Genomic DNA, 142,145 nt, shown 5'->3' with positions numbered 1-142,145 from the left:
CCTCCATCTCCTCCTCCTCCATCTCCTCCTCCTCCATCTCCTCCTCCTCCTCCATCTCCTCCTCCTCCTCCATCTCCTCCTCCTCCATCTCCTCCTCCTCCATCTCCTCCTCCTCCATCTCCTCCTCCTCCATCTCCTCCTCCATCTCCTCCTCCATCTCCTCCCCATCTCCTCCTCCTCCATCCTCCTCCTCCTCCTCCTCCTCCATCTCCTCCTCCATCTCCTCCTCCTCCATCTTCTCCTCCTCCATCTCCTCCTCCTCCTCCATGTCCTCCTCCTCCATCTCCTCCTCCTCCTCCATGTCCTCCTCCTCCATCTCCTCCTCCTCCTCCATCTCCTCCTCCTCCATCTCCTCCTCCTCCATCTCTTCCTCCTCCATCTCCTCCTCCTCCTCCATCTCCTCCTCCTCCTGCTCCTCCTCCTCCATCTCCTCCTCCATCTCCTCCTCCATCTCCTCCTCCTCCATCTCCTCCTCCTCCATCTCCTCCTCCTCCTCCATCTCCTCCTCCTCCATCTCCTCCTCCTCCATCTCCTCCTCCTCCATCTCCTCCTCCTCCATCTCCTCCTCCTCCATCTCCTCCTCCTCCATCTCCTCCTCCTCCATCTCCTCCTCCATCTCCTCCTCGTCCATCTTCTCCTCCATCTCCTCCTCTTCCTCTTCCTCCTCTCTTCTACTTTCTAAATATGACTTATTGCACTTAAAATCATGGTCTCCGATTTCACGCATTTCCCTACAAAATGTCTGATTTTTCACGGTGGAACACTGCATGGTGTTTATGTACACAGCACATTTTCTCGATCCCCTTACCCACTGCTGGCCCCCTCGCTGAGTCTAAGCCTATGCTACGTGAATGGAGCACTCAGAGCATGGTACGCAGCTGTCTGTGGCATGCTAATGTGGACTCCTCCGGGAATGTACCTGCGGACACAGCTGGGTCTCATGGTAGCTTTGATTTTCATTTTGAGGAACCTCTGCCCTGATTTTGGTGTCGGGGACCTCTGTCCTGATGTCTGCAGCAGCTGGACACGTTCCCATCAACAGTGTGGAAGACTCCTCTTTCCCAGCATCCTGCCGGGATTGGTTATTTTTTGTGCGCTTGGTGAGGACCGTTCTGACTGTGGTGAGGTAAACTCTCCACGCAGTTTCTATTTGTATTCTCCGAGTGCCTAAAGATAGCAACAGTATTCGCTATGGTTACTGACCCTGAACTTGGAGAACAGTTATTCAGTTGACACACCTCCTCAGTGACTGGAGTTTTGTTCTGTTCTCTCTCAGTTCTGGTAGTCGAACCCAGGCCTTCACACGGGCTGCATGCCTTTTTACATTATTTATTTTGCTTTAGAGGTTTGCCAAATCCCTGTGTATCTCAGACTTGCAACTCTCCTGCCTCAGCCTCTGAGAGGTGCTAGGATCACAGATCGAGTGCACCACCATGCCCGGTGAATCGCTTATTTTTGTGACAAGCTTTTGAGTTTGTTTATTTCGGAACACGGTTTGGATAGTAATCGTGAGAATGAACACAGCCCGGGCAGGGGCGTCCTTGCAGGGGTCCCTCTCTGGGACTCGGACGTCCGAGAGCCCTTACCTCACAGCTGGCCCCGAGCGTCAGCAACCTTCAGGTCTGTAGCGTTCTGACACGGGAACACACTGCCTGTCCATTCTCAACCTCGAGCAGTGTTAGAAATGGGCTTAGGGTTAGAAATGTAAGTTTTTACAATTACCTCTGCATTCAGATAGCGTCTACATTTTCTCACCTTGTATCCTTGTTTCCTGAGTCATTTTATACCAGCCTGGACATGTACTTTACCTACATCTCTCCGCTTCAGGCCATGATAGCAGCTTCTGTCGGGTTCCGTTTAATCTTTCTTCCTGTCTGTCCTGAGCCAGGGTCTCGCTGTGTAGTTCACACTGACTTTAAACTCACTGTGTGGCTCAGGCTGGCCTGGAACTCACAGCGATCCTCCTGCCTCAGCCTCCCCCGTCTTCTAGATAGCATCCTTGCGTTCTGGCTGCCTAATATTCTCAAAGTCATGCTGTATTTTCTCTTCCCTATTTTCTTTTATTGAGGATAAACCTGTCCGTGGATCTCTCAGCCTTGACATAGATCTGCCCTGCTGCACCCCAGCACAGCAGGGTTGGCTCTGGGGTCCCCCCTGCTTATCCAGAGCTCTGTCAGGCCACAGCCCGGGATTCACACACGCAGCGCGGCTGCAGAGCGGCCAGCCCTAACTCTCATAAGCACAAATAAGCAAAGCTGGCGTCCGGCACAGCCCCCAGGCCCCACGGCTCGCAGGCAGAGGGCTGCTCCCAGGTACTTATGTCTGTGGGCAGGCTCTGCCCCCTTTAATGTGACTGTGTCCTATACGTCTAATAGTCAGGTCCGTGCATCCTCCCCTTGGCTCACTTAAATGCATCTTTCACTTGTCAGGGAGGTTCTGCCTCCAGCCCGGAGACCCTCCTGCCTCAGCCTCCCCGTTAGCCGGGACTCCAGCCACGGGTCCCCCGCTCCGTTACCAGAGCCGGTTCTGAAATCCATCTTGGCATTTCCACACCTGTGTAGTGAGGGGTCCGTATGGCCCTACAGAGCTGCCCGGCACCCGAAGTACATTCTGATGCTGCTGCTGGACACTTAGTCCCTCGAGGGTCCATCCTGCGATGACACGGAGCAGCGACAGTGCCTGAAGTGTTGCTTATTCTACAAGGTCCTGCCAGCACCGTCACGTGACGCTCAGCATTTGGGACTGACCCCCTGTCCTCGGGGAAGTGCGCTGGCCTCACCCACGCTGCCAGGGAAGCCGTGGTTTGATTTTCCCGAAGACACTGTGCAGGACTGGGACCCCCGAAGAAGTCTGGGTGTCTGAGTTGTGTCTGACTTTTGGGAGCTAAGGACAGAGTGACATTCTCACCACCATTGGGCTGTTCATTTGCACTGTGCTGCTGTTAATTCCCATGTCACTCAGGAGGCTGAGGCAGGAGGGTTCCTGAGGTTGAGGCCAGCCTGGCTACAGAGTGAGCTCAAGGCCAGTCTGGACTTCAGAAAAAGATTAGAAAATGGAAAGGAAAAAGAGAAACAGCTGTACTGAGTTAGCAAAGTCACCCTGTACCACCCTGTAATCCTGTGTCTCCTTGCCTAAAATACAGCTTGGTGTATTCACAAATTGGCTTCTCTTTTTAGCCTGCCTGTGTGTGACTGGTCTCTCCGTGTGGCTTTTCCTGTAGCATTACGATAGCGCCCTGATGAATCCAATCCTGGCGTGTTTCTCTGTCTTCCAGATATAACCCACAGTTGATCTGTGACTGTTGCTCCTACATTGCAGTCTGTTCATGGTATTCATCCGGTGCACCATAAACTGCTCTCCTGGGGTGCCTGGAGACAAGCCTTATTTATATTTTATTTAGGTTTTTTCAAACTTCTTGGACTTTATCATGAAGGTTTTCTCCTAATTTGCAAACATTTTCAGGTATTTGTCGTTGGTTTATCTTTTGTTGTTGTTGTTTTGGGGTTTTTTGTCTTTTTGAGGCAGGGTCTGTATGTAATCCAAGGTGACCTTGAGCTCACTGTGCAGCCCAGGCTGGTCTCGAACTTGCAACGATCCTCCTGCCTCAGCCTCCCCAGTGCCGGGATATAAACATTGGGTTTTCTCCCTCTCTTTCTCCTGGGGACCCCATCAGGTCACACATCCCTCAAGTCTCCAAACTCATTTTTAAAATCTATCTACACGACAATGCGCAATGTAGGATTGCTGCGCCCTGACTGACATGCTTTCAAATTTTATTTTCCGTTTTTTCTTTAATTTTTTTTCTCTTAGAAATAAAATGGACTTGAAGAAAAAAATGAAAACAAATCTGCCCACACTTCCCTTGAGCCGGGGACCCCGAGGCTGCGTCTCTGCGATTCTTTGAATAAAAGACCCCTGACACGCTCAGAATCCGTTCTTGTGTTTCTCTGTTTTGTTCTTTTCTGTACAGCAGCTCACCTGATGAAGAGCCACGTCCCCTCTCAGACGATATGTGCTTCAGCCCACATTTTTAACACCAGCCTTCGAAGCTGGTGTGGTGGTTACAGCCCGTCGGTCACCGCGGGGCAGACTTTGCAGCTGGGTTTTTATGTCCACGTTGCTTGGTCCACTCATGTGTGTTTGCAGAAGGCCACCAGCGGGAGCTATTTACCTCCCCAAGTTCTGGAGGCTGGAGGTCCAGGATCAATGTCCTCAAAACAACTAGGACTAAAGGTACCACGTGTGTATTTATTTACTTATTTTTTGGTACCAGGGATGGAACTCGTGACCTCACGCTTGCCAGGCAGGCACTTACACGGCTGAGCTACACCCTGGGCCCTCGAGGTACCATTTGATCCAGCACCCACTTCTGGGTGTCTGAACCGAAAGATACATTCACTCCTGTGTTGATAGGCACACACGTTGTAATAGCCGAATAGCCAGCCCAAGTGCCATCAGCCTGTGAATCTATAAAGATGTTTATTTTATTTTATTTTATTTTATTTTATTTTATTTTATTTTATTTTATCTTTCCGGTCCCAGGGATCTAACTCACGATCACGCACTTGCAAGGCAGGCGCTTATGCCTCTGAGCTAAATCCCCAGCCCCAAGATGTTTTTTTAATACAATGGAGCATAACTCTGCCTTAAACAAGATAATCTTGAGATTACATATATAATATTTTTTTTGGTACCAGGGATCAGACTCACGGATAATCTTGAGATCTTTGTACGTACACGGATGCACCCTGAGATCACAGGACACACGTGTGTGCAAATACTGCACAGTTTCTGTGGTGTGGAACTACACAAGTGTATGTAAGGGCAAAATGCACAGTAAGTATTGTGACACAGGAAGCAAATGTTCAAATGGGGAGTGTACAGAGGAGGGCAGAGGGCAAACAGATGACTGTGAATTCGTTTTTTCTTTTGTCTTTTTGAGACAGGCTCTCGCTATGCAGTCCAGTCTGGCCTTGAGCTCACTGTGTAGCCAGGGTTGTCTGGAGCTCACAGAGATCCTCCTGCCTCGGCCTCCCCAGTGCTAGGATTACAGGCGTATGCCCCATGCCCGGTGACACTGTCTATTAATAACACCTGGCCCTGCATTTAGCACCTCTTTTTTGGGGGGTATAAAAACCCTTTTATAAGGTCGTTTTTAAACAAAAGAGAAAAAACTTTACAAAAAACATACAGAAAAAGAATAACTTGCTTCATGTGTCCCCCAAAAGAGAACACAGGACAATGCCAACATGCTCAATGCAATTTTGGAAATACAGAACACAACCAAAGCATACACAGCAGTCCTGGGCACCCTCAATAACAGCAAAGCAGGGGTTTGTTTTTTCTGTCTACGCAGATACACACAGACTGAGCTATGTACACATTCAGTATCACCAAAGAGCATGGCACGATTCGACCCATAAATGTCGCGCCTACAATTCACAGACCCGGTCAGCAAGACCAAGCTGGCTGCCACCCTATTTCATTTAAAGTAAAGAAAACATTTTTTACATTCAAACAGGAACTCCCTTCGAACCGCCCTGCAGGTTCAGGCTGTTACAGAACAGAAGGATGCTCACCCGCTGCCGTCTGCCCGGGGGTCTGGCCATGCTAGAAAAAATGCACATCCAGAGGCACACCAGCTTAGCAGCGCTCTGATTCACAAGCCCTGTAACAAATACTTCAGGAAGAGAAGCAGAATATAGTCCCTCACTTTGGAAGATGACGGTTTAATTTGCTGGACAAATCCAGACACACACCCAGACACACGGCCACACCGTGCGTGCTCCACGGGACTTTACACAGGCTGCCCCAGGGCACGAGCCCGCACCCCATCAGAAAGGGGTGGGGAAATCCCTGTGCCCCCCATAATCTCACACACAGGTAGGCACTGGGGGTTTTCCAGTGGTGCTCATTACAGCGGGCGCCACTGTAGGTCTCATGAATTAGGCTTTGAAGTGTAGATTACATATTTGATATTCAAAACGAATTATGTGTGAGTTTATCCCAGACAAAGGAAAAATGAGGTTTCTAGGGACAAGATGGTTTGGGGTCCCCTTCTCAAACAAGCAGCTCTAATTCCACTTCCCCCGGGAGAGAAAAGCTCCAGGTTTTTAGTCTTTTTTGGGGGGCACCAGGGACCGAACTCGCAACCTGGCACTTGCCAGGCAGGTGCTTATGCGGCTGAGCTAAGTCCCCGGCCCTAAGTGCAGGTTTGAGTATTTCTCTTCCCCGATCCTTGGCAGGATCGTGCATTACCGTGAAGGTCTCGGTATAAACTCCTTTGCAAAATCCCTGCCGCTGCAGGCAGAGCACCAGAGCCACACGGCCGGCCGGCCGCAGGGTCTTTCAGGGAGCCTGGCCCCCTCCTCCTGGGTCCAGTTCTGCTCGGCCAACTCCCAAACGAAACACCTCAAAGTGGCTTTTTAAAAAAGAAAAAAAGCAGTATTGCATCCCCAGCTGCACCCTGGCATCCACTTGTTAGTTAAGAGCTCGCTGTGAAAACTGTTTTGCACGGAGTGTCGGCCTGGCTTCCCTTGACCGGATCCGTGAGCATCCCGAATGTCTCCAGGCCACAAGCTCAGTCTCCACCCAGATTTACTCCCTGTGGGCAGGAGGAGTCGGGACCACTGTGGGGAAATCACCGTTCAAAGCCCCTTCGAGAACACACTGACCGCACTGCCCTCCAGGGCCAGGATCTCCGTCCACTGTGTCCTCCTCGGGAAAGGCTGAGACGCCCAGAGGAGCTCAGTCCTCGGACACACGCACCCCGGCACCTCCAAAGCCAGCCGGGCCCCGCTTCCTGACGGTGCCACTCACCACCGCTCCATGCAGCTGCCCAGCTCCTGTGTCCAGCTGAGTCCCTGAACCCTCTTCCCACTTGCTTGCAGGATTTGAGGGAAGAACAGAGCCTTTGCAAAGAGTCTCTCAACAAGAAGGGGAATCAGACCACACAGCACAGCAGGGGTGATTACCTCAAGGCACACACACCACAGAGGTGTCAGCTGAGTTTACAAAGAGCTCCCCACATCTGCACAAAAGCATCTGCATAATAGCCAGGAAAAGCTCAAACTTCACCAGGATTGTAAGGCTTAAAATAACAAAGCATGGCCCACACACTGATGCCTTCTCCTGCAGGAAAGCGAATCTTTCTCTGTTAAAAACGGACACCTGAACTAAAGCACACAGACTAACCCTGGAGGCTGGCATTACAATACTGAGCACTGTAAATTCAAACATCACGTGAGATAATGAGCCAGCGGGCGTTCCATTCGAGCACTATTCTTGGTCATGAGCTAAAAACACTATTTGTTAACATACACAGTGCAACCAGGAAATTACTCTGACACTGACTGGTTTTTTTGGTAACAAAATCAAAGTTAAGAATATTCCTTAAAGTGTCTTAAAAACCAGAGTCAAAATATTTTAAAAACTCTTTGTCAAAAAGCAAAAAACAAAACCCTTTGTCCTGGGGGTATCTGCAGGAAAGTCACATTGTCTAGGGAAAACATGTTGCTGCCACTTAAACACAAAAGAAAAGCATAGAAACAGGTTAATGATCACGCCTGTCATCCCCGCACTCGGGAGGCTGAGGCGGGAGGATCTCTGAGCTCGAGATCAGCCTGGGCTGCACAGTGAGCTGAGGCCGGCCTGTGGTGAGATTCTGTCTCTAAACCCCAGACAGACCCAAAAATAGACTATGGGGCAAGCAAATCTAGCCTAAAAGAATAAAAACATTTAAATTTCTCTAATTTTCCAATCTATTAACCTACTAGAACCTTAAAAAAGGAAAATGTTCCAGTCCCAAATGAAAACAGCATGGCTCATGGGACCTGAATAGAAATGAACAGCATAAAACAATTCCAATTCTGTTTTCATAACGGAAAAGTCTCTACCGTGCGTGACTGGGTTTCACATTAGCTGGGGCTTTTATTCACGTAAAACCCAACCACTGCCAGCTTGAAAAGAAGCCCACCATGCTGCATAGGTCCCCCAGGCCTTTCACGTTCTAGGGCTTTTTTCTTTTTCTTTTATCCTTGGTAAAAATTTTTTTTTTCTTTTTGAGACGGGGTCTTGCTATGTAGTCCAGGCTGGCCTTGAGCTCACTTTGTAGCCCCGGCTGGTCTCGAATTTGTAATGATCCTCCTGCCTCAGCCTCCCGAGTGCTGGGATTACAGCCATCCTTGGTAAAACTTTATCCACAAACAGAACGCTTTTTTTTCCAGTACCAGGGATCGAACTCACAACCTTGAGCTTGCCAGATGGGCAATTTCACCGCTGAGCTAATCCTCAGCCCCCAGAATACTTGTTTTTAAAACATGACCCTTTAGAAGATAAAGTACAGAACGGAGAGTGATTTCAGTGTTGGCGGCCCCTGTGTTCTCAAAGGTCCTGAAAGGCCAGGGTGTGCAAGGGTCCTGGGCTCCAGACCGCTCTGAGATAAACAATGAAATAAAAATGAAAACCCGCACCCCAGACATGGTCGGTGTCCCCCCACTCCACACCTCCCCACACAGTACAAAATATGAGTCCTTCCAGTGACAACTCAGAAGCCACCTTGTCTCCTACCAGCCTCGTCAGTGGGAACTGAGAGTCCTGATTTCTTTTAGGCATTTATACTTAACTTTGTATATGTATAAACTCATGTTAGGTGACCACTGATTTTTAGACGTCCAGGCAGAGAAACAAGCAATACGTATCGCATAATTATTTTAACAAATCCTCCTCCTCCACCTCCTCCTCCTCTGTCTCCTCATCGTCCTCCATCTCCTCCTCCTCCATTTCCTCCTCCTCCATCTCCTCCATATCCTCCTCCTCATCTCCTCCTCCTCCATCTCCTCCTCCTCCATCTCCTCCTCCTCCATCTCCTCCTCCTCCATCTCCTCCTCCTCCATCTCCTCCTCCTCCATCTCCTCCTCCTCCATCTCCTCCTCCATCTCCTCCTCCTCCATCTCCTCCTCCTCCATCTCCTCCTCCTCCTCCATCTCCTCCTCCTCCTCCATCTCCTCCTCCTCCATCTCCTCCTCCTCCATCTCCTCCTCCATCTCCTCCTCCTCCTCCATCTCCTCCTCCTCCATCTCCTCCTCCATCTCCTCCTCCATCTCCTCCTCCTCTGTCTCCTCATCGTCCTCCATCTCCTCCTCCTCCATCTCCTCCTCCTCCTCCATCTCCTCCTCCTCCATCTCCTCCTCCTCCATCTCCTCCTCCATCTCTTCCATCTCCTCCTCCTCCATCTCCTCCTCCTCCATCTCCTCCTCCTCCATCTCCTCCTCCATCTCCTCCTCCTCCATCTGCTCCTTCTCCTCCATCTCCTCCTTCTCCATCTCCTCCTCCTCCATCTCCTCCTCCTCCATCTCCTCCTCCATCTCCTCCTCCTCCATCTCCTCCTCCTCTGTCTCCTCATCGTCCTCCATCTCCTCCATCTCCTCCTCCTCCTCCATCTCCTCCTCCTCTGTCTCCTCCTCCTCTGTCTCCTCATCGTCCTCCATCTCCTCCTCCATCTCCTCCTCCTCCATCTCCTCCTCCTCCATCTCCTCCTCCTCCATCTCCTCCTCCTCTGTCTCCTCATCGTCCTCCATCTCCTCCTCCTCCATCTCCTCCTCCTCTGTCTCCTCCTCCTCTGTCTCCTCATCGTCCTCCATCTCCTCCTCCATCTCCTCCTCCTCCATCTCCTCCTCCTCCATCTCCTCCTCCTCCATCTCCTCCTCCTCTGTCTCCTCATCGTCCTCCATCTCCTCCTCCTCCATGTCCTCCTCCTCCATGTCCTCCTCCTCCATCTCCTCCTCCTCCCTCTCCTCCTCCTCCATCTCCTCCTCCATCTCCTCCTCCTCCATCTCCTCCTCCATCTCCTCCTCCTCCATCTCCTCCTCCTCCATCTCCTCCTCCATCTCCTCCTCCTCCCTCTCCTCCTCCTCCATCTCCTCCTCCATCTCCTCCTCCTCCATCTCCTCCTCCATCTCCTCCTCCTCCATCTACTCCTCCTCCATCTCCTCCTCCTCCATCTCCTCGTCCTCCATCTCCTCCTCTTCCATCCCCTCCTCCTCCATCTCCTCCTCCTCCATCTCCTCCTCCTCCGTCTCCTCATTGTCCTCCATCTCCTCCTCCTCCATCTCCTCCTCTTCCATCTCCTCCTCCTCTATCTCCTCCTTCTCCTCCATCTCCTCCTTCTCCCTCTCCTCCTCCTCCGTCTCCTCCTCCTCCTCCATCTCCTCCTCCCCCATCTCCTCCTCCTCCTCCATCTCCTCCTCCTCCTCCATCTCCTCCTCCTCCATCTCCTCCTCCTCCGTCTCCTCATCGTCCTCCATCTCCTCCTCCTCTATCTCCTCCATCTCCTCCTCCTCTATCTCCTCCTCCTCCTCCATCTCCTCCTTCTCCCTCTCCTCCTCCTCCGTCTCCTCATCGTCCTCCATCTCCTCCTCCTCCATCTCCTCCTGCTCCATCTCCTCCTCCTCCATCTTCTCCTCCTCCATCTCCTCCTCCTCCATCTCCTCCTCCTCCTCCATCTCCTCCTCCTCCATCTCCTCCTCCTCCGTCTCCTCATCGTCCTCCATCTCCTCCTCCTCTATCTCCTCCATCTCCTCCTCCTCTATCTCCTCCTCCTCCTCCATCTCCTCCTTCTCCCTCTCCTCCTCCTCCGTCTCCTCATCGTCCTCCATCTCCTCCTCCAGTGACCAGGAGGCCCATTTGCTCCCAGCTGCCCTGTTCTTCTGAGCAGCCACAAGGTTGCCGAAGTTTGGAGCTCTTCCCCCACCTTCCAAAGGGGAGCTCATGGAGCCCAGCCAGGCCTGCTCCTTGAGCCAGGGGAGGCTGTGTCAGTGATGTCTCAGTGATGTTGGGAACAGAGGAGGAGAAGACACAAATGTATGGACTCGGTGGGTCACGTTCACTTCAGAACAAACCTGAGAGGGCTCTGGCATTTGGTGACACTGTATGCAAGCAGGGAACGGGGGCTTTCTTTTCTTTCTGCGTCCCTCTTCCATGATTGTTCTGGCTAAAACTTCGAGGAGTATATTTGTCAGGGGAGACCGCCATGTCTTCTTGATATCTCAGGAAAAGCGTTCAGTTTTCCCTGAACTACAGTGCTACAATAATCTCTACAATGCTACAGTACTCATTACAGTACTATAATACTCTGTACAGTACTCTACTACTCTGTACAGTACTACAGTACCCTGTACAATACTACAGTACTCTGTACAGTACTGCAGTATTCTATATGTAATGTAATACTTCCAGCAGAGTTTTCCAAAGTGGCTTTTACCAGATAGAATCAAGGTCCTGCTATACCTATTTTCTTCAAGTCTCCTCACGACTAACCTACTGGATTTTGTCAAAGTCTTTTTGTCTACAGAGATGAAAATGTGATGTTTCATACTGGTTTACTCCTCTCTGTTCTGATCTTTCTCCCTTGCACACAGATGTGCATGATTCTTGTTCCTACAGGACCTCGAGCTGTGCTGCAATGTTGTTTTCTTGAGCTCACCCTTGTTCTGATGCCCACACTTGTAGCCACGGACTACTCATGCTGACTGCTGTACTGCAAAACCCACCGTGATTGTGTATTTTCCATCTCTAATTGCGTGGATTTGGGCCTTTCCTTTCTTTCTTTGTGTAGAATTAGCTACGATGTTGTCTATCTTGTGTATTCTTTCAAATAAGCTGCCCTTGGATTCACTGTATTTGTTTTAGTCTCTTCATTTCGGCTTCTGTCTTTATAGCTTCCTTCCCATGAGAGCGTTGGATTTGGGTGCCTCTTTTCTTCGTGGGAATGTGAGATGCACTGCTGTGCCATGTGCCATTATTTGAGCCCACTCGGTTTTCTGACATGGACACATACCACTTTGTTTCTTCCTCCTCAGGACAGCGTCCAGTGGGGCACAGATCCTGGCATGTTTTAATGCCACTATACCTTCATTCTAGGGACCGCCTAATATATTAATTTCTTCTGATACTTTTACTTTTTTTGGTACCAGGGATCGAACTTATGACTTTTTCCTCGCCACGCAGGCACCTGTGTTGCTGAGCTATCTACCCTGATACTTTTTTTTTTTTTGTCTTTTTCGTTTTTATAGGTACCCGGAATCGAACTCACAACTGCCTGCTTGCAAGGCAGGCGCTTATGCCGCTGAGCTAAATCTCCAGCCCCCGCCCCTGATACTTTTTATTTGTGCAAAGACGGTATTATATTGTTTGTTTGCATAGTGACATATATTTCCCATTGTCCTCTAGTTTCACTGCCCTAGGATCTGATAATATCCATGATGAAATGCCATGGTAACAATTATGGAATCATGCAAGTAGTGAATAAATCATTACACAAAACAGAAGAAATAAATCAACAGAGACTAGTATTGTGGCTTTGTAAAACACTGTTTTTATGATGCATGTACATATGTATGTGTACGTGTGTTCGTGTAGACAAGCTCTTACTATTTGAGTCTGGTACATGTTGGTCTAGAAGTCACACAGATCCTCCTGCTCAGCCTTAAGATGATAGACCTGTACATACCTGGCAGACAAAACACAGAGTTTATCCAAGGATATTAATGCAGTAAGCTACAGGCTCTGACAGATTCACTATTGGATTCTACAAGAAATTTAGAGAAGAACCAATGCCATTAATGCTGAAACTCTTTAAACAATTTAAAAGCAAAGCAGTACCTCCAAAATCATTTATGAAAGCAAGTATTACACTGATTTCAAAATCAGAGAAGTGCTCAATCAAAAAAAAAAATCTACAGGCCAGTCTCCCTAATGAACATTGATGCAAAAATCCTTAATAAAATATTAGCAAGCAGAAGGCAGCAAATCATCAAGATTATACATCACGACCAAGTATCAGTCATCCCAGGGATGCTGGGATGGTTTAACAAATGCAAATCAATAAACTGTAAATGCCATATTACAGAACCAAAGACAAATTCACATGATCTTAATAGATGCAGAAAAAGCACTTGACAAAATCCAACACCCAGTAATGATTTTTTTTAAAAGCTACAGAAAATTGGAATGGATGTTCTTTACTTGAATCTGATGAAAGCCATCTATGACCAACCACTAGCTAACATCATACTAAATGGTCAAAAACTGAAATCTTTTACCCTAAAATCAGGAACAAGACAAGGATGTCCCTATCACCACTGCTATTCAATATAGTTCTAGAAACATTATCCAGAGTTATTAGACAAGAGAGAGAAATAAAAGGAGAAAGCATAGAAAAGGAAGAAGTTAAATTATTATTTGCAGAAGACATCATTACATAGAAGACTCAAAAGCTCCACCAAAAGAATTTGAGATTTAATAAGGAAATCCAGCAGCATAGCTGGATACAGCATCAACACTCAAAAATCAGAAGCATTGGGGCTGGGGGTTTAGCTCAGCGGCATAAGCACCTGCCTTGCAAGCAGGCGGTCGTGAGTTCGATCCCCGGTACCGATAAAAATGAAAAAGACAAAAAAAAAAAATCAGAAGCATTCCTATACACAACAAACTCACTGAGAGAGAAATTAGGCAAGTAATATCACAATAGCATCCACAAGCAATGAAATACTGAGGAATCAATCAAACGAAGTAACAATTCTCTGAGAAAGGAGACTGCAGAGGTCATCAGAATGTGGAAAGATATCCCTGGATATCATGGATAGGAAGAACCAGCATTGTGAAAATGACCACACTCACAAAACTCTTGTACAGACTTAATGCAACCCCAATCAAAATACCATCTGAAAACCTCACAGATCTAGAGGAAACATTCTGAAAATTTCAAACAGAAGAGATCTGGAACAGCGAATGTAACCTGGGTCACAAATTCAAGAAACAAATCGCAATCCCTGACTTGAAATCATACTACAGAGCGATAAAATCATGGGACTGTCAAAAAAAAAAAAAAAAAGAAAGAAAGAAATCAAAACAAACCCAAAGATCAATGAAATAGATTAGGAGATGCAGACCACAAAGATACTCAGCCACCTCATCTTTGACAAAAGGGCCAAACATGTCCACTGGTTGAAAGCCTCTTTAATAAATGGTGCTGGGAAAACTGTCCCTCACGTTAGTGAATATCACATTGCCTCTCTAGTGTAAAAAATAATAAAAACTGAGACTAACAAGATCCAAAATGTATAACAGATATTGTAAAAATGAAAGGGGAGGAAAGTGCTCTAAAGGCTATAACTGCATGTATGTTTAAGTGTGTAAGATAGATGACCACAGTACTAAGTTTTTGTTGGATCACTGAACAGGATACTTTGCACTTTCCACTATTTATGCTTTCATTCTGTGACTTGAACAAGTGTTTCTAAGATGATAATATGTAATGTATCAACTGGCGATTTCGTAGTGTTAATTTTTTTGAATTCTGCATTATTCTTTCCTTTTTTCTTTCTTTAAATAAACAATTTTTTTTTTGTCTTTTTTGTTTTTATAGGTACCAGGGATCGAACTCACGACTGCCTGCTTGCAAGGCAGGTGCTTATGCCGCTGAGCTAAATCCCCAGCCCCAAATAAACAAATTTTTAAAAACTGACTGCTCACATGACCAAGACTTAAACTAGATCCATGTGTATCGCCATGCACTAAAGTCAAAATGGATCAAAGATCTAAATATTAAAATAGAAACACTAAATCTATTGAAGAAAGACTAGGTAGAAATATTAAAGACATAGGGGTAGGCAGAGAGTTCATGAACAAAAACCAAACTGGACAGGAAGTACTTCAAAGAATAAAAAAAACAATCGACCTCAAGTTATTTAAGAGACCTTGCACATCCAAAGAAAACAAAACCTGCAGAGTGGGAAAAGTTTTTAGTCAACTGTCCCTCAGACAAAGCACTTCTATTAAGAACATATAAAGAGCTAAAATCAATCAAGTCCCCAAAAATCAAAAACACAATCCAAAAGTGGGCATCTGAGATGAATACACAGTTCTCAGATAAAAAAAATATATAAATGGCAAATCAATACATAAAGAAATGGTTCACCATCACTGGTCATTCCAGAAATGCAAATTAAACAACTTTAAGATTCCATCGCACCTCAGAAAGAATGGCTGTCATCAAGAAATCAACCAACAACAAATCCTGTCAGAGTTCCGGGGAGAAATGATTTCTTTTCCACTGTTGGTGGGAGTGTAGACTGGCACAACCATTGTGGAAATATGTGGAGATTCCTTTAAAAACTAGGGTTGGAGGCTCCATTCAATCCAGCTATTCCCTTTCAGCTGAGTATTATGCCATTTACATAAAAATATTTCTGGGCTATACAAAAATTCTGGGTATTTTCCCAGAAGCATTAAAGTCATGCCACGTTAAAATCATCATGCCACATGTGCACCCAGCTTACAGCAGCACAACGTGTAATAGCTACATCATGGAAACAACCCAAATGCCCACCAAGGTCAGAATAGATAAAAAGATGTGGTATTTTTACTCAGCTACAAAAAATGATCACACTGAGATATTTATAAATAAATGGATGCAACTAGAGACCATACTCTTAAGTGAAATATATCAGCATACATGTGTAAAGATCATAATGTCTCCCCAGTGTAAGAAGCTGTAAGTGATACTCAAAATCGATGAGATGCTGTGAAAGGAGAAGAAAGTGCTCAAAAGCAAAGAACAATAGGGATGGGGGACGGAACCAGAAGAGAAAGACACACTGTGATGGTGGAAATGCAGAAAGGGAAAAGAAAAAATATATGTATACCCGAGATAGTTAACACAGCTAAACTTTTAGATTCTTGTAGCTCACTGACAGAAAGACTTGTGCTAACATTCTTGGGGCAGTCCACGCTCTAGAAGTTGCACAGATCCTCCTGCCTCAGCCTTCTATGTGTTGGTACAGACCCGTGCAATATGCCTGGCAATAAACCACAGGGTTTGCCCAAAAACATTAGCACAGTAAGCCACAACTTCAGCATTTTGTGCTCTGTATTACACATTTCACTGAATTTCACAGATTAACTTTAGTCATGCAATTTTCCTGTGCTTGATTACAAAGAAACCACCAGTACCAGAAAAGTTTTCTGACGCTAAACTGTTAGGAAGCAAATATGCTCAGGATATTTTTTATTTTGTTTTTAAATTTTATTTTAAAGAGGATGAAACAATAAAATGAATCAAAAGAAACCAGTGTAAAACATACAGGACTTTGAAACATTATGAAATCAATAATAGTTACCATAGTGCCTTTTGATGTCTTCAAAATAGGCACAGGTAACTTAAGGTATAGTGAAAATTAAACAGAATGGAATAGGCACAATAAAAACAAAATACTGAATGCACTAAAGGACTTCAAAAGAAGCCTCTAGAGTGAATCACAAATTGCTAACGTATCTTCTTCTTAGAATAGCTGCTCCTGCCATTGGATTTACCATAATCAAGCAGAACCAAAGAATAAAACCCAACCCAACAAAACAATGGAAATGATACAGGACTTCAAAACAAGGCCACGGGGAATCAGCAGTGGCTGCCACCCTCGGAAGGCGATGCCCCCAGATGCCACACTGCGTACCGCTGTCCTCTGAACCCGCGACCAGACCACTGGCCCCAGACCTGCAGAGTTGGTGAAAACCACAGCACACAGGCGCCCAGCTGCGTTCCACCTGCGCAACTCTCACCACAGCTGGGCTTCTCTGATCAGCCGGTGGTTACAGTGTATGTGGCAGGTGGTTCCTACTTCTAGTTTACCAGCTGCGCACCGGAAGGGGCTGGGGTCCATCTGCTCCTGGTCTGCCAAGAGCCCACACGTGGCACCGGCTCTTGGATGGGGGCTGCTTGCTGATGTGGCTTTGTTCTCTGTACCCACAGTTCACCAAAGGCGCTGACTCTTGGGAGAGAGGGTGGGAGTCTCTGTTCCCAGTCCACCAGCAGCCCTCACATGGCCCTGGTTCCACTCTACTCAGGATATCACGAGCTCTATTTCCACGTTTCCTCTCACCAGAGTGGCCGTGTGCACCATGCAGTGTTCTAACAGTAAGAATCAGAAACGAGCTCCAGCACCATCCAGGTAGCGAACAGCGGTGATGCAGTGTCCCAGAGCTCATGAGCACACGAGGCAGGGAATATTTCAGTGTAAGGCAGACATGGATTTGCCAGGTGTGTGGTAAAAGCATTTAAAGCCGGGACTTTAGAGGTGGAGGACTGCCAGGAGTTTGAGCCCAGCTTGGGCTACATGGTGGGAACTGTCTCAAAAAAAGCAAAATGCATCATTAAATAAGATTTGTAAACCATTGCCCAGCTGATGGTTATCCTGAACCCTCCTCAGTAACTCAGGTTAGGTGAGGGCAGCTCTTCACCAGGTTAGGACTTCCTGCTGCACTGTCACATACGCTCGGACCCAGCACGGGTGGAGTGCAACCTCACGGGAAATGGAGCAGCTGCGGAACTGAAGGCTAAATGATTGTGACACCAGACGGTGTCAGAGATAGCTTGTGGAGTCCTCGGTGCGGGGAGAGAGACATCACTGCATTCATCACACAGGGGAAGCTACTGTGGTGACAGAAATCAGCACACATTTATTTGTAAAGTTGATGAACCACAAAAATTATTCACTCTCTACTTGAATAACTGATTTGAGCTTCCCAGGTTAAAAAACAATGCTTCGTTACAAAGAACAGAAAGCTGTCAAAAGAAAACATCAACCTGGTCAAAAATCCCTGAGCATGTTCCTGCTGACAAACCCTACCAACCTCATAGCTTTGAGAGGGGAATTATTATTGCATTATTGCAATATAATTGAATTATTGCATCTTCATTAAGAAAACGTATGGTGGGAGCTGGGGATTTAGCTCAGCGGCATAAGCGCCTGTCTTGCAAGCAGGCAGTCCTGAGTACGATCCCTGGTACCTGGTAGTCAGGAACTCACAAAAAGATTTTTTTGGGGTGGCAGATTGAGTAATTACCTCCCAAATAAGCATGACAATGAGAATGAAACACAAAATTTAATGATTAAAAACAGATGAAGTCACCACACCCAAGCCTCTCTCCGGGGGTCTGCGCCATTCCCAGACTGTGTGGGGCAGAGAACCAGGCCTTGCCAGGAAGCCATCCTGGCCGGAAACCGTATGGTCTTCATTTGAGTTGGGTTTTATTCTCTTTAGTTTTGTTTATGTTAAATGTGACAGCAGGAGCAGCTATTTGAAAGACAAGATATTATGGTGTCCATCTTGGACTTACTAGTGGCTTGAAGTCCTTTACTCCACTCACTGTTTTGGCTTGATTGTTTCTATTCTATTTCATTCTGCTCGAATTTTACTATGTCCGAATGTATCTGCAGCTATTTTGAAGATGAAAAGGCATTATGATAACCATTGTTGGTTTCATAACATTTTGAAGTCCTGTGCCACTTATACTGGTTTACTTTGATTAGTTTTTATTTTCCTTATTTTTATCCTCTTTAAAATAAAACAAAAAAATAGAATGTAAAAAACAAATGATATTGTACACACAGGATGGTAATGATTGTGGGGAAAACACGGGGAAATTATGCCCTGCGCGTAATCTGTAATTACATTGGGATAAATGTAGATAACATCTCAGAATAATAAAAAGATTTGCTAATTCACAGTTTCAAAACAGATGAACCCTTAAGCACATGTAGAAATTACTACTAATAAAACAATAAAATATGACACCCATTTAAAGAATTCTTGCTAAAATAATGCATTGTTTAGAGCAATGTTTCAAATACAAGCTAGTGGAAAAACAACAGAGCAGAATTCCGATTTGGAATCATGTTCCCCCACAATTACTAAACATAAAAAAGAAAGGAAACAGAAATGAACTCTTGAAATACTGAGCCTGCTGTCATGTAAGAAACAGGTCACTTCACTTCTGGATCTAAAGTAGTGTGAAACACAGACAATTATTATCTGAGAGGCCATATTAAACTCCTGTCCAATAAGCTACAGGATTATGTGAGCACATCTATTCTTTTTGTTTGTTGGTTTGCTTTGAAATAGGACTGGATTATGTAGCTCAGGCTGGGCTGGAACTCACTATAACCCTCCTGCTTCAGCCTCCTGAGTACTGAGGTTACGAGTTAGCACAATTGCTCCTAGCTAATTTAATCCAGAGAGCCATCTTAAGACTGAGCTTCCAATATATGCATGATAGTGTATCTCCTTCTCGTGTGTGTTCTGGAGAAATTACTGAGATCTCAGTTTCACACAACTGTATTTTAGGTTTAAGCTCTATGAGCAGAGATCAAATCATTTAGAAAGCCTGAGTTATAGTAGAGCTTTGCGCAGTCACAGGGCTTGATACAACATCCGTTCTTCCATGCAGGACAACTGGTAACTTGTGCACATTTATACTAATGGTTTCTTACCACAGCATCTTGCCACATACATGAAACCACAATGACGGTGTTTCCATGTAACATTTATGTGAATTGCTCCACAGTGCAGTGTTATATTTAATAAAACATGTAAAATGAAGATTTTCCACCTTCTATTTATACCACCACTCATGAGTTTGTAGAATTTACGGTATCACGGGCATCACACAATGTTTTCTCACACTATTTATTAGTGGCAGTTCTTTTATGTATCCGAAGATAAAGTAGAAAACGTGAAGGGTTTCCATATAAATCATGTTGCCTGTCACAGCTCTTTCATGAATTTGAACTTTAAAAATCACACATTCAACTGTGCACCCTTTCTTCAATGCACCGGTAGCTGTGTGGACTGAAGGTTTCATGCTGTTAGCAGAAAAGGTTCCCCTCAGCCTGACTTTGGTCTGATCACTTCCTCTGCAGTTGTAGTCCCCTTCTTACCGTGTACAATGCTCACTGCAGAGGCTGCTCCTTACTGTCTGCAGACTCTCCCAAGGGTAATTTATTTCCTGTACTCAACAGCTCTGTACTGAATGCACTCACACTCTGATTACATAAATAGCATTTTAAGAGTGTGCGTTGTGTTCCTTCATGTCTCACAAAGGTCATGTGAGCTGAATAGTTTCCCATATTGTTATATATACAGGTGTATTCCCCAGCGTGATTTCCCTCAGGACTTTCACAATGTGTGGTGACAGTTTTCCCACATATTTACATAATAGGATTTCTCCAGGAGAGAGTCTTTCCGTGTTCTAGGTAACCTCTGTATGTACTACTGCATATATATATAGCTTTTTTTTTTTGAGACAGGGTGTTACTATGCAGTTCAGGCTGGCCTTGAGCTGACTTTGTAGCCCAGGCTGGTCTTGAACTTGCAACGATCTTCCCACCTCAGCCTCCCGAGTGTTGGGATTACAGGTGTGAGCCACCACGCCAAACTTGCTTACATATATATTTTCTCCCCAGTCTGAGTTCATACATGTTGTTGACAATGTCTGTATGATTTTTTTTTTGTCTGTATGATTTAATAGCATTCTCACAGTGCTTATATACAGGGTTTCTGTCCACTGTGGGTTCTTTTATGTTTTTGATAAGCATGTTATCTGCTGAAAGCTTTCTCATATTGGTTACACACTTAGGGTTTCTCCTCAGTGAGTCCGTTCATGATTCTGACAAACAACACACATGCTAAAAGCTTTCTATATTTACATACAAAGGGCTTCTCCCCAGAGTGAGACTGTCCATTTGTTGCACAATTTTTGAATCTGACAAAGGCTTTCCCACACTGTTTACATGAAGTTTCTCTAAACTGTGAGTCCTTTCATGCTCTTGAAGACAATATTGCTAAAAGCTTCTGCACACTGCATACAAATAGGTTTCCAACCCAATGTGAGTCCCTTCTTGTACATTTACTCTGTGTGCTGAAAGCTTTCCCACATGGCTTACATATACATAGGGTTTCTCCCCAGCGTCAACCTGTTCATGCACTCACTAACCATCTTAAATGCTGAAAGCTTTGCCTCACTGCTTACATGCAAAGGGTCTCTTCCCAGAGTGAGTCAGTTCATGCCTTTGACAGATACCACTTGTGCTGAAAGCCTTTCCACATTGCTTGCATACATAGGGTTTCTCTCCAGTGTGAGTCCGTTCATGATTTTGACAAATACCTCTTGTTCTGAAAGCTTTCCCACAATCCTTACATGCAAAAGGTTTCTCCCCACTGTGAGTTCGTTCATGAGTTCTACAAATATCGTTTGTTCTGAAAGCCTTCCCACACTGTTTACATACATAGGGCTTCTCCCCAGTGTGAATTCTTTCATGTATTTGACACCTAGGATGTGTGATGAAAGCTTTCCCACACTGTTTACATACATAGGGTTTCTCCCCAGTGTGAATCCGCTCGTGGTTTTTACAAAGAGCATTTGTGTTGAAAGCTTTCCCACAGTGCTTACATACAAAAGGTTTCTCTCCAGTGTGAGTTCGTTCATGAGTTTTACAAATATCACTTGTTCTGAAAGCTTTTCCACAGTGCTTACATGAATAGGGCTTCTCCCCAGTGTGAATCCGTTCATGATTTTTACAGAGAGCATTTGTGCTGAAAGCTTTCCCACACTGCTTACACACATACGGCTTCTCCCCACTGTGTTTCCTTTCATGTATTTGACAATAACTGCGGGTGCAGAAACCTTTCCCACATTGCTTACAGATATAGGGTTTCTCCCTAGTGTGAGTTCGTTCATGAGTTTTACAAATATCACTTGTTCTGAAAGCTTTTCCACACTGCTTACATGAATAAGGCTTCTCTCCAGTGTGAATTCTTTCATGTATTTGACACTTACGACGTGTGATGAAAGCTTTCCCACACTGGTTACATACATAGGGTTTCTCCCCAGTGTGAATCTGTTCATGGTTTTTACAAACAGCACTCGTGCTGAAAGCTTTCCCACAGTGCTTACATACATAGGGTTTCTCACCATTGTGGGCTTTTTCATGTATTTGAAAATATCTGTAGGTGCAGAAACCTTTCCCACACTGCTTACATACATAGGGTTTCTCCCCAGTGTGACTCTGTTCATGCTTCTGACAAATAGCACGTGTGCTGAAGCCTTTCCCACATTGCTTACATGTACAAGGTTTCTCTGTACTGTGGATTCTTTCATGTGCTCGAAGATAATACTGTCTGCTAAAAGCCTTCCCACAATGCTTACATACAAAAGGCTTCTCCCCAGAGTGAGTGTGTTCATGCTTTTGACAACCACCACGTGTGCTGAAAGCTTTCTCACACTGCTTACATACATAGGGTTTCTCTCCACTGTGGATTCTTTCATGTGCTTGAAGATAATACAGTCTGCTGAAAGCTTTCCCACATTGCTTACACACATAAGGTTTCTCCCCAGTGTGAGTCTGTTCATGTATTTTACATTTACTGTGTTTGCTGAAAGATTTCCCACACTGTTTACACACATAGGGTTTCTCTTCAACGTGAGTCCATTCATGCATTCGCCAAGTATATTTGCTGCTAAGAGTTTTGCCACATTGCTTACACGCAAAGAGTTTCTTCCCTGTGTGAGTCCATTCATGCCTTTGACAAACACTACTAGTTCTGAAAGCTTTCCCACATTGTTTACACACATAGGGTTTCTCTCCAGTGTGAGTCCGTTCATGGGTTTGACAAATACCTCTCGTTCTGAATGCTTTTCCACATTGCTTACATGCATAGGGTTTCTCCCCAGTGTGAATTCTTTCATGTATTTGTCGGTTACTAGGTGTGCTGAAACTTTTCCCACATTTCTTACATACATAGTGTTTCTCCCCAGTGTGGCTTCTTTTATGATGACCCTTTGAATCGGCAGTGGGGGATTTTCCACACTGTTCATGTACCTGGGATTTTTCTCCAGAGTGAGCTGGTGTCTTACTATCTCGGTGAGAATTAAAACTTTCTCCCAAGGGTATGTTCAGTTCACTGAGGCTGAGTTCCCACGGCTGAGCATCATTGTGTGTCATGACTGATTTGCTCTCTGGCTTCTCTTCTTTGGTACTGACTTCAATGCCACCAGGCCAGGAGTTGGCACAGGGCACACGTTCATGGGGCTTCTCTCCAGGACTTGTCTTTGCATATTTCAGAGAAGAGTGGAGATTTGTGCGGGCTTTCCTATGATTGTCACAGGTAAACAGCTGCTCCTGAAATCCATGCTGCTCAGATGGTTTGAGTGCAGTGTTGCCCGTGATGGGCCCCTCTGCTGATGGACGACCCACCAGGGGCCTTCTAGAGGAAACACTTTCACCTGGGTTTATGCCAACAGCTGTCATGTGCTCATGTGCATCTGGAGTCAGAGAAACCATTTCTCCAAGTTGATACAAGAATTTAGGTTGACAGACTTGCTCCACCTCTTCACTTCTGTGAAAGGGGAGAGAAACAAAAACCAATCACATTTAACAGTAAAGATTCCGCGAGATCTGCTGTGATGCCCTCTGTCAACACTTAGCCGTCCACTCACCATGCGCTCTGCATGATGTGTTGGTTTCAGCTTGTCCTCTACAGTTAAGAATCATTTGGGACTTTGTGACCAACTCATCTGTAATTCACAACACGCTTTCATCTTGAGGACGTGGCCCACAGGTTGATGAGCCCTGCTCCACGCACTGCTAACCTCTGACCCTTTTCCCGGTGACTTCCGCCTCCCACCCCCTCGGCATCCTCAGCCCTTCCTGTGCCTGCCCCTCTCTGTGGCCCCTCTTCTCCACCTGCTCCGTAGCTCACGTGGTGGGATCGCTGTACCAGAGTACCTGCCATCTGGAAACCTCTCCGTGTGCCTGGTTTAATGTAACGTGATCAGCACTAGAGCCAGCGACCTCCGGCAGAGGCCTGCCTTCTCTCCTTTGAGGACGAACTCTACGCTAGCCTGTTAGACACGCCACTTTCAGGGCTGGAAATGGAACCCTGGTTTTAGCACTGAGACACATTCACGAGCTATTCTGTTTTTATTTGGAAACAGACTCTCATGAATCATGAATTTGCCCAGGCTGAGCATGAATGCATGATCCTCCTGCTTCAGACTCCTAGATTACTAGGGTTTCAACCATGTCCCTTTATGCCCTGGCTACCCAACATTTCCAGAATTGTCTCATCTGTGAACGGCACTTAACATTGTGGAGAATATGCGTAATGAATGCATGGCGGATACAGCCAGGCCTGCTTACAGCACCTGCCATCCCAGGAGGCTGAGGCAGGAGGATCACTGTCAGCTCGATGCCAGCCTGGGCCACACAGTCAGACCCAGTCCAAATAAAAAACAAAAAGTATGGGTGGATAAAACAGGATGTCTGCCTCCCCTCTCCTGTGGGATCTCTACACAGGTTTCCACAGATGGCCCAGCTGCAGTAACATGGCGGTGCACCTCCTAACGCTTCGGACAGGAACGCACTGTGGGTTTGGAGGACTGCTTGAGAGGAAACGTGAATTGAACTCCAACACCTTACAGCGAGGCAGGTGCTTATGCTGCTGGGCTACATCCCCGCCTAATAAATGTGATCAAAACAGTGGTATTCATTTGGATTTTGAAGACACCCAGATTAGCAACTTTCCAATCACTGAGTGTGTACATCATATTTAACCACATATAGTATCATATATAATTTGTTTGGTACAAAAGCGGTCTTTTAAAAAGGTAGGGATGCATAAGTAGAAGTCAGCTCTTGGTGTGCACACAAATTTGTTTTATAGTCTCCTGTTCTCAGTGACACTCAACATTCCACCTCTGTATAAATGTGAGCATGGAACAAAGTTTGCACTCCTTTCTTTCTGTAATTCCAGACAAGGTCTTGCTCTGTAGTTGTTGCTGCCTTTGAACTTACTATGTGGTCTAGTCTGAACTCGAAGCTCTGGAAATTTTCCTGCATCAGCCTTCACAGGCTCAGATTACAAGCAGGCACCAACTCATCTGCCTGTGTGTCTTTTAAATGACCTCAATGTCAGTTTTTTTTTTCCCCTTGGACTTATTTTGAGACAGGGCCTCTCTATGCAGATCAGGCTGGTCTTGAGCTCATTTTGTAGCCCAGGCAAGACTCAAACATGCGCTGATCCTCCTGCCTCAGTCTCCTGTGTCTTGGGATTCCCTGAGTAAGCCAACATGCTCGGTTGAACGATGTGAGTTTTGACATAATATGAGCACCACCTACAGTTCAGATGTTGGAGAATTTCAAATATCAATTGTCAGATTGGAGATATTCTACGAGAATATGTGTACTAAGAAATTTTGCAAGATTTAAGAAATTTAAACATGGTCTTCTTTTTCACAGGTGTAATATTCTGACACTTGAGGAACTTTCTTTTCTGAGTACAAATTACCTCAGATGACTCCTGTAATTTCTGTATTCATCTTCAAAGTTGCTGGACATCTGAAATCCTTCCTGAAGGGTAGAAAGAGAAACATACTGATGACTGACCACAGATATGAAAATCACCAGATCCAGGGGGACTCACGGCACAGTGTGACCCTGCCGGGAGACGCGTCACAGTGTGTCATCTTCCCGCTAAGAGACTGAGCTGATGGCAGGACCCAGTGCTCTCCGACCGCATAAATGAGAACACAGCGTCTCCCTCACCTACGGCAGCCAGGTTCCTGAAGGTTTCCAGCATCACAGCTCTGTAGAGCTTCTTCTGGGAAGGATGCAGCAAAGCCCACTCCTCCCTGGTGAAGCTCACAGCCACGTCCTCGAAGGTCACTGCCTCCTGCATCATCAGACGTGGATTCCAGGAGGAAGAGGGAGGCTCACGGCACGATCCAGCTCAGCTCTGCTCCTCCACAGCCCACACGGGGCTGAGGTTCCCACTTTCTGCTTCACGCTCGGTCCTCACTGACTGTCCATCCAGAGGCACTCATCACATGGACTGTGAGGCTGCCCTGGAATTCGGTGCAGAGCCACAGCGGGATGGAACAGTACTTCTGCTGGTCACACCCAGGTTTGCTGTAGAGTCACTAAAGCACGGGTCATAGAAGGAGTCAAGGGAAAAAACCAGAAAAACATATCTGAATAACTGAGGAATGAAAGAAAGTAACTTTTTTCCTCCACTCGTTATTTAGGAAATTAATCCCTTCCACCTCTGATTCTACTGAGATCATATTTTGAAATTTCAATCTGCGTTCTTCATACGGGGAAAAACTAAGCACGAAGCACGATCTGTGAGTCATCTGGACAGTTGATGAGAACAGTGACACTTCCCATCAGAGGCTGGCTAAGAACTGTGAGATGCCACCATGGAAGCCAAGCTGTCCTGGGGTCAGTGACCTGAAAGGTGGCGTAAGAGTGAGAAACGGGGAGAGGTTCATTTTGGGTCATATTTGTAGAGATTCAGTGCAAGACGGCCTGGAAGACGGGGCGAGGCACAGGGCGGCAGAAGTGGAAAGCAGGAGGTGGTGAGTGGAGCGACAGCCCTCTCTCTGTCCTTATATGGCATCCCTGGTGGCAGCACTGACCCCTGGATCCTTCCATCGCACTGGGAATGGAGTCCCAGCCTCTCACTGTAGCTCAGGCACGATCTATGCACCTATGGGCACTGGTGGCCTTGAGGTAGATGAGTAGACAGAACGGAAGATGATACCGATTTGTCACAGAGCTCTTTTGTCACAAAACGGTGCAAACCACACAATGTTTAACACAGCCGACAGGAGAAACAGACACCTGACTCTGCCGTGGTTGTATGCCAGTGGCCCTGGCACCCTCAGGCAGTCCCGCGGAGGGCGCCTAGCATTTGTGACTGACTCAAGGTTCAGGACGGGCGTTAGAGGTGTGGGTGCTACACCACCCTGGGGTGAGGAGCCTGCGTCCCATACAAGTGATGCAGGCAGGGACCTCAACGAGAACACGGCACAGGGTCTTTTACTACTCGGTATTATTTATAAAGATCACCCAAGGAGTCAAAGGTCAGAAGACAGTGCAGGACATCTGTGCACACATTAAAGACCTAGAGAACACCGCTGAGGCCTGGATCCCACAGCAATGTCCTGTGTGGGTCCAGCTGAGGACGCAGAGCTCATGACAATGGCTCCTATAAGTCCAGCTGGAGGCCCAGAGCCCAGGACAAGGACTCCTGAAGTCTGTTTCACACATCTGCACTGGGAAGGCCCAAAGGTCGGCACTGGAAGCCAGAAAATCTGTGCAGTGGGGTGAGGAAGCTGTGCCCTAGCCGAAGGATCTGCACTGCAGCCAGGAAGGCATGCTCAACATAAGCACCATGGCCCCCCCAAAAAGCACCAGAGCCATCCTCAGTGACAGTGAAGTCCCTCAGCTCCTCTGATCACAAGAACAGCTGGGCTCACATCAGGAAGCCGGCGGGACAGCTTCTCCTGGAGACTTAACAGCACACATCTTCCCCTCTGCAGGCAGGAGGCAATGCTCAAAGTAAGGACCAGAGCGCGCCCAAAGTGAACCACAGCCATTCTCAGCAACAACAAGGTGCCAAGTTCTGCGGCTGCTGAGAACAATCAAGTGTGTATCAGGACAGAAGGTCGACGAGCTCCTCCAGGAGAACCAACAGCACCAAACACCACCACTAGGGACAACACACTTCTTCCCCTCCCTCCTCAGGGGGAGCAGCTCCTCTCACACCACTTGACTCGGGTCTGCAGGGTGCCACAAGGGGCCCCTAGCCACAAACTCAGTGAGAGAGGGGAAAGGGCTGGCTCTCTCTCCTGCAGTGCTTCTTCACTGGGTTCTTCTGCCCTGCCATCCTGTCATGGTGCCAGCCGACTATGGAAAGAAATCTCTGCAGATGGGAGCTACATAGAATCGTGCTGTTTTAACTCGGGGCATCAGGTATTTTGTCTTAGCAGTGAAAAAAAACAAATTGAGTCATAGTCTTCATGTGGCTTGCACAATTAAAATTTCCTCTTAGAAAGGAGAAGATCAACTTGGACACTTTGAGAATTCATAGTGCAAGATCTTTAGTGTTTCCACAGAAGAAAATCAGGAAGCTATCAGAATTCGAAGACAACGAGAAAACCATGGAAAGCTGGGAGGTAAAGGGATAAGAAAGGAAAAAAACCCAAGCACTACAGGCTAAGGGGATTGTACACCAACTAAAAAACAAACATATTAGAAACAAGAGTGAAACTTATTCAAGAGAAAGCACCACTTAGCAAACAGGGCCCATGAGCTCGCCTGAGGAACAGGCAGGGAAGTGGGGTGTGGGAGGACACACTGACGCTCACCTACGGGGATGGAGGGTCACACAGCACCGTGCACACGCACACCCGCCACCTCGGCGTGTTCCACGGTCCACACACCACTGAGTTCATTCCAGATCCTGAAAACACCAACGTTGTGTCCGGACAGAAATGTGATTCCCTTCGCATCTATGAAGCGGCATCTGCCAGCTAAAATGAGAAGAAAGCACTTTTCCCGAGAAGCATCAGCCTGTCCAAAACACACCGAGACAAAGAGAACACGCAGAATGCTCTTCCGTGTATTTCTGTGGAATTCACTGACCATTTTGAAGTGGTAGAGCTAGACGGACACTGAAGTGTCACCACAGGTGACCACACACATGGAGGAAATTCCTGAGCACCAGCACAGTATGCAGGACAGTGTTACCCAGGGGAAGACGGGGATGAGGCTAACAGGGTCTCCCCTGGGTGCTTTAACCCGTGTGTGCGCCAAGGTCCTCCAATCAGCTGGCAATACGTCATTCCGCCCGCCCCTGTCAATTTCAAACAGAGCCTGTTTCTTTCTTGAACTGCCCAGAGGGTGCCTGCCTTCTTCAGCAGCCTTCCTGTGCGCAAAAGAAAGGCCTTCTTCCTTCCTTCCTTCCTTCCTTTCTTTCTTTCTCCATTTTCTCTCCTTTTGACTCTGTCATGCCAGGAGACCAGAAGGAAGAAGAGGAGGACACGCAGAGCCAATGTGCTGCTACTGACGGTGCCCCAGCCTCAGAACTCCCAGGAGAGGCCAAGCAAAGAAGCCTACAGGGCTGGGGTTTAGCTCAGGGGTGCGGCGCCTGCCTGGCAATGGGTGGACCCCACTTGGATTCCCAGTCCAAAACAAACAAAAACATACTTTGCATCACAAACTCACCTCCCAGTGGGTTTTCAACTGATTTACTGAACCTTTTCACATACCCATCATGGTGCCATTGGCATACGTGCCAATTTCCCAGGATGAATACATCTATTCTGCAGTAAAAACATAAAACTTATGAACAAGAGAACATGTTTCTGAGAAAAGGCCATAGCGGCCCATTACATCTAATGCAAGCTGATTTTCAAATCCTGCATAGCATATCACCTAACCAAGTCCAAGGCTGCACCAGAAAATGGTGTCTTCTTTCTACATGTAGCTGAGTGGCAGCATGGTGCCCTCGGCTGCCCGATGCCCTGGGTTCAAACTCAGCAGCTCACCCAGGAAAATGCTGTGTCTGTGCTGATGAAGTTGCATTTGTCCATCTCATGCAAGGGTCCCTCAGCATAAAACCACAGTGAAACACACCACACACACACATAATGAACAGAACTGATGATTCTAATTTTCACAACCATATACTCTAAAACTCAATTTTTGTTAATTATTTCTTAAAAGGTACTTGATGAAGAGAAACATTAGAATGTGATTAATAACTGCAACGTCACATACCAGAAAACGAGCAAATGTGGAATGGACACATGGTACATGAATTATTTCAAAGTAGAACTAAGTCCAGGATAGTCCCTGTGTCCCACCATGGTGTCATTTGGAACACAAATTCATGTGTTACCACAGGACAAAATAGGAAACAGACAAAAACTGACAAGGAGATTGAGATCCCAGAGATAAAACTCTAGGCATGAAAGGTTAAAAATATAGACATGTAAATTTCAAGAAAAATAACAGACTGTCATGAAAGGCCAGGAGAACAGGAAAGTTTTAATACTCATCGAAACTCTGCCAGGACACCGCAGCTCCGCGACACACAATCAGAGCATGAAGTGTAAGTAAATGTAGCTTCCAAACAACTGACCTCAGGGCCAGTACACAAGAACACCTCAGAGCAATTCCACAGCCTGTGGCCCTAAGGAAAACTGTTTACCTGATCATCAGTGAACACAGCAAAAACAAAAGGTTTTCTTATCAGTAGAAAGTGCGAGCAGTTCTCTATGCCACATGTCTAAAATTAATATTTTACAAAATACACTGTCAGAAGCGCATCTCAAGACTGACCTTGCTTAAAATTTTTGCAAATACTTCTCAACTCTGCCTTGACAGGAGTCAACTGGGTGCTTCCACCCCGTTCCTTGAGAAGTCTGCCACCAGACACCAAGAGGAAAATCACACACAGAAAAAGAACTGAAGACCTGGGTGTCAGCAGAATCAGGCTCAGCCTCCAATTTCATGATGGACTCCCTAGGGACTCTTTAAACTGTGTGCTAATACAACGATATGTTCAAATAAGATAACTTCACATTTAGGAAACAGCTCCTAGAATGACCTTGGAAAAACAATGGTCAGAATTTCATTTTCAAATCTCAAGCAGAAGAGCAGAGCCACAGAGACAGCCTCTCCCACCGTCTGGAACCTGCTTTGCACTTCAGGCAGGCCAGAAACGCAGGCCGGTCCAGACTCAGTGCGCTTCTGAGAAGCACCGAGGAACACGGCGTTTAAACAGACCGAGACGTGGCGGGATGAGCATTACAGAGCAATGTATAAATCATTCCCTGAGGTAGCACATGCCCATATGCCAACATGCACTCCAGGTAGACTCAAAAAATATGTAAAATGCAAAATTAAAACATGTAAAAGAACAAAGTACTATATAAGAAACCGTGTGAGGATATCTTCAAATATAAAATTGTAAATCTACAAATGTTAAGGTACTCTGAAGACATGAAAAGTAACAAGATTTCTGCTCAAGGAAGAAAATAATTCATGAAATTAACATGTAGATGGGAAACTAATGAGAAGGCACAGTGATTCTGTACAAGGGACAGTAAGATGCCAAGAAGAAAAAGATTTTACCAAAAAAGTCCTCATCACAAATACGAAAATACTATGAAAGCAGATGTTTTATACAAGGGCTTACACTGAAAATGTAAGAAGAATGCAAAGAAATGGAAGCATACCACAGGAAAATTATAAAGACGTCAGTAAGTCTTCCTAGGACTCCACGGAACACAGGAATATAAAAAAGCCTGGTGCTGGTGGCTCTGAGAAACGGGAAGGCAGCCCCCAGGCGGAAGTGTGCCTGGTCCATCACGATGGTGCTGGACACACACTCTGGGCCCCAGCAGAGAGGCTCCTGGGCCTGAGCATCTACGGCATCTTCTCTGATCGGCTTCTAGGGCACTAAAGAATGTGCTTGTGGCATTTACAACAGCAACACAGCTGGACAAGCCTGCTGTCCCAGTGCTGTGGAAAGGGACGTGAGTTGTCACCGAGACAGACTCCTGTGGGGAGTTACAGGTACACTGATGGAAGTAAACCTGGAAATAAGGTTGGGCGGAGTAACAAACACACAGGCTGAGCGCTCTCCCACACTCCCACGTGGGCACACTACACACGGATGCACATGGGCTGGATGAGGGGCGCAGGGGGAGAGCACACGGCTGGCACCTGTCACTCTCTGGGGTCTGCAGACAGCAGGAACACTGCCCAGGAGGCCATGGTGCAGAACCCTGGTGGTGAGCAGGGTCACCGTGTGGGAAGCACACATCTGCACGGAGAGCACTAGTGACAGGGCTGACAGCTCATCCTGTAGAGGGCTCCCAGAGTCAGCGGGAATCAGGGCTGGGGTGGAAGTGTGTTCTCTCCAGCCTGGCACACGCTTGCTGCCCTGGGTCACATGCTCAGCCCTGTGTCTTCAGTGGAAAGCTCTGTTCCTTCCTATTCACTCAGAAGAGTTTTGCAGCGCAGCTCAGGCTGGCCTTGGATGCACTTTGGAGCCCAGACTGGCATCAAACTCACACCAACTTTTGTGCCTCCGCCCCGGGCGCTGGGGTTACAGTCTGTGTCTCCATCCCCAGCTCTATTCCCTTATCAGGGTGATGAAGGTCAGAGAACATGACCAGTGCCGCGGACCTCTGTACAGTGTAAAATAAACCAAAGGCAGAGCAGAACAAACACGCTCGCAAACAAAAATCCCCACAGCAGGGTTCCCTTTCCCAAACAGCACCTACCATTCCCCTGGCTGGGTTGCTGTGGGGAACTTGATCAATGCAGCACTCAAACAGAGGACAACCTGACGGATGCCACCTTCTACACAGGATTCCACACAGATGGAGAAATGAGCCCACAGACGCTGTGGGTTAGCTAGGGAAAATGTGTGATCAACCCACAGAAGGCTGAAAAATATACTTGAAATGCACAGAATACTATGACGAATCAATCGTCACTGTCAAACCTTTAAACCTGAACACATATTCCTTCATCTGTGTTTGGGGACATTTATGTAAGACACACACAAGTGTATAATAAATTAGCATCTCATGAACATTACGGAGCACAGCGCACTGCAACTGCTGGCTGCTCACCTTGGTGTCCAGCAGCTGACAGAGCAGTGACGTGGGATCGCAGTCCCCCGCCATGAGCAGGGGCTGCACCATGCACCACTAGTGAGGGAGGTAAATAATATACAAAACTGCAGATTTCCACTAAATATTTTTCTGTTTTTCATTAGTGCTAAAGATGTAACTCAGGGCATCCTGCAGTTACACTCAGGGACGTCCCATAATGTTGACTCCACCCTGACACAGGCTCCTGCTCAGCTGTCCAGCTGGGCCTGGTGTCCCCATATTCCTGCCTCGGCCCCCAAGCAGCTGCCACCCGAGGCTGCACTGCACGGCGCACTGGGGCTTTCTCTCCTCAGGCACTGAAATCTCAGTAAACCTGGGTGACTACAAAACCAGCTAAATGCCACACGCCTGTCTTCCCAGCACCGAGGGAAGGAGACACAAAATCAGAAGCCTACCAGCCCTGGCAACTGAAGAAGACCAGGTTGCAAAAATAAAACAGAAATACAGGGACTATGTAGCTAAGAACTAAATTCCTGCACTCAGCCACCAAACAGTAAAAAACTTCGAACACATCTTTAAATCTCTGTGTCCGAGACAAACACTTTCCTGTTCTACTTCAGCGATGATGCTCACCCTGTTATTAAACCTACAAGACCAGTTTCCTGATTTCAATTTTCCCTCACAATTGATGAGGTGAACTGATTAATAAGAACAGCAGACAGTCACAGCCATCACAGGCTCCCCACTTTCCTGAGGCCTCTGACCTCTGAGCTACCCCAGGCCATGGCAGCCAGCATCCTGCATTTCATTTTAAATCGCCCTGCAGAAACAGTACAGGATGACAGCGGTGACCTGAGGGTGACAGCTTGTCCTTCACTCTGCTGCCAGCGTCACACGCCCACGTCCACGCAGAGGCCCAGCTCCGTGTGTCTCTCAGTGTGGGTGTAACACGCAGCACTTTCAGAGTTGCCCTGAGCAAGAGCCCTTTCCCCTCCCTTGCTGGTAGGCAGGATTTCTGTGGTGTCACAAACAGGAGAAAAGAAACTAAAGGCTGCCAAGTTTCTTGGCCAGGTGAACTTTCCTGCAGCAGAGCAGATCACAGAGGGACAAGGGCAAGCAAGGGGACAGGCCGCCTTTTATCCCACAAGCACACTGTCTTCATCCCATTGGTCAGGGTGTGACCTCATGATCTAAACTGATTGGCTACCTTAATGAGGTCATGGCTTCCAGCAGGGTAAATTGTGAGACCTAAAAAGACTTCTGCTGCGAAGTTTTATTTCAGATCAACAGCCAACTACCTCCTGGTCTCAAGTTTTCCAAGAGTTGTAAAACAAGCACATGCACATTGTATAATAAAACTGTTTTATGAACATCAGGATGCTGGTAGATGGAGTTCCTTGAACTGTTTCCTTTGACAGGAGAGACTACCTCTTTCCACACTGGTAACAAGTTCACATCGCCACCACCGTTTTCCTCAGTGTTCTAATCGCTCTGGAAGAGCTCATTTAAACAGCCTCATTCTAAACAGCCTGTTTTGCTACATTCTGAATAAAGCAGCTAGGTACGGAGAAGGGCCTGAGCTAGAGCTGTGTAATCAGCCATACTGATGAGACCTAAGGTCAGAAGAGCTGGTGACCAGGACACAGAAGACCAAGATGGAACTTCCTTAGGAACAGGGAACACAGCCTTCCCTACTGCGAGGAGCTGCAGCCGCTCTCTGCCAAACTGCCCAGTTTCCAGGACTTCAAGTGCAAAGCGATCACTTTTTCTCTAAAATCTCAGTTTCTTTTAAACTTTACAAGGTAACAAAACTGGTTTGAGAACGTGAGTGCAAATGGTGATTTCCAATACCCAGAATCACCTGGGAGATTCAGACATTAAAGAACTGAGCAATTCCTGTGCTCTGGGTGTCTCTACTTAGCTCTGGATTGAGCAGCCCCCTCAAGGGTGCTTCTAAGAATCAGGAAGCTATTCCTATGCAGAGTGAAAACTCTCCTCATGCAGGGACAGCTGAGACCCACAGGGAGGGTTAGCTAAGGGACTGGGCCCTCTAAGAAGTAGAAGAGCCAGGGCCTCTGCGTCCCAGCAAACAGTCCTGGGAACAGCCTGTAGTTTCACACTGTGTCTATGTGGCTACACACTTTTCCTTTAAGCTCCCCTTCAGCGAGGGCACTTCCCCAAATGAGTTGCTAAAGTATTTGCTGGAAAATTCCCGTGTAGCGACCAAACAGCACTGTAGGAACAAGTCCAATAACCAATCACACATTGACCCTTGTGGGGGGTACAGATGGTGCCCCCAGCTGTAAAACATGACTGCACCCCAGATTCAGCTTTCAGTGCCTCCACTTCACTCTCTGAGTGGCTTTGTACCTCTTCATGCAATACCTGCAGTACAGTTCTTGACGCCGGTCTTTCCTGGCTGCTCTTCCTCTATGTCAGAGAGACCACATCAGTGAGATGGAGGCTGGCCAGAGCCACCAGAGAGAACACTAACATCTTTCTTTGCGTTTGGGCCATCACTCCACAATGCAGGGAGAGCTCATGAGCCCTGTTCTTTATTGTTGTCAGTAGAAGTCAGACATAAACATCTAAGGTGGCAGTCTACACTGCTGAGTGTACAAAGCAGGACTTCACTGCATGGTGGGAAGCTCCCCTCCGGAGCCAGGTCACCTGCAATCTTAAAGCCTTTCTTACACTCATCTACAACTACTATGAGGCTGGCCATGTGGGGAAACACTGGAAACTCAGGACTTCACTGTGAATAGAAAAAGCAGAGGTCTGAAGAGAGCAGGTGTGGGTCTGAGACCCTGCCTCGCAGCCATTTATAACCGTCACATCCCCAGCTCTGCTACTGAAAGCACCGAGACCAGGGACCCAGCGCCCGCAGCCGCACCAGCTCCAGGCCGCCCTGAACCAGGGCCGCCCCGAGCCCCGCTCTCCCCACACCGCCGAGGCGCTGCCGGGCCACACCGGACGGCACCGTGGGCGGGCAGTGTCACGGTGGGGACGGACTCACGGACACGGCGGTGACCCGGACCCCGCCGGGGGAAAAGGGGCAAAAGCCCCAGAGCCCGGAGGACCTCGGGGTCCGGAGCTCGGCGGGAGGCTGCGGCTCCCAGAGCCGGTTCCGGCCGCCTCCTCAAAGACCTCAGCCCGACCCCATCCCTTCCCCGGCTTCCGTCCCGCACCATCACCACAGCGCGGCTTCCCGGTGTCCCCGAGTCCTTCCCACGCGGCCTGCAGCCGGCAGAGTATCAAAAGGCAGGCTAACGGGCAGAGGGATTCTGCCACACGCACTCAACACGTGGAGCCATAACAGCGGAAGTCCCGCCCACCTCGCTCACCTGATTGGACAGTTCAAGGAACCCGCTTCTACGACGGTGATTGGCTCCTACCCACTGCCTGCCTTCTAGCCCTAGTGGGGAGCAAGTAAAGTCCTACCACCCTGAGAAAACTTTAAGACATTAACTGTCACATTGAAATTTCCGGACAAGTCTGTCTTCTCTCATGTCAACCTCACCTACACTAACAATAATTTCACTTACCAAATGTACTGTCTTCTCTCATGTCTGTCTTCTCTCATGTCAACCTCACCTAGACTAACAATAATTTCACTTAACAAATGTACTGCTCGCTTCCAGAGCTGCCCCTGGTTTCTTAATGGCCTTAGTGTCGTCTTTCTATATGGGGTCTCTTGTGTTCTCCAAAGACTCCAGGGTCAGTGTCCCATGAGAGAAGCAGTCCCCTGATGTAAGAGAACATCACGAATGCAGCACAGGACAGGACTAAATGAAATAGAAGGAGGTTTGGCTGTTTTACAGGTGAATATTTGGAAATGAGGCAGCAGGCTCATTTTGAAAAGAGCTTTGGACTGATGGAGTGGCCCGCGCAGGCGCACTAGGGTAGGCGAGAACGCGCAGACCACTGACGTCATCAGCAGAGGCCGGCGGGAAACGCGTGTGAGACCTGTAAATTGTGAAACAGGAAGCTTTTTTGGGACCTCCGCGACGCGCTCTGGGTGGCGCTGAATCCTTTCTCTCTCAGGGCTGTTGAAGCGATCAAAACGCCTGTGGTGGGCTTCACGGAGCGCTGATGGGAAACTTTTACCGAAGAGCCCATCCTGAGGAGAAGGGAGACGGTAAGTCCACGGCGGGGCGAGGCCCGATCTCTGGCGGCGACCTTCCCTCCGCCGGCCGGGCGGGTCGGGCGGAGCTTTCCTACCGCGTGAGGAGCAGCTCTGCTCGGCTTATTCCTTCTCCTCAGACTCTCCTCAATAAAAATAATGGATGTTGACTGTAGGTCTTTGATGTTATACCCTAACTGCCGCCATTTACTAGGTCTAGAAGCTCTCTTGGCGGATGCTATAGGATTCTTTCCATAATCCCCTCGGTAACAGCTCAGCTTTCTTTGTTTACACCTGAGTATTCTTATTCATCTGGTCGGAATCTCCAATGCAGTACTGAGGAGCGGTGAGAGCAGGTTACCTTGCTTTCCTATCATAGAGAGAAAACATTCAGTGTTTCACCATTGTGTGATGTTGTTTGTAGGTTCTTTGTAAACAACCTTTAAAAGGTTATGCATGTTTCCCTGTATTTTGTATTTAATGGGTTTTTATCATAAATGTTACTAAGTTTTCCCAGCGCTGTGTCTGCAATCCCTTGAGAAAGTTATGTTTCTTATTTATATTTGTTAAAATTCCGCCCAGTGCACCGTGCATCTGGGGCTGATACTGCAGGTGGGGAAAAGAAGTTACCAAGTCAAAGAACACAGGAGAAGAAAAATAAATACAAAGAAGAGAGCTGGGGGCACGACTAGGAGAATATCCCTCGCTCGGTGCGATGCTGAGATTTCTGTATTTGATTTCAGTGTGACGAGGGCATCTCTCAGCATCATGCATCCTAGGAACACTCTTAGGTCACTGTGGCCCTCCTGCCCACTCATCTCTGTTGTAAGCGTAGCAGGTATTGTTTGAAGACGGTCTGTTTTGGAGAATGCTTCTTATGCTACTGAAAAGAGTGTGTATTTTCTGTTGGGTGATCACTCTGGATATCTATTGCATGCACTTGTTGAAAAGTTTGCTTCTGCTCCAACATTTGTTATTTATCGAGTCGTTCATTTGTGCTAGTGGATTATATAAAGCCCCTAGTACACTTGTATTAGTGTTTATTTCCTTTTTCATATCTAGTGATGTTCGTTTTATGCTGCATGTACCAGTGTTTGGTGTGTAAGTGCTCATACCCATCATCTCCTCCTCCTGTGCTATTCCCTGATCCACTATGTAGGAATTTATGTCTTCACATAAATTTTGGCTTCAGATCCACTTAACGCGAAATTAGGATACTGCTCCTCCTTTATTGCTGTTTCCTCTTGATGGGATAATCTTTTTAATCAATATGTTAAGCAACATAGTGTTTCACCACAAGATAACCTGACGTAATAGTAATTACCATAGTGTCTCTTTCCTTGAAATATTTGAGTATAACTTTGTATATTATATATCAAACATATCAAGACAGTGTGGAACCATTCAAGAGGATAAAAGCATTACAAGGTATTTAGAACCAGCTAACAGAAAATGAACAATAGTTTCTATATTATCTCTTTGCCCTTTTTAAAAATTCATTTTATTTTATTATTTTTTTAATTAAGGGAAAAAAATTTTTAAAACTTAGGAGGATATATTATAGTAACTGAAGCCCCGTATTGCTCTCACCATCTTGTTTTGACTGATATTACTCTATTTGGTTCTGTTTGATAGTATCAAGTTTGAGGCTATAGGCAACTACTTTGAAGGCAGTAAGATTCACTATGATGCCCATTCTGGTTTGACTATTATCTTCTTTTGAAGTTCAGTAATGTCTCCAATGTTTAGGTTTTATTGGTTTTGTTTTGTACTGTTTAGTTCAATTTTATTATACCTGATGATATAGGCAATTCTTTTTAAGGTAACAAGAGGCATTATGGTAACTATTGTTGATTACCTGGTATTCTGTTTTTACATCGTGTACTATGTCCAACCTTTGTTTTGACTGACTTTTTTTTATCATTCCGGTTCCTCCTCCAGGTACACCCCATGGATTGATCTGAGGGCCGATCAAGTGGTGCTCAGCTCGTGGCATGGGGGAGTTAACGAGGGAGCCCTTCGAGAACGCGGGCTCAAAATGAAAGTAAACTGAATCAAGGCCGAGGCCTGTGCAGACGACTGCCGAAAGTGCTGCCTGAGTCACGGTGAGTGAACGGCAACCCCATTCCCTTTTCTCGACATGGGTCAAGCATTGAGCAAACATGAATTATTCGTGGGAGGCCTTAGCGAGGCATTAAAGACAAGAGGGATAAAGGTTAGAACAAAAGAATTGTTGCAGTATTTTCAGTTTATTCATAAGGTTTGCCCTTGGTTCTCCTTAGAGGGCTCTATAGATACCAAGAGGTGGAAAAGAGTAGGAGATGCTCTAACAGATTTTGATAGAGTTTTCGGTCCGGAAAAGGTTCCTGTGACCACCTTTACATACTGGAATTTAATCTCTGAGCTGCTTACTCAGCGTCATGCAGATCCTCAGATTGAGGAGACGGTTGTACAGGGTGAGGCTGCCCTGCGCAATTCCTTTAATCCTACCCCAAAACCTTCCTCAGAAAAATCTGAAGCCTCTGATCTCTCAGACGCAGAGGCTGATGGCCTGTTAGAGGTCCTCCAAGATGGCGATCTGCCACTACTTCCTCCTGTTGAGAAGACTGACAGGTTCCGAGATGGCGGACCCCCACCCCCCACCCCTCCACGGCCAATTGGAGATTCATATCAGTCTTTATACCCCGACCTCTCTAATTTTCAAGAGGTCGACTGGGAACACGTAGTACAGCAAGCCTCTACATACCACCCTGACCCTGTTGCGGCACTGGCCGTCATTGAGCCCCCTGACTATGATGATGCACTTCGCGTCTGCCTTCAACCTTCTAGCATGCTAGCGGAATTAGAACAAAGAAAAAGGGATCTTTTAAAACAGATACAGCTAGAAAAAGAATGCCAAAATCTTTCAACTCAATTGCAGGCCCTCCGAGCTACACAGCCTTATAGTTCTCCTAAGATGGCACCTACCTCTGGCAAGCCTTGTGACACTCTTAAAATGGCGCCTGCATCTGGCAGCCAGCCCAAAATGGCATTCCCATCTACGGAGGCCGTTGTTCCCCCGCGGGATGTTGAAGAGGACACTCAACCACAAGCGGTTAGGATACACACACCTCTCACCCTGACAGCCCTAAAAGAGTTAAAGGCCGCAGTCTCTCAATATGGCCCAACTGCCGCCTATACTATTGCAGTTCTAGATTCTTTGACTCAGGGTTGGATTATCCCTAATGAGTGGAAAGACTTAGCAAAAGCCACCCTCTCCGGAGGCAATTATCTGTTATGGAAATCTGAATTTTTTGATCAGTGTGAGGGCATAGCCAGAGATAATGCCACATGGCAAAAGCCCTGGACCCTTGCTATGCTTACAGGAACAGGAGATTTTGCCACAAAAGAGCGTCAAATGCAGTTCGATTCGGGCCTCTTTGCGCAGATTAATGTGGCAGCCACTAGAGCGTGGAAACAGCTCCCCTCTGGAGGAGAGCCTGCCTTGTCGCTCACCCAAATAAAACAAAAGCCTGAGGAGCCCTTTTCAGATTTTGTCGATCGCCTCCTACAGGCGGTAGAGCATCTTTGCGGCTCCACAGAAACAAACTCTGCCCTGGTCAAACAATTGGCTTATGAAAATGCAACCTCAGCTTGTCAGGCTGCAATTCGACCACATCGCAAAAAGGAGGACCTATTGGGTTATATTCGCCTATGCGCAGATATTGGGCCTGCTTATCATCAAGGCCGAGCCATGGCCGCGGCACAACAAGGTTGCACAGTTAAACAGCCCCTCTTTCGTCCTAAAAAAGATACTGTTTGTTTCAAATGTGGCCAAATTGGCCACATGGCTCGTGTTTGCAAAAGTAAAAATCAAAATCTGTCCTCTACAAAAAAACCAGGGCTATGTCCCAAATGCAAACGAGGAGACCACTGGGCTAATGAGTGCAGATCCAAAAGGGATGTTCACGGTAACCCTCTTCCCCCACAGGGAAATGGGACCCGGGGCCAGCCCCAGGCCCCCAATTCCAGACAAACCCCCGGGGCTCCAAGGTTTGTCCCAGCGGGGCCTTGCCCACAGGAGTGTAAATCATATCAGATAGAAATGCGTAGCTCCTGTTATGATGCTGTACAAGAATGTACTGGCTTAGATAATGCCACTCATTTTACAGTCATACTTACAAAAATAAAAATGGCAGCAGCCGGAGGCGATTGTGGCCTCAACCCCTCTGTATCGGAAGCCCGGTATACACCCAAGCCTCCTGCAAAGGCGAAATCAACAAGCCGGTCTGTTGGTATAAGAGGACTCCAATCCATGTCTCAGATTGGGGAGGTCCTCAAGACAAAATGAGAGAACTTTATGTTGAGAAAAAACTAAAAGAAATTGAAGACAGTTTATTCCCAAAGATCAATTACCACCGGATAGCTCTCCCCAAATCATGGGGTGTGGATTTAGACCACAAACTTATGATATCCTTTCAGCCACTCACCATGTTCTTAATTTCACTAACCCTGATTTAGCGCAAGACTGCTGGTTGTGCATGACCTTAGGCACTCTTATGCCCTTAGCCATCCCCTCCAACTCAACAATTGACCCCTTTCATGACCCACATAATTTTACCTGTAGACCTTCTCAATCATTTCTAGTCCAGCCGTTAATAATACCCTACATATCTATGACCTGCCTACAGGGCTCTCTCCAAAATGATTCTACCCTTATAGATATGGGCCATCTCCTGTCCACCGCCTGTGTTCAATTTGTCAATCTTAGAGACCCCCTGTGCCCCCCAACAGGACACATTTTTGTCTGCAGTAATAATATGGCCTATAACTATATTCCAGCCAACAGGAAAGGTATATGCATAACTGCTTCCCTCCTGCCCGACATAGATATTGTCTCAGGTGACAAACCTGTCCCGGTGCCAACATTTATTACATTGCTGGCCGCCAAAAACGAACGATAACACTGATCCCGCTTTTGGTGGGAATGGGCCTCACTGGCGCTGTAGTCACAGGTGCTGCTGGCCTCGCATTTACCTCAGATAAATATACTGTCCTGTCCAACCAGTTGTCTGAAGATGTTCAAGCCTTATCCTTTACAGTAAAAACTCTCCAAAACCAATTAGACTCACTGGCAGAGGTCGTCTTACAAAACAGACGAGGGCTAGACCTGCTCACGGCAGAGCAGGGGAGACTCTGTCCTGCCTTACAGGAAAAATGTTGCTTCTATGTCAATCAGTCTGGTGTTGTGCGAGACAAGCTCCAACAACTAGAAGAACGACTTTAATAGCGACAACAAATGGCTGCTAACCCCTTCTCCTCATTGGGGGGAAGGGGGGCTTTTCCCTACCTAGCACCCCTTTTGGGTCCCCTAGCTGCCCTGTTGCTTCTCCTCTCTGTGGGTCCTTGAATTTTTCAGAGGATTATGACGCTCATTAATAACCAGATAGACGCGTTTATGGCAAAGCCCATTCAGGTACACTATCACCAGCTGGAGATGGCAGATCAAGAAACCTACCGAGAAAGAAATACCCATGAGTGGCCCATATGACGATGCGGCCTAACTGCCCTGGGGCAGTGGACAGGCAGCCAGAGACGGGCAACTAGGACATGCATGTTACACCTTCGGCCGCCTAAGACAGGCACAGGACCAACTGCTGTCCTACAAGCCCATGACGGGTAAGGCCTGGTTGGGTTCATGTAATGAGGTCCTTGACCTAAGACAGGCGCTGTCCTCACAGGGCCTGCCATACTCCTGATTAAATAATATAGAAAGAGATGTAGGGAGCGGCGTGACAGCCCCATTGCTGCCTCCCTGCCCCTGTCTCTTATGGGCACATAATGCACCTGCCTACATTACCCATAATCCTCTCCTGCTTATGTCACATACCCGGACGTGACGATGACCCATCAGAAACCACCCCATAGCCTCTTCCTGTCCCACCAGCCCACCCTTGGCCCATAAAAGCTGCAACCTCTTCCTGAATAAATGAGACTTGATTGGAGTCCTCACCTTGTCTATCTCTCTTTGTCTCTCCCCCTGTTCTTTATCATCCCAGTTCCTCCTGCAGGTACACCCCACGGATTGATCCGCGGGCTGGATGTGGGCACTTGTAGTAGAGTCACTCAGTAACCTCCATGGTGGACAAACACACGGGCGCAGAGTCACACCCTGTCCCTGCAGCGCACAGGGATCCGCGTCTTCTTTGAGGGTCTCCACATCTTCTCCCCCAGCTTGGAATCTGAGTCTCAGTGAGGTTGAGGTGACTTCCTCTCTACCATTTCTGCACCCTGTCTATCTTAATATGTTCTGTGGGTGCATTCCTGTTGCTACAAAGGACTCCAGTTTATTCTTTACCACAGAAAACTACTCTACTGTTGGGAGCCGCGGCCGAGCCCAGTCGCCTTACTTGGCGGACGTGAGGCCTGTAAGAAAGAGCAAAGCCTGAGCTAGATTACCCCTCCCATCGAGTGTGCTAAGATGGCGCTTATCTCCTGCTTCCTGCTTGGTAAACAACCCGCTCTGTAAGATAGTCTGCCTAGCAACAACTGATGTTAGCCAATCAGCCCGCATCGCGCGCTTTGAACTGATTGGCCACTGTAACCCTATAAAAGTGAGTGCCTCTCCCGCCACGAGAGAAGAAGCACGGAAGAAGCCGCGGAGAGCGGACCGGTAGAGGCTTCGGGACAGACTGTAGAGAAGAAGCACGGAAGGAGCCGCGGAGAGCGGACCGGTAGAGGCTTCGGGACAGACTGTAGAGAAGAAGCACGGAAGGAGCCGCGGAGAGCGGACCAGTAGAGGCTTCGGGACAGACTGTAAAGAAGAAGCACGGAAGGAGCCGCGGGGAGCGGACCGGTTGAGGCTTCGGGACAGACTGTAGAGAAGAAGCACGGAAGGAGCCGCGGAGAGCGGACCGGTAGAGGCTTCGGGACAGACTGTAGAGAAGAAGCACGGAAGGAGCCGCGGAGAGCGGACCAGTAGAGGCTTCGGGACAGACTGTAAAGAAGAAGCACGGAAGGAGCCGCGGGGAGCGGACCGGTTGAGGCTTCGGCCGGGTAGGATCCCGGGGCAGACTGTACGGAGAGAAAATAAAGAAAGACTTAGCCACTGCCAGACCTTGTCGTGTCTTTCCTGCCGGCCGGGAGCGACACCGACATCTGGTGGCCCGTACGGGGAACTGATCACTCCTCTCGGTGGTGTGCAACGCTCCAGCGTGGTGCTGTCGGACAGGAACCGGGACGAGAACCATTGTGGGTCCCAGAAAGACTGACGCGTGCAACAAGCCCTTCGACTGAAGGCTATTCCTGTCCTGCCGGAGACCAGCAGCAGGCCTGATAGCCAGATGAACCCGAAAAAGGCTGCTTTTTTCGTTGGTGGCGTTGTCCTAGCCCTCCTCAGGATAAGTATGGTACATGCGGGGCTGGGGGGCCCCGCTTCTGGAACAGATCTTCGCACGAGCCTTCTTGGCAGTCCGTGCGATTGCGGAGGTGGCACAGTAAGCAGTATACCACCTATCGCCAAAAAAGGACCAGGGACCGATTGTGGGGATAAAACAGCTTACTCAGTTGTGTACAGCTCCACTGCAGGAGGATTCAGTCAACCATTCTATCAATGCATACTTAAGTCTAAGGTGAGTCCCTCAGGGCCTGGTAATCTCGCCACATGTTCCTGCACTAAGTTTGAGGAATCCATGCATGTTACATGCTATACAGAAACAAAACAATGCAAACTCAACAGTACAACCTATTGGATGGCAACGCTAACTACAACTAAAAGCCCTGTTGCCCCTAACCATATTCCCGCTGCTGTAGGCGGTTCCCCATTCATGCAGTCAGGTTGTAATGGAGAGGTTGGAGAAACGGTCTGTTGGTCTATGACCGCCCCCGTTCACATCTCTGACGGTGGAGGGGTCCAAGACCAGTACCGGCAGGAACAGGTCATCGAGCGATGGGAACAATTAAATCCGTTCCCTGAAGTCAATTACCATCCACTCCTACGCCCTAAATCCCGAGGCGTTAACCTTGACCCCGCTACTGAATCCATATTAGAGGCTACCCACAAAGCACTCAATCTTACTGACCCAGGGCTGGCCTCCGATTGTTGGCTGTGTATGATGATGGGAGAATCATGGCCGCTGGCCATGCCGTTTAGAGACTATGAAAGTGAACCTTACAATTATAGCACACCCTATAATTGCTCACATGGGCCTCCATTTCGGGTCCAATTTATGGGACAGTTTAATGCATCCTGTTTCCAAAAGTACCCACAAAATAATAGTTATGATATTGTTGTTGGAGCGCTGGCAGTCACCTCGTGTGAGTCCATAACCAATGTAAGTAGTAGCTCGCCGCTATGTGCCCCCTTTGGCAAAGTATTTGCTTGCGGCAATGGTCATGCTTATACTTACCTGCCCAGTAATTGGACCGGCCTATGTGGCCTAGCTTACTTGTTGCCTGACATTGGTATTGTCCCTGGGGACCAACCCATGCCCATCCCAGCTGTGGACACCTTTATAAAAAGACATAAGAGAGATGTACTGATTTTACCTCTCTTGGCTGGTCTGGGGATAACTGGAGCCCTGGCCGCCGGGACTGCGGGCCTAGGAGTTTCATTAACCAAATATACTCAGTTATCCAAGCAATTGATAGAAGATATGTCTATAGTTGAGAGAACCCTTCAGGAGATACAAGATCAAATTGATTCCCTTGCAGAGGTTGTTCTGCTGAATAGAAGGGGCCTAGATCTACTCACTGTAGAGAGGGGAGGTATCTGTATTGCCTTACAGGAAAGATGCTGCTTTTATGCCAACAAGTCCGGAATCGTTCGAGACCGATTAAAGAAGTTACAGGAAGACCTGGAAAAAAGAAGAAAAGAGTTACAGGATAATCCCTTTTGGGGAGCCTGGAATGGCTTGCTCCCCTATGTTTTACCATTGTTAGGTCCCCTGTGCTCCTTGCTTCTGCTTTTGCTTGTAGGGCCATTCTTGCTCCGATGGGTTACATCATTTATTAATGGGTGCCTTGCGGCGGCCCGGCGTCAAGTACGCCTGGTTGCCCATGCAGCCCTGGCAGCAGCCCGTGATGGGCACAATGACCCCCAGGCTTACGCATGGCTCGCTCGACTGGCCTACGACCGGGTCTAAATGTGGCGGGTCTTCCGAACTCCTTCCCTATTGACACCACACAGCAGGGTAGGTGAGTCAATGACGGGTAAGAGCGTGCCTCCCCAGCACGACTCGACCTAAGCCAGGCCCTACCCCATACTGCACGAAAGCCGCTGGATTACTAGAATCTGCCCAGGTCTAGATGCCTCTCCGAGGGGATCACACGGAGTGGCATGAGCGCATGCCTATGTGCATCCAGGTTCCGTCCAGTTCGTTCCTGGCCCTGGAAAAAAGGATGAGGGCCTCAAGGCCTTGGTGGACCCTGGGACGGCCGCCCGGGTTCCAACCCAAAGGCCTGCGGTGGGCCTCAGATACAGGGCGTAGGCCTCTACGCTTGATCCAGGATGGGCTGCGATGCGCTCGTTCTTGTAAAATAAAATAGGGGGAGATGTTGGGAGCCGCGGCCGAGCCCAGTCGCCTTACTTGGCGGACGTGAGGCCTGTAAGAAAGAGCAAAGCCTGAGCTAGATTACCCCTCCCATCGAGTGTGCTAAGATGGCGCTTATCTCCTGCTTCCTGCTTGGTAAACAACCCGCTCTGTAAGATAGTCTGCCTAGCAACAACTGATGTTAGCCAATCAGCCCGCATCGCGCGCTTTGAACTGATTGGCCACTGTAACCCTATAAAAGTGAGTGCCTCTCCCGCCACGAGAGAAGAAGCACGGAAGGAGCCGCGGAGAGCGGACCGGTAGAGGCTTCGGGACAGACTGTAGAGAAGAAGCACGGAAGGAGCCGCGGAGAGCGGACCAGTAGAGGCTTCGGGACAGACTGTAGAGAAGAAGCACGGAAGGAGCCACGGAGAGCGGACCGGTAGAGGCTTCGGGACAGACTGTAGAGAAGAAGCACGGAAGGAGCCGCGGAGAGCGGACCAGTAGAGGCTTCGGGACAGACTGTAAAGAAGAAGCACGGAAGGAGCCGCGGGGAGCGGACCGGTTGAGGCTTCGGGACAGACTGTAAAGAAGAAGCACAGAAGGAGCCGCAGGGAGCAGACCGGTTGAGGCTTCGGCCGGGTAGGATCCCGGGGCAGACTGTACGGAGAGAAAATAAAGACTTAGCCACTGCCAGACCTTGTCGTGTGTCTTTCCTGCCGGCCGGGAGCGACACCGACACTCTACTGTGCATAATTATATTTTATTTACCCTTTCATTGGTTTGTGGTCTTCCTTTTCTGTATGTATCTCTTTTATTTCTTCCTTTTTCTTTGTTGCTCAGGCTCTAGTTTAATGGAGTGCATTAAAAAGTTTTCATAGTGATCATTCTTTTCTTCCTAAATTTTTGGAAAATTTTTGTATATTTACAGATTTAATGTAGTATTCATAGTAAGTTTTTCGTGAGTAACTGCTCGATTGAGGTGCACCCAAAGACTTTTTCTATATCTATTCAGATGATTGTGTCATGTTTCATTAGCCTCAATTATACCAATTTATTTTTGTTTTGTTTATTTTGTTTTTTTGAGCCAGGGTATGGCCTTGTAAGGCAGGCTGCCTTTGAGTTCACTGTGCAGCCCAGGCTGGCCTCCAACTCACATCCATCCTCCTGCCCCAGCTCCACGTGCTGGATTACAGGTGTGTACCACAAGGCCCAGCTAATCGTACCAATTTGTTTGCATCATTTTACTTTTCTTCAGTGTCTGAGTTTTGTGTTTGGGGTGTCCTCAGTTTTTGAGACTTTCAATGTGCATGATCAGATCATTTATCTGGACGTGTGCTGTTCTTCTAATGTAGGCATTTTATAAACTGCTCCCCATTCCGGGGTATCCAACCCATTAGACATTTCAGCACAGCTGAGGTCAGTGTCTCTAAGATGCACAAAGTCATGAATTATACACAGCACAGCTGACTTTGTCTGTGACATGGGGAGGACACACACCACCATGTGCCCACCATCATGCGACAGATGACCACCATGAGCTTTGTGGTTTGGTGAAGGCCACTGCTCAGTGCGCTTACATTTCCTGTGCAGAACTGAAGGAGACACGGGTGGACATGATCCGTGACAAAGTGCTGTGCCCAGCATTATGGAGTCACGCAAGTAGTGAGTGTGACACAGAGCTGAGGCAACAAGCCCAGACTGTTGGGGCTTCTCGTGAAGCTCAGGTGCTGTCGGCTGTTCTGTTTAGACAGGCTTTTACAAATGCTGCTGATTTTTAGAAGTAAATATGCTCAGCATAAAATGAGCTCTTTCAGCTTTTTCTTTGGCTCAAACAGCAGTATGCACCATGCAGTGTTCTGATGATGATGGTGACAAGAATTGGAAGTGAGCTGCGGGACACCATCAGCCACACAGGTGGGCGTGTCAACAGTAATCCTGCACTCTGCAATGCAGTGTAGTTCATGAAGCACACGAGACATTGAGTATTTCAGTGTACCACAGTCAAATTTTGCTGGGTGGTGAATGCATTTAAAACCTGCCCTTGGGACGGTGAGGACTCCATGAATTTGAGCCTGGCTTGGGCTGTATGATGTGACTTTGCCTCAATAAAAAGCAAAATACATCATTAAAGAAATTTATAAAACGTTGCCCCCCTGATAGCTAATGTAACTGTCCAAGCAAAATTAACTCAGGGCAGGGTGAGGTAGACTGTTCCAGTATTAGAGCTACTTACGCACTGTGTTTGTCACTGACTGTGACCTGTCCCTAAGAGAATGCAGCCCCCTGGTAAATGGAGCAGCTCCCGAATTGAATATGAATATGGTTCAATAACACAGGGAGTTCTAGAATGCACTTCAGTACTAGCAAGTAAGAAGGCAAAAGGACAGCAAGGGTGCCAGACGGTCCCGGGGACAGCTGTGCAGTCTTACACAGTGTAGGTAACATCACCGCCTTCAGCCGTCAGACAGTGGGAGCTAGTGACGGTGAGGAAATCCACCAAACATTCAGCTCTAAAGCTGATAAAAGACTACGCAAATGAATCACAAAGGTTACTCAACTTCTATTCCAATAACTGATTTTAGCTTTCCAGGGTAAAAACAAATCATCGTTTTCCAAAACAAATGGTATTTGCAGATTAATAAAAAAAAAAACCTACTTTGTTACAAAGAATAGAAACCCAGTGGAATGCTGACAGCCAACAGCAACACAGTGAAAAATTCCTGACAGTGTTTTTGCTAAGAAGTCACACCAGCATTCACAGCTTTTGAAAGGTAGATTATCACACTGCATAGCCTTGCTGAGATGGTTCTGCTGCTCTCCAGCAGGGGGGACTCACCGAAATACAGATTGTTTTTGGAATGGCAGCTTAAATAATTACCTCCCTAATACCGAATGACAGTGTGAGCATGAAAGGTAAAATTTACTGACAAAAAACATCCCGTATTGTACACACGGGATGGTAATCGCTCAAGCACATGTATAGAAATTATCAGTAATCAAATTATAAAGAAAATAAGATATCAAATTAACACAGTCTAACTAGAATGGACTGTGTGCAACAAAGCCTGAAACACAAGCCACTGCAAAAATGACAATAAAAGGAAATTCAATTTTGGAGTCAGGTTACCTTGTAATAAGTAAACACAAAAGGAAAGAAAAGCAAACAAAAGTGACCTAAAGTATACTAAGCTTGCGATCATATAAGAAATATAAGTCGCTCCACCTTTGGATCTAATGCAGTGTGAGCTAAACACAATTTTTATGTACTTTATGAGACAATATTAAACACCTTTGCTACTGCATAGAAGATTCAGGATTATGTGAGCACAGCATTTCTTGTTTGCAGTGTTGGTTTTGTTTTGATTGAGACAGGGCTTTGCTCTGAAGCCCAGAGTGGCCTGGAACTCATAATGATCCTCCTGCCTCAGCCACCCAAGTCCAGGCTGGCCTTGAGCTCAATGCAAGTTTGGGAGCAGCCTGGACTACACAGTGAGCTCAAGGCCACACTGAACTGCATAGCAACACTTTGTCTCAAAAAGACAATAAGATAAAATAAATTTTAAAATGTCTCTGTCTGACTTATTTAACATAACATTATGGGCTCTAGATTCATTGCTATTTTGGCAAATACGTCAGTTCATTCTTCTGTGGGTTAATTCCACAAGTGCCCAGACCACGTGATTTTCAGGGTTGGAAAGTAAGCCAGAGTTTGGGCACTGATGTAACCCACAGGAGTTTCAGCTCCTCTTCTGTAACAGTCTCGTGAATCAATAAGGTGCCCAGCGTGAGAACACAGCGTGAGCTACACAGCAAGACCCTGTCACAAAAAAAAAAAAAAAAAAAACGAACAAAAATCATCTCAAAACAAGGACTAGCTGGGTAAGCACAACGCCTAGTTTCCCCTTTCTGTGGAATCTCCGTAAACATTTCCCTACGTGGTATCACACGCAACAGGCCCACATGTGACCTCGGGAGGTCCCTCCCGATATTTTACATTGCAAATGGCCTGTGAGTTTGGAGGACTGCTTGACAAAATAGGTAATGGAGACAGTTATTCTTTTGGAATTGTAAGACATTCACATTAGCGCTGTTTGAACCCCGAAAGTGTACATCACACTGAGGTACCTATGATATCGCATCATCTCTTTGCTATTAATGTGGTCTTTCAAAACAAGTATCCATAGTTAGAAATCAGCTCTCAGTGTATACACAAAATGGTTTTATACCCTCCTGGCCTCAGGGACTGAATGTAATTTCAGTCTGCACATCTATAAATCTGCGCATGGAAGAAAATCAGAGAAAGACCAGGTCTCTGTCTGAGCTGGAGCCTGGCTTTGACCTCACTGTGTGTCCTCGGACAGCCTGGACGTGTGGGGACGTTGCTGCCTCAGACTAAGGACAGGTGCCAGCTCCTCCGGCTGTTTGATCTTCTAGGTCACCATGTCAGTTCTGGCACTGTGTGAGTCCCACATACATTTCACACTGGACTATGTCAGTGTCAGATGGAGACAGCCAACGTGGGTACGTGTGCTGCGCAATTTTCAAAGATTAACATTGAAGCGTGGTCTGCTTTCTATAGTTTCCATAGGTTCAATAGTGAGGAACGTTCCTCAAAAGTGAGGAACGTGTTTTTGAGTACAAATTACCTTAGACATCTCCTGTAGTTTCTGCGTTCATATTTGGTGGCAATTTAAAAGCAGGAGTTGGAAGCCTGGCGTGGTGGCTCACACCTGTCATCGCAGCACTCGGGAGGCTGAGGCGGGAGGATCCTTGTGAGCTGCAGACCAGCCTGGGCTGCACAGTGAGCTCAAGGCCAGCCTGGACTGCACAGCGAGACCCTGTCTCAAAAAGCAAAAAAAAAAAAAAAAAAAAAAAAAAAGCACGAGTTTCGAACTGATTAACCATGTGTCCACAATATTAGGTGACGACCTCTTACACTGGCCACGGTTCAGGTGGCTCATTTTACCTCAGTTGAACACAGCTCTGGGTGCCTGGTTCAAAACGCTACCAACAACCAAAAAGCTGATCTTTTATTTTGCTTTTATCGCAATGGCAGCAAGGTGGAAAAACTTCTCCATGTTTAGCCCTTTGTTTTAAGGATGTGTCCCTCTCTCTGTTGGTTCTTTCAGGGTCCCTCCTCCAGGCCCCAACACTTAGGATACAGCTCCTCTGCAGCTTCTCCCCTGCAGTGCCCACCCCAAGTCACCCATTTCTCAATCCCCACCCCCCCAGCCCGCCTTTCCCAGCATGCACTCGGGTGGGGGGAGGGGCCGGTCGGAGTTGGGCTGCGCAGGCGCCAGCGCAGTGGGGGAGGGCGGAGGCGGTGCGCATGCGTACTGGGCTCCTCTGGCTCACGCCATGCACAGGCTCAGCGATCCTCCTGCTGGCTCTGGGCGCCTCACGGGCAGATCCTTCCCCCGGTGCCATCCCGGGAGCGTGGCTCCTGCGCAGGTGGCTTGGAGGAGGCCGCGGGACACAGCCGGACAGGAAAAGGGGCCAGTGGCTCCCTGGAGAGGCGGGGTGCCTGGCCATTCCTTCTTAACTCTCTGAGCTAACCAGGTTCCTTTTCTGGTATTCTTATTTCAAGTGATCGCTATTAAGTAATCTACAAGAAGGTTCACACCGGTCTTATTTATTGTAGCTCAAATTGGCCCAATGTATTTGAGTGCACTCTAATGTTATAAGACAGTGGTCGGTCTGTGTATCTGTTGTCTGTTTGTCCAGCCCGTTGATAGTGCACAGACCATCTGTCCGTGTCTGTCCATTTGCCTGCTCTGTGAACAGCTGTTCCTTTTATTTGAGCTCAGCAATCTTTTTTTCCTTTTTTGCATTTTCAAGCCATTTAATCAAGGTGTATTTGGGTTAAAATTGGTTAAATCCCTCGGGTTGAGGAGACATTGCACAAAACTTCAGTTGATAAACAGGAAAAGTGGCCACCTGGTGATTTTACCAGATCTTGTTTATTAATTAAAGCCTCCAATAATCTCCACAGCCTTATGGGAGACACCTCAACTAAAGTTCATGTGACCAAGACAGTTCATTGTTGCTGATCTGATGGTGTGTTCATGCCTTCAGAGATAAAATTGGGGTTGTTTCTGCTGTCTTCTTCTTGCGTTCCAGCTAACAGATTCAGATCAAACCAACACGAGGTCACCAGTCAAATAATGTTTAAGCAAAAATTTATGTAATGTATAATGACAAGTGTTTTCTTTCACATCCAGACATATGCTTAGAGACGCTTCACAAATTTCTTCAGTAGGCAAATGCTAAAACACCCATGGTTAACAGCCATTTAATGTTCTATGTTAAGCTTACTGCCTGTATTGCACTGTACTGTTGTCAATCTTCTGGATGTCCAACAACTAAAATTAAGAGATAATTATAAATTCCTTTTGGATTCTGTTTGCAGGGATCCACCAGATCTTTTCCAGAAAAAGGTTATTGATGCGTGCAAAACAAGACCAGCACTGGGGCAGAGGCCAGCTTTGAGCCTTTCCCAGCCTGTCCGCAGGCCTCCTCCGAGCCATAATTAACTATACTCAGCTGGTGTTAAATGACACCACAGCTGATCTCTCTCCTAAATAAAAAGGTAAAGTTAATAAAGCGGGCCATCCTTCAAAAATTCAGATGGCATTAGACATTCTAACAGCATAAGAGGTACTTATCTATGACAAGTAAATGACATGTCAGTTCCTAAAATTCCCTGGACCTTATCCTCCTTGTGGGAAGTTATTACTAAAGTTATAATCATAAATACCCTGTTCATTGTACTATTTAACTTCTGTATACTTAATTGACTCTACAGATACCTTCCACTGTGGCCAGATCCCAAGACAAAAGGCTAAACTTGGTCCTTAAACCCCACAGAGAGCCCTTCTTTTTTTTTTTTTAAATTTTTTTTTTTTTTTGGTCTTTTTCGTTTTTATCAGTACCAGGGATCGAACTCACGAGTGCCTGCTTGCAAGGCAGGTGCTTATGCCGCTGAGCTAAACCCCCAGCCCCCAGAGAGCCCTTCTTAATATCTCTTTTCATGTTTTCAATAACAGAGATAAAGATAACAATCTGATCTTTTAGCAGTGGTACTTGGAGCTCTGAGACGGGTAAACTGGCACAAGGTGGACTGCCTGAGCCCCTCCTGGACCATGCTTCAAATGCAGTGAAAAAGAACATTGGGCCAGAGAGTGCCCCATCCTGGGTTCCTGTGGGGCCTTGCCCCAGGGCCACTGGAAGAGCCACTGTCCTGGCCACCAGAGGGCGGTAAGCCATCCTCCAACTCCTTCCCCGCATAGGAGACTCCATCACGGCCAGGTTCATCGCTGACAGATCTGCTCAGACTTGCTGCTGAAGACTGATGGGGCTCGGGGCCCGCGGCCCCCATTAAGGTGTCCTTCTCAGGGCCCCAAGTCCCACTGGAAGGCTCAGGTGAGACATTCTGTACTTGTGGACATAGAGCCATGTGTAGGGTTCTTCCTGAGCGTTCAGGCTGCTATATTAACTCTTTAGTCTCTATAGGGAGTGTTGATGGCCAATCTGTGCAGCCTGTACAGACAGAGCCTATTCCATGCAGGTTCCAGACTCACTGCTTCTCTGGTCAATCCCATAGTTTGAGATACCTCCAGTCCCACCTGTACTGCCCGTGCCATGCCTATTCTAATTCGTCTTGGGGAATCCTTCAATTTCTCCTTGTGTTCCCCAATATCCCATGGCTTCCAAACATTTACAGGGACTTAAATTTTACACACATGCCCTGCCACAAAACTCTCAAAAATCTTCTCAGCTTTGTTTGTACTTTTTCAGGATAAATAAAAGCCTTTCCCACAACCAGGGAGACTGCTGATGTACTTACTAAAGTCCTGTTACAGCAAATCATCCCAAAGACTACCACCAAGGTGGAGCGGCCCCTACCTGGTCTTCTTGGCCAGCTCAACAGCAGTCAGAGTTGCTGGGCTGCCGTCCTGGCCCCACATCACTCAGGCTAAGTGGTGCCCTCCAGCCCTGAATCTAAGCATCCTGTCGCCCACTCATCTCCGCCTCACCAAGGCCTCGCAGCCACAACTCTCGGGCTAAGTCATCCACTTTGGTTCCTAATTTCTTACATTCTATCAATTATCCTTTTTACAGCAGGACTCTAAACAGTATTTCCTAAAGACTCCCATATCATGCAGACCAGAGACAAGCCTTACCTACCTACCCTCTCAACTTTTACCCTTTCAGATGGGGGAGTAGTCACCTCTCATAACTGCACTCCTCCTAACCCCACACTTAGTTTTCAGAATTCTACCTCACTGTAGTCCTGATAAAATGACATGTCTAAATCAAAGGCACCTTTCCTTCTCCCTCACCTGGGTCCTTAAGCACGACAGTGGCCTTCCTCCTCATAACACCTTGTCTGTTTGTTTTTCCAGTCTAAGATGCAGGCATTCACCAATGATAAAGTTGTCCTGGCTAAAACAGCTGGCACCAGCTTCTGCGTGGGCATCCACCGTCATCCCATCAACCCTCTTAAACCCCAACACAGCGCCCCCTTTCAGCAGGAAATAGTAAAAGAAAGAAAAACTTTTCCTAATAATAAGAGACGGGAATGAAAGGATTTTGCCCTGAATGTGATGCTGCAGCAGCCATGGAGGCTGGGGGGCGGAACCAAGGGGCTCTATCTTGAGGGCACCTTCCCCACCTCTGGGCAATTTACCTGTGGCACAAAATGAATTCCACTGGGCTACCTGTGCGTCAGTGATGCCCCTTAGGCACCACCCAAATCTAAGCTATATGTATGCACCCAACACGTGCCCGGCAGAGAGAAAGCCAGGCCTCAGTGGTCGGGGGGTTCTCTCTCCCCGTTCTCTTTTTTTTCTGAGACAGGGTCTCGCTGTGCAGTTCAGGCTGGCCTTGAGCTCACTGTGTAGCCCAAGGTGGTCTCGAACTTGCAACCATCCTCCTGCCTTAGCCTCTGAGTGCTGGGATTACAGGCATGAGCCACCACACCTGGCTTTCCATGTTCTTAAAATAAAGGCCACCTTTATATCATATTTCTATCTTTTTAGCCGTGCCGAAAATCCTATCACTGTATGGTAGAGTTTTCAGTATATTGTGGGATTTAGGGAATTTCGTATGGTGTTAAAATTACATACACTTAAAAGTGTAGAAAGTGTTTAAGAGCAATAAATAGATCCTACTCTTCACCTCCGTTGTTCCTAAAATTCATTCTTTGGTTTTAGAGAACACGAGCTCTCGGTTGATCGAATTTTTGGTGTGGCTAAAAAGACAGAAATATGAGATAAAAGTGGCCTTTATTTTAAGAATGCGGAGAGAGAACCCCGCCACCACCACTCCCAGCACTGCAGTGTCCCATTCAGGGCAAAATCCTTTCAGTGGACACGGTAGGTCGGGAGTTTCATTCCGCTAGATCACTAGTGAGGGTCTCTGCTTAGAGATGTTCTCTGCCTGTCATTAATATTAATATTAGCCCTCCAGCTGCCACATTAGTGTTAGCATCTACATTTAAGCTGCGCTTGTGATTTCAAGTCGAGTCAAGTGGATCCCTTGTCTACTACAGTACAGAAGCAACTGACCGGCGCAGCTCCAATGAACAGGAGACAGGAGACGCTCTTGTGGACGACAGTTAACTGCTAGTTTATTTAGGCGGGCTCTGGTTTATATATTCGGCCGTGACCAATCACAGGCTGCCACAAGGAAGCAGGGCGGGAATGGGATGTAGGCTCCGGCTACTATATCCAGCTGTGGCCAATCAGTAGTTGCCACAGAGTATGGAGTGAGCACGAAGTGCACACGGGTTGGCTAATTTAAAGAGGGACGTAGCGCATTGCGGAAGCTGGCGTGGTCCTTAGTCCCGGGTGGGGTATGGTATGTTGAGCGCCTGCGCCCAACAGCAACCATGGAAATACAGCAGTAAGGAAACAACAATCAGAATGCTCATGGCGAGAACAAGGACCAGGTCTAGCAGACGTCCTCGTTTAACAGTAGACTTCCTGTCCTGTGGCCGAATCACTCACCAAGTTGATTTCTACGTGTGGAATTGTGCGAGGCATGTACATTTCTGTATCAGAACAATGAAAGGTGCGAGACACTCCAACTCCACGACCTGGCTCCACGGTGTTTTCACATTTAGTGCTGCAAGGCAAACAGGACAGAGACCTGCAGCTCTGAGCCGAGCAGCACAATCAGCAAGGTGGGCGCTGCATGAAGACGTGTGCTGTGCCACAAAGACGTGGCAGCTCCACACACAGGTGTACAGGACCCCCAGAAGGCAACAGGGAGCCCGCAGGGGGCCATGCCTCCCAGCAGCTCCTCCAGCTCGAGGCTTGACGGTCATTACACTGGCCCTTAATGTGGACTGTGTGTAGTGGACTAGGAAGGGAAATGGGTTATTTATGTGGAGTGGAAGAAACAGTCCATGATGCCTGTTCACTACAAAGTGGGAAACGGAAGCTGCTGTGCACTCTGTCAGACACCACAATAACAGGGGGCAGCAGTGATCACACCAGTACTAGGACTTACGCCACCGTTTGTAGTCACACAGCATGCGGAGAGGGCACTTTCTCCCTGGGGGTCCTTGGCAAATGTACAACCCTACTGTAATAAGGGACACTACACAGGCCAAAGGGGACCCTCTGTCAAATGGTAAGAAAGACCGAAGAAAGCATGGAGGCTGGAGCAGGCTTAGAGGCCATCACAAGTAGAGATAATGTGAGGGCCTAGATTTGATTCCAGAAAAGAAATGGGTCGCTCATAGGCAAACAGATGAAATCCAAATGGATCCATGCATGTAGTATGTTGTGCTCTAGCCCGAGCGCCATCATCCTGTTCTATTCTCGCCCATGCTCTAGGTATTTGCCCGAATTACCCTGTAACTCCCTTTGCAAACACAGCTGTTTTTCACAGCTGACCATCCTGGAGCACCGACCACATTGCTGTAAATTAACCAAAGTGCCGCTATACTGTTCTGTATGTGTCATCACCCTGGGTAACCTGTTGGCTGTGCTAACCTTGGTTCCCCTTTGTAAAGGACAGATGCTGTCTGCAATTAGATGACCACAACCGCCCGCACCCTGTCTTAACCCTTGCCCCATAATGAAAAACATATTCCTGGAATTCGTTGACCAAGAGCTATAAATTCCTGTAAAGAAGAAACTGGCTGACCACCGCCTGTGAAACTTCCCCTAAAAACTGTCCTCAAGCAAAAAGGGAACAGAGGTTTTCCTCATCTTTGTCCCCCTCCCATCCTTTGCTTTGTGGTTTTCTGCTTTATAAGCCTGACAAAATTTTAACCAGGTTACACAGCTTCGCAAACTCCGACTGCACTGTCGCTGGTGCCAGCTTATATAAAGTGCTATTTTTCTTTTAAAAGACGTGTTGTCTCGTTCTTGGACAACATCTCAAGGTCTCATTTTTGGGATACAACATATTAATATTAAATAAATGTCACCTTCCTTATATAAATTTTTCATTTTTGTCACAGGTACAAGCAGAAGTGAGGTGAATGACAAGAAACTGACACACATTACAGCATCATTTGCTGACTAAAATGATTTCAATAAAATGCGTCTGTAAACTCCTTTGTGTAGGCAGCATCAGACAGTGGGAGCTATTGGTGACAAATGGTGCTATGCATTTATCTCTAAGGCTGATAAAAGAGAACACAGGCAAATCACAAACATTACTGAATTTCTATTTTAGTAACTGACTTTTGCTTCCTAATCGAACAAAAAGATCATTCTCCAAAGCACAAATGATATTCACAGAATTTTTTTTTTAAAAAAAGACTATTTCATCATAAAGAAACAAACCCAACAGAAACACAACAAAACAAATTATCAAGGGCTGGGGATTTAGCTCAGTGGCATCAGCACCTGCCCTGAAGTGCAAAGTCGTGAGTTCGATCCCCAGTACAAAAAAAAAAAAAAATTAAAAAATTCTTGAAAATGTTCTTGCTGGGGCTGGGGATTTAGCTCAGTGGCATAAGCGCCTGCCTTGCAAGCAGGCAGTCATGAGTTCGATCCCTGGTACCCATAAAAAAAACGAAAAAGACAAAAAAGAAAATGTTCTTGCTAACAAATCACACCAACATTTAGAGCTGCTGAAGAGGTGAACTATCACAATGCTTTGCATCTACTTTGAGAAAATACTTGGTTCTGCTGGTCTCTGGCAGTGGTACACTCACAAAAATATAGATGTTTCTTTTGGGGTGGTGGACAGAACAATAACCTCCTAAATGAAGCCTGACAATACGAGCATGATAAATAACATTTAATGATAAAAACAACTGATGTTGTACACACAGGACATTAATCACTCTGATGAAGAGAATAAATGAAAAATTGTGCAGTATGTAAATCTGATATTATGTTGGGATATGAATAGGTTTCACCTTAGAATATTGAGAACATCACATCTGTAATCCCAGCACTCGGGAGGCTGAGGCAGGAGGATCGTTGCACGTTCAAGATCAGCCTGGGCTACAAAGTGAGCTCAAGGCCAGCCTGAACTGCACAGCGGGACCCTGTCTCAAAAAGACCAAAAAAAAAAGAATATTGAGAACATCACCAATTTACATGTTGTTCAAAAAGAGAAACACTTCAACACATGTACAGAAATTACCAGTAACAAAATTACAAAACTGGACATCCAGTTAAATTCTTTCTAGAAAAATGGGCTGTGTATAGAAAAGTTTCAAATACAAGCTAGAAATAAAAACTGTTAAAGGAAATTCAATTTTTGAGTCATTTTACCCCAAATTACTAAATGCAAGAAAAGAAAAAAAAAATGAAACAAAAATGACATTCAAAATACTGAGTCTATCCTCATGCAAGAAACACGATTACTTTAACTTTGGATCTCATGTAGTGCAAAAGAATTACGTACTTTAAGAGACAATAGTAAACTTCTGTGCGACTGCTTTTAAGCTACAGAATTATGAGAGCACAACATTCAGTCTTTTTTGCTTTGTTGGTTTAGTTTTATTTTTTTTCGATAGGGTTTTGCTATGCAGCCCAGGCTGGCCTGGAACTCACAATAATCCTCCTGCCTCAGCCACCCAAGTACTGGGATGACGGGCATGCACCACTACTCCTGGGTACATTTAGTTATTTCTGGAGACAGAGTCTCACCATGTAGTTCAGACTGGTCTTGAACTCACTACATAATCAAGGTTGGCCTTAAACACACGGCAGACCTCCTGCCTCAGCCTCCTGGGTGATGGGATCACAGGGTGCATCACCAGCCTAGCTTACAAGATTTGTCTTTACAAGATAATTTAACATAGTTTAATCCAAAGATCTATGTTAAGGCCAAGCTTACAATACATACACTTTAGCATGTCTCCTCCTTATGTCTATCTTCTGAAGAAATCATTGATATCCCTTGTTATAGGACTCATTTTTTTTTAAAACCGTATGAGAAATGATGAAAGCGTTTGGAAAATTTGAGTTATAACTGGCACCTTTGTACATCCATAGGGTTCTGATACAATATTCATTCTTGCAAGACACCTGATAATGTATGAGTGGTTTGTCATAACAGTGTACTGCCCCATGAATTACACCAGAATCACCAGCGTCCCCATACAATAAACACTGATAAGAATATCTCCACTGTGCACTGTCATGTTGTATGAAAACTAACAAGAGCCAGGGGAGTAAGCACCTGCCTGGCAAGCACGAGGCTGTGAGTTCAATCCCCAGTACCAAATAAATAAATAAAGAAAAATAATGAGAAAATGAAGTCAGATGTTCTGCATTTATACTCATGAGTTTCTAGAACATTCTGTATTTATACTCATGAATTTCTAGAACATTCTGTATTTATACTCATGAATTTCTAGAACATTCTGCATTTATACTCATGAGTTTCTAGTAGCGTCAGCATCACACAGTGCTTTTGCACATTATTGAAAAAGGTTCCTTTTTATTAGTGGGAGTGCTTTCATGTTTTTCAAGGGAAAGTGGAACACTTGAAGTGTTCACATATATATCATGTTCCATGGCACAGGAGTTCTTTCATGTACTTGAATTTTAATTGTTCACATTCCTAAGTGTCTACACTATGAATTTTTTCATATACTGATAGCTGTGTGGACTGAAAGAGGTTTCATGCTGTTTAGAAGAAAACTCCCAAGGGTATTTATTTCCTGTGTTTGACAACTCCTCTGTGTACCGAATGCATTTGCACTCTGCTTACATAAATAGCATTTTTAGAGTGTGTGTTCCTTCGTGTCTTTGACAAAGACCATGTGAGCTGGAAGCACTCTCACACTGGCTACTTATACAGGGTTACACCACAATGTGATTTCTTCCCTGTCTTCCACAAACACAATGTGTGGGGAAACTTCTCCCTGTATTTAGACACAGGATTTCCTTTGGAGGGCGAGTCTTTTCACAAACTTCACAATCTCCGTGTTCTAAAGCCTGTCCCATGCTGCTTACATACGTATTATTTCTCCCCAGTGTGACTCATTCCTTGTCATCTGACAGCTTTACCGCATTGCTAACATCCACAGGCTTTCTCTCCACTGTGGGTTCTTCCACGCTTCTGACAAGTATGTTGTCTGCTGAAAGCTTTCTCACACTGGCTAAAAGCACAGGGCTTCTCACTGTAAGTCCACTCATGCCTTTGACAAACAAGTCAGCTGAAAGCTTTCCCACAGTGCTTACATATATCCAGTCTCCTTCATATGAATCCATCTATAAATTTGTTCAGTGCCACCTCTGTTGAAAGCTTTTCCAGTGTTTACACACACAGGGCTTCTCTCCAGTGTCAATTCTTTCATGTATCTTACACTCTGCCTGTGTGATGGAAGCCTTCCCCGTGACTTCTACACACACAGGATTCTCCAGAGTCCTGTATTTCCCAACCTGCTTTGCTCCTGAAAGCTACCACATACTGCTTACACAGGTAGGTTTCTCTGTGGACTTTTACGGTCTTCACAACTGTTTTTTGTGAAAGGTTTCCCACATTGGTTACACGCACAGGGTTTCTCCCCAGTGTGGATCCACTCACGCATTTGACAAGCACCACATGTATAGAAAGCTTTCCTGCAGTGCTTACCTCGAGTTTCTCACCACTGTGAGCATCATGTGCTCAAAGAATTCCCACAGTGATTACCTACATAACATCTCTCTACTGTGGCTTTTTTCACTGTCTTCACAGCTCTCTGTGGTTACATACACAGGTTCTTCCCAGAGTGAGTCCATCTATGCTGCTGGCAAACATCACATGTGCTGAAAGATGTCCCACACTGCTTACATACTTAGCGTTTCTCCCCAGTGTGAATCTGTTCATTTTCTTGATACACACCATGTTTGGAAATCTTTCTCACACTTCTTACACACCAAGGGCTTCTTGTCATTGTGAGTCCTTTCATATTCATGATTTTCTTCTGAAAACTTTCCCACATTGTGTATATATACAGGTTTCTTCCCAGCGTGAGTCAGTTTATGACTTGGACAACTACTGCTTGCACTGAAAGCTTCTCCACATTGCTAAAACACACAGGGGTTCTCTCCACTGTGGACTTTTCCATGCTCTTGAAGATAATAATTTGTGCTGAAAGCTTTGTCACATTGCTTACATACATACGGTTTCTCTCCACTGTGGATTCTTTCATGTTCTTGAAGACGGTATTGTCTGGTGAAAGCTTTCCCACATTGGTTACACACATAGGGTTTCTCTCCAGTGTGAGTCCATTTATGTTTTTGCAAAGTTGCTTTTCTGCTGAAAGCTTTCCCACATTGAAGACACACATAGGGTTTCTCCCCAGTGTGAATCTGTTCATGCTTTTGACATACATCACGCGTGCTGAAGGCTTTCCCACACTGCTTACATATATAGGGCTTCTCCCCAGTGTGAGACCGTTCATGTATTTGCCAACCTGCTTTCCTTCGGAAAGCTTTCCCACATTGCTTACATACATAGGGCTTCTCCCCAGTGTGAGTCTGTTCGTGCTTTTGACAATCACCACGTGTGCTGAAAGCTTTCCCACACTGACTACATACGTGGGTTTTGTCACCAGCATGAGTCTGTTCATGCACCTTACAGTTACTGCGTGTGCTGAAAGATTTCCCACACTGTTTGCAAACATGGGGTTTCTCCCCAGTGTGAATCCGTTCATGTGCTTTGCAGTTACTGCGTGTGCTGAAAGATTTCCCACACTGTTCACATACAAAGGGCTTCTCCCCAGTGTGCGTGTGTTCATGCTTTTTACAATCACCACGTGTACTAAAAGATTTGCCACACTGCTTACATACATAGGGTTTCTCCCCCGTGTGAGTCCATTCATGTACTTTACATTTACTGCGTGTGCTAAAAGATTTTCCACATTGCTCACATACATATGGCTTCTCTCCAGTGTGAGTCCATTCATGTACTTTACATGTACTGCGTGTGCTGAAAGCCTTCCCACATTGCTTACATATATAGGGTTTCTCCCCAGTGTGAGTCCGTTTATGTATTTGCCAACCTTCTCTGCTGCTGAAAGTTTTCGCACATTGAGTACAGACGTAGGGTTTCTCCCCAGTGTGTGTCAGTTCATGCCTTTGAAAAACACTACGTGTGCTGAAAGCTTTCCCACATTGCTTACATACATAGGGTTTCCCCCCCGTGTGAGTCCATTCATGTATTTTCCAACAATATTTACTGCTAAAAGATTGATCGCATTGCTTACACGCAAAGGGTTTCTCATCAGTGTGAGCTCTTTCGTGTGTCTGCCAACCTGCTTTGCTATTGAAAGCTTTCCCACACTGCTTACATACATAGGGTTTCTCCCCGGTGTGAATCCTTTCATGTTTTTGACAATTGGCAGGTGTGCTGAAAGCCTTCCCACAGTGCTTACATACATGGAGTTTCTCCGCAGTGTGAGTTTGCACGTGTCGTTGATAATGTTTGCGTAATCTGAAAGCTTTCCCACAGGGCTTACACACGTAGGGTTTCTCTCCACTGTGCATTGTTTTGTGTTCTTTAAAAGTGTCTTTTCTGCTGAAAGCTTTTGCACATTGGTTGCATACATATGGTTTCTCCCCACTGTGCATTCTTTCATGTTCTTGACAAGAATCTTGTCTGATAAAAGCTTTTCCACAGTGCTTACATACATAGGGTTTCTCCCCCGTGTGGGTCCGTTCATGTATTTGCCAATTTTGTTTTCTGCTGAAAGCTTTCCCACAATGGTTACACACATAGGGCTTCTCCCCAGTGTGAGTCTGTTCATGTACTTTACACACACTGTGTGTGCTGAAAGCCTTCCCACACTGCTTGCATACGTAGGGCTTCTCCCCAGTGTGAGTCCGCTCATGTACTTTACACACAGCACGTGTGCTGAAACCTTTCCCGCACTGCTTACATACGTAGGATTTCTCCCCAGTGTGAGTCCGTTCATGTATCTGCCAATATTGTTTTCTGCTGAAAGCCTTCCCACACTGTTTACATATATAGGGCTTCTCCCCGGTGTGAGTCCGTTCATGCATTTGCCAGTTATCTTTACGTCTGAAAACTTTGCCACACTGCTTACATGCATAAGGTTTTACGGCAGCGGGAGTGCTTTCTTCAGTTTGCCAAAAGCCATTTATGCTAAAAGCTTTTCCACATGGCCAGAATGACTGGGGTTTCTCCCCAATGTGACTTTCATGATTACCCCATGAATTCTTAGTTAAACATTTTGCATAGTGTTTTTGTACATGAGATTTTTCTCCAGAGTGAGCTGCTCCCTGTGTCTGAATATCACGGTGAGAATGGAAACCTTCCCCCACCGGTACACAGGTGTACACGTTTAGTGCACTGTTACTCCATTCCCACGGCTGAGCATCGCTGGGTGTCGAGAATGATTTGCCCTCCGGCTTCTCTTCCATGGTACTGACTTCGATGCCACCAGGCCAGGAGTTGGCACAGGGCACACATTCAAAGGGATTCTCCCCAGGACTTGTCTTTGCATGTTTCAGAGAAGAGTGGAGGCTTGTGCAGGTTTCCCCACGTCCGCTGCAGGTAAACTGCTCCTCTGGAAATCCCTGATGCTCATGTGGTCTGAGTGCAGCGGCAGCCACGATGGGCCCCTCTGCTGATGGACGACCCACCAGGGGCCTTCTAGAGGAGATGCTTTCGCCTGGCTTTATGTCAACAACTGTCATGCGCACAGTGACATCCGGAGTCTGACAAACCATTTGTCCATGCTGGTACCATAATTTATACTGCCAGGACTGCTCGAGCTCTTCACTTCTGCCAAGGGAGAGAGTAACAAACAACCAGTCACATTTGGTTCTCTCGCTTAGTAATGATTCCCCATGAGATCTGCTGTGATGCTTCCTAAGAACATATGATCACCCCCTTACGGTACGTACTGCATGACGGCTTGGCCTGAGATTTCACTGAACAGGGAACACTCACTTGGGAGTCTGGAATGGAGCTGCGTGCAGCACACACTGGCTGTCACCCTGAGACGTGGCCGCATCTTGCTGAGCCCTGCTCCGTGCACTGATGCCCTCTGACACCTTTCCCCCCATGACCCCATCCCCTGCCCCCCACTCAGCCCCTCAGCCCTCCAGTGCCTGCCTCTCTCTCTCCACCATGTCTTCCCCACTGACTCCTCCACTCCTGTGCTGGGTTCCTGTGCCACATAGAACCTGTCACTCTGAAATTTCTCTGACTTATTTAGGTCAACATTATGGGCTCTGGATCCTTCCATAGGTCGGCAAATGCCATCACTTCATGCATCTGTGGAAGAACCGTGTCTAATCATGTACACACTCCACATGTTTTTCAGGGCTGGAAACTGAACTGGAGTTTTGCACTGACACACACACACACACACACACACACACACACACACACACAGAGGAGTTTCCGTTCTTTTTTGGAAACAGAGTCTGCTGAATCATTAAGTTACCAAGACTTCTCGCGAATGCAGGGTCTTCCTGCTTCAGCTTCCTAGAGCACTAGGGTTCCAAGCACGCTGCCCACTCTTCCTTAGTCACATCATCTACGAATGGGCATTCAGGCTTTTTCCAGCCTAGAACAGCTGCGCTGCCACCAATGGGTGTTTGAGCACTATTATAAAATGACCTCTTTACCACTGCGGGGAACATACGCAGAAACGGCTGCACATGCTTCTCATCCTGGAGGCTGAGGCAGGAGGATCACTGAGTTCAAGGCCAGCCTGGGCTACACAGTTAGACTGTGTCTCTAAACAACCAACAAACAACAGGTAAATAAGAACAATGTTCCTTTTCCTTTTCCATGGAACCTCTATACACGTTTCCATAGACGTTGTAGCACACTGACCGTCACCCCAACCACTTGGGGGTGTGCTTCTAACACGATGGAATAGGAATGGGCTGCGTCTTTGGAGGACTGCAGAAAAACAAATGCGATCAAAACAGTGCTGCTTCTTGGATTCTGAGAACACATTAGCAATCTGTGAAACTGAATGTGTCCATCACATTTAACTGCAATGTCATACATACTGTATATCATATATACAATATGATATATAATCTGTCCGCTTTGAAAGTGCTCCTCTAAAAACAGGGACATAAGATTACAATTTAGCTCTTAGCGTGCACACAAAATTTGTATCCCTGTGGTTGCAATGCTTGAATGCAGTTTTATTCTACATGTCTATAAATCTCAGTATGCAGCCAAACTTGTATTTATGTTTTGAAATTTCAGACAAGGTCTCACTCTGCAGTTTTGTCTGGCTTTGAACTTGCTATGTGGCCGAGTCTGGCCTGGAACACGTGGCAATTCTTCCGCCTCAGCCTTTGAAATGCTGCAAGAAGAAGCAGGTTCTGTGTCACCTGGCTGGTTTTTATCCCACATTATCGCAGCAACATCAGTCATGGCTTACTATGACGACCCCCACATTTGAGATACTGGAATATTTCAAATACTCAGCTGTCAGATCAAGATATGCAGTGAGTATACATCCACTGAGAAATTCTGAAAGGTTAAAGAAGTTCAAACACCATCTTGTTTCTCTTCTTAGGTTTAACATTATGACACTTGAGGAGTATTCTTTTCTGGGTACAAATTACCTTAGATATTTCCTGTAATTTCTATATTCATCTTCAATGTGCTGGTCAACCGAAATCCTTCCTAAAGGGTACAAACAGAAACATACTGATGACTGACCACAGATATGAAAATCACCAGCTCCAGGGGGACTCACGGCACAGTGTGATCCTGCCGGGACACGCGTCACAGCGTGTCCATCTTCCCGCTAAGAGACTGAGCTGATGGCAGGACCCAGTGCTCTCCGACCGCATAAATGAGAACACAGCGTGTCCCTCACCTACGGCAGCCAGGTTCCTGAAGGTTTCCAGCATCACAGCTCTGTAGAGCTTCTTCTGGGAAGGATGCAGCAAAGCCCACTCCTCCCCGGTGAAGCTCACAGCCACGTCCTCGAAGGTCACCGCCTCCTGCATCATCAGACGTGGATTCCAGGAGGAAGAGGGAGGCTCACGGCACGAGCCAGCTCAGCTCTGCTCCTCAACAGCCCACACGGGGCTGAGGTTCCCACTTTCTGCTTCACGCTCGGTCCTCACTGACTGTCCATCCAGAGGCACTCATCACACGGGACCTGTGAGGCTGCCCTGGAATTCGGTGCCGAGCCACAGCGGGATGATGGGACAGTGCTGCTCCTGCTGGTCACATCGAGGTTTGCTTGTACAAGCTCCGTAAAGTACGGGCCATAAAACAAACCTACAAATCAGAAACCAAGTGAAGAAAGTAAACAAATAATGTCTGATGAATTGCTCTGAGAGATAAAAGAATAATGTTTTCTCCTTTAACTCGTAATTTAGGGAACTTATTTCCTGTCTCTGACTGACTTAGTCAGCATTTCAAAATTTAAACCTGCCTGTCTCGATAAAGGGTTAACCCTAGACAACACTAAGAACTAGTCAAAACTGGCTGAACACTAACCAAGATTTACGACTGATGATTTGGGAAGCCATTAAAAACAATTACACTTTCTATTGGAGAGTGTTTAGGAACGGTGAGGTAGAGTAACAGGCCACCTTATCCTGTGGCTCGGTGACCTGAACGTGGCCCAAGGGAGAGACGGGGGTGCGTATGTGACAACGTGTATGAAAGGCACAAACACCAAGAGGTCGGGCACAGGAACCAAAGGCAGAAGCTCTCAGTGCTGGAGTCCTGGAAGCTGAACACACTGCAGAGCTGTGGCCCGGGGGTGGCTGAGCAGAGATGGGGGACCCCTCAGGGGGGACGCGGGCCACAGCTGAGGCCACCCCAGGCTTCCTGGATGGCCTTCCTACATGAGCATCGTCTGCTGCTCTGAGGGTCCTGGAGTCCCTCCCAAGATCCTGCTCAGGATTCCTGCATTTTCACTCAGCTCCTGGCTGGTTTTGGATAAATCCGGGCTGCCCAGGGACAGCCAGTCAGGAGCTCTGCAGGGATTTTAGCCCTCCAGGAGCCCTAAAGCTCCCTGGTGAAGCTCACAGCCACGTCCTTTATGCGCTTGGCTCTTCCTTTGCGCCTTCACCGTGCACCCACGTAGGAGATTGGGGGTCTAGGCACAGACCCCGACATTTCAGTCCTAAGTACCCCTGAAGATGCGACAGCTTCTTTCAGCTACACTTTCACACTCCACACTGAAGGGCATGCGCTGTCCACAGAGAGAATGGAAGGAAGCGAGGCCTCGGAGGGCTCACAGTGGACAGCAAGGTCTTAGCTGGCCTTTACTCATGGCTGAGCCAAAACGCCCACCGTGCACAATTACGGGAGGAAACGCTTGTCTCTGTCTCAGATTTGTAGGGATTTCACTCAAGATGGGTCGCAAGGAGGGCTTCACAGAGGGAAACAGCTCATGGGGGCAAAGGCAGGAGACGCAGCAGGCTGCACACGGTGAGCGGCAGCAGCAGCCTGTCTCTGCCTCTCTTTTACCACACGAGGAGCACTCACACCCTTCATCCAGCATCGCACCATTTGTTCGGCCGTCCACCTTCCCCCCGGGCGGTGGTCGGCTGTCCATCTTCCCTCTGGGCAGTGCTCCCTCCGTCATCTGCCCAGTGGTACAGGGTCACTGTCTGCTCTGTGCCCAGTGATGGACACGACCCCTACATTTTTAGGAGCTACTGAAGGCCACAGCTCAGCTGACCCTTGCTGTCCCTCTGTACCAAATGCTAAGCACCTTAGAGGTTCCTCTCTTTCAGAGGCAGAACCGCCTGTGAGTCTCACGAGGCTGAACGCAGTGCTCACGTTAAACTACCCGCGTGAGGCAGTGACCATCCACCATGGTGGCACTGGACGTGCACAATAGGGACATGGCCTGACTGCTCTCAGGGCCTGCACAGCACAGGAGCCATGAGCACACTCATCGCCTGCTGCAGGGCCGTGTGTAGAGGTTACAGCCCCAGAGCTTCTGAGTCCCTTTAAATCTCTGAGGAAGGAATGAAAAAATTGAAGAGGAAGGCGGAGGCGGTGACACAGCCGTGCAGGCCGGTGACTGCCGCGGGTTAAACTGCTGGCCTGGTGCGTCCGTGAAAAGCTCTATTCTGTCTTCTGTTTTTTCTGTAAGAGACTGTTGCCATGAATGCACTTCCAAGGCGTCCCCGCAGCAGGGTTCCCTTTCCCAAACAGCGCGGCTACCTCCACTGGCTGGTCGCTGTGGGGACCCTGATCAACAGCACTCAACAGGGACAACCTGAGGGATGCCGCCTTCTAACAGGACGCCACACAGATGGGGAAAGGAGCCCACGGCCCGCTGTGCTGGCGCACTCCTGTAATCCCAGCTCTCGGGAGGCTGAGGCTGGACAAACATTTTCAAGTTCGAGAGCAGCCTGGGCTACAGAGTGAGCTCAAGGCCGGCCTGAGCTGCATACAGAGACCCTGCCTCCAGCAAAGGAGCAAACCAACAAAAAAGTCAGGGTACAGATGCTGAGTTAGTGACGGAATCACTGATCTACCCAAGAGAGTGGACAATGAAATGTGCTCAAAGGAACAGAATATCCAGATCAAGCTAACATTATTGTCAAACTTTAAACCTGTGTAACACACACCCCTGCATCTGTATTTGGGGACATGTGTGTCACACACATGGAAGTTCATGGTAAAACACTGCATAGCTCACACACATTATGGAGCGCAGTGCCCTGAAACCACTGCGTGCTCACCCTGCGTGTCCGGCTGCTGACACAGCAGTGACTTGTGACCGCTGTTCATCCAGACAGATGTTGTACCATATACCCCCAGAGAGAGAAGTAAATAAAATACAAAACAAAGATTTCAGTCAATAACTTTTCTCTATTTTTGTAGTTCTAAAGATATAACTCAGGGCACATCCCACAATGTTTACTCCACCCCGACACAGACTCCTGCTCAGCTGTCGGCTGGGCCTGGTGTCCCCATACTCCCGCCTCTGCCCCCAAGCAGCTGCCACCTAGGCTGCACCGCTCGGCTCACTGGTGCTTTCTCTCCTCAGCGACAGACACTTGGGAAACCACGGTGGTCAGAGAACCCAGCCTTGAGCCAGCTAAACGTCACACGCCTGTCTCCCCAGCAGTGAGGCCGGTGGGCGCGGTATCAAATGTCCTCCCATCCTGGGAAACTGAGTTAAGATCAAGTGTCAAAAATTTAAAAGGAAATACGGGGCCCATGCGGCTAGAGCAAAATTCTTGATTCAGTTCCCAAATAATAAAACCTTCAAGCACACCTTGAAATCTGTGTGTGCAGGACAATCAGGTTCCTGTTGCACTTCAGTGAGGGCACCAGCCTGCTATTAACCTACAGGACCAACGTCCTCATCCCAACTGTGTCGTGGACGATGCGGTGAGGTGAACTCATCAGTGACAAAGCAGACACAGTCACAGCCGTCACAGGCTCCCCACTTTCCTGAGGCTTCTGACCTCCAAGCCAGCCCCAGGCCACGGCAGCCACCGTCCTGCATTTCATTTTAAATCTTCAACAGCAGTGACCTGAGGGTGACAGCTTGTCCTTCCCTCTGCTGCCAGTGTCACACGCCCACGTCCACGCAGCGGCCCAGCTCCGTGTGTCTCAGTGTGGGTGTCACACGCAGCACTTTCAGAGTTGCCCTGAGCAAGAGCCCTTCCCCTCCTCGCTGTTGTGGTCAATTTGTCTGATGCCATAAAAAGGAGAAAAGTGAGCTTTCCAGGGTGAGCTGAACCTGCCTTCAGCAGAGGAGAGTGCGGCAGACGGCGGAGGCAGGCAGGCCGCGCTGTGTCCCTGACACACACACACACACACACACACACGCACACGCACACGCACACGCACACGCACACACGCACACGCACACGCACACGCACACGCTGCTCAGGCTGGTCAGGGACCTCATGAGCTACATGGTCGGTGCACTGATGACCTCACACTTTCCAGGCAGGGTGGATGCCGTGACCCGGAAAGCCCTCTGCTGCAGAGTTTTATTTCAGATCAACGTCCAGGCAGCGCTTAGCCTCAGGCTCTCCGAGCACTGTGAACCAAGCGCATGCACATTTTTTAATAAAATCGTGTTACAAAAAAAAAAAAGGGGGCACTGGACCAGGGAGACTGAAGTGTGACCTGAAGCCCGCAGACAGAGCAAATAGCAAACCTTCAGTGAGGAAGAGAGCGGCTGGGGGAGCCGCCTCCCCGGAGGGACTCGCGGAGATGCACTGGATGGGCACAGCATGCTCTGCAGACAGACGGCAGTGCAGGGGGCAAGGGTTACAGCTCCATGAACTCCAGCATGAGGGATCCCTCAGACAAGGCCAACGACTGCGGGGAGCAGAATGCGAGACCCGCCAAGACAAAAACAAGGTGACACAGAAAAGCCAGTAATGCCAGTCAGCACAATCAGTGTTAACGGCCTGCAATCACCAATCAAAGACATAACGGAGCACGACGTGGGACCCAACAATATGCTGCACGTGAGAAACACATTTAATTCAAAATGACATGCACAGACTCAAAGTCAAAGCATAGAAAACAATACTCCATGTGAGTGGAGCTCGGAAAAAGCAGGGGGGGCTGTTCTATTTGTAGACAGAGTGAATTTCACGCCAGGACTGATTAAGAGCGATAAACAAGATCACTACATCCTCACAGAGGGGACAGTCCAACGGGAAGAGACAACAATCACAAATACACATGCAACATTTCCAGTGCACCCAAGTATACGAAACAATTACTGGACATGAAAAATCAAAAAGGCTTGTACAGTTCTATTGGGAGACCTCAATACCCCACTGTCACATAAAACCTGATAACTAGACAAAAAACAATAATGAAATATTAAAACTAAATCCAACTTGAACAAATGCACTTAGTAGATGTTTACAGTGTTCCACCCCACAACATGAGAACCTACATTCTTCTCGGCTCACGTGGGCTGTTCTCCAAAGGAGACCATAAAGCAGCTCACAGAACACGCTGCCGTGAATGCCGAGGCAGGGAAGGAACCCCGCACACTGTCAGACCACCGTGCAGGGACCCCGGAACCGGGGGCAAAGGAGACCAGCAGAGCTTCAACACCCACGGAAATTAAACAGCACCCTGCTGACCACCAGCAGGGCACAGAAGGGAGACAGATTCACTGCTGAATCCACAAGACGTTTAGAAAAGACCTGACACCACTGCTTCTCAAACTATGGAATGGAGCTGACAGAGAAGCAACACTTCCTAATTCACTCCTGGAAGCAAGCGTTACCCTGATAGCAAAATCAGAAAAGGATCCAACTAAGACAGAATTACCGGACGCCTTCCTTAAGGGACACTGCTGGGAAAACCCTCAGTAAGAACCGACGGAGTGCGGTAAATCATCAAGGTGATTGTACACCACGATCAACTGGGATTCAGACCAGGAATGCAAGGGTGGTCCAACATACACGAATCCGTAACTGTAACACGCCGTGTTAACAGAGCCAGGACAAAAACCATATGATCACAGATGCAGGAAATCTTTCGACACAGTCCAGCAGTCATTCATGATAAAAACCCGACAGAAAACTGGGATACATGGTCGCCGTCTCCATCTGATTAAAACCATCTGCAACAAAACAACACTCAGCATCATACTAAATGGACAAAAACTGAAAGCTTTCTCTCTAAAATCAAGAGCGAGACGAGGATGTCTGCTGTCCCCGCTCTGCTCTTACTGAACATAGTCCCGGAAACTTTATCTGGAGCGATTAGACAAGACAAAGAAATAAAAGGAATCAAGATAGAAAGGAGAAAGTCAAAATATCATCGTTTGCAGATGACATGATGCTCTACATGAAGATTCCAAAACTCCACAAAAAGACTATTAGATTTAAGAAGCAAATTTAGTAATATATCTGAGTACAAAATCAATACTGAAAACTCAACAGCGTTCCAATACACAAATAAAAAACTCACTGAGAGAGAAATGAGAGAAACAAAACCTTTTACAATAGCATCCAAAAAAGTCAAGTTCCTAGGAATCAATCTAATGCAGTACGTAAAAGACCTCTACACTGAAAACTACAGTGCTCTGAAAAAGGAGATTGAAGAGGATATTAGAAAATGGAGAGATATGCCATGCTCTTGGGTAGGAGCCAATACAGTGGAACTGGCCACACTTCCAAAACTGTTATACAGACTCAGTGCAACTCCAATCAAAATGCCAACAGCAGCTCTCACAGAACTAGAGAAAACAATGCTAAAATTCATCTGGAACCAGAAGACACCTAGAACAGCAAAGACTATTCTGGCAAAAAAGACAAGACGGGGCCATCACAATCTCTGACTTGAAATTACACTATGAAGTTACTGTCGTAAAAACAGTGTGGTACTAGCAAAAAACAAAACAAAAACATATAAAGATAAATGCAACAGATGAAGAGATGCAGAACCAACTCCAGACATACTCAGCCACCTTGTCTTGGACAAATACGCTAAACACATTCACTGGAAGAAAGACAGCCTCGCGGTCGGGGGTTTAGCTCAGTGGCACAGCGCCTGTCTGGCAAGCTCGAGGGCACGAGTTTGATCCCCAGTACAGAAAGAGAGAAAGAAAGAAAGAAAGACAGCCTCTTTAATAAATGGTGCTGGAAAAACTGGCTCTATACATGCTGAAGATTAAAACCGGACCCACATCTTTAACTATGTGCTAAGCTGAAATTCACAATGAACCCAAGATCTCAATATTGAAACAGAAATATTCACTCTGCTGGAACATAGAGTGGGTAAAATTCTTGAAGACATTAGGCAAAGATTTTATGAACAAAACCCCAAATGCACAGAAACTATCACAAAGAACCAAAAACTGGTATGTCACCCTATTGAAAAGCTTTTTACATCAAGAGAAACCAGCAACAGACTGGAGAGAAGCCCACAGCACTGGAGAAAATATCTGCCAGCTGTTCCTCACTCAAGGGGTACTATCGAGAACACATAAAGAACTCAAACAGATAAGTGCTCCTAGATTTAAAGATCAAATCCAAAATGGGGCATTTGAGATGAACACACATTTCTCAGATGAAGAAATACAAACACCAAGTAAATATGTGAAAAAAATTTCAACATCCCTGGTCATTTAAGAGATGCAAATTAAATCAACACTGAGATTTCAACTCACCCCAGAAAGAATGGCCAGGATCAAGAAATGAAGCAATAACAAATGCTGGACGGGCTGTGGGGAAAAAGCAACCCTTTCCTCTGTTCATGGAAGTGCAGACTGGTGCAACCACTGTGGAAATCAGTGTGCAGATTTCTCCAAAATCTAGAACTAAAGGTCCCATTCAACATGGCTATTCCCCTTCTGGGGATCTTCCCAAAAGAATTTCAAACATCATTCCACAGTGACATATGTGCACCCATGTTTAACAGCACAATTTGTCATAGGTAGATCTCGGAAACAACACAAGTTCCCACTGACTGAGGAATGGATAAAAAAGATGTGGTATTTTTCTACAATGGAGTAGTACTCAGCCATAAAAAGGATAAGCTGGAGACTTTTATAGGTAAATGATTGCCTCTTCAGAATGTACTCACAAATAAGACACACGTGTAAATATTGTATTCTGTATGTAGTGTGAGGAGTTGAAAGACAAAAGGCCTCATTTAGTCAGATTATGCTATGCATGATGCATAACATTACATAACATATATAAACATGCGTATGTTTATGTATATACATATATAAATAATTAAGACAGAACACTACTGATTCCTCTGAGCGCACTAAAGAGAAACAATTTTTCTGTTACTGTTCAGACAACTGAATGCTGGTATCTTTTGCTCTGGATGAGAGATTTACAGATGACAGGGCACAATGTCCCATTGTGGCCTCCTGATCACGTTTTGAAATTTTTAGATTTTTTTCTTCTTTTTTCTCCTTGAAATAAAGTGGATGTGAAGAAAACAAACACTGAAACAAAAAATTAGGATGCTGGCCAGGTATATAGCTCAGTGGCACAGCGCCTGTCTGGCAAGTGCGAGTTTGTGAGTTCTATGCATGGCGCCGAAAAAAAAAAATCAAAAAGAAGCAAACAACAAAACAAAACAAAACCAAAAAACAGCAAAACATGTGAGAAAAAACAAAAAAAATGCATGCTGATAAAATGGGGTTATCTGGATTATTTTCTCTCACAGAAGAGTGCCTCTTTCCGCACTGGTAACACGTTAATATCCACACCACGTTCCTCAGAGTTCTAAACACTCCACAAGGCCTCCCTCAACCAGCCTTTACAACCCTATGAATAAGGCACTATGTAGAATGCCCGAGGTAGAGTTGTGTGCTAGGCCACATTAGTGAGCAGTAAAATCAGAAGGGGGGATCGGTACAGAGAAGCAGCAGGCTTGTCTCCCAAACAGGCAACGCAGCCTCCCCACTGCGAGGGCCTGCAGCTGCTCCCTACCAAGCTCCCCGGTTCCAGGACTTCAAGTGCAAAGTGCACTGTTCCTGTAAAATCTCAATTTCTTTCAAACCCTACATGGTGAGAAAACTGATCTGCATACCTGAGTTTCAATGATCATTTTCAATACAGAATCACCTGGGAGAGCTGGACATTAAATAACTGAGCAATCACCGTGCTCTGGGTGTCTACTTAGCTCTGGATGGAGCAGCCCCCTGGTCACCCACTCAGGATGCTTCCAAGACTCAGGGAGCCAATCTTGCTATTTCTAAGGGATACTCTCCTCCTGCAGGGACAGCTGAGACCCACGGGAGGGTTGGGTAAGGGACTGAGCACTCCTTAGAAGGCGAGGACCAGGGCCTCCGTGTCCAGCAAACAGTCCTACCTGTGTCTGTGTAGCCACAGCCTGCTCCTCCTCTAAGCTTGCCTTGAGCAAGGTCTCTTCCCCAAAACGAGCTGCTGGGCATGTCCTGGAAAATACGCCTACTACCCGCCAAACCCAGGCTCTAGCAGCACTGACCCTTGGAGGGTGCAGATGGGCCCCACCCGTAAACAGGACTGCACACCTGGTTTTTTGGGTCAGCACTTCTCCCCTGGGGTGGCCCTGCACCTCTCCATGCAATATCTGCAGTACAGTTCTGCTGGGCGCTCCTCTTCCCTGATCCTCTTTCTCTTTCTTTGTCAGAGAGAGACAGGCCCACCAGGGGTGAGTGTGGCGCCCTGAGGCCCAGAGCCATCGGGGTAACACCAAGACTCCTTTGGGTTCAGGACTTCACTCTGCAATGCCATGAGCCCACGAGCCCTGTTGTTTACTGCTGTCAGCAGGGGTCAGACATAAACATCTAAGGTGTCTATTTTCTGCGCTGCTGAGCGTGCAAAAGAGCCCGGAGGACCTCGGGGTCCGGAGCTCGGCGGGAGGCTGCGGCTCCCAGAGCCGGTTCCGGCCGCCTCCTCTCACACCTCAGCCCGACCCCATCCCTTCCCCGGCTTCCGTCCCGCACCATCACCACTGCGCGGCTTCCCGGTGTCCCCGAGTCCTTCCCACGCGGTCTGCAGCCGGCAGAAGTCCCCGAAAGCGGTCTGCGGACCCAGCGATCTTGCAGCACTGTGATACAGACAGGGAGCCATGACACCGGAAGTCCCGCCCACCTAGGCTCGCCTGATTGGACAGCGCATGCTGTGCCTCAGAGCTGATTGGCTCCTGCTCTACTGCCCTCCCTCTGCGCAGAGTGAGGCGGAAGTAAACTCCTGTCTGCTTGGCTGGGGCTCAAATGACAGGTTGTGCGAAGCTGCCGATGTCAACTGACCTCAAATAATTGTATTTAAGCAATTTACTGCTTTTCCGGAGCTGCGTCTGTTTTCTTCATGACTTTGCTCCCCTCCCTGAAATGGGGCCTGTCCTGTGCTCAGAAGGCTGCGTGGTCAGTGTCCTGCGAAGACTCAGCCCCTGCGGGAAGGGGACGTCGTGAGTGGGGACAGGCCGGGGGACAGACGGACGGCCGCGGCAGGCGTAATCGGGGAAGGAAGGGGGGGTGAGTGGGAGGAGCAAAACTGGATGCAGTTAATCCAAGTACACTCCAATAAAAGAGAAAACATTCTTCCACGAGCGCTTACAAACAATTGTGTCACGGTGTTACTGTGACATGACTTGTAAATGTTTCTTTTTCCTGCCATATTAAACGAAGAGACAGGTGCGGTGGTGAGTGCCTGAACTCCCAGCATTTGGGAAGCTGAGGCACAAGGGTTTTCTTGCTTTCAAGGCCATTCTGGGCCTTGAAATCCGCTGGGCCATCCAGGGGATTAAGCACCACCCTGAAGGTGTAGCAAAACTCTGCCTCAAGAAAACAAAATGATAAAACGATAGCGAAATAAAAGACAGGTGGTGAAACCTGTCACCCTGTCTCTGTCTCTCTGTCTCTGTCTCTCTGTCTCTGTCTCTCTGTGTCTCTCTCTGTCTCTGTCTCTCTGTGTCTCTGTCTCTGTCTCTCTTTCTGTGTCTCTCTGTGTCTCTCTCTGTCTCTGTCTCTCTGTCTCTCTGTCTCTGTCTCTCTGTCTCTGTCTCTCTGTGTCTCTCTCTGTCTCTGTCTCTCTCTGTCTCTTTCTCTCTGTCTCTGTCTCTCTCTCTGTGTCTCTCTCTGTCTCTGTCTCTTTCTCTGTCTCTCTGTCTCTGTCTCTCTGTCTCTGTCTCTGTCTCTCTGTCTCTGTCTCTCTGTCTCTGTCTCTGTCTCTCTGTCTCTGTCTCTCTGTCTCTGTCTCTCTGTCTCTGTCTCTGTCTCTTTCTCTGTCTCTCTGTGTCTCTGTCTCTGTGTCTCTGTCTCTGTCTCTCTGTCTCTGTCTGTGTCTGTGTCTCTGTCTCTGTCTCTGTCTCTCTCCTTAGTTACCTCTTTTCATTACCAGCTTCCCCCGTGATTGCTTCTGCTCCTAGCAATCCAGGCTTTGCTCAGAATCTGCTTTCCGTCTCCTGATATCACCCCTCCAGTTGCCCTCGCTAGTGTGAGGATCTACACGTGTAGCTACCCTCGTGCGTTCACAAGCAAGTGGGTTCTCTGCTACTTACGAATAGAAACCACCATGAAGATGAAGCAGGGTTAAGCAAACACTACTGTAAAGTTATTCACGGCAACAGTTACGGCATCGCTATAGACACTCCTCACCTAATGACCTAGTTGTACTCCTGTGACCAGGTCATTAACTGAATTGGCTGCTAACTGAGGAACTGTTTGCAGCATGCACATTTCCAAGGCAGAACAAAGAATTGGTCAAAGAAACGCCAGCATGATGGCTTGGTTTTATTTGCATAATTTGGCCTCCAGTACGGACGGAAGGTAAGACAACACCAAGCTGCAGTTCTATGTGATGTAGTACAACCAGCAAAAATGATGGTATTGATTAAGCAGGGTGTACCGTTCAGAAAGTCATCGGAGGTCTACAAATCAGGCGTGCAGAACTGTATGTATTGTATTACAGCCGTAAGGCCCAGCAGTGCGGCAGAAATCCCAACAGCTCGGCTCAGCCAGATTCAGACACTGATGAGAAAGTAGATCACTGAACGTGGCCTACGTGGCGTGAACACTGCCGTGGTCGGTGTTTGAAGAGAAATGGGTTATTTATGTGGTGTGTAGCCTGCCAAAGATACTAATTACAAAGGGGAAGAAGGAACTATATTGCCGATTCTGTCAAATACCATAAAAGGAAAAAAATGAATCAGTACCGATCCCAGCAGCACTGGAACGTATGCCACCAAGGATGTCTGCGCCCAGCAAATCAAGGGAGGGCACTTTCCTACAGCGTCCCTGGTCAGTGCATGACCCGACTGTCATAACCCAGAACGAGGAGGATGCTGTATCAAAAGGTAAAGAGATACCCAAGAAACCTGAGACTGGACGAAGCTTGGGGACCATGACCAGCACAAATCAGGAGGGGGCACAGAGTCGGCTCTGGCATTCAGAAGCTCAGCCCGGTGCCCGCAGATGGAATCCAAATGATCCTCCCCTGCAGCAGCGCCGTGTAGATGTCAGAGTCCCAAATTTAATTTTTCTTTTTGGTCGTGGGTATAATTAGAGCCGGCCGAATGGTTTACAGGATATTAACATTTATGTTCGCATGATCTGCCTGGCTAAAATGGTTTCAAATGAAAAATTTAAGATAACAGTAGTATGTTTCCTGCAGTCAGCACGGAGGATGCTGCGGGACTATTTCGGATCCATTGTAATAAGTGCAACCCTTGATTATTTAGCATAGTTTTAGTATTTTTATTGATTGAATCTGACTAAGGCTATCGTGAAGGTATTCATCAGCACCCTCCGCTTGTTCCTTCCCCCTGTTAGTCTCTCATTGCCAACTCCTGCCCCGGTATCGATGGAAGCGTGGCCCGGGTGAGCCTGCCGCCGGCTTTGGGACATCGGTTTGGCCGGAATTCCTTGCGTACTTACAGACGGTGCACACTGCTTGGCGTGTCACTTGCAGAGCTGAAGAGGAGCAGACCGGTGTGTTCAGTTTGAAAAGCTGGATGAATCTGTCTGATCCCCCGTGGAAACACTTTGCTGATTTGTTCAGAGTTCTACATTTAAGTGTCCAAATCATTCTGGTTATTAACGTTGTTCTGACCCATCACACATTTCTGTGTGGACAGTGGGAGGGACGCTGGGGTCAGGATCGTCACCACCACTGCTTAAACACGTTCTGTGCGGCAGGACCAGGTCACGGCAGCACTGACCGCTGGCGGACAGGTGAACTATTACGCTGCACTGTGTCTTCTTTGAGAAGATTTATGGCTCTGCGGCGTCCGGCTCTGGGAGACTCACAAAACTACGGATTGTGTTTTGGATGTCAGGTTGCGTCAGTGCTTCCCGTAACTTTGAGATGTTAAATGTTTAAACAATTCGTAGCATTCCCTTATAATAAATCACTAGGTTTTATCTGTGTTACCATCTTTTCGTGATCAGATTATAAACCCCTGCTGAATGACAAAGGCTTGCTTTTCTGTCTCCACTCAAGTGGAGGTCGTGAGTTCAATTCCTGGTATCAAAAAATCAATAAATAAAAGTAAAATTTAATGATAAAGCGGGCGATGTGGCTCAGTGACACAGCACCTGCCGGGCAAGTGCAAGGTCCTGAGTTCCATTCCTGGTACCAAAATAAAGTAAGTAAATGACAGAGTCTACAAAATTTAATGACAAAAAAACCCCGACAGTGTACACACAGCATGTTAGTGGCTCTGAAAATTGCGCACTACGTGTAGTCTGTAAAACATTGCTATGTTAATAGATGTCTTCCTGGAGCACTGAAAGACGTGTCTGCTAATTTCCGTATTGTTTGGAGACCCATCAACACTTGAGCACACGTACAGAAATTGACAGTAATAAAATGATAAAATATGACACCCAATTAGCAAATTCTTGCTAGCATAACGGACTGTGTGCAGAAAAGATTCAAACACAAGCCAGTGGAACCACAAAGGAAAATTCGATTTTGGTATCATGTTACCCGCGATGACTAAATGTGAACCATAAAGAAAAGAAAACAAAATACCAAGGCTTCTGTTATGCAAGAAACACTCACTTCGTATTTGGATCTAGCGCAGGGCCACAGAAACACAATTATCATGTACTTTGAGGCAGCATCGAGCTCCTGTAGTTACTCTTTTTTGGTGCTGGGGCTTCGCCCTGTTCCCCAGACTGCTCCGAACTTACTAGGACCCTCCTGACTCAGCCACTTGAGTGCCGGGATGACAGGCGTGAGCCACTTCATCTGCTTAAATATTTATTCTTTTTCAAATTGTTTTCCCAAATCCATTTTATTTCAATGAACAAAAGCAGCATAAAATTAAAACAGAATTTCACAATGCTTCCATCAGGGGGCAGCAGTGGTACATACAGAGCACATTGTCACCCCTGAATCCTTCACCAGGGCACAAAACATCTACATTCAATTGTCTGAAAAGCGCGAGCACAAATCCTTCTCTTCAGTCATCTCAGACGTATAATTATCTTAACCATTTTATACATACACATACACATGTTATTCCAGTGTTTACACTAATGACACAGAACTATGTTCACACCTGTCTTATTTGTTTTTTTTTTTTAACAAATTTTGTTTTATCGGTACCAGGGACTGAACTCACAACCGTGCGCTTGCAAGGCAGGCACTTATGCCACTGAGCTAAATCCCCAGCCCCGTGTTACTTATTTCACCGAGTGTGATCTCTTGCATCCATTTGCCTACAAAAGTCTTCAGTTCATCCTTCTTTATGGCTGTGTAGTACTCCACTATAAAAAAATACCACAACTTTTTTATCCATTCCTCAGACGAAGGGCACTTAGGTTGTTTCCAAGATCGGGCTATTACAAACTGTGCCGCTATAAACATGCGTGCACATGTATCACTGTGGTACGATGTTTTTAATGCTTTGGGGAAGATTCCCAGAAGGGAATAGCTGGGTTGAATGGCCTTCTGGTTTTTGAGGAATCTTGACACTGAGCTCCACAGTGGCTGCACCGTCTGCATTCCCACCAACAGTGGAGCAGGGCTCCTTTTCAGACGTCTTGTGCTCCAAGTGAATGTTTTGACGATGCCCATGTCCAGTGGATTTACCATGGCTGCCCGCTGATTAATGCCCTTTGAAATTTTATTGTAGGTTTTTGCTTTTTTATGCTTGAAATAAAATGGATTTGAAAAATAAATAAATTAAACTCACTTATTTATTATTCACAGCGAAAGACCATCATAGTCTTTACTGATGCAACTAAAATCTTTCTAAACTTTGTGTTTCTTTGGGGTGAAAATATTTAATTTGCTTTTGAAGATATTTATATTTTTGCCGTTAGCTTTGTTGCCTGCTGTGCTGGGCTCTAACTCAGGTCCCTGTGTATGCTGTGCATGTGTTCCACTGTGGTTGTGCATCCGTAACTTTAAGATGTTAAAATTTTAAACAATGCATAGCATTTCCTTATAATAAATCACTAGGTTTTATCTGTGTTACTGTCTTTTTGTGATCAGATTATAAACCCCTGCTGAATGACAAAGGCTTGCTTTTCTGTCTTCACCCTCTTACATGATTAGTAGACAGCATGATTTTATTGAGTGTATTTTTCACTTACAGTTTATCAATTAGGAACTATGTTTAATTCTACCACAAGGTTGCTTGGGTATAAATTCTCTGTTGAAAATTTTTTTTAAAAAATCAACTGGAACAAATTCATAGTGTTTCTCATAGTGATTTTGTGTGTGTGTGTCTGTGTGTCTTTTTGAGACAGGGTCTCGCTGTGCAGTCCAGGCCGGTCTTGAGCCCACTTTGTAGCCCAGGCTGGTCTCGAACTCACAACGACCCTCCTGCCTCAGCCTCCCCGGTGAGTGCTGGGATGACAGGCGTGAGCCACCACACCCGGCTTTCTCATAGTTTTAACACTCTTTGAAAACGTGCCAACACACTGAAGCTATGCGGTTCACAACCAGCATATAAACTATACGTAAATGTAGCTCCAATTAATGTCAAGGTCAGCACACAAAAAGCTACAGAGAGATCACAAAGGCTGTTGTTTGCGGACCAGTGTTTAGCTGATTATCAATGAAAATACAAAAACATGCCTTCTTATTAAAGGTCTCCATGCTATGCGGATACAGAGACATTTCTGAGGCAAAGTACACTGTCAAAAGTGCATCTCACTGCCGCATCCTCCACACGGTGTAAGAATTCTTTAAGAAATACTGTACGGTATTACCAACGTGTTCTTCAGAAGTTTGTAGCATGACACTAAGAGAAAAATCACACAGAGAAATAAAGTTGCCGATGATCTGAATATCAGAGTCCTACAGGCTACAACAAGTGTGGAAAGTTACGAATCCTTAAATGATATGCTTATTACAACTATTTATAAGAGAAGGAAAGTAACTCTAAATTTAAGAAACATTTACTCGAATTCCTCTGAAAACACTGATCTCAGTTATATTTTACAGATCTCAAAGAGAAAAGAAACAGACACACTTTCTCAATATTTGGAATCTGCTCTGCACTTAGAGCCTCTTAGCCTGAGACTATGACGTACACATCGTAAGTTTACAAGAAGTCCCAAGTTTGCTTTAACAAACTGAGGTTTAATGGGGTTCACATTAGAAACCAAATGTCAAACATTTCTTATGGTGATGAATAGCTCAGCGTCTGTGAAGTGAATCTGACCTGTGCATCACGAATATTCCAACATGCAGTCTGGGTAGACTCAGAAAATACATAAAGTATGACAGTGACACATGATGCAAAGTCCCGCATCAGAGCCAGGCATGGCGGCGCGCTCTGTACTCCCAGCACCCGCGACCGAACCATCCCCCTCGTCCCCACTCCCAGAGAACCAAAGACATGACACGAGACCACATCCACAGGCGTCACGCTTTGCATAAGGAAAATGTCCATTGCAGCGTGTCCCTCTGCCCCTGCTGGAGGCTGCTAAAGATAACTATCTTTTTTTTTGTTTGTTTTTTTTTATCGGTACCGGGGATCGAACTCACGACTGCCTGCTTGCAAGGCAGGCGCTTATGCCGCTGAGCTAAATCCCCAGCCCCAAAGATAAGTATCTTAACAGGAAGCTGTTTTCCTCAAAATTGTTCTGCTCAGAGACCTATTTGGACATTAAATTAGATGCAAATCCTTTGCTGGACCGATGGGTGCAGCCGCTGAACTCACCGCGCTCAGTGGCGAACCCTGGCCACCGGCCTGGCCGGCTACATCTGTCTCCTCAGCAATCTTAGGTTGGGCCCAACCAGTCTCACGTCCACGTATCAGCACTGATGGACACAGGGACACAGGGAGGCCATTTACTGTGCCCGCTCCCATCAACATATTGGGCAGAGACCTCACCTCTGCCCCTCCTAGTGTGTGTCGCCTGCCAGCAAGATGAAGGCTCAGATGGCTACCGGGAAGCCACGGGCCGGCTAAGGACTCAGGGCCGTGGCTTCCACGTCAGCCTCTAATAAAGCAAAGCAGCCTGAACTGGATGCAGGACAGACACACAGTGAGGGTGACGGTCACCTCACCCATCCTGTGCTGCCAGGTTCGTGGGACACTGCAGAGCCGAATGGGGTTTCCCAGTGTCCCCTAACACAAGAGAGGTTAAAGATCTCACCAGCACCGACAGAGGACCAGCGCCACTGAGGTCACCTCGAGCGATCCGTTAGCCTGCAGAACACCCGTCTGCAGGGTCAAAAAGATCGGGCGGGTGGAGATCAGCACCGAGGGGCTGTTAACCCGAGCATGCTGCCTGCGGGGCACAGCGACCTGGCCTGCCTACTGCTACAATCCATGACATCACTGCTCTTGAAGACTGATATTTAATATCGTCCTCTCTCCTCAGGATTGATTCTTTTTTTTTGCATTTTCAGCATTAATTTTCACGAGCCAGCAAAATATTTTCAATGACGGGCTCCCTCTGGGAAAACCAACCTGCCACACTTGCTAGCTGTCTGCAGTGCAAGCTTCAAAAATGCAATTCCCACTTGTCCGTTGCAGGAATGAAGCCTCCATGTGTCTCCTCCAAAGCTAACGTACTCGTGCTCTTTGTAGAAGTCACGAGACAGTTACCTGCTTGTGACCTTTAGCTAGCACTACACAACGGCTCTCCTTAGCGTGTGTGGATTCCGCTGTTTCTGAAGAGGTAACTAAGCCACAGAGCACTCAGATAAGAATGGAAAAGCCACAAAGTTTAGATGGTTTTCAGAAACTGTTAGGCGAGATTAATCAGCTCAGAATCAAATTAGTCAAAGTAACTGTGAGTCGCAAAATTTACCGAATATTAGGCAGGTGATTACGATTTGAATTCTCTCCAGCAACTCACGGAAGGGCCAGAGGAGAACTGAATTTAGTTGTAAAATGTCTGAATTCCGGGCAAACGTTTAGAATTGATGTTTCTCAGCCTCTTTGTTTGTGTTACAGACCCCTCGCTCTCCTGCAGGAGTATCGGGGCCATCGGTTAACAAGATGACTTCTCCCGTGGAATGGTTGTTCTTGCCAAACCGACCAGTAAACCTCTGCAGTCAGCAGAACAAACGGTGCAAATATGGGAAGAAATCGAGCTTGTGGCTCTTGCACGCATCCAGACGTTGCTGTGGGACCTCCAGAGCTGAGCCTTGCTGCGAGTGGCCTCAGTCGGGCAGGCAGCATTCGCCATCACCTGGGGAGGCCCCGAGGTCCCTACCTACCTCAGGACCCTCCCGTGCAGGCTTCTTCCTACATGTGTCAGCTCCCCAAAGTGGCCCACTGGCAGCCACAGAGGGGCTCCTGCACGCTCTGCAGACGGGACTCCTGCGGGGAGCCCGGCTCTCTACAGCTGCCCCAGTCCACAGTGCTTCCGCGAAGGCGGGTTCTGCACCCCACTCAGGTTCAGGTTCTCATGTGCGTGTTTCAGAGCGATCTGCAGACCGACCCTTAGGACAGCAACCCGAGGACAGCAGCCGCTCTGGTTCCCTTCAGCACTGAGCCCGCGTTGCTACAACTACTGTTAGACCACAGAGAGCTGCACTGCCCTGGCCGCCCCGCGCCTCACCCATCACATCCGAGCCCCGTCTCATCTCTCAGGTCCGCTGTGCTTGGAAAATTATAAGGAAGATCCTTCGTCTACTTGATTCCAAGTCTGACAAAGCAAGACACTCCCTTGAGTCTTTTCATAAAGATCTCTGTGAAAGGAATTTAAAATTACCATAGCTCAAGTGTTACAGCCAGGGGAACAATTAGAATCGGGACGCAGCATTTATAATATTGTTTTATGATGATCACGCAGAGTTAAACACAAGAAAGTGCAGGAGACCTGTGCACAGCACTAAAGACACAGAACATTCAGCCGAGGGCCTGGATCCCACGGTGATGTCCTGCAGAGTCCAGAAGAAGACCTGAGCCCATGACAATGCCTCCCACGACTCCAACTGGAGGTCCGGAGACCACAGGAAGGACTCACGCCAGCCTCTCTAATGGATCCGTGCCGGGAAGGCCCAAAGGTCAGCGGTGGAGGCCAGAAAGTCCATGCCAGCGGGGTGAAGGAGCTGTGCCGGTGGGATGAGGGTTCAACGCTGGAGCTGAAAAGTCACACTCACAGCAAAGACCAGGGCTGTCCTGAAAGGCACCACAGCCGTCCTCAGCGACATGGAGGTCCCAAGCTCCTTTGATGATAAGAACAGATGAGTGCATGCCAGAAAGCCAGCATGACGAGTTTGTCCTGGAGATTAAACAGCACACGTCTTCCCCTCCAGAGCCAGGAAGCAATGCCCGATGTGAGGACCAGAGCTCCCCAGAGTGCGCCACAGCCACTCCACCAACACGGTCCCGAGCTCCTCCAGGGAGCATGGTCAGTCTTACGCCGGGGAAGCTAAACTAGTCATGGTGGGCTCCTCCAGGAGAGCCAGCGGCTCAAACAGCAGCACTTAGAGAACCCACAGTGCCTCCTTTCTGGTCCTCCATGTCCCCATTTATGCTGGCGACTTTCCCCAGGTGGAACATCTTGGCTCAGCACGAGCTGATTTGATTCCACTGGTGTTGGGCTGACCGCTGGTTTTTAATCCATAACATCAGCATCAAGATAGAGGAGCAGGGTTCACGGCCTTCCTGTGCACGGGCCAGGCTTATTTCTCAGCCGGGCTGCAGACCAAGAAGCCTCAGAACGACTCACCTATGGCAAATGCACACTCACAAACTTCCGTATGTTCATGTCACCACGGGTTTCCTCTCCCATGTGATCCGTGCACACTCAGGTGAACGAAGCCGACACGCCACGCGGTGCTGTGCACCGGCCTTTGCTGCCTGAGTGCCACAAAAATAGAGGCGGACGTGACAGTCCTGTCTACACCGGCAGGTACTTTCAGAGTTTGCTTGACAACTGCAATATACAGCCTGTCACCAGGGTCCGTGGTCATCCCCAAGGTCAAGTGACAATCGAGCACATTCATCGGACATTTAAAATGTGTCAAGCTGAGCCAAACAACGGGGGGCACCACGTCAGAACTGTCCTGCGATGCCGGCACAGATTGCTACTTGCTTTAAGCTTTCTGAACCCTGCCTCTCCCTGGCCCTAACGTGCTGCCTGCCACGGCACGTTTGAGACTCTGAGAGATCTTTACCCCCCGTAGTTTGGGCACAGAGGGCCGGGGACTTAGTGGCATAAGCGCCTGCCTGGCAAGTGCAAGGTCATGAGTTCAGTCTCCGGTACAAAGAGACATCAGGGCAGAGGACAAGCATGTGTTCTCTTTTCTTTTCTCTATTTTAAATTGTGTTTATTCGAGACGGTCTTGCAGCTCAGGGTGGCCTCGAATTCACTATGTGAGTCCAGCCTGGCAGCAACCCTCCTGCCTCAGCCTCCCAAGTGCACACGTGTGTTCTCACAGGACACGGAGAGGCGTTATAGATTCCTTCCTGACGGGTGTACCAGAGGTGAGAAGCTCTACAGGAGGTCACCAGCGTCCCTCCAGAGCCCAGAGAGACACCCAGGCACCCCTCCAAGCCTTGGCCTTCCCCTCCCCTGAGGGAGGAGTCGCTCCCCAGTGCCCACGGGGAGAGACGGCTTGAGGGGAACTGCACACCGCCAGCCCGGCACGGTGAGCCCTCTAACAAGACCGCCATGTGCACCTGGCACCCGCGGCCGCCTGCCGGGACGTCAGCAGCAGAGACTCTGCCGGGCTCACCACAGCCACCCAGGCAGCAGCCGGCCTGCAGTGCAGAACCCTCAAACAGCCTTCCCGCCAGGCCAGAGCTGGCTCTGCAACTGCTGCCTGCTCACCCCTCGGCGGGCTAGGTTAGCATGACCCTCCTCAGTCTGTCTCCCTACAGGGACGGTCACAGGGGGCTGCACAAACAGCACTTCTGGGCTCTGCTGTAACCATGACTACCAGAAAACAAAGCCCGGCCTGCACAGCTGGAAACGCCATCCTGACAAGCCACCTGCACAGACCCCAGCTTATTCCTGTCTTTGCTTTCATGGCATAACGACCTAACTCTAGTTACAAGAAATCTGTTAATTAACCTATTTAGAAAGAGAAGGTTCTGTCTAGTCTACGAATGGTTCCAAATTTAAAAACTACAAGTTATTATAATTCGAGTTGCCCAAAAGACATTAAAGTGCCCTCTGAATTTATAAGCAGATTGTCTTATGTGTATTTGTTTGTTGATCTGTCCAACTACAAAGAGCTGTTTTCTTTAAGCTCAGAAATTGTTTTTCTCCTTAATTTTTCTCTCTCTCTCTTTTTTTTTGACGATTTTTTTCTTTCTTTTCGATGACTTTTTGGATTTTTGATACATTTGTCTAATTTAAATTGGTTTATTTATAAATATCATCAAAATTAAAAACAGGGTTTTACCTGTTCCCAGCTGGTCAAAATGAGGTCAAAGTTGCTATTCTAAATGTAAGGAATTTTGTTGTTTATGGAGTGTGACTCAAAAATGTCTGAGTGATCAAAATTAAGTACGATGTGTTCTGATCTGGTTTTTGTAGGTCAAGAAATTTATTAGGATCTTTTTTTTTTTTTTTTTTGTCTTTTTCCTTTTTATCGGTACTGGGGTTCGAACTCACAACTGCCTGCTTGCAAGGCAGGCGCTTATGTCGCTGAGCTAAACCCCCAGCCCCTATTTGTTAGGATCATTAAATGGGGATCCTTCAGGCTCAGGGAACCATTGGACAGGACTCCAATTGATGAAATTTGTCCAGTATTTGTTCATTAATAGGGAACCCCAATAATCTCCATAGCCTTATGGGAGACACTCCAATAAATGCTTTTCAAAATATTTTATTGTGATATGCTCACACTGGTCACTGTGAATAGGTTAAGTTTTCTAGACATAACATAATAAGGTTTTGTCACGAGGACCGGGGATTTAGCTCAGTGGCATAAGCACCTGCCTTACAAGCAGGCAGTCGTGAGTTCGATCCTCGGTACCGATAAAAAGGAAAAAGACAAAAAAAAAAATTATGTGATATGGATGCTATCCTGAGAGATGCTTACACAGTTCAGACAATGCCACAGATTTCTTAAATGTCATCCTACCCAAGAGGAATTTGGGTGAAGACTTCTTATATAATACGGAGATGACTGACTAAAAGGTTATTCTATACCAAGATGGAAGCTTAAGTGTGCTACAAAAATGCCATCATGATTGTTGTGTTGTGTGTGGCTTTTTATCTCAAATTTTCTCTGTAAATCCATATAACTGTTGTCAGCTCACAGTGCAGGGAGCCAGCTACCCCGCTGATGTTGGTAAGGAATAGCATGTTTTTGGTTATACCTTATTTTTCACGATGCTTGATAAAATTACAGTAACTATGCACGCTGTTGCCGTCACAATGCCAATATCACTGCTCTTCCCTCCTGGGTGTTCAACGACTGACACTTGGGGACCAAATTTAGGAAGGTTACTGGGCAGAGAGGAAAGCCAGCATTTTGGCCCAGACCCTCCAAGGCCCACAAGAACCCGGGCTGTGAGGGCACATCTTCTGTGACATACAACAACTCTGGGGAGTGTTACAAACTCATAACCAAGGAGACTGATGGGCCCGGGGGACTGGAGCACAGTGCCCAGCGGTGGGCATTAGAGGGGAAGTCCACACGCTTTTATAAAAGCAATGCTCAGTCGAAGGTCAGGTCGAGACTCCTCCTGATGGCCGTCACTGACAAGCTCTGTGATTGACTGCAAGCTAAGTCCTGAGAAGACTTAACCGAACTTGATAGACTGCAAGAAGTTAATTGTAATCAACGTGGGTCTCACTTTAACTGGGTCTTAAACCCAGCGGAAAACGACCACCAGAAGATGTATAAAAACCAGGCAACAGTATTGATCTGGGTGTCAAAAGGAATACCAATCACGCTGTTTCATTAAAAAGGGCTACAGTAACAGGAATTCTGACTAAATATACTTTAATTTCTCAGAAAACCTGAGAAATTTCTGCCAAGAAGCTGCCAGAATGCAAAAGGTACTCAGACAGGAAGAGTGACACGGGTGCAATTACCCACACAGGTTGAGGACATGTTTGTGATAAAGTAATTAACCAACCTTTGCAATCCCGTCCCGTCCTCATGATCCGGGAAGCTGACATGTGTAACCCACCGAAACCTTACGGCAACCCGGTGACTTGGTTCCCATCCACCACGTCCAGTGCAATCCACCACCACGAGACACGGAGACAGTCATCATCGGGCGGCCAAGCGGTCCTGAATCTCATCTAGCCGAGACTGGGGGCCTCGCCCGAATTTATTAACTCGTGAACAAGGGCGTGGTCTGAGGGTGACAGACTGTGAGGATGGAGAGAATTATACAAGGGTCGTGAGCTGAGCTGGCCAGCCGGCCGGAAAGCGCCTCTGTGATACACAGGGAAGGCTGTGCAGTGGGACCGACCTGCATCACCCACTGGGGCAGCATTTCAGCGTGTAGGAGGCCGTTACGTCAGTCGCTGATATGTAGACTCTGTAACCCTAACCCGAGCCCTCACCTAACCCAAGTCGTCTACACTGCAGGCATTACCGCCATGAGCTGTCACTGCTGTGGGGTTGGCCTTCCTGGACCGAGCAAGAGCCTTGTAAATTTTGGAACATGCCCAGTTTTGCCACAATTAAAGCATTTAACACCCAAGGTGATGGCACACGCCTGTAATCCAGCCCTCGGGAGGCTGAGGCAGAAGAATCATGGTTAGTTCCAGACCAGCTGGAGCTACACACAGAGTTTGATTCCGTTATGAACCACAAAGTGAAACGCTACCTCAAAAAGACACACACACACAAAAGATATTTTCACGGTCTTCTTCCCCTTTAGCAAAATCCACCATAACCACAATTATGCAACAAGTCAGTGCCGAGGGCCTGACCAGCCCTGATACGTGCTCTCAGATCATGAGCTTCCTTTCCGGGGTGTGGGGCTTGCTTTCTGCCCTATAAAGAAGGACTCTCTGCCTGTAATGCACTCTGAACATCCCTGGTCACAGCAGTCTGAGCTCCTTTAGCAATTGAAATCTGAAGCACATTTGGCCTGGTGAGGGTGCTCAGGCTTGGCTGCTGTGGAAGGGGCTTCTCTAGACAGAAGTAACAGGGTACATGGGGTCTGGGGAGATCAGGGTCTTGTGGGTCACACCCCAACTTCTCCCAACCAGCAACTATTTGTCGGCAACATAACATCAGGTGTGTGGTGTGTGGCGAGTTCACAGGTGCAGGGGAAAGGGGTTCCCAGCAGTAAGTCATGGCCTACGGGGTGAGCTGTTTACCTCTGAGGGTGGCGACTGACCATCAGCATGGAGAATCCTGCTTCTCCTCGACAGCTGCTAGCTCTTTGGCAAGTCACTCAGGCCTGGGACAGACTCCCGAGTTCACACGGAAGCCAGCTGACGGGTTCGGAAGCCGCTCGGCACTGCCTCGGGGTGTCTGCTCAGCACTGGCCTGTCGGTCTTAGGTCCAGCCCCCGGCGTGGAGAGGCCTGCTTCTCAGGCCCGTTCCCGTCCCTGCAGCCTCCTCCACCCTCACTGGCTCATTTTTCCTGGCCCAGCTCCCAGGTCAGTTTCATGGCTCATCCAGAACTGCAGCATCATCCACTGGCATCGCATTAGGGAAGACAACAGGGAAGGCGCCTGAGCACAATCCCAAGTGACTGCGGCAGCTTTGCAAAATGCCCACAATGCACCTGCACAGAGGCCTGGGGTTAAATCTCCTGACACCCTTCCCTGCGACTCACCAGAGCCACCCAGCGTCTGTCCGTCCCCTGCCTGTCCATCTGTCCAGAGACCCACGTAAGCAACAAAGGTTTATTGAGCACCCTAATGATCCGGGCTCTTCTGTGCTGTCTCAGGATTCAACTGCAAACCAAGCAAACAAGTCCTCGTCCACACACAGAGCTCGTATGCACACACGCAGACGAGTACGGCAGTGTGGCGTGAGCTGGGGGTGAGTCCCACGAGGAAGGATGAAGCCGAGAGGAGCAGGGAGCATGAGGGCTGGTGGGGAAGGGTCCTGAAGGAGGTGCTCTGTCAAGCAGGATATGTGGGAAGGACTCGGTGCAGTGTAAAGACCGACTGACAGGGATGGGAAGGAGAGGATTAAACATGATGGTCCACCAGTCACAGCAAGGGCCAAATGGGTGTGCTGTAGCACTGTGCAGAGTACTGTAGTACTGTACAGAGTATTATAGTACTTTACAGAGTAGTGTAGTACTATACAGAGTACTTTAGTACTTCACATTGTGTAGTATTGTACAGAGTGCCTTAGTACTGCAGAGTACTGTAGTATTATACAGAGTACTGAAGCACTGTACAGAGTATTACAGTACTTTACAGAGTAGTGTAGCACTATACAGAGTACTTTAGTACTGCACATTGTATAGTATTGCACACAGTACTTTAGTACTGTTCACGATAGCATAGTATTATACAGAGTGCGTTAGTACTGTGCAGAGTACTATAGTACTGTAAAGAGTAGTATAGTACTTTACAGAGTAGTGTAGTACTATACAGAGTACTTTAGTACTGCACATTGTGTAGTAGTATTGTAGTTTAGTACTGTACACAGGAGAGTAGTATTATACAGTGTCTTAGTACTACACAGAGTACTGTAGTATGGTACAGAGTATCACAGTACTGTACAGAGCACTGTACTATTGCAGAGCACTGTAGTTTTGTATAAAGTAATGTGGCACTTACAGAGTACTGTAGTATTGTACTGTAAGTTAAAGGCAGGGTTGATTTCCCTGATTTCCTGTGATCCCATATGAATCACTGGATACTTTTCTTTAGTTCTGTTTGCAAATGCCCTCATAGCTTAATTTGGATTGTCTATCGAGACGTTCATTTGGAAAATGTAGCCATTCTGACAATCTACTAATTATCCAGAATCACAACACATATTTTGATTTCCGATGGCCCCTGTAGTCTCCTTTTCCAGAAAAGTATGCTTTATTTTTATTTTTATTTATCATTTTTTGGTATCATTTTATCTTGCACTTGCCAGGGGGGCCCTTAGGCCACTGAGCTACATCCCTGGCCCAAGTATGTTTTATGTAACAGAGATTTTCACTATTTTATTTAGAGTAAACCTTAAGCATTATCTTTTGTTCATCTTATAAATAGCACCATTTTTCTCAATTTTTCTTGTTTTCATCAAGTGTGTAGAATAATTCTGATTAGTATACTTTAATTGTGTGTCACCCTACAGCAGTGACTGGTTTTTAATTTGCGAGTCTCTGATAGCTTTCTGGGTCTCCCATATAAACAGGTAATCCTCAAATAATGACAGTTTTGATTTTTCCTTTTCTATCTGTACCCCTGTTTTTCTTTCTTTTGTGTAACTGTTGTGGATAAAATCTTGAGGACTGTCTTCAAGAGGTGCTGTCAGAGGAGACCTCCATGTCCTCTCAGTTTTTTTTTAGAAGCTTTCAGTTTCTCCCACTGAATGTAACGTGACCAGGTGAGTTTTCATAGTGGCTTTTAGCACACAGAGGCAAGTTAGTTTTCTTCATGACGGAATACTACATTTTGTCAGTCCTTTTGTGTACTGAGACGCACATGTGTATTTTGCTTTGCAGGATGCAATTTGATTCGTATCTGTTGTGATTTAATAATTTTTTCTTACCCTGCCTCTGGGTGTGCACCATTGTTTGTGTAGGACGTTGCACTGTACTGCAATCTTATGTACATGGACTCAATCTTTGCTTCTGATACGCACGTTTGTAGCTCTTGACTCCTCATGCTGGCTGAGGCATGAGAACTTCATGGTGGTTTTGTACTTTTCACTTGTAATCGATGGATTTGGTGCACTTTCCCATCTTTGTGTCACTGCTAGAGAGCTGTGGGGAAAAGGAAACCTTCTCTACTGTTGGTGGGAACGCGGACTGGTACACCGACAGTGAAAATCACTGTGGACGTTCTTCAGTAAACTACAAGTGCAAGTTCCATTGGACACAGAGATTCCCCTTCTAGGTCTGTCCCCAGAAGAATTAAAAACATCATAGCGAAATATATATGTAAACCCATGTATGTAGCAGCACATCTGATAATAGCTAGCTAGATCTTGGAAATGAGCTGCAGTATTAACTTAATGCCAGTTGGATTGCATCAGGATGGCACCGAGCATAGATGCTCCACCTGAGGAAAGCTGCCAGCATAAACGACAGGTGGAGAAGGGGGAGGGAGGCATTAATGTGTTGGTGCATTGAGGCATTGTGGGTTCTCCTACGAGTTGCTGTTTGAGCCATTAGATTCTCCTGGAGAAGCTCTGGTCCTCACACCGAGCATTGCTTCCTGGCTCCGGAGGGGAAGACGTGTGCCGCTTGGTCTCCACGATGAACTCGTCACACTGGCTTCCTGGCAGGTACCCGACTGTGCTTGTCATCGGAGGAGCTCGGGGCCTCCATGTCACTGAGGATGGCTGTGGTGCCTTTCAGGACAGCCCTGGTCTTTGTTGTGAGTGTGACTTCTCGGCTCCAGCTTAGAGCCCTCATCCCACCAGCACAGCTCCATCATTCTGCTGGCGTGGACTTTCTGGCTTCCACCGCTGACCCTTGGGTCTTCCCGGCACGGATCCATAAAACAGACTGGTGTGAGTCCTTCTTATGGGCTCTGGACCTGCGGTTGGACTCGTGGGCGGCACTGTCCTGAGCTCTGGGTCTTCATCTGGACTCATGTGGGACATTGCTGTGGGATTCAAGCCCTTGACTAAATATGCTAAGTCTGGTGTTTAGACAGATTTCCTGCATTTTCTTGTGTTAACTCCCGGTGACCATTATAAAAATAATACTATAAACTCCATGTCCTGATTCTAATTGTTCTCTGTGCACAAACCTGACTTCAACACATACATTTAGGCATGCAGTGCCGCACTCTGCAGTGTCTAGAGCTCACGAAGCACACGACACCGGGAGTATTTCAGCGTAAGACAGGCATAAATTCTGCCAGATGCGTGGTGAAAGCCTGCACTTTGGAGGTGGAGGATTGCCAGGAGTTTGAGCCCAGCTTGGGCTACATGGTGGGAACCTGTCTCAAAAAAAGCAAAATGCACCATTAAATAAGATTTGTAAGCCATTGCCCAGCTGATGGTTATCCTGAACAAGCCTCAGTAACTCGGGTTAGGTGAGGGCAGCTCTTCACCAGGTTAGGACTTCCTGCTGCTGCTGTCACTTACGCTCGGACCCAGCACGGGTGGAGTGTGACCTCACGGGAAATGGAGCAGCCGCGCAACTGAAGGCTAAACCATGCGGGTATTCACAGTGATGGAAGCATTAGCACAGAAGAGGAAAAAGCAAGCCGCCAGACGTCTCAGAGAAGCTCGCGGAGTCCTCGGTGGGGAGAGAGACATCACTGCATCCATCACACGGGGGAGCTACTGTGGTGACGGAAGCCAGCACACATTTCTCTCTAAAGCTGATGAAAGAGGACACAAATCTCAAACATCACTCGTTTTCTATTTAATAGCTGATTTGTGCTTCTTAGATAAAAAGGAAAAAAACCCATCATTTTCCAAAGCACACAGAAAAAAGACCACTTCATGATGAAGGACACAAACCCAGCAGAAACCTAGCAAAAGGAACATCAGCATGGCCTAAAGTCTCCGAGAATGTTCTTGCTGACAGATCCCGTCAGAGTTCACAGCTGGTGGAGAATTCTTACTCTGCACTATATCTTCTTTGAGAAAATACATGGTTCTTCTGGTCCCTGGCGGCGGGGGAGTCACAAAAATACAGATTTGTGTTTTTGGATGGTGGATAGAATCATTACATCCAAAACAAAGCCTTTCAATAGGAGCTTGAAAAAGGAATTCAGTGATAAAAACAACTGACACTGTACACAGGGCATTAATGGTTCTGATGAAGAGAATAAACAGTTAAAGTTCTGCAATATATAATCTGGTATTATATTGGGATATGAATAGGTATCATCTGAGGGTATTGAAGACTTGCTAATTTACATGTTGTTTGAGAAGGGAAAACACTTAAGAATAGCTTCAGACATTACTAGTAATGAAATGTGACATCCAATTAACAAACTCTTCCTACAATAATGCACTGTGTGCAAAAAAGTTTCAAATACAAGCTGGTGGAAAAATACAGTTTTAGGGGCCGGGATTTAGCTCAGCAGCAGACGCGCCTGCCTGGCAAGTGCAAGGTCGTGAGTTCAGCTCCCGGCACCAAAAAAAAAATGAAAAAGAAAACATTAGCAAAAACTGCCTTCTCAAGTGATGATATCCCATAATTATTAAAGGTAGAAAAGAAAAATGATCGACAAAATACTGAGTTTACTGTTGTGCAAGAAATAGGATCTCATTTTTGAATCTCATGTATTGCAAACCAAAGGCAACTGTGTATTTTGAGACCGTATTAAAGTCTTGTGTTATTGCTTATAAGAAGCTAAAGAATTACGTGAGCAGAACATTTATTTTTTGCTTTGTTTCTTTTGTCTAGGCTCACACAGGGTTTGCCATGGAGCCCGGCTGGTGTGAGCTCACAACGGTCTTTCCGCCTCAGCTACCCAAGTGCTGGATGACGGCGACTACCGCTACCCCTACTAATTTTTTTGTTGTTATTCTTTTGGAGACAGGCTCTCGCTGTGTAGTTCAGACCTTCCTTGAATCCACAGTGTGGTCACGATTGGCCTTGAACACAGTGCGAAGCTCCTACCTGAGCCCCCTGAGTGATGCGTTTACAGGCATGTACCCCCATCCCTAGCTTACAATGATTCCAGAAGAGAATGGTGCAGAGATCTGTGTCTAGATCAAGTTTACAAAGTTTACACTTTAGCGTATCTCCTCCACGTTTATCTTCTGAAGAACTAACACCCCGTGTTACACAAACCATTGTTTAGGGTTAAACTGTATGGGAAGTAATGAACCTCATGGGAAACACAAGCTATAGCTGGTACCCTCGTACATGCACAGGGCTTTGATACATTCCTTCTTGTGACGAAGACAGCTGATGACTTTGGTACAATTCTATTAATTTCTCATAACTAAGTGAAGCTGAGTACCGGTGCCCCACACAGGCAACACTGATGCAGGCTGTGTGTGCGACTCCTGCTTCAGGACGGGTCACGAGAAATGAAGACCCCTCACGCTCTTTATATTACAGCTCAGGAATCTCAGTCTCCGGTGCCCTCGTCGTCACACAGTGCTCTCCCACGACCTACAAAGGGTTTCTTATTGTGGACGTTTTCATGTACGCCAAGGTAAAGTGGCGACTTCCATATACATCAAGTTCCCTCATCTAACTAAATAATATCCCTGCGTCAAGCAGAGATATTATTTAGTTAGTGCAGTTCTGCTGGTATAATGCAGGTATCTCCAGGTATCTGAATGGGGCGGGTTCTGGGGATCAAACTCACAACCTCGCACTTGCCAGGCGGGTGCTTATGCCACTGAGCCATACCCCCAACCCTAGGTATCTGAATTGTTAAAAAGTCCACATTGCTCACATATTTTGACTCCTTTGACTGTAAATTCTTTCATGTAGGTAATGATACGTGTGGCTTGAAAGAAATTTTAAATTGTTTAGAAAAAAAGGATTGGGACAGAGGATTTCATTCAGGGGTGTAAGTACCTGACAGGGAAGTGAGAGGTCATGAATTCAATCCCTGGTACTAAAAAAAAAAGAAAAGTAAATAATAATTTTAACAAAGCCACGTGTGGGTGGCACACACCTGTGATCGGAGCACTTGAGAGGCTGAGGCAGGACAATCACTGGTAAGTTGGAGACCAGCCTGGGCTGCAAAGTGAGGCCAAGCCCAGACTGAACCACACAGCCAGACGGCTTCATAAACGTCTGCCTCAGCCTCTTGCATGCATAAGCACCTCACGTATGTGGTCCTGCAGCCCCTCTCGGCACCGTGCGTGGTTCTCAGCGCACAGAGGCTGTTCCTCACTGTTTCTGCAGACTTCCACCCAAGGCTAGTTTATTTCCTGTCTGACAACACCTCAGTGCCCTGAAGGCGTCCACACACTGCTTACATACAGTGTGTGTTCCTTCATGTCGGTGACAGAGACCGTGGGAGCTGGAAGCTTTCCCACACCGGCTACATACCTAGGTGTGCTCTGCAGTGAGGTTAGTCTCCTGTCTTCCACAGACACAATGTGCACGAAACCTCTCTGATGCTATTTACACGCTCAGGATTCCCCTGCAGAGTGAGCCCTGCCACCCTCCTGACACATCGGTGTGATCTGAAGCTTTTCCCACATGGCTCTCATGCATATGGTTCTTCCCGTGTGAATATATTCATGAGTTTGTCAAATACAACTTGTGTTGAAAGCTTTTCAACATTGCTTAAATGCAAAGGGCTTCTCCCTAGTGTGAATTCTTTCATGTATTTGACACCCACCATAAGTGATGAAAGCTTGCCCCCTTTATGTACATAACATAGGAATTTTCAGGGTTGTGAATCCTTTAACATATTTCTAGAACTGATTTGCTTCTGGAAGCTACTGCATATTGTTTATATACTCAGGCATGCTCTCCACTGTGGATTTGTTCACAACTGTGTCCTGCTGAAACCTTTGCCATATTGTTTACAGTACGTTTGTCCTCATTGTGAATATGTTCCCGCTTTTGACAAATATGTGTGCTCAAAGATTTCTCTCATTTCTGACATACAAAGGGTTTCTCACCAGGATCCTTTGATGTATCGGACAACCTGATTTTATGCTGAAATTGTGTACATATAGAAGATAGTTGCACAGTGTGAGCACATTCATGAGTTGGCCTACTGCTTGTACTGAAAACTTTTCCACATCAGTTACATGAATAGTGCATCACCCAGTGCGAATCCTTTCATGTATTTGATATTTATGAAATATCACGAAAGCTTTCTCCCACTGTTAATATACACAGGGTTTCTCTCCACGGTGAATTCTGCCATGCTCCTGCTGAAAGCTTTCCTGCATTTAAGGCATACACAAGGCTTCTCCCCAGTGTGAATTTGTTCATGCAGTTTACATCATAGCGTGTGCAGAAGCCTTTCCCACATACCTTGCATACATAGGGCTTCTCCTTCATGTACTTTACATGCACTGTGTGCATGGAAACCTTTCCCACACTGCTCACATACGTGGACTCTCTCCTGAGCGTGTCTGTGCATGATTTTGCTGTCTTTGCACCTAAACACGTTGCCACGTTGCTGACACGCAGAAGGTTTCACAGCAGCAGCGTGAGTGCTTTCACCAGCTTGTGAAACACCACTCCTGCTGAAAGCTAATCCACACTGCCTGTGGGAACAAGGTTCCTCCCCAGTGTGACGGCTTTTATTACCCAATGAATCGTTAGTGAAGGATTCTCCACAGGGTTTCTGTGCATGAGTCTCTGCTGCAGGACGAGCGGCTCCAGCTGTCAGAATGTCTTGTTGAGAATGAAAGCCTTCTCCCAGTGCTCCCCCCGTGCACTTATGCAGTTCCCGGTGATCGTGTGCTCCCCCTGGGGCATCACTGGGTGCGATGACTGATTGGCCATCTGGCTTCTTTCCAATGGGACTCTTCTCAGTGCAAACAGAATTCAACTGTGCAGAGGGCCTACGTTCAAGGGGCTTCTCTCCAGGACTTGTCACTGCATATTTCCGGGGAGAGTGGAGTTCTGTGCAGTCTGTGCCACGTCTGTTGTGGGAAAACTGCTCCTCCTGAAATCCATGCTGTTCAAATGGTCTGAGTGCAGCGGCAGCCACCATGGGCCCATGTGCTGATGAAGGACCCACCAGGGGCCTTCTAGAGGAAACATTTCCACCTGGTTTTACGCCAACAGCTGTCACGTGCTCGTGTGCATCTGGAGTCAGAGAGACCATTTTGCCATGCTGCCACAGGAACTGATATCGGCAGGACTGCTCGGCCTCTTCACTTCTGCCAAAGGAGAGTGACAAACAACCAGTCACATTTGGTTCTCTCGCTTAGTAATGATTCCCCATGAGATCTGCTGTGATGCTTCCTAAGAACATATGATCACCCCCTTACAGTACGTTCTGCATGACGGCTTGGCCTGAGATTTCACTGAACAGGGAACACTCACTTGGGAGTCTGGAATCGAGCTGCATGCAGCACACACTGGCTGTCACCCTGAGGATGTGGCCGCATCTTGCTGAGCCCTGCTCCGTGCACTGATGCCCTCTGACACCTTCCCCCCCATGACCCCATCCCCTGCCCCCCACTCAGCCCCTCAGCCCCTCCAGTGCCTGCCTCTCTCTCTCCACCATGTCTCCTCCAGACTCCTCCACTCCTGTGCTGGGTTCCTGTGCCACATAGAACCTGCCGTTCTGAAATTTCTCTGACTTATTTAGGTCAACATTACGGGCTCTGGATCCTTCCATAGGTCGGCAAATGCCATCACTTCATGCATCTGTGGAAGAACCCTCTCTAACCATGTGCACGCTCCACATGTTATTCAGGGCTGGAAATTGAACTAGCCTTTTACCACTGACACACCCGCTTCGGCAATTCAGTTCTAGTTTTGAAACCTGGTCTTATTCGTCTCTAATTTGCCTACATGAGTGTGAATGCAGCATCTTCCTGCTTAGCTTCCCTGACTATTAGGATTCCAAGCATGCTCTCCAAGTCCAAGCGATCCCGTAATTCCTTCGACAATTCTTCTGTGAACTGACACTTAGGCATTACCTGTTCTAGGTTGTGGTGAGACAAATGGGTCTTTAAGCATCACTGTCATATGGTCACTGTAACTGTGTGTGGAGTATACACTAGAGGTATAGTTAGATCTGGCCGGGCATGACTGTGCACGTGTGTCATCCTGGGAGGCTGAGGCAGGAGGGTCACTGACTTTAAGGCCAGCCTGGGCTACGTGGTTAGACTCTGTCTCAAAAACAACATACAAAGTACACGTAGATGAAAAACAGTGTCTGTATTTCGTTTCCTGTGGAATCTCTATACACATTGGCATAATGTTATGAAACACTGACAGTCCCAATAAAACCATGTGGAAGCACATTCTAATATTATGGGATAGGAATGGGTTGCGTCTTTGGAGGACTGCAGGAAAAGAAATGAGATCAAAACAGTGCTATTTGTGGATTTCAAGAACGTTCGTATCAGCAATTTTAAAGCAGTGAATGTACATGTACATACAATGTACATGTAACGTGTTTGCTGTGAAGGGGGTTTCAGACACAGGCCTAAAGTCCAGGGATTTATCTCAGCTCACAAGCGCCTCCTGGAAAGCACGAGGTGATGAGATTCATACTCATTGCCAAAACAAAACAAAACAAACATGAATATATAATTAGAAGTGAGCTTTCATATACACACAAAATTTGTTTTGTATCCTTCTGTCTTGAATGCCTGAATGCAATTTCTCTCAACATGTCTGTAAACATGAGCATTGAACAAGGGACCAGGATTGTTTATTTCACTTCATACAAGGTCTCATGCTGCAGTTGAGTCTAGCGTGGACCGTGCTAGGCGGCCTACTGTGGCCTGGAACCTGCGGCAGCCTCAGGAGTGCGGGGCAAACAGGAGGTCCCAAATCACCTGAATGTCTGCTCCATTACATCACCCAACAATGTCAGTTACAGCACAAAATGAAGAACAATCCCATATCAAATCTTGGAATATTTCAAATATGCACTTTTTAGATTAGAGGTATTAAAAGGATTAATATTCATTGAGAAATTTTGAAAGATGAGAGAGATTTAACATGGTATTGCTTATGAAATTTTCATAGGTTTAATATTTTGACACTTGAGAGATTTTCTTTTCTGGGTACAAATTACCTTAGGTGATTCCTATAAATTGTGTATTCACCTTCAACTTGCTGGACATCTGAGTTCCTTCCTAAAGGGTAGAAAGAAAAACATAATGATGGCTGACCACAGATATGAAAATCACCAGCTCCAGGGGGACTCACGGCACAGCGTGATCCTGCCGGGACACACGTCACAGCGTGTCCATCTTCCCGCTAAGAGACTGAGCTGATGGCAGGACCCAGTGCTCTCCGACCGCATACATGAGAACACAGCGTCTCCCTCACCTACGGCAGCCAGGTTCCTGAAGGTTTCCAGCATCACAGCTCTGTAGAGCTTCTTCTGGGAAGGATCCAGCAAAGCCCACTCCTCCCCGGTGAAGCTCACAGCCACGTCCTCGAAGGTCACCGCCTCCTGCATCATCAGACGTGGATTCCAGGAGGAAGAGGGAGGCTCACGGCACGAGCCAGCTCAGCTCTGCTCCTCCACAGCCCACACGGGGCTGAGGTTCCCACTTTCTGCTTCACGCTCGGTCCTCACTGATTGTCCATCCAGAGGCACTCATCACACGGACTGTGAGGCTGCCCTGGAATTCGGTGCCGAGCCGCAGCGGGATGATGGGACGGTGCTGCTCCTGCTGGTCACACCCGGGTTTGCTGTACAGAGTCACTAAAGCACGGGTCATAAAACCAACCTACAAATCAGAATCTAAGTGAAAACAGTAAGTAGAAGACTATCTGAAGAATTGTACTAAGGGTCAAAGAAAATACCATTATTCTCAGCTTGTTATTTAGGGAATTGTTTCCTTATTTCTCTGGTACTATGTAGAATCACTTGAAACCTAGGCTGGTTTCATTGATAAAGGCTTACTGACCACTAAGGAAAAGTTATGCACGGTTGTTTTGAAAGCTAACGAAAACATTTACACTCTCTAGTGGATTATGCCTGAGACTGTGAAATCAGATAAGAAAGCCGCGCTGTCCTGGACGGTAGCTTCAGGGAGAGAAACGGGCGACGCATATGATGACAGCGTGAATGAAATGCACCCAACAGCAGTACAAACACGCTTAACGGCAGAAGAGAGTAAAGGACAAATGAAGGAAACAATCTTCTCAGCATGAAACACACCTGCAAATGTGCCAGCTCCTGTAAGGCTAGAGTTTCAGCGTCCGCCCTGAGGGGTGCTTCTCTATCAGGACGGAGAATAACCGAGTACAGAGAAGAAAGAGCCTTCAGGGAGTCAGCACTGAGTGACCCCAGCCCGCCTTGCACCCCACGTGTATCCAGGGTAGGAGCCCAGACTCCCAGGATCACCCACTGCACCAGGAGTGGACTCCCAGCGTCACAGGGCAGCTCTCTCCACGTCTGAAAAGCCCCACTTGGAGCACAGGCGGTGTGATGTTGTGTCAACAATGAGAAAAATCCAATTTAGAAATAGTCGTCCTGTGCCTCGTATGATAATTAAATTACCTCTGAAAAAAGGAAACACATTTGAACACTTTGAGAATTCACGGTGAAATATCTCTTTAAAGTGAAAAAAAAGTGGTCCCACAGAACAACATCATGAAGCTATCAGAATTTCAGGAGGAAGAAAAAGCTATAAATTCTAGGAGGCCAAAGAGTCAAGAAAAAAATGTGCAGTTTAGGCAAAAGGAATTTGTATAGCAGTAAAAACTGGACTCATAAGAAATGAGAGGGAAACATCCATACACATGAAGAGAAACCAGCACTTAGCAAACAGGGCCCAGGAGCCCGCCTGAGGGACAGGCAGGAAGTGGCGTGTGGGAGGACACACTGACGCTCACGTCGGGGATAGAGGGTCACACGGCAGCGTGCACACGCACACCTGCCACCTCGGCGTGTTCCACGGTCCACACACCACCAAGCTCATTCCGGATCCAGAAAGTGCAATGTGTTTCTGGACAGAAATGTGATTCCCTTCATGTCCTTGAAGAAGTAAATTTGCAGGAAGTTCCACCACCTGGCCAGTAGAATCGAAAAGAAACCACTTTGGCCTGACAGGAGTATCACCCTGTACAGAACACAGAGACAAAGAGAACACGTGGAACACTTTTTTCAAAGTGTAAAGCTAGACGACACTGAAAGTGTCACTCGAGGTGACCGCTACACACGGAGGACACTCCTGAGCACCAGCACGGTACGCAGGACAGGGCCACCCCGCGGACAGAGGAGGAGTCCAACACGGGCTCCGCTGGGTACTGACCAGGGCTCAGCTCTAAAACTGTCTGAGGTTTCCCAGGTCATTCACACTGTTATGACTGTTCGATCCCACCAAAGCTTTTGTGAGAGCAAGATTAAATGCAAAACACACAAACACTACGGGGCCGTGTGGAGACACTTCATGATGCTTGCTTTCCCAGGCTCATGGGAAAATGAGGTAAATCACAGGGCAGGCAGGCCACAGGACAGCACAGGGCACGTGGAGACCCGCAGACAGGGACAAGGGAGCGGCCTGAGAACTTCCTGAGAGCAGCAGGGAGCAGTGAAAGCTCCCTGTCCAGGCCGAGGTTTGGGCATCACAGCAGCCGTCAGGGCCCAAGCTGTGAGCACCGAGGCTGTGATCACATCGTCCTCGGTGGGGACAGCAAAGGAAGGAGCCTCCAGGGCTGAATGTCACCAGGACTCACGCCCTGCCCTTCCCAGCCCGCCTGGACACAGTCAGGGGGAAAGATGCCTCCTCAGGAGCAACAGCAGGCTGACTGAGGTCCACGTCCCTTCTCGGTAAACAGGGCCACAGAGCGGTCACCCCGATGTGTGCGTGGCTCTGCCGAGTCGCACAGACAGCACCAGGAAGGGAATCTGGTGTGTGTCTTGATGAGCAAGGACAGGAGGATGCGGAGAGGTACAGTCGGGGCCAGCTGTCCTGCGTGCCAACCTTTCCCTCCACCAGCTCGGCCAGTTCTCAGTGATAATCAGAAAAAACTGCCTGGCATGTGCACGGTGCGGAGTTTCATCCCTGGCCCCAAAATACAGAAAGCATGGACCAGGTGGCACCTATCCACCTTCCCCCCGGGCAGTGGTCAGCCGTCCACCTTCCCCCCAGGCAGTGGTCAGCCATCTACCTTCCCCCCGGGAAGTGGTCACCCCTCCACCTTCCCCCCGGGCAGTGGTCGGCCGTCCACCTTCCCCCCGGGCAGTGGTCAGCCTCCCACCTTCCCCCCGGGCAGTGTTCAGCCGTCCACCTTCCCCTGGACAGTGGTCAGCCGTCCACCTTCCCCCCAGGCAGTGTTCAGCTGTCCACCTTCCCCTGGACAGTGGTCAGCCGTCCACCTTCCCCCCCCGGGCAGTGTTCGGCCGTCCACCTTCACCCCGGGCCGTGGTTGGCCGTCAACCTTCCCCCTGAGCAGTGGTCGGCTGTCCACCTTCCCCCGGGCAGCGGTCAGCCGTCCACCTTCCCCCCGGGCAGTGGTCCCTCCCTCATCTGCCCAGCCGTACAGAGTCCCTGTCTGCTCTGTGCTAATGACTGACTCGACCCCTTCATTTTTTTATTATAATTTTTTTTATTTAAAGAGAAAAACAAAACAAGACAAAGCAAGACAGTGAAAGGCTACAAGTAACACAGAATTTCAAGAGAAAAAATATACAGTAAGAATTCACTAGTAAATAGATTACATACTGTCATCTCAGAAACAGCTGTCCAGGTTACAAAATTAAAGCATACAAAGTGGACGTTAATACAGTGAGACTGCAGACAGTTCTGTTCAATGATCCAACAAACCTCATTAATATGGTTTTCTATCCTACACTCTTAAATACTCTTGCAGTTGTATCCTTTAGATCACTTTCTTTTCTCCCTATTTTACACTAACAATCACTCACTTTGAGTATCTGGTTGCCTTCAAAGTGGTTGCCTAGGCCCTCAAATTTGACACTATTAATCAAAACAGAATATAATAAAATCAGCCAGAACAAGATGGGGAGACCAATAGAAGGGTTCAAATCAGGTTAATAGGACAACAAAAAAGGTACTGTAATATATCCCGCTATTTTTAATTTAGTTTTCCCTTAATTAAAAGATACTAAGATAATAAATTGTAAAAAAAAGAAAAAAAGGGGGGGAGATTGAGATAAAAAGGAGCATATCAACAGCACAACACAGGTCAGAACCGAACAATGTAAGCATCATTATATCTGCCCCTCATTTCTAAGGCTACTGAGCCCACACCCCAGCTGACCCTGGAAGGCACTGCTGTACCCACGCTAGGCACCTCAGCAGTCCTGGGCGCAGAGGCACAGCCGCCACACGTGAACCTGGGGGTGCTGCAGGGCAGAGCCCACGTTAAATCCCGCCGTGTGGCAGTGATGACGCCACCCGGTGACACCTGTGCCACTCCCCTCCCCTGGGGTGCCACACGGCAGGGAAACTTAACTACTTTGCAGTGACAGGAGAATGTCCCTGCACTCCGCGGAGTATACACAGCGTCTGTGCAAATGTCAGAACAGCCGCAGCTCCTCTGTGGACACGTTACACGGCTAGACACAACCCCGTCACTCTGGGCGTTCCTGACACCAAGCTGTCCCACGTGAGAGAGGCTGCCGTCTCCACTTTGGGTACGTGGCAAGGTGACGGGGCAGGACGAGGGGTCAGCGTCAGTCCAGAAGCCCAGCAGCTGGACACGGGCGACACGGACCCAAGTCCACATGCAGAGGCAGGAGAGTCCAGGAATCCGCCTCCCAGGCAGTCCCAGCCCGCACCCGCCTGGAGCTGCTGGGCAGGACCTGGGGCCCCGCCCTGTCCCCACGCTGTGGGCACGGGCAGTCTGGGCACCCAGCACCCAGCACTGCGACTGTATCGCCTCTAAACGGGACACACAGGAAAGGAGAAAAGCCATAAATACCACCCCTAAGGCTCAAAAGATCAGCTGATACATCGTGCTTCCCAGGTTAGCTGGGATGACACAGAAACCACTGTCCCCATCTGAATGACAAACACGCCAACAAATTTACAACACAGTCCTTCAAGATTACACACACCCACTGTGTGAAGCCGGAAAAAGAGGACACAGACTGGCAGGAGTGAAATTTCCTCTGATGGAGACCAGGAGCAGAAGGGAGCAGGGCAGAGCCAGTGCCCTGATGAGTCTGACAGGGAAACTCCCTGGGCCGCTTCATAAGGTCTAGAAGTCACTCAGTTTCACCTCACAAAACACCACCGGGTTTGGACAGCGAGCATCAGAAAACAAGTTTTATTTTTATTTTTCTGAGAGTCAGTTGGGGGGAAAAAGCATTTGGAAAACTGGTGTTTTAGTAAATTCTGACTGAAAAAAAAAAAAAAAGACTTCTGCAGAGCCCCAGACTCAAGGCTTCGTCAGAAGTGAAGCCCGCCCTCCAGCGCTGCAGCCGCCTCCCTGAGTCCTGCCAACGCTGCTGGGAGGCTGCCAGTCACCCAGGAGGTGAGTCAGCCTGCCCAGCTGAGGACACACGGGACCTGGACAGTCCCGACAGTAAGCCGTGAGATGAAACAGAAATGGGGGGAATTAACGAGCGATTTTAGGACACGATGTCAGCGTTTGGGGAAAACACAGTCAGTGACACGCGTGGCATTTAAGAAACACATGCAGCAAAGCAGCTCCTCAAAAGACAATCAATGGATGATAAACAAACAGGACTCCATTTATTGGAAAGCAAAATCAAGACTGAGAACCAAGAGTGATGCCACAGGAAAAGACAAAATGAAAACGAGGGAATTCAGGGACCCTGACACATTAGCTCCCTGACAGCAGCTCACTGCAGGCGCCCACGCTGGCCTCCGGCGTTGGACCCTTGGGGTAGGCACATCGAGGCCATCGCACACCAGACCACTGCAATTCGAGGATCAGGACACTATAGAGGTAAAAAGCCCCCAGAACACCACCAAAGCACTTTAGTTGGTGGAAAGATGATCAAAAAATGTATAAAATTACTTATTTCCCACAGAAGAAGCAGCTGGTGGAAAATGAAATGTTAGAAACCGAGCAAAGTGATCATCAACAAAACTGCCATCACAAAGTCCTCTCCCTGCGGGGTTTCCACTAATCGACTGAAACTTTTCAGATGTTCATAAGGATGCCATCTGTGTAGGTGCCAGTTTCTGAGGGTGAATTCTTCTGTTCTGAAAAGGAAAATGTACACAATTATGAACACTACAGTAACAAGGTTACACTCATCTGGGCACAGTGTTAAGTGTTCTTATCAAAAAATGGGTAAGAAATCTCTGCTAGTTGTATCACCAGTTTATACTATATTAATCTTTCCCGAAGCCTAGAGAGCATATTTATAAGACAAGGCAAATTACATATAAGCAAACTGATTTTCAAGTTCAGAATAAAATAGTACCTTGTATAAAACAGTGTCCCATGTCTGCATGTGGCTGGGTGGCACACAGATCCCTGGCCGCGCGGTGCCTGGGGTTCCATCTCAGTACCACTCACAGGACAAAGGGGTGCATATAAAAAGGACATTGTCTCTGCTCATCTCAGGCAAAGCGTCTTCAATGTGAAGCCATGGTGACCCGTGATAGACACACACGACAAAAATAGATTCTAACACTCACTATTTTTAAATTATTTCTTAAATGCAGGGAGCGGCTTCGAATAGCTGCTGCCGCCCTGCCCCTCCTGCCTGAGGGCATTTTGTGTGTCAGCCTACATTTCCCATGATCCTCATGTCCGCCTACATTATCCATAATCCTCTCCTGCTTATGTCATACATCCGGATGTGATGATGACCTATCAGATAACACTCTGTGCCCTCTTCCTGCCCTTGGACCGCCCCCCACCCTATATAAGTTGTAGCCATTTTAAAAATAAACGAGACTGGATTGGAATCGCATCCTGTCTCCATCCCCGATCCCCTCTCCAGGTGAGACCCATGGATTGGTCCGCAGGCCGGATCACTTAAAGGCATTTGATGAAGGAAAACAACAATGTGATTAATAACTTGGTGAAGTCTGCATACAACAGAAGAGCAAATGTGATGAACAATTTGGACACTGCGCGTGAAGTTTCTAAAATCAGAACTATGCCGAGATCGCCATCTCCACCATACAGGACAACAGGAGCAACACAGACAAAAGACAGAAAGATTCAAATGAAAGAGGTAAAGTTCTACGCATCAGGGGCTGGGGTTTAGCTCGGCAGCTTAAGAGCTTGCCTGGGAAGCGCAAGGTGGTGAGTTCGACCTCCAGCACCAAAAAAACCAAACCCTCTAGGCATGAAAGACATAAAATTTGAAAACAGTAACATGGAGACTGCTGTGAAAGACAGATCAAACAACTCAGTGTTTATACAAGTTTTAATTCTCATGGAATCCATGGCAATGTGACAAAGCTACATGATACACACTCAGGACACAAACTGTAGACAAATGTAGTTCCCAAACTACAAACCTCAGGGTCAGTCCATCAGCAAACTATAGGGAAATCCAGACAGCTACTACTGAAGGACCAGTGTGTAGCTGATTATCAATGAACTTAGCAAAAACATTTTCTTACTAGTAGAATTAAAAGTGCAGGAAAGGCCCTAAGCCTTGGGGATACAGTGAACATTTTAGAGACAAACTACATTACACCTCATTACAAGGTTAGACTTGCTTAAAATTTTTGCAAATACTTTAAAAACTGCACAGAAGATATCAACCGGATCCTTCTCAGTCTCTGTGAATAAGCTGCTTGGTGAATGAAAGTCTCTCCTGACTGTCACAGTAAAGCAATAAAGCCTTACCAGTGGGGACCCTCCCCGAGACGGGCTCCCTGCACGGGGAGCCGCGTGAACCTGGGTACACTGGCTCATGCTCACACTGACAGCTGGCGAGCTCTGCGGCCTCTGCACAGAGACCTGTCAGTGCAGGGCAGCAGCGGACACCGAGGCCTGCCCTGGAGGGCGGTGAGCGCTGAGTGCTTAGTGCTCCTGCTGGGATCTGCAGTGAGCAGGGAGCCATTTGAGAAATGGGCCAGTTTAGCCTGGACTCCAGTTGGCTGCCAGCTTCCTCTAGCGACCGCAGCGGTCTCAGACCCTCGGGAAGTGCTGTCTGTGGCGAGCCCAGTGGTGCGACCTCAGCACAGGCCACGGAGGTGGCCACGGCCCTGCCACGGGTGCTGCGGGCTTGCCGGGAGAGCCGGGCACCATCAGGGCTGAGTGTGCCCAGGCCACCAGCCAGACGAGGGGGAACCTGGGGACGGACGCTCGCTCTCGCTGGCCCATTTTCTTTTGGTTGCTGTTTGGTGTTTTTACTTTCCTCCCCCTTCGGTGTCTGCAGGAGTGTGACGTGGCTCGCGGCCGCCTGGCTCCCTTCTGTCCTCTCTCTCACCTTCCCAGCTTTCCTCCAGCAGTTTCCCCAGGAGCTGCGAGCCCCTTTGTCCCTGCAATCTTAGTGCTAATCTCTTTTTTTCTTCCATGTCTCTCTTCTCTACTTAATGCATTTTAAATGTTAAGCCTTGTAGACTACACTGATGCAGTGCAGACATATATTGCCTGTAACTACCTGGTTTGTTTTAACATAATCACAACTCCTGTTCACATGATAAAGGCAGCAAAATTGAGGGTCAGCTCAGTTGGTTGTCTTCAGCTCAGGCTGTGATGAGGTGACTGTTGTAACTACAGCCAACACTGACATAATCGATTTAACCAGCTGTATGTCCTGTTTCTATCACTGAGGTTAAATAAGGTCACAGAAAATAGGGTGGCACAGTGCCACCTAACTAGGGGATAATCTGGACAGGCAACAACTTCTCACCTCCAAACACTGAACAGATAAAGAGACCTTCCCACTGACTCAAAACCCCAAAGCAGCTGCACTGGGAGGATAACTCAGGGAAGTAATCATCAGCTAAGTGCCCTAAATACTAGCAATAGAGCAACCCACACTGGCAGCTTACAAGATCACACTCAAAAAAGAGAGACAATGAAATGAGAAGACACGTAAGCACAGTGCAACCCCAGACATCCAGTGCACCCAGGCAAGGCCACGGGGCGGGGGACAGGCTGGGGGCGCCGTGACGTCTCTCTGAAGCGGTGACCACCAGGAAGTCAATGAGTCTCTAAAAAATGAAATCGGAAATAATCTCTCGGATAACTACAGAGATTATCAGTATACACACCGCGCTTACTCATGCTATAGTGGACACAGACAAAACAAAAATCAAAAGACCAACAGACAGACTGAAGAAAATTACAGAAGCTCAGCATAGGAAGAAATGGGATCCATAAAACAGACTCAAGCAGACAACCAGGAGAGTAAGAACTCCACAGAAAATATTCACAAGACTACGTCAGAGTGAGGATCTCAGATACTGAAGACAGGATTGTAGTTAGCATCCAGGAAAAGAAAGATTTTCCAAACAGCAAGGGACCACGAAAATCAATCCAGCAGCTGCTGGTTGGGATAAAGAATAACTTAAGATGAACTGGAGTCAACGAACAAGCAGGAGACACCACAAATTCACATTTAAAAAATGTTCAGACATCAAAACAGAAAACTTCCCTGGTAGAGAAAAAGAATTTGACATACTGATAACCGAGGCACACAGAATTCCAACTAGCAACGATCAGTGAAGATCTACAGCCAGGCATATCACAGTCAAGATGCCAGAAAGTCAACACAAGGATAGGACTGTAAAAGCTGTTATAGAAAAGAAACAAATCACTCACAAACGAAAGCCCATCAGAATTACAGCTGACCAACTCTCAAGTCAGAGAGAGTTTGGAGAAAAGTATGGCAAATTCTAAATGAAAATCAATTTCAACCCAGATTGATGTACCCCACAAAATGCCCGTTCAGAATTCATGAAGAAATAAGACACTTCATGGCAAAGAGCAACTGAGGAAATTGATGTCCAGCAGAGAAGTACTCCAAAATACTCTGAAGGACATTCTAGAAAGAAATAATAGATTACCATTCCATAAACTCCAACAGAAGGAACCCACCGGGGGAGGCTACAACTGGAGGGAGGGGAAGGACGGTGTTAGCAAACAGGAAAATAACACGACAAGAAAAAGCCACACATTTGTTACAACCATCAATGTCTCAATTCACCAGGCAAAAGACACAGACTGGCAGAATCAAGAATCAAGGTCCAGGGCTGGGGATTTAGCTCAGCGGCATAAGCGCCTGCCTTGTAAGCATGTGGTCCAGAGTCGATCTCGGTACAGATAAAAAAAAAAAAAAAAAAAGAATCAAGGTCCAACTACTCAGCTATAAAGAAGGATCACATTGAGATATTTACTAATAAATGGGTGCAACTTGAGACCATACTCATAGCGAAATAAATCAAACTCACATGCATATACCATATAGTCTCCCTAGTGTAAGAAATAGTAAGAATACATAAGAGTATAGGGTAATCATGATTCCCCATTACATTGTTTTGAAGCCTTATAATGATCGCAGTTGGAATGTGTTTGTCCTGGTTTTTTGATTTTATTATCTGTGATGGTATGAACAGCTAATTTGAGGGAAACAAGTCATTAAAATAGCCAGTACTGATAAAATATCATCTTACTCTGAAGTCCTACCATGCTCTTGCTCTTCTGTTCCCATTGGCACGATCATGTTGTACCTTATTGGATTGTATTACGTGTGAAAGTATAAACCAATGTTCTATGAAAAATGAGATAATATAGTAGCCATTGTTTATTCTGTTATTTGGTTCTGAATGCCCTGTAATACTCTCATTCTCTTGAATGTGCTTTTATACTATTTTGTTATGTTTGATACTATTGTATATGAAGTTATACTCAACTATTTCAAAGAAAGAGACATCGTGGTAGTTACTATTAATTACATGTTGTCTTCTGGTGAAATTCTGGGTTGCTTACATTGTTCTGTTCTGATCTGCTGTGTTATGTCCTGTTTTGTCTTAATCTCTCTAAAATAAAAAAAAAAAAAAGAAACAAGGTCCAACAATGTGTTGCATATAAGAAACACAACTCATAGAGAGATTCACAGACTAAAAGTCAAAGCACGGGAAACAATACTCCATCTGACAGGAACTCAGAGAAGCAGCAGGGGAGCGATTTTATTGGGAGACAAAGTGAATTTCAAGCCAGGACTGACTGACATAGAGAAGGTCCTCATGAGGAGAACAATCCAAGAGGAAGACGTAAGATTCATAAAAAAATATGCAACCAACACCAGCACACCCAATTCTATAACCAATATGAAAACTCAAGTAAGCCCTAAGGCAATTGTATTGGGCGGTCTCAATACCCCTCTACCACAGAAAGGCAGATCAACTAGACAAAAAAATCAATGAAATATTACAAAAAATCAAACTTTTGAACATGTGGACTCGGCAGATGCCTGCAGTGTGCCCCCCACAACATCAGCATACACAGCTTTGTCAGCCGCACACGGACCACAGACTGGCTCGCAGGACGTGCTTCAGTAACTGCGGGGAACTGAAATCATCCCCTCCATAGTAAAAGACCACAGCAAAATGAAACTGGAAATCCATGACAAAGGACACCACAGGAACTTTATAAACACATGGAAATTAAACAGCAACCTGCTGAACAACCTGATGGGTCAAAGATGTAATTAATGAAGAAATTCAGACAGTTTTTACAGTTGAAAGATAATGACAATGCAAATACCAGAAGTTGTAGGACACGATGAAGGAAGCCTTAACAGGGAAATTCACAGCAGTGAACACCCCTGTCAGGAAAACAGAGTAAGCACAAATAAAAACTTAACGTTAAAGGTAAAACTTTGAGAAAAACAAGAGCAGGCTAACACAAAAGTTGGTACAAGGGAGGACATTTTGAAGATCAAAGCAGAGGTTAACACACTGGGAACTAAAACATAATACAAAGGATCAATGAATCCACAAGTTGACTCTTTGAAACATTAAATAAAATTGAAAATGGAAAACACAGAGGAAATGGACAGATTCCTACACACACATGCGTTATGAAAGTTGAATCACGATATGAATATCCTAAATAACTTAGTATCAATGAATGATACTGAAGATGTACTTAAAACCCACCAACAAAGAAAAGCCCAGGCCCTCACAGATTCACTGGTTAATTCTGCAAGGAGTTAAGTGAAGCCCCAACACCACTATTTCTCCAACTTTTTAATGACACTTAAAGGGAAGCAGTATTTCCAAACTCATTCCTGGAAGCAAGCATTACCTTGATACCAAAACCAGAGAAAGACCCAACTAAGGAAAAGAATCATAGGCCAGGCTGGAACTTAGGGCGCTGCAAACCAAGCAAGCAGCTCGCCTCCCTGCTAAGGGGCAGTGAGCCTACCTGTGCACGGGCTGAGAATCAAGCATCCCAGCTCCCCTGCCCTAGCAGATGGGAGCCAGCGACCTGAGCATCTCTGGGAGGCTGACCATATGCAGTATAGCAAATAAGGGGGACTTCCTTCTACCATCTCTTTGAAGGCAAATATTTTTACCACTGTTTTGCTTTATTCTGATTAATGTTATTGCTCTACTCAGTATTGTTTTGATAAGTTCTACAATGTTCTGTATTTCATTTTATTTTGCTAAACCTCATTGAAAGAACAACTATTGTGAAGATAACGAGATATACTGTAACACCTATTACTGTTATCCCGGTAACCTGCTGTGAAGTTCTGTACCAATTTCATTACACGGTCTAAATGGGCTTTGTTTTGTCTTGTTCTATAGCATTTTATTACCTTCAAAATAATAAAAAAATTTTAAAAAAAGATTTACAGCCCAATGTCTCTAGTGAACATTGATGCAAAAATCCTCAATAACATACTGGCAAACAGCATGTAGCAAATGGTAAAGAATATTGTACAATATCACTAACTGGATTCATCCCAGAGAGGCAGGCATGGTTCAACGTATGTAAATCTATAAATGTAATGTATCCAATAAACTGAGCTAGGGATAAAAATCATATGATCATGTCAATAGATGCAGAAAAAGCTTTTGACAAAGTCCAGCAACCACTCATGAAATAAACTCTACAGAAAATTAGAATAGATGGTCTTTATTTCAAACTGACAAAACCCATATATGACAAACCAACAGTCAATTTCATACTAAACGGAGAAAATCTAAAAGCTTTCTCTCTAAAATCAGAAACAAGACAAGGACGCTATCTCCACTCGTAATTCAACATCGTCCTGGAAACTTTAGCTGGGGCAAGTGCACAAAAGAAAGAAATGAAACGATTAAGATATGAAAAGAAGAAGTTAAACTATTGTTATCTGCAGATGACATGGTAATCTACTTAGAAGACCCAAAAACCTCCACCAAAGACTAGCAGGCTTACTAAGCAAATTGAGTAACAAAGCTGGTTCCAAAATCAACACTTAAAAATCAACAGCCTTCCTATACATGAATAACAAACTCACTGAGAATTCAGGGAAACAATACCTTTTACCAAAGCATCCGAAAGAATGAAATGCCTAGGACTCGGTCTAACAATGGAGGTCAAAGGAAAACACTTCAAACTACATTACTCTGGAAAGACGGAAGAGGATATTACAAAATGGAGAGAGAACACATGCTCTTGGGTAGAAAAGAAGCAATATAGTGAAAATGGCCACACTTCCAAAACGTTATACAAACTGAATGCAACCCCAAATCAAAATTCCATATCATATGTCACAGAATTAGAGAAAATAATCCTAAAATTCATCTGGAACCAAAAGAGACCTGGAATAGCAAAGGCGATCCTGGACCACAAACACAAGACAGCGGCATCCTGATCCCTGGCTGAAAATTATACTATAAAACCACTGTGATAAAAACAGTGTTGTACCTGCAAAAACAGACCCAAAGATCAATGCAACAGATTAGAGGATGCAGAAACAACGCCAGACACACAAAGCCCTCATCTTTGATAAAGGTGTCAAACACATTCACTGGCACAAAGATAATCTCTATAATAAACAGTGCTGTAAAAATTAGCTCTACACATGGCAAAGACTGAAACCTGATCCGTATCTTCACCATGTACTAAGCTAAAATCAGACTGGATCAAAGATTTTAATACTGAAAGAGAAACAGTAAATCTGCTGGGAGATGGAGTAGATGAAACTCTTGAAGACACTGGTGTGGGCAAAGACTTTAGGAACAAAACCCCAAGTGCACAAGAAAATTGCAAACAACCAACAACTGGTACGTCTTCCTATTGAGAAGCTTCTGAATACCGAGAGAAATCATGAAGAGTAAAGAGACAATCTACAACATGACAGAAAATGTTTGCTAACTGTTCCTCAGACAAAGGATTACTATCGAGAATACATAAAAAATTCAATAAAACAATCCTTTTACCAGGCGTGGTGGCTCACCCCTGTAACTCCAGCACTCGGGAGGATCATTTTTGGCCTGGGCTACGAAGTGAGCTCAAGGCCAGCCTGAACTGCATTAGAGAAACCCTGTCTCAAAAAGACAAAAGGAAAAAAAAAAAAAAAAAACCACAAAAACCCCCACAATCCTTCCATATTTAAAGACCAATCCTAAAATGGGCATCTGGGATGAATAAACACTTCTCAGATAAAGCAATACAAATGGCAAATAAGTACGTGAAAAAATGTTCGACATCACACATTCTTTAAGAACTGCAAATTAAAACAACACAGATTGTACCTCACCCCAGAAAGAATGACTGTTATCAAGAAATCAAGCAACAACAAACGCTAAGGGGCTGTGGTGAACAAGAGCCCTCTGCACTGCCAGTGGGAGTGCAGAGCAGCGCCTCTACTGTGGAGGGCAGCGTGGAGACTTCTCAGAATTGGACCACAGGTCCTTTCCACGCAGCTATTCCGCTTCTGGGTGTATTCCTGAGAATTAGGAACATACCACGGTGACACATGTGCACCCAAATTGTAGCAACACATTTTATAACAGCCAGATGCTAGAAATAATCTCAATGTCCATTGACCTAGGAATGCATATGAAAGATGCAACATTTTAATACAATGTCACACCACTCAACCATAAAGAAGGATAAACTGGGAACATATAGGTAAATGAATGCAAATGAAGACCATAATCATTAGTGAAACAAATCAGACACATGTGTAAACACTGTGTGTTCTGAAGAAAAACATGCATATATGTATGTATACGTATGTGTATATAGAAAGTTAAAGTTATACTAGTGATTTCTGAGTTGACTGGAAAGAAAGATTTGTGCTGGTTTTGTTCAGACAACTGAATGCAGATCTCTCGAGCTCTGGATGAATGATTTGGGGGTAACAACGTGCACTGTAGGCACCATTGTTTCCCTGAGGGACGCATTTTGAAATTTTGTTTTACTTTTATTTTTCCTATGTTTTTCTCCTTGAAATAAAATCAAATAAGAGAAAAAGAAAACAGTAACAGTGAGGATATCTTCAACTATAAAAATTCAAAGCCACAAATGATACGGAAGTGTATTAGGATTGCTGCTCAGAAAACACAGTACTACATAAAATTAACATGCAGATGGAAAATTTATGAGAAGGCATGTAACAAAATACCTCTACAAATGACAATAACAGATTTTATCAACAATTCCTTATCACAAATAGGAAAATATAATTAAATAGGATACTTAATACCAGGCTTACACACAAAATGAAAAAAGAATGCACACCAATGGAGGCAAAAAACCCTGAAAAATTATAAAGACATGAGTTAATTCTCTGTGGAACTCCAAGAAACTCATCAAATTAGAAAAACCTGGTGCTGCTTGGCTCTGAGGAACAGGCATGGCAGCCCACAGGCGGAAGCGTGCATGGGTACGTTAAGATGGTAACTGGATACCTTTGCTGTTCTGAACGAATTCTCTGGTGTTACAAACAGGAGAAAAGAAATTAGAGTTTGAAAAGTTTCTTGGCCTGGTGAAATTTCCTCCAGCAGAGAGCACGCAGCTATGCACCTCCCACTGTAACACTGATGCACACCGCCATCCCGCCATTGGTGGAGTGGATCTCATGATCCAAAGTGATTGGCTACACTAACAAGGTCTCGGTCTCTAGGGAGAGTACATTTTGTGACCTGGAAAATCCTTTGCTGCCAAGTTTTATTTCAGATCAACAGATAGGTTCCCTTAGTCTCAAGCTTTTCAAAGACTGTCAAACAAGCACATGCACATTTTACAATAAAATGCTATTTGAAAAATAAGGATGCTGACAAAACAGTCCTTTGAATTATCTCCTCTGACAGAAAAGACCATCTGTTTCCACACTGGCAATACAACAACATCCCCACCAATTTCCTCAGTGTTTTCAACTCTCTGGAAGGCCTCCTTTGAATAGCCAGATTGTGAGGAACACTTGGTTTAGCTACCTTATGAATAAGGCACCTAGCTCTGGGAAATGTCTGAGGTAGAGCTGTGTAATCAGCCATGCTGATGAGAATTACAATAAAAGGTAGTGCACTATAGGCAGCAGACCAAGATGAACTTCCTCAGGAAACAGGAAATGCAGCCTTCCATACTGCAAGGGGTTGTAGCTGCTCCCTATCAAGCTCCCCAAACTCAGGAACTTCAAGTACCACATAACCACATTCTCTCGGAATTGCAGCTTCCTTTAAACTTTACATGGTAAGGAAATGAGTCGGACAACCTGAGTTTCAAAAGGTCACTTTACATACCCAGAGCCACCTGCGAGGTGGACATTGAATAAGCGAGCAATTACTGTGCTCTGCTAATGTCTAACTAGCTCTAGATTAAGCAGCCACCTGCTCACCCACCCAGGAGCTAATTTTCCTATTTCCAATGCAAGCTCACTTATAGGGACAGCTGATACCCATCAGGAGGACTAGCTAAGGAAATGGTCCCTCTACAAAGTGGGGGAGAGATGCCCTCCGTGTCCAGGCAGAGTCCCGGGACCACCTTGCAGTGTGATGCTTGTGTCTGGGTAGCTACAGCCTGCTCTTGTAAGCTACCCCTGAACAAGGGCACTTCCCCAAAACAAGGTGCTAAACTAGCTGCTGGAAACTGGCCTACATCCCACCCAACCCAGCGCCCTAGCGACAAGTCCAGTAACTAATCATGCAGTGACCACTGAACGTGATGGTGTCTCCACTCCATAAAACAGGACTGTAGCCCAGATTTGTCGGTGCGTCAGCACACCACTCTCCTGAGGTGAATGTGCAGCGATTCTTGCAGTAGCTGTAATACAGGTTTGCCTGGCTCTAGTGTTGCCTGACTCTTCTGTCACAGTCAGGCAGAGCAATGGGAGGTAACGCTAATAGCCTCCTTTGGGTTGGAGACCTCAAGTGGAATGCCCTGGAACACTGAACTGTTTTTTTTTTGTTTGTTTGTTTTATCATTTTGAGAAGGGTCTGGCATAGATAACCAAGGCGATAACTTCAGGGGTGGATGAGAGTGCAAGGCAGTAGTTCACTGCTGCTCGGGAACTCTCCTCCTGAATGCTGTCGTCTGCAGTGTTAGCCTTTCTTGGACTCTGCTTGCCCTTATCAACATCTACTACGAGGTGGTCATGTGGAGAAACACTGGAAACTCAGGACTTCGCTGTGAATAGAAAAAGGCACAGGTCTGAGGAGAGGACGTGGGGTCTGAGACCCTGCCTTGCGGCCATTTATAACCGTCACATCCCCAGCTCTGCTACTGAGAGCACCGAGACCAGGGACCCAGCGCCCGCAGCCGCACCAGCTCCAGGCCGCCCTGAACCAGGGCCGCCCCGAGCCCCGCTCTCCCCACACCGCTGAGGCGCTGCCGGGCCACACCGGACGGCACTGTGGGCCGGCAGTGTCACGGTGGGGACGGGCTCACGGGACACGGCGGTGACCCGGACCCCGCCGAGGGAAAAGTGGCAAAAGCCCCAGAGCCCTGAGGACCTCGGGGTCCGGAGCTCGGCGGGAGGCTGCGGCTCCCAGAGCCGGTTCCGGCCGCCTCCTCTCAGACCTCAGCCCGACCCCATCCCTTCCCCGGCTTCCGTCCCGCACCATCACCACTGCGCGGCTTCCCGGTGTCCCCGAGTCCTTCCCACGCGGCCAGCAGCTGACATAAGCCCCAGCAGGCGTGCTACCAACTCAAGTTATTTCTAACGGGCGCCCGCGCAAGCAGCCATGACACCGGAAGTTCCCGCCCACCTCGGCTCACCTGATTGGACAGTTCATACAACCCGCTTCTAAGATGCTGATTGGCTCCTGCTCCAGGGCTCTTCCTCAGTGCAGTGACAGGGAAGTGAACTGTGGGCGTTGCTAGAGATCTAACGCTAAGATCGTCACAAGTGAGCGTCTGGAGGAGGCTGTTTTCCAGTGTACCTCACCACACAAAACAACTGAAGGGCAATGATGGCTGTTCTAAACGACAAGAGGGAAAAATGAGACTGACAACCTGATTCAAGTAGTCACTGCAGATCGTCCACTCACCTTACTGAAACCCTTGCTAGCAGGCATCCTTATAAACTCCCAAATCTCACTTTTATGGAAACTGAGCTGTGCTGTGCTCCAGACTAGAGCCTCCTTACCTATTCTTTTTTAGTAAAGTTTCTCTTACTTCATTTACTTTGATTTTTTTACAGTTTATGATAGACGTGAATGAAAAATTATGTTTTGGAAAAAATTACAGTTTGTGAAAAATTACAGTTAATTAGAAAAAATCAATTCCATTAAAGCAGTTTACTGCTTGCTTTTCTGGAGCGACCCATCTTTTCTTAATGACTTGGTGTCCTCTTCCTGAAATGGGGTCTCTTGTGTACTCGGAAGGGTCCATGGTCAGTGTCCTATCAAAAACTCAGTCCCCTGATGGAAGAGAACATCATGAGAGCACGACAGGATGGGACCTAATGGTACTGAGGGAGACCTGGCCGTATCACAGCTCATCATTTGAAAAGGTGGCGGCAGGCTTCATGCGAAGAGACAGAGAGGAGTACAGGGAGTAAAGGAGGTGAAATATATCAAAGTCCGCATCAGTAAACAAAGATAGTCTTCAATGTGCACTTGAAATCAGTAAAGAATGACCTGTTGTTATTTGGAATGAGTTGTAAATGTTTTTTTTCCCTATCAAATTGAAAGAGGAGACCCGGTGTGATGATGAATGCCTGAAATCCCAGCACTTGGGAGGGTCAGAAGTATTTCTTTGAATTCAAGGCCAATTTGAGTTATACAGTGAATTTAATACTAGCATGCACTGCATTAAAAAAAAACCCTGCCTCAAGAAAACAAAAAGTAGCCAAAAAAAAAAAAAAAAAACCCAGAAAAATGGTAACATCTCTGACTCTGGGCTGTATTTTTCTTTCAGCCTTTTTGTTTCTTTCTTTCCTCACTCTTTTCACATACATGTAGGAATAAGGATGTCACAGACTCATGATGCATTGATGCTCAGGTAATGTCAAGTTCCTAGTAAGACAGTCTTTGCTCAGAGATCTACTTTGCCTTTCATTAACAGGACCACTCCAGCCGCCCTCATCACTATTAGCATCTACACCTTTAGCTATGCTTGTGCTTTCATATTCAATCAGACTCTGTGTGTCTACTTACATATAGGAACAATTATAGAAGCCGGCCCGACAGCACGTTTCTAATCTAAGCATTCCAGAGGCTGAGGCAAGAGGATTGTTTCAAGTTCAAGATGGCCTGGGCTACAATGTGAACTCACGGTCACCTTTTTGGTATCAGAGATACCACTCGCGACTTTATGTTTACCCTTCAGGTGCTTATGCTGGTGAGCTAAATCCCCAGCCCTACAATTGAATTATTCATGGCAAAAACACTGACAGCAATTCCAGTAGACATTCCTCACTGAGCTGTTTTCCCACAACTAGGTTGTTCATTGGATTGGTTGCTAAGTAAGGAATTGTGTGTGGCATGCACATTTCCATATTCAGAACAAAGAAATGGTCAGAGAAACTCCAAGTAGATGACCTTGATTTATTTACACACTTTCCACATGCAGTACTGTAAGGTAAATGTGAACATTAAGCTGTATACAGTACAATCACAAGTCACACGACCATATAACCAAGGCGTACAGAGCTCTGCTGAAGACACCTGTAAGTCCCAGAGATGGGTCATAGTCTGAACATCTCACCTCAGTCACAGGCTCAACCAACCCTCGTATAGATAGATCACCAAATGTGAGCCCTATGTACTAGACACTTAAGTGGGTTGTTAGGTATCTGAAGAGAAATGGGTTATTTATGGACTATCAAACAAATTGTCAATGACATTAATCACAAAGTGGAACACAGAAATTATTGCAGAACACTGTCAAATGCAATAAACAAAGAAGCAGACTGATCATACCACCAGAAGTTCACTAGTGACACTATGCACATGTGCACACAGCACAAGGGGGAGGCTCTATATTCCTAGTGTGTCCTTGGCAAAATGTATAACCCTATGGTAATAAGGGAAGGCTGCACAGACCAAGAGGGATACTCTATCAAAGGGAATGAAATATCAAAGAGAAGACCAAAACTACTGAGACGAAAGACGTAGACTAACGGACTTGCCGGAAGATGGCACAGCAGAAAGCAGCATCCTCTCAATCATCGTCCAGAGGCGGAAATACAGCATCTCGAGGAAGACAAGCAGGAAGGGAGTGTGTCCCCTGGTCCCAGGGATTCTCCCTAACTGTGAATTGAAGCCCACAGAGTTAAAAGAAAAGCTTCAATGAAGAAGGTGGCAGCTGGTGGCACCTTCACCCAGAGCTGGACACTGCTCTGAAGGAGGTGCTGGAACCTGGGGACACACAGTCACATGACGGTGGCAGCTGGTGGCCCCCAAAAGTGGAGTGGGGTGGAGGGCCTGGAGGACTGCACTGGCTGGCAGTGAGTGCAGAGGACTCGGTCCCCTGCAGGAGCAAACTACTGGTCGGGAGCCATTTTGGACCAGGCCCAGATAAGCCCAGAACCAGAACTGCGGCCGCCTTCTCCCAGCAGCTCCTAGCTGGGCGCCAGAGCTGTGGAAACTGCTTGGACTGCAGAAGCTGAATGCGTCTGGCCCCAGGCAGGCCTGCTGAGGTTGTGTGCTCCTCCTCCACGAGGCCATGGCTGCCCTGCTGGGCTACAGCCTCAGGATTCGAATGCTGGCTCCACAGGCTATCTGCTGGAGTGGACCCCTCCTTTCTCTTAGAGGTGGACCCCTCCTTTCTCTTTCCTTTTCTTGTTTGTTTTATTTTGTTTGTTTTTCATTGTTTAAAATCAGTGTGAGTGTGGTTTCTAACCTCTTTGTGAGTGGGGTTCTCTTCTGTTACACCTTTTATCTCACCCTCCTCTCTTTTCCTGCAGTCTTCTGCACCACTTTCCCAAGTTGGCAGGATCCATCTTTGTTCTACCTTACTTGGAATCTCTTTCTCTTTTTGCAGTTCTCTATTTTCTTCTTACTCTATTTTAAATTTTAACCCTGAGGGCAAAATTGACACATTATGGACTTATATATTGCATGTAATTATCAAGTCTGTTCCACATCTTGTTATCTAATCACAAATCTAGTTCATATACTTTACAGCTGCAAATTAAGGGTTATATCAGTTTGCTCTTTTATGGGCTGTGTTTCAAAATATTGGTACCACCACAGCCAAAATCTACACAATCGTTCCACAGAGCTGCTGGCCCTGATAATCCATGACTGAAATTAACCAAGGTGACAGAAAATCCTATGGCACAGTGCCAAAGAACCAGAGACTAGGCCACAGGACCAACAGTTTTTCATCTCCAACAAACAGACGAAGGAAGATCTTCCAAAAGACTCAAAACTCAAAAACCAGCTACACCTGGCAGATACTTCAGAGAAGTAGTCATCAGGTGATCTAAGTGTCCAAAATATCACCAATAAAGCAACCCACTATAGGCAACTTGCAAGCATCATCCCAGAAATTAAACTACAAAAAAAAAATTAGGAGACATTTAAACAAGAAGCAACACCAGACACCCGGTTCATCAAAGGCAAACCCAGGAGCAACGAGGTGGGACAGTCCCACAGCCCCCATCTGGTCTCTCTAAAGAATCAACAAAGCAATTGAATGAAGCTCTGGAAAAGATGAAATCAGAAACTATCTCTCAAATAACTACAGAGATTACCAAAATACACATCATGCTTAGCAATGTTAAAGCAGACACAGACCAAAAAAAAATAGATGAGCTCAAGCAAATTACACAAGTGCAGCATAGGAAAGAAACAGAATCCATAAGGCACATTTAAGCAGATATCCAGGACAGTAAGTAATCCATTGAAAGTATTCAGATTAGGTTAGTGTGAGGACAGGATCTCAGATATTGAAGACAAGCTTGCAGTTAGCGACCAGGAAAAGAAAGACTTTTCAAAACTAGCAAGGGAACATGAGAAATCAATTGAGAAGCTGCTAGATGAGACAAAGAAGACTAACTTAAGATTAATTGGAGTCAATGAACAAGCAGGAGATAATGACATTAAAAAGAATATCTTGGAGTGATGTACTCCAAATTCTGAAGGAAACATCTTTCAATCCAGATGGATGTATCCCATAAAACTGCCTTTCAAAACTGATAGAGAAATAAGATGCTTCCATGACAAAGAACATCTTAGGAAATTTATGATCACCAAACAGCAATATAAACTGTTCTGAAAGACATTCTAGAAAGAGGTAGTAAGTACTACAGCTCCATGAACCACAACAGAATGAATCCAGCAGGAAAGAGTAATAATTACGGGGAAAGAAACAAAAAAAAAAGGACATCAACCTACAATAGGAAAATAATACGACAAGGATAAATCAGTACATACCAGTTTTAACCAATAAAGTTAATGGTCTCAACTCACCAGTCGAGAGACATGGACTGGCAGGATGGATCAAGAAGCAAGATCCAACAATATGCTGCACACAAGAAACACATTTAATCCAAAAGGCAATTCGTAGACTGAAAGACAAAGGATGGAAAACAATATTCTATGCAAAAGGGACCCAGAAAAAAGCAGGGGTAGCTATTCTATTTGGGGACAAAGTGAATTTCAAACCAAGACTGAATAAGAGAGATAAAGAAGGTCACTACATCCTCACAATAAACCCTAATCCTAATCCTAACCCAAACAGTCCAAGAGGAGGAAATAACAATCATAAATATATATGACAGATACTAGTGCACCCAACTATATAAAACAGTTACTAATGGACATGAAAAATCAAATCAGCCCTAATACAATTGTACTGGGAGACCTCAATATACTGCACTGCCACAAAAAGACAGATCAACTAGACAAAAAACCAATAATGAAATAGTAGAACTAAATCCAACTTTTGAGCAAATAAGAGTAAGTGGATGCCTAGAGTATCCAACCCACAACATTGGAATATACATTCTTCTCAGGTGCACATAATACAGACCATATACTGGCTCATAGAATATTCTTAAATAAATATAAATAAATTGAATTACCCACACATACTATTAGACCACAGTGCAGTGAAACTGGAAAGCCGTGATAAAGGAAACCACAAGAAAGTCATCCACACATGGAAATCAAATAGCACACTGCTGAACAATCAATGGGTCACAGATGAAATTAAAGAAATAATTTTTAAAGTTTTTACAGTTGAATGGTAATGACAATACAATATTCTGGAACTTATGGGACACAATGAAAGCAGTCTTAAGAGGGAGATTTATACAGTAAATACCCATATCTGGAAAACAGAGCAAGTGCATATAAACAACTTAATGTTCAGCCTCAAACTTCTAGAAAAAGAAGAGCAGGCCAAACTAAAATCTCATATAAGGGAGGAAAATGTAAAGATCAGAGCAGAAACTAACACTGAAGACTAAGAAAAAATACAAAGAATCAATGAATTAAAGAATTGGTTGTTGGGAGCCACCACATTGCTGAGCCACCGCATATAGCGATCATGCGGCCTGTGGTAAAGAGTAAAGCCTGAGTTAGATTACCCCTCCCATCGAGCACGTTAGTTTCCTGCTTACCGCGTAAACAACCCGCTCAATAATATGTTAGCCAATCAGCTTGCCTTGCTTACTTTAACATGATTGGACACTGTATCCGTATATATACTGGTGCCACCCCTGGGGGGAAGTAGAAGCCCGGAAGGAGCCGCGGAGAGCGGACCGGTAGAGGCTTCGGAGCGAAGCCCGGAAGGAGCCGCGGAGAGCGGACCGGTAGAGGCTTCGGAGCGAAGCACGGAAGGAGCCGCGGGGAGCGGACCAGAGGAGGCTTCAGCTGGGAGCGATCCCAGGGCAGGCTGTACGGAGAGAAAATAAAAGAAAAGGTTGTCCACTGCCAGACTTTGTCGTGTGTCCTTCCTGCCGGCCGGGAGCGACATCGACAATTGGTTATTTCAAAGATTAAATAAAATTGAGAAACCCTTGCCAATCTTACAAAAAAAAAAAAAAAAAAAAAAAAAAAACGCAAAGACTCAAATCCATCCAATTAGGAATGGAAATGGTGAGATCACAACAGACCCTGCAGAAATCCAGAAAATCATCTCTACCTAGTTTGAAACCTTGTATTCTAATAAGATGGAAAATATAGAAATTGAAGACGTAATTAAAAACCTACCCACTGCTGAATTCCACAGTAATTTATGAAGACCTAACATGAATTCCTCTCAAAGTCTTTAATAAAGTTGAGGGAGCCAATATTCCCAGATTCATTTTTGAAAGCAAGCAGTGTGTGTTCCTTCATGGCTGAATGCTTTCCCACACTGCCTACATAGACAGGTTTACACCTCAGGGTGATTTGCTGCCTGTTTCATAAACACAATGTGTGGTGAAGGTCTGCTCCCATTATTTACTGATGTAGGGCTTCTCCAGGGAGAATCAGTTCTCTCTCCCTCTTGGCGATCTCTGTGTGTTCCAAGCCTGTATTTGCTGCTTATGTACGTATTGCTCCCCAGTGTGGTTCACTACATGCCACTGACAATTGCCTGTGTGATCTGAAAGCTTTCCCACACTGCTAACATACACAGGCTTTCTCTGCCCTGTAGGTTCTTTCACATTTTTGACAATTATGTCATCTGCTGAAAGCTTTTTCATATTGGTTACAAGCATAGGAGCTTGCCACATTGTCTAGGCAAGACTGTAGTGTGTTCACAGCTTTTTGCATTGCTCACACACATAAGTTTTCTCCCCAGTGTAAGCTCGAATATGGCTGTATGTGCTGACAGCTTTTCCTCGGGTTTACACACACAGGGCTTCTCCTCAGTGTGAATTCTTTCATGGATTAGACACTTACCATGTGTGATGAAAGCTTTCCCTCACTACGTACATACATAGGAATTCTCCCAATTTGAGTGCTTCCAAACCTGCTTTGCTTGTTAAAGCTATGCTTACGTACATTGGGATTCTGCCCACTTTGGATTTTTTAAGATTCGTCACAACCACGTTTTCTGCAGAAAGGCTTCTGACAGTGGTTCCATGCATTGCCATTCTCCCTGGTGTGTACCTGCTCATGCTTCTGACGTACACCAGATGTGTTGAAACATTTCCCACACTTCTTATGAAAGATTTCCTACCAGTGTGATTCCTTTCAAGTATCTAGCATGGCGATTTTCAGCTCAAAGCTCTCCCACATTGTGTACAGATACAGGGTTTCTCTCCAGTGTGAGTACATTCATGGGTTAGACAGCTTGCACTTGTGCTGAAAGATTTACCACACTGCTTACATGAATAGAGTATCTCCTATAGTGAATTCTTTCACGTATCTGATATGTACTACTCATGATGAAGGCTTTCCCACATTGTTTACATAGGGTTTCTCTCCACTGTGCATTTTTCCATGTTCTTTTAGATCATACTTCCTGCTGAAAGCTTCTACAATGAAGACATACATAGGGTTTCTCCCCAGTGTATGTTCATGACTTTAACATACAACGTAACTGCTGAAAGCTTTTTCCCACATTCCTTACACACATAGGGTTTCTCTCCCGCTGAGACCGTTCATGAATTTGCCAACTTGACTTTGTTCGGAAAGCTTTCCCACATTGCTCACATAGATAGGGCTTCTCCCCAGTATGAATCTGTTCATGTGTTTGACAATTACCACGTGTGCAGAGCACACTGACCTCACACATTCGGCTTCTCTCTAGTGTGAGTCCATTCATGTACTTTACATACACTTCTCGAGTTGAAAGCCTTCCCACATTGCTTGCATATATACGGTTTCTCCCCAGTATGAGTCCGTTTATGGATCTGCCAACCTTCTTGACTTCGGAAAGCTTTCTCACACTGAGTGCACACATAGGGTTTCTCCCCAGTGTGAGTCATTTCATGCTTTACCAAACCATTACGGCTGCTGACAGCTTTCCCACATTGCTTACATATGCAAAATTTCTTCCCAGTATGAGTCCACTCATGCATCTGAAAACTATGTTTACTGCAAAAAGTTTTGCCACATTGCTTACATACAAATGGTTTCTCACCAGTGTGAGTCCTTTCATGCAGTTTCCAACCTTTTCTGCTTTTGAAGTGATTCCCACACTGCTTACATACATAGGGTTTCTCCCCAGTGTGACTATGTTCATGACTTTGACATACAATAGGACTGTTGAAAGCTTTCCCACATTCCTTACACACATAGGGTTTCTCTCCTGTGTGAGACCGTTTGTGAATTTGCCAACCTAACTTTGTTCGCAAAACTTTCCCACATTGCTCACATAGATAGGGCTTCACCCCAGTATGAATCTGCTCATGTTTTTGACAATCACTACGTGTGCTGAAAGCTTTACCACACTGACTACACACATGCGGCTTCTCTCCAGTGTGAATCCGTTCGTGTCCTTTGTAGGTACTGCGAGAGCTGAAAGCTTTCCCACACTGCTTACATATGTAGGGTCTCTCCCCAGTGTGAGTCCATTCGTGTACTTTACATATACTTCTCGAGTTGAAAGCCTTCCCACATTGCTTGCATATATACGGTTTCTCCCCAGTATGAGTCCGTTTATGGATCTGCCAACCTTCTCGACTTCGGAAAGCTTTCTCACACTGAGTGCATACATAGGGTTTCTCCCCAGTGTGAGTCTTTTCATGCTTCACCAAAGCACTACGGCTGCTGACAGCTTTCCCACATTGCTTACATACGCAAAGTTTCTTCCCAGTGTGAGTCCACTCATGCATCTGCCAACTATGTTTACTGCAAAAAGTTTTGCCACATTGCTTACATACAAATGGTTTCTCACTAGTGTGAGTCTTTTCGTGTAGTTTCCAACCTTTTTTACTTTTGAAGTGCTTCCCACATTCCTTACATACGTAGGGTTTCTCCCCAGTGTGAATTCCTTCATGTATTTGACATTCAGCACGTGTGCTGAAAGCTTTCCCACATGGCTTACATACATAGGGTTTCTCTCCATTATGCATTTTTTCATGTTTTTGACAAGAATGTTTTGTGGTAAAAGTTTTTCCACAATATTTACATACACAGGTTTTCTCCCCAGTGTGAGTCTGTTCATGAAGTTTACACACACTTTGTGTGCTAAAAGCTTTCTCACTCGGCTCACATGCATGAGACTTCTCCCCAGGGTGAGCTCGTTCACACAAATCCCAGTTATCTTTGTGCCTAAAAAGTTTGTGGCCCTGTTCACATGCAGGTTTCACAGCAGCGTGAGTGCTTTCACCAGCTTGTGAAACACCACTCCTGCTGAAAGCTAATCCACACTGCCTGCGTGAACAAGATTCCTCCCCAGTGTGACGGCTTTTATTACCCAATGAATCGTTAGTGAAGGATTCTCCACAGGGTTTCTGTGCATGAGTCTTTGCTGCAGGACGAGCGGCTCCAGCTGTCAGAATGTCTTGTTGAGAATGAAAGCCTTCTCCCAATGCTCCCCCCGTGCACTTATGCAGTTCCCGGTGATCGTGTGCTCCCCCTGGGGCATCACTGGGTGCGATGACTGATTGGCCATCTGGCTTCTTTGCAATGGGATTCTTCTCAGTGCAAACAGAATTCAACTGTGCAGAGGGTCTACGTTCAAGGGGCTTCTCTCCAGGACTTGTCACTGCATATTTCCGAGGAGAGTGGAGTTCTGTGCAGTCTGTGCCATGTCTGTTGCGGGAAAACTGCTCCTCCTGAAATCCATGCTGTTCAAATGGTCTGAGTGCAGCGGCAGCCACCATGGGCCCATGTGCTGATGAAGGACCCACCAGGGGCCTTCTAGAGGAAACATTTCCACCTGGTTTTACGCCAACAGCTGTCACATGCTCGTGTGCATCTGGAGTCAGAGAGACCATTTTGCCATGCTGCCACAGGAACTGATATCGGCAGGACTGCTCGGCCTCTTCACTTCTGCCAAAGGAGAGTGACAAACAACCAGTTACATTTTGTTCTCTCGCTTAGTAATGATTCCCCATGAGATCTGCTGTGATGCTTCCTAACAACGTATAATCATCGTCTTACTGTATGTTCTGCATAATGGCTTGGCCTGAGATTTCACTGAAAAGGGAACACTCATTTGGGAGTCTGGAATCGAGCTGCATGCAGCACACCCTGGCTTTCACCCTGAGGACATGGGCCACATCTTGCTAAGCCCAGCTCCATGCACTGATGCCCTCTGACACCTTTCCCCCCGTGACCCCATCCCCTGCCCCCCACTCAGCCCCTCAGCCCCTCCAGTGCCTGCCTCTCTCTCTCCACCATCTCTCCTCCACTAACTCCTCCACTCCTGTGCTAGGGTTCCTGTGCCAAATAGAACCTGTCACTTTGAAATTTCTCTGACTTATTTAGGTAAACATTATGGGCTCTGGATCCTTCCATATTTTGGCAAATGTCATCACTTCATTTATTTATGGAAGAACTGTTCAATTATGTGTACATTTCACATGATTTTAAGTGATGGAAATTGAATTAGAGTTTTAGCACTGACACACACACATCAGCATTTCAATTCTTGTTTTGAAACAGAGTCTCAGTAATCTTATTTTGCCCAAGCTGAGCATGAATGCGTCACTTTCCTATTTCACCTTCTTAGAGTACTAGGATTCCAAGCATGCTCCTTTAAGCGCAAGGGATCCCATAATTCCTTAATCAATTTGTCTATGAATTGACACTTAGGTATTATCCAGAGCTTAAGTGTTCTAGATTCTGGTGCTACAAATGGGTATTTCAGCACAATTGTAGTATGCTCACTGTAACACTGTATGGAATATACATAATAGAGGTATGGAAGGATATTGTTACACTTGAGTATGCACGTGTGTGTTCCTGGCAGGCTGAGGCAGGAGGATCACAGCCTGGGCCACTTGGTTAGACTCTGTCTCAAAAACAACCTAAAAGTACAGTTAGATGAAACACAATGTCTATTTTCCCTTTCCTGGGGAATCTCTATACACATTTGCATAGTGTTATAAAACACTGACAATCCCAATAAAACCATGAGGAAGCACGTTCTAATGTTATGGGACAGGAATGGGCTGCGTCTTTGGAGGACTGCAGGAAAACAAATAAATGCGATCAAAACAGTGCTGCTTTTTGGATGTTCAGAACATTCATATTCGCAACTTTAAAACGGTGAATGTGTATGTCATGTATAACTATGTATAATGTGACATGTAACGTGTTTGCTATGACAGGGGCCTTTCAGACACAGGTCTACAGGGCAGGGGATTTATCTCAGCCTCACAAGCACCTGCCTGGAAAGCACAAGGTCATGCATTCTACACTCTGTGCCAAAACAAAATAAAACAGAACACGGGCATATAATTAGAAGTGAATTCTCAGTGTACACACAAAATTTCTTTTGTATCCTTCCGTCCTCAGTGGTGAATGCATTGCCATTTAACTTGTGTATAAACCTAAGAATGGAACACAATTGGTAGTTTTTTTTTAAATTCTAGACATGTCTCTGTTGTGGTTAAGTCTGACTTTGGCCTTAACACGAGGCCTAGTGTGACCTGGAATATGTGGGAATGTTTCTGCTCAGCCTCTTAAGTGCTGGCATTACCAGCAGGTGCTCAATCACCAGGATGTTTGTTTTCTACAATACCTCAACAACATCAGTTATGGCATATTACAAGTACCATCTGCATTTCAGAAATTGGCATATTTCAAATACTCAATCGCAAGATTAGAAATATTGCTGAGGATTTAGCACAGCAGCATAAGCACCTGCCTTGCAAACATGAGGTCGTGAGTTTGATCCCCGGTAACAAGAACCCCAAAAAAAGAGTCTAGAAATACTCATCCACGCACTGCAGAGGGAGAGAACCAGGCCTGACCAAGGGATGACCCCCACCTGGAAGCCATATCGTTTCCATTGTTTTGCTGGGCTGGATTTTATTCTCTTTTGTTTTGCTTAATTCTCACAACCTGAGCAGCTCTTTGAAAGTTAGCAAGACACATCATGGTAGCCATTTTGGACTTCTTACTGGATTGTTTTGAAGTGCTTTATTGCATTCATTGCTTTCCTTTTATTGTTTCTATTCTATTCCATTCTGTTTGATTTTTATTCTGTCCAAAAGGATCTTAAGCTATTCTGAAAACAACAATAGGTATTATGGTAACTATTGTTTGGTCTTCTAAGATTTTGAAATCCTGTATCCCTTATGGTGGTTTATTTTTATTGGTTTTACTCTTGTATTTTCCTTGGTTTTATCCTCTTTAAAATAAAAAAAATAGTTTTGACTGAATTGTCCCAAATCATGAAAGAAAACAACTTCCAACCCAGAAAATATGTACCCTGCAAAACTATGTTTCAAAATTGATGAAAAAATAAGATACTTCCATTATAAAGTACAACTGAAGGGATTCATAACCACAAAACCAACCTTACAGAGTGTTAAAGAATGTTCTAGAGAAAGACAACGATGACTGTGGTTCCAGGAACAGCAGCAGAGGAGGATCACCAAACGAGACAGGCAACTGAATGAAGTGGAAAGTGCAGGGCCAACAGCAGGAGGAGAGCAGGGCAGAGAGAAACCAGTGCATGCTGGCTGTAACCATTAATGTAGATGGCCTCAGGTCAGGATTAAAAAGAAACCCAGGGAAAGTGGATCAAGAGACAACATCTATTGATAGACTGTTTACAAGAAACACATTTAACCAGAAAGGAAACTCACAAACTGAAAATCAAAGGAGAGTAAATAATTGTTCCATGTGACAGAAGACCAGAAAAAACCAAGAGTAACTTGCCCATCAACCACAAAATGGATAAGAAAGATATGGTATTTCCATGCAGTGGAAAACTACCCAGCTATCAAGCAGGATAATCTGAAGGCTCTTGTAGGTAATAATGGTTGTTTTCCTATCATCCAGTTTTGAAGTCTTAGGATACTTTAATTCATTTGTTTAATTGGTTTTATTGTTTTGTTTGATTTTAGTATGCGTGAAGGTATAAACAGCTATTTTTTATTTTAAAGAGAATAAAACATGAGAACACAGCAAAGACAATCAGAACGAAACAATGCAAGCAACACAGCACTTCACAAAGAGACAAACAGGTATCAACAGTAGCTACCATAGTCTCTCTTTTCTTTGAAATAATTGAGCATACCTTCATACACAATCATATCACACATAACAAAACAGCATAAAACCATTGAAGACAATGAAACCATTACAGGATATTCAAAACCAAGTAACAGAAAATGACAATGCTACAATAATATCTCATTTTCCTTAGAATTTTGTTTATACTATCACACATTAAAATCCAATAAGACACAACATGGTAGACCAATGGAAACATAAGAACACAAGCATGGTAGGACTTCAAAGCAAGATGGTATTAAATCAGCAATGTCAGCCATGTCTTGTTTTCTTTAAAGTATGGGTTCATACGATCACGCATAATAAAATCAAACAAAACAGAATAAAACCATTCCAACCAATGAATGAAAACATTATAAGGCTTCAAAGCAATATTATGGGGAACCATGAGTATCACAAAATCTTATGTACTCTTACCATTTCTTATACTAGGGAGCTTACATGGTACTGATACATGTGAGTTTGATTTATTTCACTTACGACTATGGTCTCAAGTTGCTTCCATTTATTTACAAATATCTCAGTGTGATCATGCTTTAGAGTTGAGTAGTACTCCATTGTATAAAAATACCACAACATTTTTTTCCATTCTTCAGTTGATGGACACTTAGGTTGTTTCCAAGATCTGGCTATTATAAATTGTGCGGCTATAAACATGGATGCACATATATCACTGTGGTATCATGTTTTCAGTTCTTCTGTGACTATGCCTAGAAGGGGAATAGCTGGGTCAAATGGGACTTTCAATCCCAGCTTTTTGAGCAATCTCCAGATTGACCTCCACAGTGGTTGCACCAGTCTACAATCCTACTAAAAGTGCAGAAGAGTTCTTTTTTCCCCACAGCCTCTCCAGCATTTGTTGTTGGTATTTTTCTTGATCCTGGCCATTCTTTCAGGAATGGGATGAAATCTCAGTGTGGTTTTAATTTGCATTTCTCTAATGAGTAATGATGACGAACATTTTTTCATGTATTTATTTGCCATTTGTATTTCTTCATCTGAGAACTGTGTATTCATCTTAGATGCCCATTTTTGGATTGAGTCTTTGAATTTCAGGGGTCTGATTATTTTTAATTCTTTATATGTTCTAGAGAGAAGTCCTTTGTTAGAGTACAGTTCACTAGATTTTTTCCCCAATTTTTGGGTTTTCTTTTTACTATGCTGGAGATTTCTTTTAACATGCAGAAACTCTTTAATAAGACATGATCCCAGTTATTGATTCTGGGAAGTATTTCGCATACAGTTTGATTGTTATTCATCAATTTTCTACCTACCCCTATGTCTTCAAGATTTTTACCTACTTTGTCTTCTAACAGATTTAGTGTTTGTTTTAATATGTAGATCTTTGATCCATTTAGACTTTAGTTTAGTACATGGCACTAGGCATGGATCTAGTTTTAGTTTTCGGCATATGGAGTGCCAATTTTTCTAGCACCATCTATTAAAGAGACTATCTTTTTTCCAGCGGACATGTTTGGCCCTTTTATCAAACATAAGGTAGCTGAGTGTGCTTGTAGTTGTGGTTGTATCTTCTAATCTATTCCATTTATTTTTACGTCTGTTTTTATTCCAGTACCATGTTGATTTTATTACAGTAGCTTTGTAGTGTAACTTCAAGTCAGGGATTGTGATGCCTCCTGCCTTGCCTTTGTTGTTTAGAATTGCCTTTGCTATTCTGGGTTTCATCTGGTTCTAGATCAATTTTAGGAATGATTCCTCTAGATCTATGAGATGTTAGTGGTATTTTGATGGAGATTGCATAAATCTGTATAATAATTTTGGGAGAATAGCCATTTTCACAATATTTATTCTTCCTATCCATGAACAAGGGATGTCTTTCCATTTTCTGAGGTCCTTTTCAATTTCTTTTTTCAGGGTACTATAATTTCTCCTGAAGAGATCTTTTACTTCTTTTGTTAGATTGAGTCTCAAGAAATTCAGTTTTTTGGATGCTATTGTGAAGGGTGGGCTTCTCCTAGTTCCCTCAGTGATTTTGTTAGTGTATGGGAATGCTATTGATTTTTGAGTGTTGACTTTGTATCCAGCTACTTTACTAAATTTATTTATTTCATCTAGGATTTTTCAATGGAGTTTTGAGAGTCTTCTATGCAGAATATCATGTCATTTTCAAATAATGATAACTTAACTTCTTTTCCTATCCTTACTCCTTTTATTTCTCTCTCATCTAATTGCTAGTGTTTCTAGCCTATGTTGAATAGGAGTGGTGGTAATAGACATCTTTGTCTTGTGCCTGATTTTAGGTAAAGGCTTTCAGTTTTTGGCCATTTAATATGATGCTGGCTGTTGGTTTGTCATAGATGAACTTTAACACATTGAGGTAAAGACCACCTATTCCAATTCTCTGTAAGGTTCTTATGCATTAGTGTTCAAAGTTTTTTCTGCATCTATATAAATGATCATGTGATTATTTTTGACTCTACTGATATGGTGGATTATATTTATTGATTTATGTATGTTGAACCATCCCTGCATTCAGGGATGAATCTCACTTGGTTGTGTATAATCTTCTTGATGAACTGCTGCATTCTGATTGCCAATATTTTATTGAGAATTTTGCATCTAAGTTCATTAGGGAAATTGGCCTGTAGTTCTCTTTTTCAGTTGAGTCTCTCTCAGGTTTTGGTACTAGAGCAGTATTTGCTTCCAGGAATAAGAAAGAATTGCTTCCCTTTCAATTTCATTGAAGAGTTTGAGAATTGTCAGCATTAAGTCTTTTTGAATTTATTGTAGAATTGTGCAGCGAATCCATCTGGGCCTGGGCTCTTCTTCATTATTAAGGATTTAATTACACTTTCAATTTCATTACTAGAAATTGGGTTATTCAGCACTTCTCATCTTCTTGACCCAGCTTTGGTATTTCATACGTTTCTAGGAATCTGTATATTTCTTCAGTGTCCTCAAACCTCTGAGAGTAGAGGTTTTCAAAATAGGTATTGCTGATCTTCTGTATTTCCACAGGGTCTGCAGTGATTTCACCCTTTTCATTCCTTGTTGCATTCAGTTGAGTTTTATCTTTCCTTTTCAAAATAAGGTTAGCTAGGGGCTTATTAATTTTATCAAATCTTACAAAGAGTCAACTCTTTGATTCATTGAATCTTTGTATTATTTTCTTAGTCTCTGTTGCATTGATATCTGCCGTGATCTTTATTAATTTCCTCCCTTCTTTTGGCTTTGGGCTTGACTTGCTCTTCTTTTTCTAGATGCTTGATGTGTAGCATCAGGTGGTCTATTTCTGTTTGTTGTTTTCCGGATGTGGGAATTTACTGTAGGAAATGTTCCTCTGAGCATTACTTTCATTGCATACCACAGATTCTGGTAAGTTGTATCTGTATTTCAATTTGCTTGTAAATATTTTTTTTTAGTTTGTAAGTATTGTTTAAATTCTTCTTTAATTTCCTCTGTAACCCACTGATTGCTCAGGAGTATATTATTCAATTTCCATGTGTTTGTGGGTTTTTTGCAGTTTATCACTAATTTCTAGTTTCATGACACTATGATCTGATAACATGCATGAGATAATTACAATTCTTTTGCATTTACCTAAGTATGTTCTGTGGACTATTACATAGTCTATTTTAGAGAATGCCTCATGCACTGGTGAGAAGAATGTACATTCTCATGTTTTTGGTGGAACACTTTGTAAACGTCTATCAAGTCCATTTATTCACAGGTGTGATTCATTTCTGTTGTTTGCTGATTCTCAGTCTGGTTGATCTCTACCTTTGTGTTAAGGTCTCCTGTTATAATTGTGTTATTGCTATTTGATTTTTTATTTATATCAATACTTGTTCTGTAGGGGCTGGGGATTTAGCTCAGCGGCATAAGCACCTGCCTTGCAAGCAGGCGGTCGTGAGTTCGATCCCTGGTACCGATAAAAATGAAAAAGACAAAAAAAAAAAAAAAAAAAAAAATACTTGTTCTGTATAGTTGGGTGCTCCTGAATTTGGTGCATATATATTTAAGATTGTTATCTCTTCCTCTTGAAGTTTTCCCCTAACTGGTAGGTAGTGACCTTCCCTATCTCTTTTAATCACTGTCAGTTTGAAGTTCACATTGTCTGCAAACAGAATAGCTACCCCTACTATTTGGGAGAGGGGAGGAGGTTCTTGTTGCATGAAGTATTGTTTTCCATCTTTTGACTTTTAGTCTATGAGTTTCCCTTTGGGTTAGATGGGTTTCTGGTAGACAGCATATAGTTGGTTGTTGTTTCTTGACCATTCTGCAGTTTGCTTCTTTTAATTGGTGAATTGAGACCATTTACGTTAATGATTATAACTGTTATATGTTGGGGTTTTTTTGATGTTATCTCTCTGTTGTTGCTTCTTTACCATTCCATTCTGTTTAGTTGTCTTCTTGCTTTTTTTCCTATGTCTATTTAGAATGTCTGTCAGTATTCTTTGCCTGGTTGGTTTAGTGATCATATAATTTTTCAGCTGTTCTTTGCATGGAAGTGTCTTATTTCTCCATCCCTTTTGAAGGACAGTTTTGCAAGGTACATCAGTCCAGTTGGAAGTCATTTTCCTTTCAGATCTGAAATACTCCACTCCATGCTCTTTTTGACTTCATTGTTTGTGTTGAGAAGTCTGCTGTGGTTCTGATAGGTTTTCCTTTACAGGTGATCTGTCTCTTCTAATGGCATTTAATATTCTGTTCTCATGTTGGACTTCTGGGATGTTGATTATTATATGTCTGGATATAGTTTTATTTTGGCTATGGCTATTTGGAGTTCTATGTGCTTCACTGATCCATATGTCAGTTTCCATTCTCATGTTTGGGAAATTTTCAGCTATTACTTCTATAAATAGCCTCTTGATATAATTTGTGTTGTTCTCTTTTTCATTTATTTCTGTCAATTTCATGTTTTTCTTTGCATCATCTTGCAGCTTAAACAGCTATTTTGAACAAAATGAGACATTGTGGTAGCCATTGCTGATTTCCTAGCATGTTTCGAAATCGTATAATGCTTTTATTCTTTTGTTTTGATAGGTTCTATACTGTTGCGTTTTATTTGAATGTATTATGTATAATAATATGCACTACTGTTTCAAAGAAAATGAGATATATTAACCATTGTTCATTTCCTATTATCTGGTTGTAAAGTCCTGTAATGCTTTCACCCTTTTGATTGGTTTTACAGTATTTTGTTATGTTTGCTATTTTTGTGCGTGAAGATATAGGCAACTATTTCAAAGAAAACAAGAGACATTATGGTAGCCATTGTTGGTATCCTGTTGTCTTGATTTGAAATCAAGTGTTGTTAGCATCATTCTGTTTTGCTTTGTTTTGTTCTCTTTAAAATAAAAAAAGATTAGAAATATTCAATGGGTATATGTCTATTGAGAAATTGTGAAGGAGTAAAAAAAATTTAAACATAGCCTTGCTTATGAAATTTTCACAGGCTTCATATTCTGACACTTGAAAACTTTCTTTTTTTGGTACAAATTACCTTAGATGTTTCCTGCAATTTCTGCAATCATCTTCAATTTGCTGGTCAATTGAGGTCCTTCCTAAAATGTGGAAACAGAAACATAATGCTGAAAATCACTGGATTCTAGGTAGTTTCCCATTATAATGTGAACATGCCTGGAAAATGCATCATAACATTTTCATTTTCCCATTAAGGAAACTGAACTTAGGAGCAGGACACAATGCTCACTAATTGAATAAATGAGAAAACAGCATCTTCCTTACCTACGGCAACCAGGTTCCTGAAGGTTTCCAGCATCACAGCTCTGTAGAGCTTCTTCTGGGAAGGATCCAGCAAAGCCCACTCCTCCCTGGTGAAGTTCACAGCCACATCCTCGAAGGTCACCGCCCCCTGCATCATCAGATATGGATTTCCAGGAAAAAGAGTAAGGTTCACAGCATAAATCAGCTCAGCTTTGCTCATCAACAACCCACATGGGGCTGAGGTTCCCCACTTTCTTCACACTTGGTCCCCACTGATTCTCCTTTCAGAGGAACTCATCACATGGGACCTTTAAGGCTACCCTGGAGTTCGGTGCTGAGCCACAGTGAGATGGGAACATTGCTTCTCCTGCTGGTCACACCCAGGTTTGCTGTACAAGCCAACTAAAGCATGGGGCATAGAAGGAGCTTACAGTTTAGAATCCAAGCCAAAAAACAAGTAGAAAGCTATCTGAAGAGTTGCTCTTAGGGTCAAAGAAAGTACCCATTTTCTCAACTTGCTATTTAGGAAACTGCTTCCTTCCCTCTCTCATTCTATTTAGAATCATTCTGAAAGTTCAGGGTGGGTTCATAGATAAGGGCTTAATTAGCCACTAAGGAAAAGTTATGCATCATAATTTGGAAAGCTGATGCAAACAATTACGCTTTCTATTGGAGAAAGCCTAAGAAGTGTGAAATTAGATTATGTAAGACATGTTATCCTGACAGGAGCTTAAGGCAGAGAAATGGGGGAATGAACATGATAAAATGTGTAGGAAATGTACTGGTCAACAGGACACTGTATACTAAAGAGGCACTAGTAATGAACGGAAAGATGGAAGAAACAATCTTCTCAGTACCCAATACACCTGCAAATGTGACACCTTCTTCAAGGTTCAGAGTTTCAGAATCCACTCTGAAGAACTCTTCTGCATCAGTAGAGAGAATAACAGTACTGACAAGGAAGAGTCTTCAGTGGGTTCATATGCGAATGGAAAATGTCTCAGTTGCTTTTCTCTCAGAGCTGAGTCAGCTCCTAAAGTTAAAGGAGGAATGGGTTGTTTTGTAGAGATTCCAGTGCAAGCTAGGCTGCAAGGTGTGGGAGACAAGTTGAATGACTCCCCTGAAGTAGAAAATATCAGCGAGAATAAAAGTATAGTTGTACACAACCCTTACTGCAGTTACACATTTGTGTCCTAGGTCACTGCTATGTTTTGATTGTTCCCTCCAAAAGTCTTGTTGAAATTTAACTGCCATGGTAGCAATGTCATGAGGTGATTAGGTCCTGTGGGCTCTGTCTGGGAGGACAATTTGAGTGACTCCACTTGAGGACAGAACAATTGTTGCAACTTAGATTATATCCAGACTTACTTTTTTTCTAATGACATGTACAGAGCTGACTATGGTCTTTCCTTCTCTCTTTAACTGGCTCTAAGCATTGCAAATGAGGCTAACAGAGCTACTGGGTATGTCATCTCTTAGGACATTAGACAGTCTTCTGTTTCCCTGCATAGTGCTCTCTATAAAATATATGGGCACAGTGGGACGGTAGAGCCATCAGCTCCAGGAATGCCAACTGGGTATGAGCCTCAAGGCAAAGAGATTACAATTCCCCACAGCAAAAAACTTCACACGTCAGACACTGAGGCAACCGCCTGCAAAATCAATTCAGCTGATATCTTAATTATATTATACAAATTGATCCTTCTGCATATCTTCATCAGTGTATTTTGCAGAGAAGCATTTCTCACTACCTGGCTGGCCACCTTAATTTATTCAGGCAGATCCCACCACCCTCACTGTCACTCATCCTCAAACCACCCTTTCTGTACAAGATAATAAATTCTGGGAGAGGCCTAGGTTCAGGGCTTTGTCCACACATTCTCATGGGGGTTGAGCTTAGGACCCCTGGGGTGCACTGAACATTGCATATTCTTGCCATGGGTTACATTAGAGGTGGTAGATTAAAATTAAGTTACTAGAATTCCAATAACATCTCAATGGTATTACAAATGTAACATTTTGGACTGCAGGGAAGACAGGAAAAGAAATTACGATACTTTGATTTCCACCCTCTATATCTGGGATTAGAATAGCAGGGTTGGCTGATACGGCAGAGGACCATAGCAGAGGAGAATCAGCCCATGAGAGTCAGATGGCAGTAACAGCGGAACCTGCACGCAGTAAGTGACAACAAGAGTTTTCTGCCCTTGCATTTCATCCACGAGAGTAGCACACACCGTGTACCACACCGTGATCCTAGTACCACACCGTGAATGGAATCGCAGCTTCATGTGTAGCTCTTCCCTTGGCTGAAAAGCCCCTCCTCTGAGCACAGGAGGCTTTGGGGAGACGCAGGCAAAGCCACCAAGCAGCACTGATTCATGAGAGAGCTCCTGGGGTACAAAGCAGCACATATGGAAAGTGTTTCAAATAGCAGGCAGGGAGACACGTAGTTGAGCCCAGATGTTTGTGCCTAGATGTCTCCCCGAACACTCAAGCAGTTCTGGGGAGGGTTCCCGCATGTGGATTGATTCGTGGTTCACTATGGTGCTACGGTTGTGAATGTTACAACCACTTTTTGATAGGTAGCCTGAATAAAACATAAAAGAGGGAAAATGTCTTGTTCTCCCTCCATTTTTTCTGTTGTTGCTTTTGCTGTCTTCTGCTGACACGAGATGTTTCCCCTCTGCCACGCCATCCTGCCTCGGAGCTATAAGATTATGGAATGAAATCTCCACAGTGAGCTAAACAAACCTTTCCTTCTTTAAATTTGGGCATCAGGTATTTGGCCATCAGGTATTTTGCATCAACAATGACAAACGAATACTTTACAGATAGTCTTCATACACCATGTATGATAATTAAATTACCTCTTTTAAAAGCAAAAATAAACTTTTTCACTTTGAGAATTCACAGGGAAATATCTTTTGAAAGTGGAAAAAAAGTGTTTCACAGAACAATCTCATGAAGCTATCAAAATTAGAGGAACAGAAAATGACATAAATCCTGAGATGTCAAAGAATAAAGCAAATATATATATATATGCAATATAGGCAAAAAGAGTTTGTATATGAAGTAAAAACTGAACTCATATGAAATCAGAGTGAAACATATATTCCTCAAGAGAAAGCACCACTTAGCAAACAGGGCCCATGAGCTCGCCTGAGGAACAGGCAGGGAAGTGGGGTGTGGGAGGACACACTGACGCTCACCTACGGGGATGGAGGGTCACACGGCACCGTGCACACGCACAGCCGCCACCTTGGCATGTTCCACAGTCCACACACCACTGAGTTCATTCCAGTTCCAGAAAGTGCAATGTGTTTCTGGACAGAAATGTGATTCCCTTCATGTCCTTGAAGAAGTAAATTTACAGAAAGTTCCACCACCTGGCCACTAGAATTGAAAAGAAACCACTTTGGCCTGACACAAAAATTGGCCCGTACAAAAGAATTAGAGGAAAACACACAGAATGCTTTTCCCTGTAGTTTCTACAGAACTCACGGATTCAGTATTTCACTCAAAATGTCACTAAAAAGCATGACAAGGCCAGAGAAATATCTTAACAGCATAACACCAGCTTAGCAGGTGCAAGGTTGGGACTTTGATTCCTGGTACCAAAAAAAACAGAAAGCAGCAACCAAGTGTCAGCTGGCCACCTTCCTCCCGAGCAGTGCTGAGCTGTCCACCTTCCCCCTGGGCAGTGGTCAGCTGTCCACCTTCCCCCTGGGCAGTGGTCGGCTGTCCACCTTCCCCCTGGGCAGTGGTCGGCTGTCCACCTTCCCTCTGGGCAGTGGTCGGCTGTCCACCTTCCCTCTGGGCAGTGGTCGGCTGTCCACCTTCCCACTGAGCAGTGGTCAGCAGTCCACCTGCCCCCTGAGCAGTGGTCAGCTGTCCACCTTCCCCCTGGGCAGTGGTCGGCTGTCCACCTTCCCCCTGGCAGTGGTCAGCTGTCCACCTTCCCTCTGGGCAGTGCTCCCTCCCTCATCTGCCCAATGGTACAGGGTCACTGTCTGCTCTGTGCCCAGTGATGGACACGACCCCTCCATTTTTAGGAGCTACTGAAGCCCACAGCTTAGCTGACCCTTGCTGTCCCTCTGTACCAAATGCTAAGCACCTTAGAGGTTCCTCTCTTTCAGAGGCAGAACCGCCTGCGAGTCTCACGAGGCTGAACGCAG

The 142,145-nt window shown here is 45.9% G+C and overlaps 4 protein-coding genes and 3 long non-coding RNA genes across 13 annotated transcripts in view; 3 read left to right on the top strand and 4 right to left on the bottom strand.

Annotated features, from left to right (window-relative positions):
* Positions 1–3,930, top strand: part of LOC134474578 (uncharacterized) — a 5,779-nt gene extending 1,849 nt beyond the window's left edge. Inside the window, exon 3 of the long non-coding RNA XR_010045412.1 lies at positions 3,811–3,930. This is a non-coding gene — a long non-coding RNA (uncharacterized LOC134474578). The remainder of the gene's footprint in view (positions 1–3,810) is intronic.
* Positions 3,931–20,520: 16,590 nt separating this feature from the next.
* LOC100719908 (zinc finger protein 709-like) lies at positions 20,521–75,839 on the bottom strand. 2 transcript variants are annotated; one of them, XM_063242896.1, is made up of 4 exons: positions 75,777–75,839; positions 25,440–25,813; positions 25,183–25,244; positions 20,521–23,232 (listed from the first exon to the last, which is right to left on the bottom strand). In XM_063242896.1, exons 3-4 carry the CDS (start codon positions 25,230–25,232, stop codon positions 20,856–20,858), a joined length of 2,427 nt encoding a protein of 808 aa, XP_063098966.1. In that variant the 5' UTR covers positions 25,233–25,244; positions 25,440–25,813; positions 75,777–75,839; the 3' UTR covers positions 20,521–20,855. The 2 variants fall into 2 exon arrangements, with proteins under 2 accessions (XP_063098966.1, XP_003460748.2); XM_003460700.5 differs by lacking the exon at positions 75,777–75,839 and adding an exon at positions 35,500–35,631.
* LOC134474563 (uncharacterized) lies at positions 47,148–53,770 on the top strand. Its single transcript, XR_010045406.1, has 3 exons — positions 47,148–51,505; positions 52,356–52,535; positions 53,021–53,770. It is a non-coding gene; the product is annotated as an uncharacterized LOC134474563 (long non-coding RNA).
* Positions 57,621–75,911, bottom strand: LOC100730770 (zinc finger protein 14-like). Its single transcript, XM_063242895.1, has 4 exons — positions 75,777–75,911; positions 66,234–66,643; positions 65,977–66,037; positions 57,621–64,162 (listed from the first exon to the last, which is right to left on the bottom strand). Exons 2-4 carry the CDS (start codon positions 66,367–66,369, stop codon positions 61,441–61,443), a joined length of 2,919 nt encoding a protein of 972 aa, XP_063098965.1. The 5' UTR covers positions 66,370–66,643; positions 75,777–75,911; the 3' UTR covers positions 57,621–61,440.
* A 103-nt stretch (positions 75,912–76,014) lies between these two features.
* Positions 76,015–81,255, top strand: LOC134474539 (uncharacterized). The gene is made up of 2 exons (XR_010045381.1): positions 76,015–78,127; positions 78,603–81,255. It is a non-coding gene; the product is annotated as an uncharacterized LOC134474539 (long non-coding RNA).
* Positions 81,256–104,425: 23,170 nt separating this feature from the next.
* Positions 104,426–142,145, bottom strand: part of LOC106025945 (zinc finger protein 14-like) — a 431,103-nt gene continuing 393,383 nt past the window's right edge. For 3 of the 5 annotated variants that reach the window (XM_063243072.1, XM_063243070.1, XM_063243068.1), the window contains exon 2: positions 104,426–107,040. In XM_063243072.1, the coding sequence (XP_063099142.1) occupies positions 105,050–105,781 (732 nt within the window). In that variant the 5' untranslated portion in view covers positions 105,782–107,040 and the 3' untranslated portion in view covers positions 104,426–105,049. Of the gene's footprint in view, positions 107,041–118,815; positions 118,952–142,145 lie in introns of those variants that run through there. The other 2 variants (XM_063243067.1, XM_063243071.1) reach the window with 2 other exon arrangements.
* Positions 125,369–142,145, bottom strand: part of LOC101787477 (oocyte zinc finger protein XlCOF6-like) — a 502,509-nt gene continuing 485,732 nt past the window's right edge. For both annotated transcript variants that reach the window (XM_063243065.1, XM_023561906.2), the window contains exons 2-4: positions 137,989–138,115; positions 137,744–137,804; positions 125,369–129,078 (exon numbers count right to left, since the gene is read on the bottom strand). In XM_063243065.1, the coding sequence (XP_063099135.1) occupies positions 126,867–129,078; positions 137,744–137,804; positions 137,989–138,115 (2,400 nt within the window). In that variant the 3' untranslated portion in view covers positions 125,369–126,866. The remainder of the gene's footprint in view (positions 129,079–137,743; positions 137,805–137,988; positions 138,116–142,145) is intronic.

This window comes from Cavia porcellus, unplaced genomic scaffold (assembly GCF_034190915.1).
Source record: "Cavia porcellus strain 051 isolate PalLab524CR breed Dunkin Hartley unplaced genomic scaffold, mCavPor4.1 scaffold_33, whole genome shotgun sequence".
Taxonomy (NCBI): domain Eukaryota; kingdom Metazoa; phylum Chordata; class Mammalia; order Rodentia; family Caviidae; genus Cavia; species Cavia porcellus.
This window is presented reverse-complemented; position numbering and strand designations above follow the sequence as displayed.

Coding starts and splice junctions, on each gene's coding strand:
- LOC100730770 (XM_063242895.1), bottom strand. CDS start 66,369: ATGATGCAGGAGGCGGTGACCTTCGAGGACGTGGCTGTGAGCTTCACC. Junction 66,038..66,233: donor CAGGAACCTGGCTGCCGTAG/GTGAGGGACACG, acceptor TGTACCCTTTAG/GAAGGATTTCGGTTGACCAG. Junction 64,163..65,976: donor AATTACAGGAAATATCTAAG/GTAATTTGTACC, acceptor CTCCCTTGGCAG/AAGTGAAGAGCTCGAGCAGT.
- LOC100719908 (XM_063242896.1), bottom strand. CDS start 25,232: ATGTCCAGCAACTTTGAAGATGAATACAGAAATTACAGGAGTCATCTG. Junction 23,233..25,182: donor AATTACAGGAGTCATCTGAG/GTAATTTGTACT, acceptor CCCCTTTCACAG/AAGTGAAGAGGTGGAGCAAG.